At 41.5% G+C, this 144,179-nt stretch overlaps 2 protein-coding genes and 1 pseudogene across 2 annotated transcripts; 1 reads left to right on the forward strand and 2 right to left on the reverse strand.

The window, feature by feature from the left end:
• Window positions 1-9,497: 9,497 nt before the first annotated feature.
• Window positions 9,498-65,360, reverse strand: LOC138427926 (cytochrome P450 2C31-like). The gene is given in 8 exon segments (XM_069568040.1): window positions 9,498-10,121; window positions 12,171-12,313; window positions 28,918-29,104; window positions 35,390-35,531; window positions 37,958-37,969; window positions 37,971-38,135; window positions 57,701-57,861; window positions 65,300-65,360. Coding segments are annotated over 8 exon segments (1,053 nt in total). The 3' UTR covers window positions 9,498-9,939.
• Window positions 65,361-67,246: 1,886 nt separating this feature from the next.
• On the forward strand, window positions 67,247-77,978 carry LOC138427927 (multiple coagulation factor deficiency protein 2 homolog pseudogene; annotated as a pseudogene).
• A 24,240-nt stretch (window positions 77,979-102,218) lies between these two features.
• PDLIM1 (PDZ and LIM domain 1) lies at window positions 102,219-141,113 on the reverse strand. The gene is made up of 7 exons (XM_069568087.1): window positions 140,672-141,113; window positions 125,198-125,349; window positions 123,570-123,654; window positions 119,456-119,655; window positions 107,037-107,188; window positions 103,184-103,301; window positions 102,219-102,751 (listed from the first exon to the last, which is right to left on the reverse strand). Exons 1-7 carry the CDS (start codon window positions 140,765-140,767, stop codon window positions 102,565-102,567), a joined length of 990 nt encoding a protein of 329 aa, XP_069424188.1. The 5' UTR covers window positions 140,768-141,113; the 3' UTR covers window positions 102,219-102,564.
• Window positions 141,114-144,179: the final 3,066 nt, after the last annotated feature.

The following is a 144,179-nucleotide window of genomic DNA, read 5'->3' on the forward strand; positions in this document are numbered from 1 at the left end:
GGGGGCTCTCCCCCATAACCGTTTCTCTTGGAGAAGGAGTAAATGTGCAGCTCAAAGGCAATAAAAATTCCTGGGCGTGACAAGAGTGTTTCAGCTTACGGACTCCTCTGAAGGTTATCTCTCCTGCCTGTATAGGTTCGTCCGGCCACATGTGATTGTTTAGAGCCTCCCAATCTGAGAGGCAAGAGATGTTTTAGACTTACTAAAAGCAAATTCTTTCGGGGAGTTAGAAATTATTAGCATAGTGTGTTGGTTAGGAATTATATCGGTGAAGGGTTTTTTCATTTGTTGTGTCGATAATTGCTGCTAATTCCCTGCTCTGGGTGGGACAAGGATGTTTCAGGTCAAACCTCTCTGCTGACAGACTAGCTTGTGTGACAGGATTATCCATACTCCTGCCACATGATTGTTTACTACCTCTTAACCAAGAACAGCACAGAGAGTTTTGGAGTATTTTGAGAGTCTTAATTAGCATAGGGCTGTTTCTTCTTGTTGAGTCAATGATTGCCGCCAGGCCTTCATATCCTTAGGCACCTGGGAATATATTAATCAATGTATTTGGAATATAGCCAAGGAAATACAGTAGTTTTTGATGTTAGCAATACTAGACTTTTTGAGTTAATGGATTTTCTCTTTTGTAATAGATCACTGTGCTTTGTTATAAATCACTGTGTCCTTGCTATGTAAAAATGTAACTTTATCACATCTTAAGACTAAATAGATCTTAAGGGGAGCATTGGTGAAAGGATTTTCATTTGTTGGGCTGATGTTTGCTGCTAAATCTCCATGTTCCCTACCCTTATAATAAATATAACTAGCATATAGGAAGAAAAAAGTATTAACCTTTAAGCATATAGGAGAAATAAGTATTAACCTTTAAGACTAATCATGTTAACCTTGGGTTAAATAAATTCCTTTTTTGATTGTAACTCACTACACCCTCACCCTATAGGAATGTAACTTTATTTGGAGGGTGGTGCCTGGTTTAAGAAAAAACACCCTTGGAAGAAATAAGTTTTTTGGTTATCAGAAAGAAAGGATCATAAAATGTCAGCAGGTCTCACTCATGGCCAGAAGATGATGTACCTTTTTTATACATTTATGTGAAGCACCTGATTTTGATAAAGGTCAGGACTGCTGACTCCCGCGTGACTCCGTATTCATCCCTATGTGTAACAAAAGGTATATAAGCAAACCCAAAAATAAAGAAATTGGATCAGTTTCTGGAAAGACTGATTCTCTCATGTCGCTTCTTTCTTGCTCCCATTTTTCTGGCTGAATTCCCATCTGGAGCATGGATGCTATTCCACGTAATCCAAGTTATTCAGCCTCTTTTTCTCCACTAATCTTCCTACTACATTATCCCTTTCTAATCTCTCTATATCTGTGATTAAATATGTATTTTTCCAAAGACACCAACTCCGTCCTCCCACCTTCGAATTACCCTGGATCCACCGGGGCTGGACCCTGGCATTCTCCAATGCATGAAACTGAAAAGTGAAAGTCAAGTCCCTCAGTCATGTCCAACTCTTAACAACCCCATGGACTGCAGTCTACCAGGCCCCTCCATCCATGGGATTTTCCAGGCAAGAGTACCGCAGTGGGTTGCCATTGCCTTCTCTATCTACATATGCTAGAAAAGAACAGAAACTGAATCTTACAGAATATACTTTTTGGTGTCTGGACTCTTTCATTTAACTTCATCTTGGGGATTCTTCCATGTTTCCACAAGCTGCAGAGCAGTGCCTTTTTTTATTGATGGCAGCATCCTAGTCCATGAATATGATGTGATATATTTACCCACTGTTATGCTAATAGACACTGAGTTGATTCCAGTTTGGAGCTACTATAAAGAAAGCTATTTTGAACACTTTTTTCCAGGTGAGATCTTAGATACAGGCTGACATTTTTCAAGGATATACAGCTTAAAGTCCTCGGGCTCCAGGACCAGGCAGATATTTAGCTTTAGAACATACGGTTAAACATTTCAAGATTTTGAAACAGTTTATCCTCCCACCAAACTGTATGGTAGGTCTAGCAGTACCACTTCCTCATGAATACTCGGAATTTTCAGGACTTTCATAAAATTCTAGTAGGTACATACTAGTAAACCATTGTGATTTTAATTTTTATTTCCCACATAACTAAAAATATTGAGTACCTTTCTTCATATTTATTGACCATATGGATATTCTTTTCTGTGAAGAATTTGTTCAAACATTTTGCCCATCTAAAAAAATATCTGAATGGAAGACTTTCATTTTACTGATGTAATCTGGATGTAAGTCCTTCATTGGATTTATTCAATGTAAATATTTCTCCCAGACTCTGGCTAGCTTTTTGATGATATTAAATGATATCTTTTGAAGAAGAGGAATTTTTAAATTAATATAAATAAAGGCCAATTTGTTGGTAGCTTGTAATTAGTGCTTTTTTGTTCTAATTTTGTTAAAAGTTTGTCAAGTTCAAAGTCATAATGACTTTCTCTTATGTTTCACAGCAGAGGCTTTACAGTTCTATTTTTCATACTTATGTCCATGATCCATCTCAAATAAGTGTTTGTAAGCAATTTGTAAGAAACAACGTGATTTTTTCCCAATAGCTCTTAGCTCTTCTAAGCTAGTGGTTACCAAAGGAAAGAGACAAGGGGAAAGGTCAATCCAGGGCATGAGGTTAAGAGATACAAACTACTATCTATAAAATAGATAAGCAACAAAAATATATTGTATAGCATAGGAAATTATAGCCACTAACCTATTACAACTTTTAAGGGAGTATACTCTACAAAATACTAAATTATTATGCTGTACATTTGAAAAAATACATTATAAACCAACTATGTTTAAATGTGTAAATAAAAACTTTTTCATATATCCATAAAGAATAGAGAAAGAAAGAAAAAGAACTCATGCAACTCAATTTTTAAAAATGCTCAGTTTTTAAAAATGGGCAGACGTTATTATATATGAAATCTGAGAAGAAATTTTATGAATGAGCTTACTAACAAAACAGAGACTCACAGAGAAGGAACTCATGGTTACCAGGGGAAAGGGTTAATTAGAGAGTTTGGGATGGACATGTACACACTGCTATATTTAAGATAGATAACCAACAAGGACCTATGGTATAACATATGGAACTCTGATCAATGTTTTGTGGCAAGCCTGGATGGGAGGGGTATTTAGGGGAGAAGGGTTACAGTATATGTATGGCTGAGTCTCTTCACTGTTCACCTGAAACTATCACAACATTGTTAAACAGCTATAACCCAATACAAAGTAAACAGGTTTTTTTTAAAAATGGGCAGATGATCTGAAAAGATATTTTTCCAAAGAAAGTTTCCAAATGGCTAGAGTAAATCATGAGAAACGCTGGGCTGGAAGAAGCACAAGCTGGAATTAAGATTGCCAGGAGAAATATCAATAATCTCAGATATGCAGATGACACCGCCCTTATGGCAGAAAGTGAAGAGGAACTAAAAAGCCTCTTGATGAAAGTGAATGAGGAGAGTGGAAAAGTTGGCTTAAAGCTCAACATTCAGGAAACTAAGATCATGGCATCTGGCCCCATCATTTCAAGGGAAATAGATGGAGAAACAGTGGAAAGAGTGTCAGACTTTATTTTGGGGGCTCCAAAATCACTGCAGATGGTGACTGCAGCCATGAAATTAAAAGACTCCCTGGAAGGAAAGTTATGACCAATCTAGATAGCATATTCAAAAGCAGAGACATTACTTTGCCAACAAAGGTCCATCTAGTCAAGGCTATGGTTTTTCCAGTGGTCATGTATGGTTGGACTGCGAAGAAAGCTGAGGGCCAAAGAATTGATGCTTTTCAACCGTGGTGCTGGAGAAGACTCTTGCGAGTCCCTTGGACTGCAAGGAGATCCAACCAGTCCATCCTAAAGGAGACCAGTCCTGGGTGTTCATTGGAAGGATGATGCTGAGGCTGAAACTCCAAAACTTGGGCCACCTCATGTGAAGAGTTGACTTATTGGAAAAGACCCTGATGCTGGGAGGGATTGGGGGCAGGAGAAGAAGGGGACGACAGAGGATGAGATGGCTGGATGGCATCAATGACTCGATACACATGAGTCTGGGTGAACTCCGGGAGTTGGTGATGGACAGGGAGGCCCGGCGTGCTGCGATTCATGGGGTCACAAAGAGTCGGATACGAATGAGTGACTGAACTGAACTGAACTGAACTGAACAGGTTTGTAAAATGATGTTCAGCATCCATAGTCATCAGGGAAATGCAATAAAAAGCCATAGATAGGCATCTCCTCATACCTGCTTTAATGTCTATGATAATTTCAGAATAACTGTGGTAATCATTCTCAGTGTATTCATATATAAAACCATTACATTGCACCTTTAAAATGTTCTTTTCTGCTTTTTATTCTGGCATTCTTTCTCTTTTATTTCCATAATTTTTCATCATACTTGCTATTTTAAGATAATTCCAATGCATAGATTTAACAGGTTTTTCTTTCTATTTGTCTACTTTTTATCCTCATACTTTTGTGTACATATTGTTTTTTATGTCTATTTTTTTATTTTTCCCTTGATAAAATATTAGTATAAAATACATGCAGTAAAGTGTATTATCCTTAAGTGTACACTTTGGTGAATTTTCACATATGTGTACACCTTCCTAAGCACCATCTACATCTAGAACATGGTCCTATACCACAGGAGGCTCTCTCACTTCCTTTTCCAGTCTCTCTACCCCAGAAAATCAATCACTTTTCTGACTTCTCTCAATGAAGCTTAGTTCTACCTATGCTGCTGCTGCTACTATGTTGCTTCACTCGTGTCCGACTCTGTGCGACCCCATAGACAGCAGCCCACCAGGCTCCCCCACCCCTGGGATTCTCCGGGCAAGAACACTGGAGTGGGTTGCCATTGCCTTCTTCAATGCATGAAAGTGAAAAGTGAAAGTCAAGTGGCTCAGTCGTGTCCAACTCTTAGCAACCCCATGGACTGCAGTCTACCAGGCCCCTCCATCCATGGGATTTTCCAGGCAAGAGTACCGCAGTGGGTTGCCATTGCCTTCTCCATCTACATATGCTAGAAAAGAACAGAAACTGAATCTTACAGAATATACTTTTTGGTGTCTGGACTCTTTCATTTAACTTCATCTTGGGGATTCTTCCATGTTTCCACAAGCTGCAGAGCAGTGTCTTTTTTTATTGATGGCAGTATCCTATTCCATGAATGTGATATGATATATTTACCCACTGTTATGCTAATAGACGCTGAGTTGATTCCAGTTTGGAGCTACTATAAAGAAAGCTATTGTGAACACTTTTTTCCAGGTGTGATCTTAGATACAGGCTGACATTTTTCAAGGATATACAGCTTAAAGCCCTTGGGCTCCAGGACCAGGCAGATATTTAGCTTTAGAATATATGATTCAACATTTCAAGATTTTGGAACAGTTTATCCTCCCACCAAAATGTATGGTAGGTCTAGAAGTACCACTTCCTCATGAATACTTGAAATTTTCAGGACTTTCATAAAATTCTGGTAGGTACATTGTGATTTTAATTTTTATTTCCCACATAACTAAAAATATTGAGTACCTTTCTTCATATTTATTGACCATATGGATATTCTTTTCTGTGAAGAATTTGTTCAAACATTTTGCCCATCTAAAAAAATATCTGAATGGAAGACTTTCATTTTACTGATGTAATCTGGATGTAAGTCCTTCATTGGATTTATTCAGTGTAAATATTTCTCCCAGACTCTGACTAGTTTTTTGATGATATTAAATTATATCCTTTGAAGAAGAGGAATTTTTAAATTAATTTAAATAAAGACCAATTTGTTGATCTCTTGTAATTAGTGCTTTTCGTTCTAATTTTGTTAAAAGTTTGTCAAGTTCAAAGTCATAATGACTTTCTCTTATGTTTCACGGCAGAGGCTTTATAGTTCTATTTTTCATACTTATGTCCATGATCCATCTCAAATAATTGTTTGTAAGCAGCTTGTAAGGAACAAGGTGATTTTTTTCCTAATATTCATTTCATCTAGCATTAAGATTATTCTTTCCATGCTAATTAAGTAGCACTATCACATAGTCATATAGGTGTGAGTCTGTTTCTAAAGTTTCTTCTATTCTAGTGTATTTCAACTTGTTATTCTTGTGCAAATACCATATTGTCCTAATTATTATAGCTTTAAACTAAGTCCTCATATCTGGTGTAAGTCTTCTAACTTTATTCTTCTTTTTTCTTGATTATATTAGCTTATTTGTATTTCCACACGAATTTTAGATCAATTGATCAATTCAGAAGATCTAATATTTACTGAGAATTCATTGAATCTCTACATTGACAGAATTGACACTTAAACAATATTGATTTTTCTAAATTTAAGAACATGGTATAACTCTATATTTGGGTATAATTTCTCCCAGCAACGTAGTAAAATTTGAAGGATTGAAGTCTTTCACATTATTAGATTCAGCCCTAGATATTTGTGGGGAGTGGTTAGCTTATTTCATCAATATCATTATTTAATTATTTGATCTTAGTATAAAGCAATACAATTCATTTTTCTAATTCATTTTGTTTTATTAACCTCGTAGCCAGTTCTCAGGCCACTCTACTTTGCCATGAGCAGTGTACTTCTATTACATCCTCAAGTGTAACACTCTCAAGTTCTAAGGAGGACATGCTTAACAGTTTCCTTTGTTTATTTTCGTTTAGCAGCTGCTTGGAACTCACATAAAGTTTCTATTCTTTGTCATATATGTCCACTAAAGACCACTCAACTAGCTTAGTGCTCATCTAATAATTGGACAGATATTTCCTTACTAGTTTTAGGAACCAAAACAGCACCTACTATTTGCAAGACACTTTGTATATATGTTGGAGCAAGCCTTCAACATGCATCCAGACACTTTATAGTTCTGCTGTATCCTTCACTTCCTTCTTGCACAGAACCTCCAGGTTTGCCAGAGGTGAGAGTTTGGGGTCTTCTCCAGTCTTTTCAGAACAGTTGTAGATTTCTAATGTCTCAGGAGGGCACTCCAGGTGTTGCTAGTGGTAAAGAACCTGCCTGACAAGGCAGGAGACATAAGAGATGAGGGTTCAATCCCTCGATCAGAAAGATCCCCTGAAGGAGGGCATGGCAGTCCAGTCCAGTATTCTTGCCTGGAGAATCCCATAGACAGACGAGCCTGGCTGGTTATAGTCCTTAGGGTTGCACAGGGTCAGACACAACTGAAGTGACTTAGCACGCACACACATGCAGTGTCTCAGGAATTCATCAGGTTTTCAAAGCCTTCCATGAATATCTCATTCCTCAACTTTTCCTTTTAAGCTTTTTGGTTAGTGTATAGATTTCTATAGCTTCGGGCATCTACAATATTCAAAAATTGCCCCTGATTGTTTTCAACAAATGTGTCTGTGGAAAGGTTGTTCATACTGGGAAAGTTCTGAGATCAATCCTGAATATAGTCTTCCACAGTGACCACAAGCATGTCAAATAATAATGATTCTTTGGGAACAGGGTTTTGAAGGAGTTCCATCTCCACTCACTGCCTCCTGCTTGTGGCTGATATATTATTGATGATTTTCACCATGATTATAGTCTGTAGCTTTTCAAGGCTACCTCAAAGCCTGGAAGATAGAAGGGAATAAGGCAAAACATGACAAACCTCACTGTTATTACTGAGGTTTTTCCATTTTCTTGAAGAAACACTCTGCAGATTGATGCATGTCTTGGCTAATGGCCAAAGATCTGAAAAAGCAGACCTGATAATTTCTACTTGTGCTTTCATTGTTATATATCAGAGAGAATTATTAGAAGTCACTACTGCATACCATATTTGCTGACATCTTTCGGTCTAATTTTGAAAGGAAGTAATGAAAAGTGGATACTCTTACTTTTTCAAACTTACGGGGAATGGGTTCAATATTTCACCAATAATGAAAATAGTTTCTAGGATTTTTGAAACATCTTTTTTCAAAATTTTTCTCAATTTACAAAGAATGTATGTCATTAAAAAGTGTTGACCATTATCAAATTTTGTACATTTACTGAGGTCACTTGTTCCCTCAGCTAGGTTTGTGTCTATGCTACACATTGTACATCAAATAATGTAATGATAACATGGGGCTCGGGGTGACATTAGTTTTCTCCAGCAGAAAGTATGTTCCAGCAAGAGGAAAATGTTTAGGGGTGAATCAATGTAATTTAAGCAATGTTTAAAATTACTTAAAGATAAACTCTAGTCTTATAACTACTCTCCAACTTCAGGATTATTCTTAAGGCTTGTTTGCAGATCTTCATAACCTTCAGGCTTCAGCTGAAGTTGGAACATTTACTCGATCCTTCTTACTTGGTAAGTTCTAGCTTCCAATTTTTTTTCCTATGAGCCCCCAGAAAGTTCCAAAAATTTTTTTTTTGGTTTCTAAAGCTCCTACACAACATTTTATAGTCACCCATTCAGACTCTCAGCTCCTGATTTCAAATCAACAATCACTTCAAAGGTAAAATCACGTCAAATAACAGGCTTCCTAATATGGATTTCCCAAACCCTCTGCTTTCTTGTCCCCAGAAAGCCTCACAACTTTGAACACTCTTCCCTGCTGACAAATGTATATGTACATGGGCATGTATTTGTGTGTGTGTGTGTCTGTGATGAGCCAGACAGAGGAAGAAAAATACAGACATAAATATAGATGTTATATCAAGAAGGTTCTGGTCATTGCAATTATATATTATTTGTAGAAGATAAAATTTCCTACTTGAAAAATCCATGAAAGGTAACTAAAGTTACTAAATCTACCAAAGAATTCAGTTCTCAGCATATAAAATGGTTCTGTCAAATAGTCTTTCTATTATAGTCATGGCAGAAAAATAAAGAGATACTTACTTTATAGGGTATTATTCTTCAGTATTGATGAAAAAAATGCACATATATGTGCAGACACTTCACTGCTAGCAAACTATCCCAAAGAGATAGTACAGGAATAATAAAAGATGTATGCAGGTAGGAACATTTCTATATTAACAAAAGTTCAAAATTAATCTAAATATCTCTGAACACTAAAATAATTTTTAAGATTACTATAAGCATGAAATATGGTATTATGAGATACATTTATTTATATAGATTGTGAAAGTACCTGTTACTATAATCTAATGTCACCAAGAAGTCAGAGATATATTATAAATAATTCATACATACCCACAGAAACACACATGCATATTTCTCTGTGTGTTCAAATATAACCATAAATACATATTATTTTCCTTCTTTTTTGCTTTAATATGTCTGTATATCTGTAACTGGGTCTATGTGTGGGTCTGTGCTTAACAACTAGGAGAAAAGAGAAAGGACAGCCTTGAAAATAACCAGAAAATGCAATTTTTATCTCATGTTATTCCCCCTAGCTGGAGCAATCTTCCTCTGCTTTCTTCCTGCGTGCATGCATGTATGTGTATATATACATATATGTATATATATATAAAAACATATACATCACACATATAATTACACTTTAATGAACATTGAAAAAAAAACAGAAATTATACATGCCAAACTGTCAAGAGATTACTCCCTGAAGAGGTAATAGCAGTAAGAGATGAGTACATTATACATATATATTTTTAACACATGTGATAGTTTTCCACTCTAATTTTTTTTAAAGTCAAAATATGACATTTATAAGGTGCCTTTCCACTGTAGATGAGACACAGCTCAAGATCTCAGTATAGAATTACAAAAAACATTTTATTGAAGACAAAACAATGAGCTATATTTTGCAAAACTTGAACGGAATCTTAAGAAAATCAGAAGAGACAGGGCTCAGGAATGTCACTCCTGACATTAAGGGAGAGGTGGACCATCAAGGGCAAAGAGCATCAGCTTGTGTAGATAGAGCTGAAGAGGCTTGTTCTGTGATCTGGCAGCAGCCCTTTCTTCAGAATGGAATGAAACAGACCTCGTAAAAGTGTGGTAGAGAGCCCAACGCTTTCAGAAGTTGTGTAGTGTCAATATTCTTCGGATCAACCAGAGGTTTCAAGGTAAAATGCTGTAAAATGCTGACCAGGAGTAAAAACACCTCCATGTGGGCCAGACCTTCTCCAGCACAAACTCTTTTTCCTAAAAATGAGACATAAATGAAATATTCACATAATTCTCGTTTGACCTAGTGCACAGGGAGGTGTAGATAAATATGAAATGAAAGACAAGAGTAAATAAATTAATAAACTAAGGAAAGACCAAATAACCAATGGCTTCTCCTATTTACACCAAAATCTGGTCTGCTTCATTCCCTCAGAACATATTTCTGTGTACATTCTATTTATTTTTAAAAATCTGTTCTGTACACATGGAACTGCTGGAACTGCTTTCCTAAGGGTGAGCTGTGACAATTTTCTTGACTCACACACACACGCAGATAGACACACACACAGAAACATATATACACATACTCACTCATCCCAATCGGCATGAGACACACTATCCATTTTTCATCTACCTCTAACCCAAGTCTCAACGACAGGTTTAATTCTCCTCATCTGATTCCTAAAAATAATCTTTACCTTGCCATGTCCCTTCTTTAACACTATTTTAAGAGTTTACCACTATCAGGTATAAAAAGAAATGTCACAAACTAGACACAAGTATTACTACATGTTCAGAAATCCCGACACATAAGCTATTTCAAGTGTTAGAAATTTCCAGTCATTCCTCCAACTGAAATACTCGTCCCCTCAGCTCTGCCAGCTGAGATTCTCTACATCCTTCTAGATCCACCGCAGGTGTCATTTATTCTTTACAAATTTCTTTGATCTATTCAGGCAGATATAATTTACTCCTTCACTGGTATTCCACAAGACTTATTAGTGCTTCTAATACAGAATATTTCACTTGAAGTCATAATTATTCCTCTGTCCCCACACACTGGAATATAAGCTCATAAGGTAAAGCCTTAGGTCTTATAATGGTAGCACAGTGTCAGGACAAATCCAATCGCACAAACCCTGTAAATTGAGCAGAAATCTTGAGCAGGCTCATTATGCAACAATGGACCCAAAATTCAGGAAGAAGGTAAGGAGATTAGCAGGTCTCTCTGAAATGACCTCTGGGCATTGTTCATAGTCTGGGGATGTTTCTCCATCTTCCCAGATCCATTCTGTTTGTTTTTCTTTTGCACCTACTCTGTGTTTAGGAAGTTGATTTCTGTGGGATGCATAACCCCAGTAGTTAGTTACCTTCTTCACTGTGAGTAAACTCAGAGGATTAAACATTGAGAAGATTAGGGTATGCCCTCCCTCAGTCCCAGCCTGTCAGGCCACAGTTCAGCAGGGGCTGTATTCTCCAACCTGCAGACCCATCTCCTGCTGAGGCAGCCATTCTCTCTTTGCTAAAAGTCTGCTTGAGTTTCAGCAACACCCTCCTTCTCCCGACCCTTTCGACATAGGATGGTAATATCGTCCTGCTGATGCTAATCCCTGAGTACTTGACCACTCCTTTCCACTTTCCTTAATTGTGTCCGCACCTCTGAAAAGTTTCTTCATTAAACTGTCTAAAGCATCCTACCTTTTTCTTTCAAGGACCCTGATAAATTAAAGATACTAACTATAAAATATTTCTTCCTGCAAGAAAACTTCCTTTATCTTCTAACTACTCTGCCCTCTGCCCTGTCCCCTGCCCTGTCCCTCAAAATAAAAGATTCAGGAGCTTCTCTCTCTGGGAGCCCACAGAAACACTTTGAAGAGTATTTTCTCTCTGGAGTATCCTTGCCTTTAACCTGCATTCCTCTTTCTTAGAGGAAGAATGCATCTGTTACTCACATTTGTATCTCTGGACCTGAGTGATCATGAGTCTACTACATATAAGGTGTGTAGACCACATTGAGTGAATTGACTTCATTGAGTGAATTGACTTCTCAGGGCAGGGGAGAAAAGTCGCAGTGTCTAGAAACCTAGATATCTAGGAGGAGCTCTTAGGAGACTCAGCAGCGGGTAAGAGAGCAGAAGTCAGGAAATACAGCCTCCAGTCCAATGAGAAATTATCTGCACTTTGGGAGTGGTGCCTCTGGCCTCATGCAAGTGACAATTTGTCCAGCCCAGACTAGCCTCCATGCAAAGCCCTTCCTTCTCTCATTTTACCACTGAAGTACAGACAAAAATGAGGCATGCTTGCCTGTTGAAAAAGCCATGAAGTAGTCACTCTTCTTAAAGTTACCACTTTTATCCAGGAAGTGACCAGGATCAAACTGCTCTGGGTTGGGAAACTCCTTGCCATCGTGCAGAATAGAAGTCAGAGATGTTAATATGGTTGTGCCCTGAGATAAAGAAAAACAGATTAACTGGATTTTTTAAATGGTCATGGAGCTTGAAAAAAAAAACTACCTTGTCTAACCCTTTCCTTTTGTAGATGAGATGACTGAGGCGCACACACACAAAAATTATTCTTTCCACGTCAGAGAACAAATTAATGACCAAGCCTGTGCTGTGCTTAGACACGCAGTCATGTCCGACTCTTTACAACCCCATGGACTGTAGCCCACCAGGCTCCTCTGTCCATGCGGATTCTCCAGGCAAGAATACTGGAGTGCCATGCCCTTCTCCAGGGTATCTTTCCAACCCAGGGATCAAACCTAGGTCTCCCTCATTGCAGGCAAATTCTTTACTGTCTGAGCCACCAGGGAAGCCCAATGACCAAGCCTAGAAAGTGAAAGTGAAGTCGCTCAGTCGTGTTCGCGACCCCATGGGCAGTAGCCTGAACCAAGCTTCTCCGTTCATGGGATTTTCTAGGCAAGAGTACTGGCTGGGGTTGCCATTTCCTTCTCCAGATGACCAAGCCTGACAGGTCTCAAATCCTATAATGCCAGTTCAGGGCACTGTTAAAACCTGACTCCAAGACAATCGTCTTCAGCTTGTAGCCTACCTGCTGCACTTGCCTCCCAGTAAATCAAAGAAGCTGCATTTTCTTGACAAAAAACAAACAAAAGGAAAAAAAGCCATATTGTTTAAACATGCTGATGTCACTGAAAATCTAACTCATTCTCTTTGGAATCAACTATGACATCTTCTTCAAAACTACATGAGTGGCCATATTTTTGAAAACTATTCTCTTCTCCTACTAAGATGAGAAGCTGGTAAGCATACGCTCCTCCTGCTATGTATTTGCAATGTATTTGTTGAATACTCTTCTGGAAATATGACGGCATTTCTGGTTTCTTGTAAGGTTTTCCTAAACTCAGAGATACCATGTAACATAATGATTTAGAATTTAGTTTTCAGAATCAATTGAACATTTCTCTCTACTAAATTAATCTCTGTGACTATAGGCAAGTTGTTTTTTGTTTTGTTTTGTTTTGCATTTCCATGCCTCATTTTCATCACAAGTAAAATATAAACAAGGAGTTCCCTGCTGGCTAGGGTTCAATCTGTAGCTTAGGTTTAATCCTTGCTTGGGAAACTGAGATTTCACAAGTTGCTCAGCATGCCAAAAAAAAAAAAATTAAACTAACAACAACAACAAAACAGAAACAATAAATTTGTATTATTTTATTATATAATGAGATAATATATGAAATACTTTTAAAACAGAGATTAATACCACAAGCTAAAATGCTCAATAAATAGAAATTTTGCTACTATTATGATAACAGTGATTTTATTCACAATATCTTGGGATCATAATACTACAGAGACAAAATTCAAATTCAGATCCGATTGAATACTTTCTGGTATACCGTATGGCCTTTCCAAATACATGATATAATTCTCACTCCAAAACATCATGAACTGAAAAACAGATTGTCATTTCCATGAGGGCAAATAAATAAAAGAATCAAGATTGCTGGGAGAAATTTAAAAAAAAAACCCTCAGATATGCAGATAACAACACTTTCTTATGGCAGAAAGTGAAGAGGAACTAAAGAGCCTCTTGATGAAACTGAAAGGTGAAAAAGCGGGCTTAAAACTCAACATTCAAAAAACTAAAGTCAGGGCATCCAGTTCCATCACTTCACAGCAAATAGATGGGGAAACAATGGAAACGACAGACTTTGTTTTCTTGAGTCCAAAATCACTGCAGATGGTGACTGCAGCCATGAAATTAAAAGGCACTTAATCCTTGGAAGAAAAGCTATGATCAACCTAGACAACATACTAAAAAGCAGAGACATTACTTTGCTGACAAAGGTCTGTCTAGTTAAAGCTATGGTTTTGCCAGTGTCAAGTATGGATGAGAGAGTTGGTCTATAAAGAACGTTGAGTGTCAAAAAATTGATGTTTTTGAACTGTGGTGTTGGAGACAATTTTTGAGGGTCCCTTAGACTGCAAGGAGATCAAACCAGTCAATCCTGAAGGAAATCAGTCCTGAAAGTTCATTGGAAGGACTGAAACTGAAGCTCCAATACTTTGGGCACCTGATGAGAAGAACTGACTCATTGGAAAAGACCCTGATGTTGGGAAAGATTGAGGGTAGGAGGAGAAGGGGATGACAGAAAATGAGATGGTTGGATGGCATCACTGACTCGATGGACATGAGTTTGACCAAGCTCTAAGAGATGGTGAGGGACAGGGAGGCCTGGCATGCTGCAGTCCATGGGGTTGCAAAGAGTTGGTCATGAATGAGCAACTGAATTGACTGAAATAAAGGAGAAACTGAACTTTCAGTCTTTCCTGAACCTCTTTCTTATGACACAGCAACATCTATGATTCATTTTCTGGCCTGGGTGGGCTTAGAGATATACCATAATCATGAAGTACAAGAACATAGTATGGTCACACTACACAGGCTTTCATATAAGGTTAATAAGTGACAAAAAAAAAAAAATTTATCCTGGATGATGGGACCATTTGTTGCTGTTTAGTCACTAAGTTGTATCTGACTCTTTCAACCCCATGGACTGTAGCTTGCCAGGCATCCCTGTCCATGACATTTCCCAGGCAAAAATACTGGAGTGGGTTTGCCATTTCCTTTTCCAGGGGATCTTCCCATCTGAGGAAGATGGAACCATCTACTTCAAGGTATAACAGAGTAACTGCTTTTGAGTTGCCCTCACAAACATGAAATATATATAAATACAGAGAGGAGGACTTTCCTGGTGGTCCAGTGGTGAAGAATCTGCCTGCCACAGGACATGGGTTTGATCCCTGGTCCGGGAACATCCCACACGCCTCGGGGCAACAAAGTCCGTGCACTACAACTACTGAGCCCACATGCTCTACAGCCTGCATGCTGCAACAAGACAAGCCATTGCAATGAGAAGCTCAGGCACTGCACTAGAGACTAGCCTCTGCTCACCACAATTAGCAAAAACCCACACGCAGCAATGAAGACCCAGTGCAGCCAAATTAAATAATACTTTCTGAAATCTACGGGGGGAAAAACACAAAGTAACAGCTTTCCAGCATTGAACAAGAAGCAATCCAGGACTGTGATACTTTAATAAAGAGGAATTGGTAGGCCCTATATTCACTCCTAATATACTTCTGAGAACATTTTCCTCCCAGAATGCAGGGAGGTGGCAGCCAAGCAAAGTGGGACCCTTTCTGAGCTAAGGAGACAGAGATCAAAACCTGATGCCTACAACTCATGAGGAAGGACGCAAGTCAGGAAGACTCTATAAACAGGGAAGATCTCAAAATATATGAGACTATTCTCTGTACTTTCATGTCTGTGGGTTGGGCAGCTTCAGGATACCAATTAGAGTATGACTCCTGAGGAGGTGAGAACAGAAGGCGGATACCAGATACTGTACAGTGATAGAGAAGTTGAGGTTCCAACCCAGTGAGAGTGGAAAGAACTTTCCTGGCAACTCAGATTTTCTGTCATGATTGATCCCCCAAATTCTAAGTTGTTGGATTAGTGAACCCACCCTGGACTAAGGGTCATGCCCTAAGATTAAATCAAAAATTGAAATTAAATCACAATGACAAACAATTATAGTAAGCTTAAGAGACTAAAGGACATCTGTCAATAATTTAGGTGCCTATCAAAATAAAATTCAGTGCCCTTTAAAGAAAGGGTAATCCAGACTCCCCATAAGACATCATTCAAAATGTTCACTATACAACAGAAAATTAAAAATAAATGTGAAATGAAGGAAATGTGGCCCAAATTTGAAGAAAATATAGCCAAGAGAAGTAGAACCCATCCAAGAACTACACAAGAACTACGAAAGAACTACAAACCATCTATCATAAGTATATCCAAGTTCTTAAAGGAATAATTAATAACAAAAAAATAAATGCAAAATCTCTACATAGATTTAAAACTATAAAAATAGAAATTCTAGAAATGAAGTTTTTACTGGATTGAATTAAACATTAGAGACTGCAGAAGAGAAGGTTAGTGAATTAAGAGACATATCAATAGAGTAATGGCTGGGAAACCCCTACTGTAAGAACTTTCCAACAGACAGTAATTATAAACTGTGGAATACACACAAACACACACATTCTGTAAGGTAGCCAAAAGCAGAATATACTAAAGTGTAGAAAACACTTGAGAAGACAAAAAGATACTGGGTGAGTTTTCCATTTTAATGATGTTATTATGAGGACAGGTCTCAGACAACAAAATATTGAGTGACTAAAATATGGCCATAAGCCAACTCTCATTGGTGTAAAGAATCAGTGGCTACATTCAGCTGTACCTTCTGTACAAAAAACAAAAACAAAAAAATTGGGGGGGGGGGGAATACAATAAAAGAAAGAGCTAGAAAAGAAGACCCTTAAATTCCTTATATGAAATATCCCAAATCTCTGATAATCCTATAATCCTTGAATTACATGTGGAATGAATTCCAGATAATTACCCTAAAGTTTAAAAAAAAAAAAACTAAATTTAAAACTCAGAATTTTGAGTTCAGAACAGAATAGTTCAGTTCAGCTCAGTTCAGTCTCTCAGTCGTGTCCGACACTTTGCGACCCCATGAATCACAGCACGCCAAGGCCTCCCTGTCCATCACCGACTCCCAGAGTTCACTCAGACTCTTGTCCATCGAGTCGGTGATGCATTCCAGCCATCTCATCCTCTCGTCCCCTTTTCGTCCTGCCCACTATCCCTCCCAGCATCAGAGTCATTTCCAATGAGTCAACTCTTCACATGAGGTGGCCAAAGTACTGGAGTTTCAGCTTTAGCATCAGTCCCTCCAAAGGGCTTATCTCCTTCAGAATGAACTGGTTGGATCGCCTTGCAGTCCAAGAAACTCTCAGGAGTCTTCTCCAACACCACAGTTCAAAAGCATCAATTCTTCGGCACTCAGCTTTCTTCACAATCCAACTATCACATCCATACATGACCACAGGAAAAACCATAGCCTTGACTAGACAGACCTTAGTCAGCAAAGTAATGTCTCTGCTTTTTAATATGCTATCTAGGTTGGTCATAACTTTTCTTCCAAGGAGTAAGCATCTTTTAATTTCATGGCTGCAGTCACCATCTGCAGTGATTTTGGAGCCCCCAAAAAACAAAGGCTGACACTGTTTCCACTGTTTCCCCATCTATTTCCCATGAAGTGATGGGACCAGATGCCCTGATCTTCATTTTCTGAATGTTGACCTTTAAGCCAACTTTTTCACTCTCCTCTTTCACTTTCATCGGGAGGCTCTTTAGTTCTTCCTCGCTTTCTGCCATAAGGGTGGTGTCATCTGCATATCTGAGATTATTGATATTTCTCCCAGCAATCTTGATTCCAGCTTGTGTTTCATCCAGCCCAGTGTTTCTCATGATGTACTCTGCATAGAAGTTAAATAAGCAGGGTGACAATATACAGCCTTGATGTACTCCTGTTCCTGTTTGAAACAAGTCTGTTGTTCCATGTCCAGTTCTAACTGTTGCTTCCTGACCTGCATATAGGTTTCTCAAGAGGCAGGTCAGGTGGTCTGGTATTCCCATCTCTTGAAGAATTTTCCACAGTTTCTTGTGATTCACACAGTCAAAGGCTTTGGCATAGTCAAGAAAGCAGAAATAGATGTTTTTCTGGAACTCTCTTGCTTTTTTGATGATCCAGCAGATGTTGGCAATTTGATCTCTGGTTCCTCTGCCTTTTCTAAAACCAGCTTGAACATCTGGAATTTCCCAGTTCACATATTGCTGAAGCCTGGCTTGGAGAATTTTGAGCATTACTTTCCAGAATATTTAACCACTGCTAAAACAAGCAAATGAACAAAGTTTGGTGTTCCTCAAAGGAAATAAATGAATCACGAGTCCCTGTTATATATATTATTATATATAATAATAACAATATATTATTAAAAATATGTAGGACATAATCCAAAATTATTAGACATACACACATGCACACACACACAGAAAATGTGACCCATATACAAGAGAAAAAGAACAGTAACACTAAAAGAACAATAGTGATAATGAAATAAACATATAAGAATTCTGAATCATAATCTAATTTTGAATTTATAACTATAGTTAAGGAAATGAAAAAAAGTCTCAACATTAACTAAAATGTTAATGAATGAATGATCAAAATATAAATTGCAGAGAGAACCCAAATGGAAATTCCAAAACTAAAATTTATGGTTGATTAGATTAATTATTAAATAGACTTTACAATAGTTTGAAAGAAAAATTAGTAAAATAGAAGAGAAAATAAATAAAACATTTTTCAGTCTGGAGAAAAGGAAAAAATTGAAAACAAATAAGCAAACAGAACCTAAGGAACCTTTTCAACAACACCATAAGGTGATTAGAGTACCAAAAATAAATAAAATAAGTAAGACAGAATGCGCAAAAAATATTCAAGAAAATAATGAAGAAAATGTAGACATCCTACAATGTAGACAAATAGAATAAATTAAAAACAAAAGCAGACTTAAACTTAAATGTATTGTAGTTAAAATATAATCAAATACACACAGAAAACTTGAAGGCAGTCGAAGAAAAATGGCCCATTGCCTACACAAGAACAAGAATTCAAATGACTGCTGACTACTCATCAATAAAAATGGAAACCAGAAAATAGTAAAATGAAATATTTAAAGTGCTAAAAAGAGAAAACTTATAGCCAGTTAACACAATAATCTATATCCAGATATGCACCTGCTGTAAACAAAGTTTTATTGGAATATTCTGTGGCTATTTCTTAAAATATTATCTATGGTTACCTTTATTCTACAATGGCAGATTGAGACCACATGGTCCACAAAATCTGTATCACTGCTTGGCCTCTTAAAGAGATGTTTGCAAACCCTGTTTAAAGCAAACATTATAACACTAATGGTAGCTTTATAGTATACATACATATTATACATGTGACAACTTTGGTATAAGAGAAGAGGAACAGGTTAAATACTCACATATAATTACAATGTTCGTATATTTTTTAATTTAATAGTTTAATTTTAAGAAGACTATAAAAATTTATGATTACATATTGTAATCTCAAGACAAGTCACTTAAAAAATAGTTCAGAGAACCATCTCGAAGATGGTGGAGGAATAGGATGGGAAGACCACTTTCTCCCTCACAAATTCCTCAAAAGAACATTTCAACGCCGAGCAAACTCGACAAAACAACTTCTGTAGGCTGGCAGAGGACATCAGGAAACCAGAAAAGCAGACCATTGTCTTCAAAAACAGGTAGGAAAAAATATAAAAGATGAAAAAGGAGACAAAGGACGTGGGGAGGGAGCTCCGTCCCGGGAAGGGAAGCCCGTCCCAGGAAGGGAATTTTAAGAAGAGAGGTTTCCAAACACCAGGAAACACTCTCCCTGCCGAGTCTGTGGCGAGCCTTGGAAACACAGAGGGCAACATAACAGGAAGGAAAAATAGATAAATAATTAAAACCAACAGATTACAAGCCCAACAGTAACTCCCCCAGCGGAAAAGCAGCACAGACGCCTGCATCCGCCATTGGGAAGTGGGGGCAGGGCAGGGACGCGCGGGAGGCGTGGGCTGCAGTGCTTTGCAAGAATCGGGCAGGAACGCCCACGCGCAACCAGAACGATCTAACTTGGGCTAGCAAACCAGACTGTGGGATAGCTACCACGCGAAAAGCTCGAACATAAGACACCGCCAGGACCGAGCACAGAACAAAGGACGGAATGGAAAAGCCGGCTGCAGACCATCCCCTGCCAGGGACAGGCAGCCAGAGCCATAAGGACTGGAAAGGGGCAATTGCAGACCCAGAGAGACTTTACTTACCTAACTGCAAGCAGGCTCCTTTGCTAAGACTTCTGGGGGTGTTGGACAGTCACAATCTGCCTCCCGGGGGGCGCCAGCGGTCCACCCAGAAAGCTGGGCAGCAGCAGCAGAAAAGGTGACAAGCCGTGGTGATAGCGCTCGCCAAACTCCTGAGCTACTCGGACCTGGGAAGGGCACAAAGAGCAGTCCCAGCCGAATCTGTGCCTCTGAGGGCTGCCTGAGCGCTGAACCTGAGCGGCTTGGACCGGGGACATGCACGCAGCCTAGGGCTGGCCCCAGACTGTTCCCGGCTGAGCATCGTAGAGCCGGAGCGGTTTGTGTGCCACGAGAAAGGACAGGTCAAGCGGGGCAGAGATACTGTGTGCACATGACAGTGCGATTTGTTTGCAGCATCCCCCCTCCCCACAGCGCGACTGAACTAGTGAGCCTAAAAAACCAGCAAACAGAAGAAGTTAAACAGAGGGAACCACCTTGGAAGTGATCCCACATGGCCCATAACACCAGAGAAGGGCCAGAAATCTTTTTACTATTTTTAAAATCATTCCTTTTTTTTTTTCTTTTTTGTTTTTTTGTTTTTTTCTTTTTTCTTTTTTCTTTTTTTTCTAACTTTTTCTTAATTGTTAAGTCTTCTATTTCTCCTCTAATTTTTATTTCTATAACCTATTATTACTATTTTTTTTAAAAAAGACTTTTTTTTTTTAAGGCAAACACCATATATAGTCTTTGGATGGTTGTTGGTGGGTTTTTTTGTTTGTTTGTTTGTTTGTTTTTTAATAATTTTTTTACTCTTTCTTCCTTTTTCCTTCTGCTTTCCTTTAATATTGTATCTTTGAAAATCCAACCTCTACTCTAGATTTTTAATCTTTGCTCTTAGGTTTTTGTTGTCAATTTTGTACATTTAAAAACCCAAACTTCACTACCCAAGTTTACCTGAGAGCGAGATTACTGGCTTGACCACTCTCTCCTCCTCTGGCCTCTCCTTTTTCTCCACCAGGTGGCCTCTGTCTCTTTTCTCCCCCATCTCTTCTCTATCCAACTCTGTGAATCTCTGTGTGTTCCAGACGGTAGAGAACACCTAAGGAACTGGTTACTGGCAGGATTTGTCTCTCTCCTACTCATTCCTCTCTCTTATCCTCCTGGTCACCTCTGTCTACTTCCTCCCTCTCCTCTTCCCCGTATAACTCTGTAAATACCTCTGAGTTGTCCAGACTATAGAGAGCACATAAGGAAGTGACTACTGGCTAGCTTGCTCTCTCCTCTTTTGGTCTCACTGCATCTCATTCCAGTTACCTCTAACTACACCCTCCATCTTCTCTTCTCCTTGTAACTCAGTGAACCTCTCTGAGTGTCCCTCAATGGGGAGAAACTTTTCATCTTTAACCTAGATGTTTTATCATCGGTGCTGTATAGATGGAGAAGTCTAGAGGCTACTGTAAAAATAAAACTGAAAACCAGAAGCAGGAGGCTTAAATCCAAAGCCTGAAAACATTAGAGAACTCTTGAATTCAGGGAACATTAAGCAATAGGAGCTCATCAAATGCCTTCATACCTACACCGAAACCAAGCTCCACCCAAGGGCCAACAAGTTCCAAAACAAGACATACCATGCAAATTCTCCAGCAACACAGGAACACTCCCCTGAGCTTCAATATACAGGCAGCTCAAAATTATCCCAAAACCTTTGATGTCTCATAACCCATTACGGGTCACTCCACTGCACTCCAGAGAGAAGAAACCCAGCTCCACCCACCAAAACTCCAACACAAGCCTCCCTAACCAGGAAACCTTGACAAGTCACTGATAGAACCCCACCCAAAGTGAGGAAGCCCCATAATAAAAAGAACTCCACAAATTACCAAAATATAAAAAGGCCACCCCAAACGCAGCAATATAACCAAGATGAAGAGACAGAGGAATATTCAGCAGGTAAAGGAACAGGAAAGTTGCCCACCAAACCAAACAAAAGAGGAAGAAGTAGGGAATCTACCATAGAAGGAATTCCGAATATTGATAGTGAAAATGATCCAAAATCTTGAAATCAAAATGGAATCACAGATAAATAGCCTAGAGACAAGGATTGAGAAGATGCAAGAAAGGTTTAACAAGGACCTAGAAGAAATAAAAAAGAGTCAAAATATAATGAATAATGCAATAAATGAGATCAGAAACACTCTGGAGGCAACAAATTGTAGAATAACGGAGGCAGAAGACAGGATTAGTGAAATAGAAGATAGAATGGTAGAAATACATGAATCAGAGAGGAAACAAGAAAAACGAATTAAAAGAAATGAGGACAATCTCAGAGACCTCCAGGACAATATGAAACGCTCCAACATTCGAATTATAGGAGTCCCAGAAGAAGAAGACAGAAAGAAAGATCATGAGAAAATCCTTGAGGAGATAATAGTTGAAAACTTCCCTAAAATGGGGAAGGAAATAATCACCCAAGTCCAAGAAACACAGAGAGTTCCAAATAGAATAAACCCAAGGCGAAACACCCCAAGACACATATTAATCAAATTAACAAAGATCAAACACAAAGAACAAATATTAAAAGCAGCAAGGGAAAAACAACAAATAACACACAAGGGGATTCCCATAAGGATAACAGCTGATCTTTCAATAGAAACTCTTCAGGCCAGGAGGGAATGGCAAGACATACTTAAAGTGATGAAAGACAATAACCTATGGCCCAGATTACTGTACCCAGCAAGGATCTCATTCAAATACGAAGGAGAAATCAAAAGCTTTACAGACAAGCAAAAGCTGAGAGAATTCAGCACCACCAAACCAGCTCTCCAACAAATTCTAAAGGATATCCTCTAGACAGGAAACACGAAAAGGGTGTATAAACCCGAACCCAAAACAATAAAGTAAATGGTAACGGGATCATACTTATCAATAATTACCTTAAACGTAAATGGGTTGAACGCCCCAACCAAAAGACAAAGACTGGCCGAATGGATACAAAAACAAGACCCCTCTATATGCTGCTTACAAGAGACCCACCTCAAAACAAGGGACACATACAGACTGAAAGTGAAGGGCTGGAAAAAGATATTCCACGCAAATAGAGACCAAAAGAAAGCAGGAGTGGCAATACTCATATCCGATAAAATAGACTTTAAAACAAAGGCTGTGAAAAGAGACAAAGAAGGCCACTACATAATGATCAAAGGAACAATCCAAGAAGAAGATATAACAATTATAAATATAGGAGCACCGCAATATGTAAGACAAATGCTAACAAGTATGAAAGGGGAAATCAACAATAACACAATAATAGTGGGAGACTTTAATACCCCACTCACACCTATGGACAGATCAACTAAACAGAAAATTAACAAAGAAACGCAAACTTTAAATGATAGATTAGATCAGTTAGACCTAATTGATATCTATAGGACATTTCACCCCAAAACAATGAATTTCACCTTTTTTTCAACTGCTCATGGAACCTTCTCCAGGATAGATCACATCCTGGGCCATAAATCTAAACCTGATAAATTCAAAAAAATCGAAATCATTCCAAGCATCTTTGCTGACCATAATGCATTAAGATTAGATCTCAATTACAGTAGAAAAACTATTTAAAATTCCAACATATGGAGGTTGAACAACACACTTCTGAATAACCAACCAATCACAGAAGAAATCAAAAAAAATCAAAATATGCATAGAAACGAATGAAAATGAAAACACAACATCCCAAAACCTGTGGGACACGATAAAAGCAGTGCTAAGAGGAAAGTTCATAGCGCTACAGGCATACCTCAAGAAACAAGAAAAAAGTCAAATAAATAACCTAACTCTACACCTATGGCAACTAAAAAAGGAAGAATTGGAGAACCCCAGAGTTAGTAGAAGGAAATAAATCTTAAAAATTAGGGCAGAAATAAATGCAAAAGAAACAAAGGAGACCATAGCAAAAATCAGCAAAGCCAAAAGCTGGTTCTTTGAAAGGATAAATAAAATTGACAAACCATTAGCCAGACTCATCAAGAAGCAAAGAGAGAAAAATCAAATCAATAAAATTAGAAATGAAAATGGAGAGATCACAACAGACAACACAGAAATACAAAGGATCATAAGAGACTACTATCAGCAATTCTATGCCAATAAAATGGACAACGTGGAAGAAATGGACAAATTCTTAGAAAAGTACAATTTTCCAAAACTGAACCAGGAAGAAATAGAAAATCTTAACAGACCCATCACAAGCACGGAAATTGAAACTGTAATCAGAAATCTTCCAGCAAACAAAAGCCCAGGTCCAGATGGCTTCACAGCTGAATTCTGCCAAAAATTTCGAGAAGAGCTAACACCTATCCTCCTCAAACTCTTCCAGAAAATTGCAGAGGAAGGTAAACTTCCAAACTCATTCTATGAGGCCACCATCACCCTAATACCAAAACCTGACAGAGATACTACAAAAAAAGAAAACTACAGGCCAATATCACTGATGAACATAGATGCAAAAATCCTCAACAAAATTCTAGCAATCAGAATCCAACAACACATTAAAAAGATCATACACCATGATCAAGTGGGCTTTATCCCAGGGATGCTAGGATTCTTCAATATCCGCAAATCAATCAATGTAATTCACCACATTAACAAATTGAAAAATAAAAACCATATGATTATCTCAATAGATGCAGAGAAGGCCTTTGACACAATTCAACATCCATTTATGATAAAAACTCTCCAGAAAGCAGGAATAGAAGGAACATACCTCAACATAATAAAAGCTATATATGACAAACCCACAGCAAACATTATCCTCAATGGTGAAAAATTGAAAGCATTTCCCCTAAAGTCAGGAACAAGACAAGGGTGCCCACTTTCACCGCTACTATTCAACATAGTTCTGGAAGTTTTGGCCACAGCAATCAGAGCAGAAAAAGAAATAAAAGGAGTCCAAATTGGAAAAGAAGAAGTAAAACTCTCACTGTTTGCAGATGACGTGATCCTCTACATAGAAAACCCTAATGACTCCACCAGAAAATTACTAGAGCTAATCAATGAATATAGTAAAGTTGTAGGATATAAAATCAACACACAGAAATCCCTTGCATTCCTATACACTAATAATGAGAAAGTAGAAAAAGAAATTAAGGAAACAATTCCATTCACCATTGCAACGAAAAGAATAAAATACTTAGGAATATATCTACCTAAAGAAACTAAAGACCTATATATAGAAAACTATAAAACACTAATGAAAGAAATCAAAGAGGACACTAATAGATGGAGAAATATACCATGTTCATGGATGGGAAGAATCAATATAGTGAAAATGAGTATACTACCCAAAGCAATTTACAAATTCAATGCAATCCCTATCAAGCTACCAGCCATATTTTTCACAGAACTAGAACAAATAATTTCAAGATTTGTATGGAAATACAAAAAACCTCGAATTGCCAAAGCAATCTTGAGAAAGAAGAATGGAACTGGAGGAATCAACTTGCCTGACATCAGGCTCTACTACAAAGCCACAGTCATCAGGACAGTATGGTACTGGCACAAAGACAGGCATATAGATCAATGGAACAAAATAGAAAGCCCAGAGATAAATCCACACACATACGGACACCTTATCTTTGACAAAGGAGGCAAGAATATACAATGGAGTAAAGACATTCTCTTTAACAAGTGGTGCTGGGAAAACTGGTCAACCACTTGTAAAAGAATGAAACTAGATCACTTTCTAACACCGCACACAAAAATAAACTCAAAATGGATTAAAGATCTAAATGTAAGATCAGAAACTGTAAAACTCCTAGAGGAGAACATAGGCAAAACACTCTCCAAGATAAATCACAGCAGGATCCTCTATGATCCACCTCCCAAAATTCGGGAAATAAAAGCAAAAATAAACAAATGGGATCTAATTAAAATTAAAAGCTTCTGCACAACAAAGGAAAATATAAGCAAGGTGAAAAGACAGCCTTCTGAATGGGAGAAAATAATAGCAAATGAAGCAACTGACAAACAACTAATCTCAAAAATATACAAGCAACTTATGCAGCTCAATTCCAGGAAAATAAACGACCCAATCAAAAAATGGGCCAAAGAACTAAATAGACAGTTCTCCAAAGAAGACATATGGATGGCTAACAAACACATGAAAAGATGCTCAACATCACTCATTATTAGAGAAATGCAAATCAAAACCACAATGAGGTACCACTTCACACCAGTCAGAATGGCTGCAATCCAAAAATCTACAAGCAATAAATGCTGGAGAGGATGTGGAGAAAAGGGAACCCTCCTACACTGTTGGTGGGAATGCAAACTAGTACAGCCACTATGGAGAACAGTGTGGAGATTCCTTAAAAAATTGCAAATAGAACTACCTTATGACCCAGCAATCCCACTTCTGGGCATACACACCAAAGAAACCAGAATTGAAAGAGACACATGTACCCCAATGTTCATCGCAGCACTGTTTATAATAGCCAGGACATGGAAACAACCTAGATGTCCATCAGCAGATGAATGGATAAGATAGCTGTGGTACATATACACAATGGAGTATTACTCAGCCATTAAAAAGAATTCATTTGAATCAGTTCTGATGAGATGGATGAAACTGGAGCCAATTATACAGAGTGAAGTAAGCCAGAAAGAAAAACACCAATACAGTATACTAACACATATATATGGAATTTAGGAAGATGGCAATGACGACCCTGTATGCAAGACAGGAAAAAAGACACAGATGTGTATAACGGACTTTTGGACTCAGAGGGAGAGGGAGAGGGTGGGATGATTTGGGAGAATGGCATTCTAACATGTATACTATCATGTAAGAATTGAATCGCCAGTCTATGTCTGACGCAGGATGCAGCATGCTTGGGGCTGGTGCATGGGGATGACCCAGAGAGATGTTATGGGGAGGGAGGTGGGAGGGGGGTTCATGTTTGGGAACGCATGTAAGAATTAAAGATTTTAAAATTTAAAAAATAAAAAACTAAAAAAAAAATAGTTCAATGACAATATATATTTATACTCCTGAAAATAATCTAGTAATCCAGAGGGCTATGGTTTCTCTAGTTAATTATGTATGGATGTGAGAGTTGGCCCATAAAGAAGGCTGAGTGCCAAAAAATTGGTGCTTCTAAATTGTGCTGCTGGAGAAGACTCTTGACTAGTCCCTTGGACTGCAAGGACATCAAACCAGTCAATCCTAAAGAAAGTCAGCCCTGAATATACATTGGAAGGACTGATGTTGAAGCTGAAGCTCCAATACTTTGACCACGTGATTTAAAGAACTGACTCATTGGAAAAGATCCTGATTCTGGGAAAGATTGAAGGCAAAAGGAGAAGAGGTCAGCAAAGGATGAGATGGTTAGATAGTATGGCCAACTTAATGGACATGAATTTGAGCAAACCTGGGGAGAGAGTGAAGGTCAAGGAAGCCTGGTGTACTGCAGGTCATGGGCTGAAAAGAGTCAGACATGACTTAGGGACTGAAAAACAAAAACAATCCTTGGTAAACATAGATGCAAAAATCCTCAACAAAATATTAGCAAACTGAATTGAAGAACACAGTAACAGGTGGATTTATGAGAAAGCTGGATTTATTCCAGGGATGCAAGGATGGTTCAACATGTGTAAATCAACTGGTGTGATAGAACTCATTAACAAAATGAGGAATAAAAATCATAGAATCCTCTCAGTTGATTCAGAAAAAAAAAAGCATTTGATAAAATTCAACATTCACTTATTATAAAAACTCTCAACAAAGTGGTATAAAGGGAAGGCACCTCAACCTAATACAAGTTATATATGACAATCCAACAGCCAATATCATATTCAACAGTGAAAAGGTGAAAACTTTCCTCTAAGATCAGTAACAAGACCAGAAGGAATCAGGGTTTGGCGAAATTTTTCTTAAGACACAAGAGAATTGAGTATGTTCAAATGCTAATGGAAAAGAGCCAGCAGGGAAGGACAGAATAAAGAAAAAAAGAAGAAATGATTATTTGAAGAGGAACCATGAAAAAGTGAGAGGAAAGAGATCCATGACACAGATGGAAAGATTTACTTTAGAAAAAAGGAAAGCCCTTCTTCCACAACAAAATGAAAGAGAAAATAAACGGATATGGATATAGCTAAGTTTGTAAATCTAGTGGAAGGGAGGTGAGGGAGTTCCCTATAATGGCTTCTGAGTTTCTCTGTGGAAGACCAGATCATTTGGGGAAAAGTCCATGGTGGAGAACTGGAAGGGAAGAATTCAGAGCTGAAGGTTTTTGGTGTGCTTGTTGGAGCAAGATGAGTTCAGTTACGAAGCAAGAATGTTGGATAAAATTAATGAGACCTGTTAAGTTAGTGATAATAATATCACCTGATGGGCTGCATGGTCTTCCAGAAAGGATCAGTTGTTCAAATGCAGGTAGGGAGGAAGAAAACTGTTGCACTGGACTTTTGACAAGTAAGTGAGACAAATAGGGAAGTGCTTACAGACTAAGTCATAAGAGTAATAAGACATACACTGGAAAAGAAGGAGTAGACAGAAGAGTAGCCTAATGAACAGGCAGAATATGTACTGAGAATCCTGTGGGAGTCTAAGCACTATTATATTTATTAAATTGTATCTACAAATTAAAAGGAAAGGAGCATGTGGTCAGAGGGTGAAATGCCTGAGCCACGACTATGCAATACCTGTAGACAATTAGGCAATCTATGCATCTATTGCTGTGACAGTTGAAACCTAAGAATCTTAATGAGGAGTATAGGTGATATACTTCTCACCTCGGGGAATGATATATTCTCTGAATTCAATGTTCTGAGCTGCTGCATGGGTTAGGTTGTTGGGGACAAGGTCAGTGTATCTCTGGATCTCATGGATCACAGCATCTGTGTAGGGCATGCGGCTCCTGTCCTGCATGCAGGGACTCTGGTGTCTGCCAACCACACGGTTAATTTCGTCCTGGACTTTAGCTGGCAAGGTAGAAATCAGAATTTATGTCAAGTGATATCTCGAAGGCTCACATCACGCAGTTTAACCATTTTGTTTATGTCAGTTTTATTTTCTGAAAGTTCTAAGAGAGTAGAAGTACTCCATGCAGTAAATACTTAATAAATGGACAAGCTGAACAATGCTTGGTTGACTCAACACATAGGAATAATGACTAAGTTAAGGGAGAATGACCAAGATACCAGAGTAGAAAGACTCTGAGATCACCTCCTCCCACAAGCATTACAAAATGATTAATACAATGATTTGCAGAGCAACTATCAATAAGAACAACATGAAGCCTAAGAGAAAAGTTCTTCAACAACTAAAGACATAAAGATGGAGTCACGAGATGCATAGGAGAAACATAGCACAGTTAAGACTGTACCCCCAAGGTAGGAGACCCATGAACAGGATAATTACAATTACAGCGGTTCTTCCTGAGGAGTGGGGAGTCTGAACCCATCACTGGGCTCCCTAACTCAGGAGTGCTGCACCAGGAAGATGAGCCCCCAGAGACCTTGGCTTTGCAGGCCAGCAGGGCTTAATTTGAGATGAGCACCAGAGGTCAGGGGAGGCGGCCGAGAGGAGCAACCCCACGTTCAAGGAGCAGCAGCTGCACGGGTGCAGGAGGGCTGAGAGGAGCTACTCCACGTTCAAGGTCAGGAGGGGCAGCCGTGAGGAGATACCACTCATCCAAGGTAAGGAAAATCAACTGCACTTTGTTGGAGCGGCCATGAAGAGATACCCCACGTCCAGGGTAAGTGAAACCCAAGTAAGATGGTAGGTGTTGCAAAAGGGCATCAGAGGGCAGACAGACTGAAACCATAATCACAGAAAACTAGCCAATCTGATCACATGGACCACAGCCTTGTCTAACTCAATGAAACCAAGCCATGCCATGTGGGGCTATCCATGAGGGGAGGGTCATGGTGGAAAGGTCTGACAGAATGTGGTCTGATGGAGAAGGGAATGGCAAAGCATTCTTGCCTTGAAAACCCCATGAACAGTATGAAAAGGCAAAATGATAGGATACTGAAAGAGGAACTCCCCAGGTCCATAGATGCCCAGTATGCTACTGGAGATCAGTGGAGAAATAACTCCAGAAAGAATGAAGATATGGAGCCAAAGCAAAAACAATACCCAGCTGTGGATGTGATTGGTGATAGAAGCAAGGTCTGATGCTGTAAAAATCAATATTGCATAGGAACCTGGAATGTCAGGTCCATGAATCAAGGCAAATGGGAAGTGGTCAAACAGGAGATGGCAAGAGTGAACGTTGACATTCTAGGAATCAGTGAACTAAAATGGACTAGAATGGGTGAATTTAACTCAGATGACCATTATATCTACTACTGTGGGCAGAAATCCCTTAGAGAAATGGAGTAGCCATCATGGTCAACAAGAGTCTGAAATGCAGTACTTGGATGCAATCTCAAAAACGACAGAATGATCTCTGTTCGTCTCCAAGGCAAACCATTCAATATCACAGTTATCCAAGTCTATGCCCCAACCAGTAACGCTGAAGAAGCTGAAGTTGATCAGCTCTATGAAGACCTACAGGACCTTTTAGAACTAACACCCAAAAAAGGTGTCCTTTTCATTATAGGGGACTGGAAAGCAGACGTAGGAAGTCAAGAAACACCTGGAGTAACAGGCAAATTTGGCCTTGGAGTGCAAGATGAAATAGGGCAAAGGTTAATAGAGTTTTTCCAAGAGAACGCACTGGTCATAGCAAACACCCTCTTCCAACAACACAAGAGAAGATTCTACACATGGACATCACCAGATGGTCAACACTGAAATCAGATTGATTGTATTCTTTGCAGCCAAAGATGGAGAAGGTCTATACAGTCAACAAAAACAAGACCGGGAGGTGACTGTGGCTCAGATCATGAACTCCTCATTGCCAAATATAGACTTAACTGGGGAAAACCACTAGACCATTCAGGTATGACCAAAATCAAATCCCTTATGATTATACAGTGGAAGTGAGAAATAGATTTAAGGGCCTAGATCTGATAGACAGAGTGCCTGATGAACTATGGATGGAGGTTCATGACATTGTACAGGAGACAGGGATCAAGACCATCCCCATGGAAAAGAAATGCAAAAAAGTAAAATGGCTGTCTGAGAAGGCCTTACAAATAGCTGTGAAAAGAGAGGGGGAAAACAAAGGAGAAAAGGAAAGATATAAGCATCTGAATGCAGAGTTCCAAAGAATAGCAAGAAGAGATAAGAAAGCCTTCCTCAGTGATCAATGCAAAGAAATAGAGGAAAACAACAGAATGGGAAAGACTAGAGATCTCTTCAAGAAAATTAGAGACCAAGGGAACATTTCATGCAAAGATGTGCTCGATAAAGGACAGAAATGGTCTGGACCTAACAGAAGCAGAAGATATTAAGAAGAGATGGCAAGAATACATGGAAGAACTGTACAAAAAAGAGCTTCACGACCCAGATAATCACGATGGTGTGATCACTCACCTAAAGCCAGACATCCTGGAATGTGAAGTCAAGTGGGCCTTAGAAAGCATCACTACAAACAAAGCTAGTGGAGGTGATGGAATTTCAGTTGAGCTATTTCAAATCCTGAACAATGATGCTGTGAAAGTGCTGCACTCAATATGCCAGCAAATTTGGAAAACTCAGCAGTGGCCACAGGACTGGAAAAGGTCAGTTTTCATTCCAATCCCAAAGAAAGGCAATGCCAAAGAATGCTCAAACTACCACACAATTGCACTCATCTCACACGCTAGTAAAGTAATGCTCAAAATTCTCCAAGCCAAGTTTCAGCAATATGTGAACCATGAACTACCAGATGTTCAAGCTGGTTTTAGAAAAGGCAGAGGAACCAGAGATCAAATTGCCAACATCTGCTGGATCATGGAAAAAGCAAGAGAGTTCCAGAAAAACATCTATTTCTGCTTTCTTGACTATGCCAAAGCCTTTGACTGTGTGGATCACAATAAACTGGAAAATTCTGAAAGAGATGGGAATACCAGACCACCTGACCTGCCTCTTGAGAAACTTATATGCAGGTTAGGAAGCAACAGTTAGAACTGGACATGGAACAAAAGACTGGTTCCAAATAGGAAAAGGAGTACATCAAGGCTGTATATTGTCATCCTGCTTATTTAACTTCTATGCAGAGTACATCATGAGGAACGCTGGGCTGGAAGAAGCACAAGCTGGAATCAAGATTGCTGGGAGAAATATCAATAACCTCAGAGATATAGATGACACCACCCTTACGGCAGTAAGTGAAGAGGGACAAAAAAGCCTCTTGATGAAAGTGAAAGAAGAGACTGGAAAAGTTGGTGTAAAGGTCAACATTCAGAAAATGAAGATCATGGCATCTGATCCCATCACTTCATGGGAAATAGATGGGGAAACAGTGGAAACAGTGTCAGACTTTATTTTGGGGGGCTCCAAAATCACTGCAGATGGTGACTGCAGCCATGAAATTAAAAGACGCTTACTCCTTGGAAGAAAAGTTATGACCAACCTAGATAGCATATTCAAAAGCAGAGACATTACTTTGCCAACAAATATCCGTCTAGTCAAGGCTATTGTTTTTCCAGTGGTCATGTATGGATTTGACAGTTGGACCATGAAGAAAGCTGAGTGCCGAAGAATTGATGCTTTTTAACTGTGGTGTTTGGGAAGCCTCTTGAGTGTCCCTTAGACTGCAAGGAGACCCAACCAGTCCATCCTAAAGGAGATCAATCCTGGGATTTCTCTGGAAGGAATAATGCTGAAGCTGAAACTCCAGTACTTTGGCCACCTCATTTGAAGAGTTGACTCATTGGAAATGACTCTGATGCTGGGAGGGATTGAGGGCAGGAGGAGAAGGGGACGACGGAGGATGAGATGACTGAATGGCATCACCAACTCGATGGACAAGAATTTGAGTGAACTCCAGGAGTTGGTGATGGACAGGGAGGCCTGGCAGTTTCATGGGGTCACAGAGTTGGACACTACTGAGCGATGGAACTGAACTGAACTGAGTGAGCTGCAGGAAGTAGAGATTCCACTCTTAAAGAGCATATACAAAATTTCTGGGACCCAGAAGCAGGAGCACTAATTTGAAAGGAGCCTGGGTCAGACCCATTTATTGATCTTGCACAGCCTCCCAGAGAGGCACAGGGCAGCTGGGGCTCACCTCTGGAACACATATGCTGGTATCAGCTACTTTGGAGAGCTCATCCCAATACATGGACATGGATGATGATAATAAGTGCAATTTTAGAATCTTCCCTGTGGCTTATTAGTGTCACAACTTGGCCCTTCTCATCAGCCAGTTATCACCCGTTCTTGGATGTGGGAGGCCAAGCAGCTAGCTGGGCTGGGACATAGTCCTACCCACCAGCATGCCAGTTACCATAGCAGCCCTGAGCCCCAGCTGCCCCTGGACTCAACCCCACTCACCAGTTGGGAAACACCAACCCCAGGATGCCCTGGGCCCCCATCCGGACAACAGGCAGGCCAACTGCAACTCCAGGACCCCTAGGGTCATACAGCCAGAGAACACAGGATCTGGCTCCCCCCAACAAGATACCCAAGACCCTACTGCCAGAGATGTCAGAATGTGGCCTCATACACCAGAAGGCAGGTACTATCCTCAAGACTCCTGGGGCCTGGTCCACCAACCAGCAGGAAAACCCCAGCCCCAGGACCATAGCAGTTCTGAGGCAACCATGTCAAAATCCAGCCTACTCAACAGCAGGTCAGCACTACTAGAAGACATCTTGGGCCCCAGGCTCACCCAACAGCAAACTGATACCCAATTCTAGGAAACCCCATAACTCTCTGCCAGCCATCTCAGGAAGAGGCCCTGGACCCAGCTCTAACCACCAGAGGGCCAGCACTAGACTGGGCTCCATGGGGTTTCATAACCAGCTGCCACATGACCCAACCCACCCACCATCACCCAGCAGCTACTCCACAAGAAAAATGTACTGAATACAAATGGAAGAAAAAGAAAGTTGAAGAAGCAATACTTAGACAAAATAGACTTTAAAACAAAGACTGTACGGAACAAGAAAAAAAAGGACATTACATAATGATGAAAGAATCAATCCAACAAAAAGATATAATGATTATAAATCTATATGCATATGTGCTAAGTTGCTTCAGTCATGTCTGACTCTTTGCAACCCTTTGGACTGTGCCCACCAGGCTCCTCTGTCCATGAGATTCTCCAGGGAAGAATAGTGAAGTGGGTTGTCATGCCCTCCTCCAGGGGATTTTCCCGACACAGGGAATGAATGCAAATCTCTTATGTCTCACATGCCCTTTGGCAGGTGAGCTCTTAACCACTAGCACCCACTGCGAAGCCCATAAATATATATACATATAACTGATTCACTTTGTTGTACAGGAGAAACTAATACAACATTGTAAGACAATTAAACTCAAAAAATAAATAAAAGTGTCCTAATGAATCAAAGCACAAAACATGATATAGTTAAGGAAATATTCTCTTAGATGAAGACTGAATAAACAAGAGAATGAGAAATTATGTTTGTAAGGAAAATTTGTTTGCCCCAAAGGGTATATTTGAACAGAATTTTTTAATTTAAAGAGTGAGGCTTTCTGATGAAGAAAGACTGTGATTTTATTGAGTCAATCCTTCCATTGCAAATGCATCTGCGTAGAATTAACTTTTGACAAAAGTATATTTATCTGGACTTGGAAGGCTTATCAAGCAGTATCACTGCAGAGAAAGAAGATAGCTAATTCTTTCTAGACCTAAGGACAACTCTTCTTACTGCATCTCTCAGTGTGTGTTAAGTCACTCATTCATGCCTGACTCTTCACAACCCCATGGACTGTAGCCTGCCAGGTTCCTCCATCCATGGGACTTCTTCCATGCAAGAATACTGGAGTGGGTAGTTATTCCATTCTCCAGGGGATCTTCTCGACCCAGAGATCAAACCCAAGTCCTTGCATTGCAGGAAGATTCTTCACTGTCTGAGCCACCATGGAAGCCCTGCTGCACCTGACCTGATGCAAATCAAGGATACTCCACCACAGTAGGGAGGACAGTGATCTCTGCCCTCCATAACTCTGCTCCTGGTTAAATATTTCATTCTCTTTTTGTACTGTAATCTAATTTTAATGTAATTCATACAATGATAGGAAGATGTACTAGGATGGAAGTTTTTCTTGTACATCTTCTAGGCAGATGAAGAGTAGAAAAGTCATCAGTGTTGCCTGCCAATTTCTAACTGGAGTTTCATCCTGTCCATCATCTCTGATACTACCTGTGACCTCTGGGTGCTTCAGCAGGAGCAGCAGTCCATATCTCAGAGTGATGCTTGTTGTCTCTATTCCAGCAGTAAGCAAATCCCATAGACTGGTGATCAAGTTGTCCATGGTAAATTCAGACTGTTTATTGTGTTTCTCCTAGCAATGATGTATTAGGATTACTTAATAAGTAAAAGCAACTTATAATAATTCCATATAACAACATAATTTTTTAAGATTATTTATTTGACAAATTAAGCCAAATATTAAAGAATGTTATAAATGATGGTAAAGTTAGAGAAGTTGTTAGAATTTCTTCAATTAAAATGTAACCAAAGTTAAATTTCCAACAAGTCCTTTCTGATTCCTCACTTTCTCACCCAATGGAGTAAATCAGTTCTTCAGTAACTTCTTTCTAACCTGACTCATCAAATCATCACTGCTACTCACCATCAATTCAGGCATCTATTGTCTATTTCATTATATCTGAATTTCTCACTCAGGCCTTCCCACCTATCCTCAAACTAAAACACTATTCCCAAATTCATCAGTCACTAAACCCACGATAGTTCCTCAGTTACTATCAAGACAATCTCTAAAAATTCCACACACTTCATCACTGCACTTATCTTTCCCTGAACCAGTTTTGTCTCTGCTAATCCTCAAAACATACTTCATCTGTTTTCTACTGTCTTTCCAAGAGTAAGCCTTTCTAGATGCCCATCCATTTCTGCCTTCTCTCATTTCTTACATCACTCATTCATGGAATTTATTTAATGAAAGAGAAAATACTATCTATCACTTATCATGAATGTGTATGTGTGTTTCAATCTGTTCTCAAATAAAGAACCAGCTTTAACATGGTAAATATACAAACTTCCAAGCAATTTTCAGTGACAATGCAGAAATAATTCAAGACATCCAGTACAGTTTGCACAACAATAAGTTGCACAGGCAATGAATATATCTTTAAGAAGGAGCATTTGTTTTAATAAACTGATTCCAGACATATAGATCAATGGAACAAAATAGAAAGCCCAGAAATAAATCCACACACATATGGACACCTTATCTTCGACAAAGGAGGCAAGAATATACAATGGAGTAAAGACAATCTCTTTAACAAGCGGTGCTGGGAAAACTGGTCAACCACTTGTAAAAGAATGAAACTAGATCACTTTCTAACACCATACACAAAAATAAACTCAAAATGGATTAAAGATCTAAATGTAAGATCAGAAACTATAAAACTCCTAGAGGAGAATATAGGCAAAACACTCTCAGAAATAAATCACAGCAGGATCCTCTATGATCCACCTCCCAGAATTCTGGAAATAAAAGCAAAAATAAACAAATGGGATCTAATTAAAATTAAAAGCTTCTGCACAACAAAGGAAACTATAAGCAAGGTGAAAAGACAGCCTTCAGAATGGGAGAAAATAATAGCAAATGAAGCAACTGACAAACAACTAATCTCAAAAATATACAAGCAACTTATGCAGCTCAACTCCAGAAAAATAAACGACCCAATCAAAAAATGGGCCAAAGAACTAAATAGACATTTCTCCAAAGAAGACATACGGATGGCTAACAAACACATGAAAAGATGCTCAACATCACTCATTATTAGAGAAATGCAAATCAAAACCACAATGAGGTACCACTTCACACCAGTCAGAATGGCTGCGATCCAAAAATCTGCAAGCAATAAATGCTGGAGAGGGTGTGGAGAAAAGGGAACCCTCCTACACTGTTGGTGGGAATGCAAACTAGTACAGCCACTATGGAGAACAGTGTGGAGATTCCTTAAAAAATTGCAAATAGAACTACCTTATGACCCAGCAATCCCACTGCTGGGCATACACACCGAGGAAACCAGAAGTGAAAGAGACACATGTACCCCAATGTTCATCGCAGCACTGTTTATAATAGCCAGGACATGGAAACAACCTAGATGTCCATCAGCAGATGAATGGATAAGAAAGCTGTGGTACATATACACAATGGAGTATTACTCAGCCGTTAAAAAGAATTCATTTGAATCAGTTCTGATGAGATGGATGAAACTGGAGCCAATTATACAGAGTGAAGTAAGCCAGAAAGAAAAACACCAATACAGTATACTAACACATATATAAGGAATTTAGGAAGATGGCAATGACGACCCTGTATGCAAGACAGGAAAAAAGACACAGATGTGTATAACGGACTTTTGGACTCAGAGGGAGAGGGAGAGGGTGGGATGATTTGGGAGAATGGGAATTCTAACATGTATACTATCATGTAAGAATTGAATCGCCAGTCCATGTCTGACGCAGGATGCAGCATGCTTGGGGCTGGTGCAAGGGGATGACCCAGAGAGATGTTGTGGGGAGGGAGGTGGGAGGGGGGGTCATGTTTGGGAACGCATGTAAGAATTAAAGATTTTAAAATTAAAAAAATAAATAAATTTAAAAAAAATAAAAAAACAAAAACAAAAAATAAATAAATAAATAAACTGATTCCACTGAGAAGAACAAAGCTATTCCATGTGTTACATCACTCCACCTACAAAGATGAAGTAGCAAGTCTGGGTCCCCTTTTACCTTTTCCATTTTAAATCAGGAAGTAATCAATAAAGTCTTGAGGGTTGTTGAGGTCCAAGGATTCTTGGTGTTCCTTTATTTTCTCCAAAATAAACTTTCTTTGCTCAGTCATGTTTTTAAATAATACATCATGACTCCCTGGGAGATAATGTAGTAAAGAGGGGAAAGCATTGTAGAGCTGAAAAAGAAAAGAAACAGTCAGTTCATTCAGCAAACATTTACAAGCCCATATTATGGTGCAGACATATTGCTAGAAAATGAGTAAATAAAGATGAGTAAGATATGCTCCTTGCAGTGGAACCCATTTGGGATTTGAAGGAGAGGGAACTGATGAAATGACCTGAGTGACAATATGCACAGATTACCAACTAATTTCAAAACCATTAGAATTATTTTCCTAACCGCAACTCTGAAGAAAATAAGGATCATACCACATCTTTCCAAATGAGGGTACTGAGGGTCAGAAAGGTTAGTCAACCAGTCTTAGTCACAAAGCTAGTGACAGAGGTAGAATCTAGTGTTTATCCCAGTTTACACTACACACATGTCTACAGAGAGTCACCTAAACAGTGTGCAGGGATCATACACTTTTCTACATTTATTTTTATGAAATATATTAACAGCTGACACATATTATATTAGCTTCAGGTGTATAAAATGGTGATTGACCATTTACATGCATTACAAATTGATCACCATGATAAGCCTAGGAATCATCTGTCATCATACAGTTATTGAAATATTATTGACTCTATTCTTTATGCTGTAAATTATATCCTTGTGACTTATTACAATTATACCTGTTCATATTTCTTCATCCCTTTTACCTTTTTCATTCATCCCCCTACTTCTTCCTCTCTGAGAATCACCGATTTCTTCTCTGTATCTATGAATTTGTTTCTGTTTTATTTTGTTTTAAAATTGTTTTAATTCTAAATATGAGGTAAATTATATAACATTTGTCTTTGTCTGTCTGACATTCTTCCCTTAGCATGATATCTTCTAGGACTATCCATGCTGTCATAAATGGCACAATTTCATTCCTTTATATGGTAAAGTAATATTTCATTGTGTGTGTGTGTGTGTGTGTGTGTGTTCCACTTCTTTTTTATCCTTTTGTCTATCGATGGACACTTAGGTGGTTTTGATATCTTACCTTTTGTAAACAATGCTACAATGAACATAAGGGTGCATATATCTTTTTGAATAAGTTTCTTTTCTTCAGATAGATACCCAGAAGTTTTATAGAAAGAAGTACCCAGTTAAGTCCCAGATCACACAGTAGTTCTATTTTTAACTTTTTGAGGAACCTCTATACTGTTTGCCATAGTGACCATTTCAATTTACATTCCTACCAACAGTGCATAAGTGTTCCCTTATTTCCACATCCTCCCAAAACTTGTTATTTCTTCTCTTCCTTAAAATAGCCATTCTAAAGACTGGTGTGAGGTAAAATCTTGCAGTGTTTTTATTTGTATTTTCCTGATAAGTACTGTTCTGACCATCTTTCCACAGGCCTATTGGCCAACTTTTGTCTTCTTTGGAAAAATATCTATTTGAACCTTCTGTCCATTTTTTAATTAGAGTTTTATTTTGGTTGTTGAAGTGTATGAGTTCTTTGTGTATTTTGAACACTAACTCCTTGTCAGATACATCATTTGCAAATATATTCTATTCAGCACGCAGGCATTTTGTTTTGTTGATAGTTACCTTCATTGTGCAAAAGCTTTTACATTTGATTAGGTCACATTCCTTTATTTTTGCTTTTGTTTCCCTTGCCTAACAATGCATAACAAAAAAAAGATCAACAAGATTAATGTCAAAGAGCACATAGCCATGATTACTTCTAGAATTTTTATAGTTCTGGTTCTTACATTTAAATCTTTAATCCATTTTGAATTTATTTTATATGTGGTGTGATAAAGGCATCCAGTTTGATTCTTTTGTGTGTAACTGTCCAGTTTTCCCAATACCATTGATTGAACAGGGTGTTTTTTCTACATTTTGTATTCTAGCTTCTTTTGTTGTATATTAATTACCTACTAAGTGTGCATTCATATCTAAGCTGTCTCTTCAGTTCCACTGATCTATGTCTGCTTTTGTGCCAGTACCATACTTCTTTTTCTTTGCTTGTGTGGTTGGAACTTTCAGTACTATGCTGAATAAAAGTGGGGAGAGTGGGAATCCTTGTATTGTTTCTGATTTGAGAGGAAATACTTTCACGGTTTCACCATTGAGAATGATGAGAGCTTCTCCAACAGTGGCTTTATTGTATTCAGGTGTGTTCACTCTCTATTCACTCTGGAGTTTTTTATCATAAATGGATGTTGAATTCAGTCAAAAGGTTTTTTCGCAAAACATAAAAAATCTTATGATTTTTATTTTTCATTTGTTAATCTGATGTATCACATAGATTGATTTGCAGACACTGAACAAGCTTTGCATCCCCAGAATAAATTTGGCTTATTCATAGATTATAATTGTGATAATGCACTGCTGATTTCAATTTCATGCACAGATGGGCATAATAAAGGACAGAAATGGTATGGACCTAACAAAAGCAGAAGATATTAAGAAGAGGTGGCAAGGATACACAGAAGAACTATACAAAAAAGATCTTAATGACCCAGAAAACCACGATGGCATGATTACTCACCTAGAACCAGACATCCTGGAGTGTGAAGTCAAGTGGGCTTTAGGAAGCATCACTACAAATAAAACTGGTGGAAGTGGTGGAATTCGAGCTGAGCAATTTCAAATCCTAAAAGATGATTCTGTTAAAGTGCCAAACTCAATATACCAGCAAATTTGGAAAACTCAGCAGTGGCCACAGGACTGGAAATGGTCAGTTTTCATTCCAATCCAAAGAAAGGCAATGCCAAAGAATTTTCAAACTACCACACAACTGCACTCATCTCACATGCTAGCAAAGTAATGCTCAAAGTTTTCCAAGCCAGGCTTTGACAGTACATGAGCCGTGAACTTCCAGATGTTCAAGCTGGTTTTAGAAAAGGCAGAAGAACCAGAGATCAAATTGCCAACATCTGTTGAATCATAGAAAAAGCAAGAGAATCCCATAAAAACATCTACTTTTGCTTCATTAACTACACCAAAGCCTTTGACTGTGTGTATCACCACAAACTGTGGAAAATTCTGAAACAGATGGGAATACCAGACCACCTTACCTGTCTCCTGAGAAACCTATAGGCAAGTCAAGAAGCAACAGTTAGAACTGGACATGGAACAACAGACTGGTTCCAAATTAGAAATACATCAAGGTAGGAAAGAAATACATCAAGGCTGTATGTCATGCTATTTATTTAGCTTATATGCAGAGTACACCATGGGAAATTCCGGGCTAGTTGAAGCTCAAGCTGGAGTCAAGATTGCCAGGAGAAATATTAATAACCTCAGATATGCAGATGACACCACCCTTATGGCAGAAAGCCAAGAAGAACTAAAGAGCCTCTTGATGAAAGTGAAAAAGGAGAGTGAAAAAACATCTTAAAACTAAACATTCAAAAAACAAAGATCATGGCATCTACTCCCATCACTTTGTAGTGAATAGATGGGGAAGCAATGGAAACAGTGACAGACTTTGTTTTCATGGGCTCTAAAATCACTGCAGATGGTGACTGCAGCCATGAAATTAAAAGACACTTGCTCCTTGGAAAAGAAGCTATGACCCCCTACACAGCATTATTAAAAAGCAGAGACATTACTTTGCCAACAAGTCTGTCCAGTCAAAGCTATGGTTTTTCCAGTAGTCATGTATGGATGTGAGAGTTGGCAAAGAAAGCTGAGCACCAAAGAACTGATGTTTTTGAACTGTGGTATTGGAGAAGACTCTTGAGAGTCCCTTGGACTGCAAGGAGATCCAACCAGTCCATCCTAAAGGAAATTAGTCTTGAAAATTCATTGGAAGGACTGATGCTGAAGTGGAGGCTCAAATACTTTGGCCACCTGATGTGAAAAACTGACTCATTAGAAAAGACCCTGAAGCTAGTAAAGATTGAAGGCAAGAGGAGAACGGGATGACAGAGGATGAGATGACGGAATGGGCAGCATCACCAACTCAATGGACATGAGTTTGAGCAAGCTCCAGGCTTTGGTGACGGACTGGGAATCCTGGCATGCTGCAGTCCATGGGGTCACAAAGAGTTGGACGTGACTGAGCAACTGAACTGAACTGAATATTCTATTGAGGATTTTTGCAGCTAGGCTCATCAAAAATATTGACCTTAATTATTCTTTTCTTTTCAATGTGTTTTTTTTTTTTTCTAATTTAGGTATAAGGGTAAAGCATCATAGAATAAGTTTGAAACTGTTCCTTTCTTTTTTAAATATTTGGTCGAATTCACTCTTGAGGCCATCCGTTCCTGGATTTGGGGTTTTGCGGAGTGTTGATTCCTGGTTCTATTTCACTACTAGTGTTCCGTCTTCAGATTATCTGTTTCTTCCTGATTCAATCTTGGTATGTGTGTTTCTATGAATTTATCCATTTTCTACTAGGTGTTTAATTTGAAAGTGAAAGTGAAGGCCCTCAGTCATGTCCGACTCTTTGTGACCCCATGGACTGTAGCCTACCAGGCTCCTCCCTCCATGGGATTCTCCAGGCAAGAGTACTGGAGTGGGTTGCCATTTCCTTCATAATTATTCATTGTAGTCTCTCATGATTCTTTGAATTTCTGTGATATCAGTTGTAATGTTTCTCTTCCATTTCTGATTTCATTTATTTGCACTTTGTTTTTTTTCTAATGAGTCTGGCTAGAGTTTATCAAATCTGACTACCTTTTCAAAGAACCAGCTTTTATGTTCACTAATCTTTCCTATTGCCCTTTTAGCCTCTATTGTTTATTTAGTCTCTGATCTTTATTATTTCCTTCCTTCTGCTAACTTTGGACTTTGTTTTTTTCTTCTTTTTCTAGTTTTTTTTTTCTTTGTTGTTGTTTTGTTTTTTGGTATGTGTTGGTGTGTGTGTGTAACAGTTTTATTAAAGTAAGAAAATGGACAGAGAAAGCTTCTGACATAGACATCAGAACGGGGACAGAGAGTGCCCCCCTCGCTAGTCTAAGCAAGGGAGTTATATAGTTTTTTAATTAGTTATTATGATAAATCAAAAGAATGTCTCAAGGTTGTAAAGATCTTACTAGATCCACTCCCATAATTTACATTTTAAGATAACAGGATTAGCCAGAAGTTTTTCAGGAAGGAGAAACTGTCCTCAAGCAGGATGTATTGTTGTTATATAATCCCTAGTACAGAGTTTAAAATGAGTTGTTTGTGTGTAATCATCAGTATCAGGCTTAAAGAAAAAAAAAACACTTTGTGGGACAAAGACTAGAAAATGTAGAGGGGAAAAAAAAAGATGTTTGTCCTTTCCTCCTCCTTGAGAATTCCAGAATCCTACTTCTGCTTCATGAGCCCAGATCCCTTTCTCCTCCTTAGGGATCCCAAACTTCTTATCAACCTGCCTAGGAATTGACTCTCTCATTCCCTCCTTTTCTTTTAGGAGAAATATGTTGCCAAGGGAAAGGGGCACCCTTTTCATTCTATAACTACTTCCTGCTGTTGAGGGGTGTCATCCCTAAATTGTTCAGGCAACATATTCTCCTAACTCTCATATTGAGGGTCTCTGATCCATGGGCCCCAAGTAATAGCTGGGGAAGGCTGTGACACTTGTAGGAGCCTGGATAACCGTTTGTAACCTAAAAGCTTTCAGAAGGTTAGAAACAGACCCTGTTATACAGTTACAGATGTAAGGCAAAATAGTCATTAAACCAAACTGAAACATAATCAAAGTTAAAAGTACATTATGTCCATAGTTACATCAATTCATCTTAGGATTGCTAGATGTCATAAGATCAAGAAGAAGCATCACATACGATTGTTGTTGGTAAAGACTTGAAGAAAGCCCTTTTGGAGAAACCCACCATGGGAAGCCTTCAATTGATGAGGAAGTTGAAGAGCTGAAAGCTGACTCACGTGGTTAATTTTAAGGCTTCAGGGTCTATAACAATGTCTGTGTGTAAGAAGGGTCTTCCATAGATACATTCAATCAAATAGGGACACTCCTTCCTTTTTAGGGGCAGTCTGAGCCCTCATTAAAGCTATGGGTAGAACTTTAAACCAACTGTCTTGTGGTTCCTGAATTAGTTTACACAGATGCCTCTTAATAATGTCATTATCCTTTTCAACTTTTTCTGAAGATGAGGTCTCCAGGAACTGTGTAAGTGATATTCTGTTCCTAGAATTTTCAACACCCCTTGAGTTACAGTAGTTTTAAAGACACAGCCATTGTTGCTCTGAACATTAGAGTTTAAGATTTCACTTTCATCATGAGAAGTCAGTACAGTAAGATATTTGCCCATTAGTCAAAATCAATAGTGGCTTTGAGTGAGGTGAAGTCACTCAGTCATGTCTGACTCTTCGGGATCACATGGGGCATAGCCTACCAGGCTCCTCCGTCCCTGAGATTTTCCAGGCAAGAGTGCTGGAGTGGATTGCCATTTACTTCTCCAGGGGACTTTCCTGACCCAAGAATCAAACCCAGGTCTCCCGCATTGCAGGCAGATGCTTTACTGTCTGAGACACCAGGGAAGCCCATAGTAGACTTCAGTTCAGTTCAGTTCAGTGACTCAGTCGTGTCCGACTCTTTGCAACCCCATGAATCGCAGCACGCCAGGCCTCCCTGTCCATCACCATCTCCCAGAGTACACTCAGACTCGCGTCCATAGACTCAGTGATGCCATCCAGCCATCTCATCCTCGGTCGTCCCCTTCTCCTCCTGCCCCCAATCCTTCCCAGCATCAAAGTCTTTTCCAATGAGTCAACTCTTCGCATGAGGTGGCCAAAGTACTGCAGTTTCAGCTTCAGCATTATTCCTTCCAGAGAAATCCCAGGGCTGATCTCCTTCAGAATGGACTGGTTGGATCTCCTTGCAGTCCAAGGGACTCTCAAGAGTCTTCCACAACACCGCAGTTAAAAAGCATCAATTCTTTGGCGCTCAGTCTTCTTCACAGTCCAACTCTCACATTCATACATGACTACTGGAAAAACCATAGCCTTGACTAGACGGACGTTACTAGGGAAAGTAATGTCTCTGCTTTTGAATATACTGTCTAGGTTGGTCATAACTTTCCTTCCAAGGAGTGTCTCTTAATTTCAAGGCTGCAGTCACCATCTGCAGTGATTTTGGAGCCCCAAAAAATAAAGTCTGACACTGTTTCCACTGTTTCCCCATCTATTTCCCACGAAGTGATGGGACCGGATGCCATGATCTTCGTTTTCTGAATGTTGAGCTTTAAGTCAACTTTTTCACTTTGCTCTTTTACTTTCATCAAGAGGCTTTTTAGTTCCTCTTCACTTTCTGTCATAAGGATGGTGTCATCTGTATATCTGAGGTTATTGATATTTCTCCTGGCAATCTTGATTCCAGCTTGTGTTTCTTCCAGCCCAGCGTTTCTCATGATGTACTCTGCATAGAAGTTAAATAAGTAAGATGGCAATATTCAGCCCTGACGTACTCCTTTTCCTATTTGGAACCAGTCTGTTGTTCCATGTCCAGTTCTAACTGCTGCTTCCTGACCTGCATACAGATTTCTCAAGAGGCAGGTTAGGTGGTCTGGTATTCCCATCTCTTTCAGAATTTCCCACAGTTTATTGTGATCCACACAGTCAAAGGCTTTGGCATAGTCAAGAAAGCAGAAATAGATGTTTTTCTGGAACTCTCTTGCTTTTTCCATGATCCAGCGGATGTTGGCAATTTGATCTCTGGTTCCTCTGCCTTTTCTAAAACCAGCTTGAACATCAGGGAGTTCACGGTTCACGTATTGCTGAAGCCTGGCTTGAAGAATTTTGAGCATTACTTTACTAGCATGTGAGATGAGTGCAGTTGTGTGGTAGTTTGAGCAATCTTTGGCATTGCCTTTCTTTGGGATTGGAATGAAACCTGACCTTTTCCAGTCCTGTGGCCACTGCTGAGTTTTCCAAATTTGCTGGCATATTGACTGCAGCACTTTCACAGCATCATCTTTCAGGATTTGAAACAGCTCTACTGGAATTCCATCACCTCCACTAGCTTTGTTCGTAGTGATGCTTTCTAAGGCCCACTTGACTTCACATTCCAGGATGTCTGGCTCTAGATTAGTGATAACATCATCGTGATTATCCGGGTCTTGAAGATCTTTTTTGTACAGTTCTTCTGTGTATTCTTGCCACCTCTTCTTTATATCTTCTGCTTCTGTTAGGTCCAGACCATTTCTGTCCTTTATCGAGCCCATCTTTGCATGAAATATTCCCTTGGTATCTCTAATTTTCTTGAACACATCTCTAGTCTTCCCAATTCTGTTCTTTTCCTCTATTTCTTTGCATTGATCACTGAAGAAGGCTTTCTTATCTCTTGCTATTCTCTGGGACTCTGCATTCAGATGCTTATATCTTTCCTTTTCTCCTTTGCTTTTTGCCTCTCTTCTTTTCACAACTATTTGTATGACCTCCCCAGACAGCCATTGTGCTTTTTTGCATTTCTTTTCCATGGGGATGGTCTTGATCCCTGTCTCCTGTACAATGTCACAAACCTCATTCCATAGTTCATTAGGCACTCTGTCTATCAGATCTAGGCCCTTAAATCTATTTCTCACTTTCACTGTATAGTCATAAGGGATTTGATTTAGGTCATACCTAAATGGTCTAGCTGTTTTCCCTGCTTTCTTCCATTTGAGTCTGAATTTGGTAATAAAGAGTTCATGATCTGAGCCCCAGTCAGCTCCTGGTCTTGTTTTTGTTGACTGTATAGAGCTTCTCCATCTTTAGCTGCAAAGAACATAATCAATCTGATTTCGGTGTTGACCATCTGGTGATGTCCATGTGTAGAGTCTTCTCTTGTGTTGTTGGAAGAGGGTGTTTGCTATGACCAGTGCATTTTCTTGGCAAAACTCTATTAGTCTTTGCCAATATGCCTGTTACTCCAGGTGTTTCTTGACTTCCTACTTTTGCATTCCAGTTCCCTATAATGAAAAGGACATCTTTTTTGGGTGTTAGTTCTAAAAGGTCTCATAGGTCTTCATAGAATCGTTCAACTTCAGCTTCTTCAGCCTTACTGGTTGGGGCATAGACTTGGATAACTGTGATACTGAATGGTTTGCCTTGGAAACGAACAGAGATCATTCTGTCGTTTTTGAGATTGCATCCAAGTACTGCATTTCAGACTCTTTTGTTGACCATGATGGCTACTCCATTTCTTCTGAGGGATTTCTGCCTGCAATAGTAGATATAATGGTCATCTGAGTTAAATTCACCCATTCCAGTCCATTTTAGTTCACTGATTCCTAGAATGTTGGCGTTCACTCTTGCCATCTCCTGTTTGACCACTTCCAATTTGCCTTGATTCATGGGCCTGACATTCCAGGTTCCTATGCAATATTGCTCTTTACAGCATCAGACCTTGCTTCTATCACCAATCACATCCACAACTGGGTATTGTTTTTGCTTTGGCAAAAAGCTACCTAGATGTCCATCAGCAGATGAATGGATAAGAAAGCTGTGGTACATATACACAATGGAATATTACTCAGCCATTAAAAATAATACCTTTGAATCAGTTCTAACGAGGTGGATGAAACTGGAGTCGATTATACAGAGTGAAGTAAGCCAGAAAGAAAAACACCAATACAGTATACTAACACATATATATGGAATTTAGAAAGATGGTAATGTAACCCTGTATGCAAGACAGCAAAAGAGACACAGATGTATATAACAGTCTTTTGGACTCTGTGGAAGAAGGTGAGGGTGGGATGATTTGGGAGAATGGCATTGAAACATGTATAATATCATATAAGAAACGAATCACCAGTCTACGTTCGATGCAGGATACAGGATGCTTGGGGCTGGTGCACTGGGATGACCCAGAGGGATGATATGGGGTGGGAGGTGGGAGGGGGGTTCAGGATTGGGAACATGTTTACACCCGTGGTGGGTTCATGTTGATGTATGGCAAAACCAATACAATTAAAAAAAAAAAAAAAGCTAACTATCAAAAAAAAAAAAAAACTGTAGCAATTATCCTTAAGGAATGTGGCCATGGGCTCTTTTTTTTTTTTTTTTTTTTTTTTTTTACTAAGGAACAAACTAAACTCTGATCCTGTGAGCAAGCTCAAAGCAGGAGCCTGCACGAGAGCAATTTGAAGAGCCTTAAAAGCCTTTTGAGTCTCTGGGGACCTAACCAGCTTGATTTTGGCCTGCTGAGTTTCTGTTATAAGTTTATCTAAAGGCCAATCAAGTTCTCCATAACCCAGAATCCAAGTGTGGCAGTAGCCTGTAATGCCGCAAAATCATCTCAAATTGCCTAAAAGTCATACTTGGCTCATTTAGAAATTTCAGACAATAAAGCATAAGGATTAGGCACTATTTTTATATCTTGAATTAGTCTCCATTTATCATTTGACATTTTTACATCCAAAATAGGAGTGTTGCATGGACTATTACAGGGAATTAGCTGCGACCTGGCACACTCAAGCACGGGCGGCTGTGACCTGGCGCACTCAAGTACGGCCAAGAGGAGTTACCCCACGTCCGAGGTCAGGGACAGCGGCCAAGAGTGCCAGGCTGTGATGGCACAGGAACGGCTGAGAGGAGCTAACCAAGTCCGAGGTCACTGGCGGCCGGGAGGAGACACCCCGCATCTGAGGTCAGGGGCGGCAGCCGAGAGGAGCTACCCCGCGTCGGAGGTCGGGGCAGCCGGGAGGAGATACCCTGCATCTGAGGTCAGGGGCGGCTGGGAGAAACCGCCGCGCACCTGGAGCCAGGGGCGGTGGCCCTGAGGAGCCACCCCATGCTCGAGGCCAGGGGCGGTGCCCGAGGCCAGGGGTGGTGGCAGGGAGGAGCAACCCAAGGAGCGGTGGCTGCACGGGCGTAAGAGGGCCTAGAGGAGCTATCCCACATTGAAGGTCAAGAAGGGCAGTGGTAAGGAGATACCCCTCACCCAAGGTAAGGAGCAGCGGCTGTGCTTTGCTGGAGCAGCCATGGAGAGATACCCCACACCTAAGGTAAGATGGTAGGTATTGCAAGAGGGCATCAGAGGGCAGACACACTGAAACCATACTCACAGAAAACTAGTCAATCTGATCACACTAGGACCACAGCCTTGTCTAACTCAATGACACCAAGCCATGCCCCCAGGGCAACCCAAAATGGTGGGTCATGGTGGAGAGGTCTGACAGAATGTGGTCCACTGGAGAAGGGAATGGAAAACCACTTCACTATTCTTGCTTTGAAAACCCCATGAACAGTAGGAAAAGGCAAAATGATAGGATACTGAAAGAGGAACTCCCCAGGTCAGTAGGTGCCCAATATGCTACTGGAGGTCAGTGGAGAAATAACTCTAGAAAGAATGAAAGGATGGAGCCAAAGCAAAAACCATACACAGCTGTGGATGTGACCGGTGATAGAAGTAAGATCTGATGCTGTAAAGAGCAATATTGCATAGGAACCTGGAATGTCAGGCCCATGAATCAAGGCAAATTGGAAGTGGTCAAACAGGAGATGGCAAGAGTGAACGCCAACATTCTAGGAATCAGTGAACTAAAATGGACTGGAATGGGTGAATTTAACTCAGATGACCATTATATCTACTATTGCAGGCAGAAATCCCTCAGAAGAAATGGAGTAGCCATCATGGTCAACAAAAGAGTCTGAAATGCAGTACTTGGATGCAATCTCAAAAACGACAGAATGATCTCTGTTCGTTTCCAAGGCAAACCATTCAATATCACAGTTATCCAAGTCTATGCCCCAACCAGTAAGGCTGAAGAAGCTGAAGTTGAACGATTCTATGAAGACCTATGAGACCTTTTAGAACTAACACCCAAAAAAGATGTCCTTTTCATTATAGGGAACTGGAATGCAAAAGTAGGAAGTCAAGAAACACCTGGAGTAACAGGCAAATTTGGCCTTGGAATGCAGAATGAAGCAGGGCAAAGACTAATAGAGTTTTGCCAAGAAAATGCACTGGTCATAGCAAACACCCTCTTCCAACAACACAAGAGAAGACTCTACACATGGACATCACCAGATGGTCAACACCGAAATCAGATTGATTATGTTCTTTGCAGCTAAAGATGGAGAAGCTCTATACAGTCAACAAAAACAAGACCAGGAGCTGACTGGGGCTCAGATCATGAACTCTTTATTACCAAATTCAGACTCAAATTGAAGAAAGTAGGGAAAACCGCTAGACCATTTAGGTATGACCTAAATCAAATCCCTTATGACTATACAGTGAAAGTGAGAAATAGATTTAAAGGACTAGATCTGATAGATAGAGTGCCTGATGAACTATGGAATGAGGTTTGTGACATTGTACAGGAAACAGGGATCAAGACCATCCCCATAGAAAAGAAATGCAAAAAAGCACAATGGCTGTCTGGGGAGCCTTACAAATAGCTGTGAAAAGAAGAGAGGTGAAAAGCAAAGGAGAAAAGGAAAGATATAAGCATCTGAATGCAGAGTTCCAAGGAATAGCAAGAAATAAGAAAGCCTTCTTCACCGATCAATGCAAAGAAATAGAGGAAAAGAACAGAATGGGAAAGACTAGAGATGAGTTCAAGAAAATTAGAGATACCAAGGGAATATTTCATGCAAAGATGGGCTCGATAAAGGACAGAAATGGTCTGGACCTAACAGAAGCAGAAGGTATAAAGAAGAGGTGGCAAGAATACACAGAAGAACTGTACAAAAGAGATCTTCACGACCCAGATAATCATGGTAGTGTGATCACTAATCTAGAGCCAGACATCCTGGAATGTGAAGTCAAGTGGGCCTCGGAAAGCATCGCTACGAATAAAGCTAGTGGAGGTGATGGAATTCCAGTAGAGCTGTTTCAAATCCTGAAAGATGATGCTGTGAAAGTGCTGCAGTCAATATGCCAGCAAATTTGGAAAACTCAGCAGTGGCCACAGGACTGGAAAAGGTCAGGTTTCATTCCAATCCCAAAGAAAGGCAATGCCAAAGATTGCTCAAACTACCACACAACTGCACTCATCTCACATGCTAGTAAAGTAATGCTCAAAATTCTCCAAGCCAGGCTTCAGCAATATGTGAACCGTGAACTTCCTGATGTTCAAGCTGGTTTTCAAAAAGGCAGAGGAACCAGAGATCAAATTGCCAACATCTGCTGGATCGTGGAAAAAAACAAGAGAGTTCCAGAAAAACATCTATTTCTGCTTTATTGATTATGTCATAGCCTTTGACTGTGTGGATCACAATAAACTGTGGAAAATTCTGAAAGAGATGGGAATACTAGACCACCTGACCTGCCTCTTGAGAAACTTGTATGCAGGTCAGGAAGCAGTAGTTAGAACTGGACATGGAACAACAGACTGGCTCCAAATAGGAAAAGGAGTACGGCAAGGCTGTGTATTGTCACCCTGCTTATTTAACATCTATGCAGAGTACATCATGAGAAACTTTGGACTGGAAGAAGCACAAGCTGGAATCAAGATTGCTGGGAGAAATATCAATAACCTCAGATATGCAGATGACACCACCCTTATGGCAGAAAGTGAAGAGGAACTAAAGAGCCTCTTGATGAGGGTGAAGGTGGAGAGTGAAAACATTGGCCTAAAGCTCAACATTCAGAAAACGAAGATCATGGCATCTGGTCCCATCACTTCATGGCAAATAGATGGAGAAACAGTGGAAACAGTGTCAGACTTTTTTTTTTCCCGGCTCCAAAATCACTGCAGATGGTGATTGCAGCCATGAAATTAAAAGATGCTTACTCTTGGAAGAAAATTTATGACCAACCTAGATAGCATATTCAAAAGCGGAGACATTACTTACCCGACTAATGTCCATCTAGTCAAGGCTATGGTTTTTCCAGTGGTCATGTATGGATTGTGAGAGTTGGACTGTGAAGAAAGCTGAGTGCCGAAGAATTGATGCTTTAGAACTGTGGTGTTGGAGAAGACTCTTGAGAGTCCCTTGGACTGCAAGGAGATCCAACCAGTCCATTCTGAAGGAGATCAGGCCTGGGATTTCTTTGGAGGCAATGATGCTAAAGCTGAAACTGCAGTACTTTGGCCACCTCATGCGAAGAGTTGACTCATTGGAAAAGACTCTGATGCTGGGAGGGATTGAGGCAGGAGGGAAAGAGGACAACGGAGGATGAGATGGCTGGATGGCATCACTGACTCGATGGACGTGAGTCTGAGTGAACTCTGGGAGTTGGTGATGGACCGGGAGGCCTGGCGTGCTGCAGAGTCGGACACGACTGAGCGACTGAACTGTTCCTTTAAATCCTCAATGATGTATTTTAACCCTTCTTTAACCTCAGGAGTTAGTGGGTACTGCTTTTGGTGTGAAAATAGGTGAGGGTCTTTGAGCTTGATAACGACAGGAACAGAAATTTGTGTTCAACCCTCAGTTTTTCCATCAGCCCACAATTTAGGATTTACATTTTGTTCAATTAATGGGAGAGAAAGAGCAGGCTCCATATTCATGAAAACAGGCCTGGACCTTGTTCAGTATATCCCTCCCCTGGAAGGGTGAAGGAGACTCTGGCATGATTAGAAACTCAAAGAACAACTGAAATAATAACGTTCGGCTCATATGGACAGTCCCATTATAGTAGTGGATCAGGAAGAAAGCAGACCAGGGGCTTCAGTGAGCACAGAGAAAGTTGCCCCAGTGTCCAAAAGAAATTGACTGATTGGCCCCCCACAGTTATTAATACCCAGGGTTCCTCAGGTGTAATTAGAATGGGAGCTTGTGTGGGGACCCCCAGGCACCTACAGTCCCGATAATCTTAAGAGTCCAATCCCTGGGGCCTACACCTCGGAGGGCAGTCTCTTCTCCAGTATGGTCCTTTGCAGACTGGACATGCTGCTGGGGGTGGCGTATATGATTGAGGGCAATCCTGCCTGAGATACTGCTCATTTTCACAGTAATAACAAGTCCATCCCTTTTCACCTGGGTCCCTCTGGGCATTTTGCCTCAGGCTGTTTCAGAGTGGATCTAACAGCCATGCTGGGGCTTCAATCTTTTGCCTGGTTCTTTTTTACCTCATTTTCCTCCTCATATTCTCTACCGTAATACTGTCTGAGACACCGCAACAGTTTTTCTAAAGACTGATTTGGTCCGAACGCCTGTTTTTGTGACTTACAGCAGATATCTGGAGCTGACTGAGTGAGAAAACTATCATTTAAGATCATTTCTCCCTCTGTAATTTTGAGATCAACATCAGTAAACTTGCAGAGAGCCCCCTGTAATCATTCTAGGAATTTACCAGGAGTTTTCTTCTCACCCTGTTCTATCTCAGTCTACTTAGCATAAAGTCTTTGCACTAGTTTGAGTTTTTCAAGAATACATCCAGCAAAGCGGCTCTGTTATTGGAACCGTTTGGCTCCCAGTAGGAAGGAGGGCTATTTCATGTTCCTTCTTTCCCCTTGCCTTCAAGCCATTCATCTCCAAAAGTAGTGGTTTCCCCAAAAACTCAAGTTTTTTAATCAGGAGTCAACTTCTGTCCCAAGACATATATTACATCTCTCCAAGTAAGGTCATAAAGTAAAGTCAGTCCCATAAAGCCTTCTATTTACTTTTTGGATCCTCTAAATAGTCTCAACCACAATCGGGACTGTTGGAATTTCTACTGAAACTGAGGCAGCCCCTCCTGGAAGGGTGCCCTGATTTTCAGCCTGTTTAGTTGGGAGCCCCAGATACAGGGGCAAAGTAAGAGAACAGGAGGCAGCTGAAGGCTTCACACCCAAATCTGCACCCTTAGGACATAAGTCTGGCATGTCTCACAGAGAGATAAAGAGCAACACATATGTCACTTCTACCCATTTCCTTTGTTTTCTACAGAACTGGTCTAGTTGCAAAACAGTATCATAATTGAGAGACCCTTTAAACTGCCAGTGTTCCCCATTTTCCAAAGGATACTGTAGCCATTCAGTATCACAGAAGATCAGGCGTGTATTTTTTAAACTCTGGGGATCAAACTTGTCCCAAGTTTTTAAAATACATTTAACTGTTAGCTCCCATCTCTAACAGAGAAAAAAGCAGCATCCACAGCCATGGCTTCTTTCCACCAGAGGCGTCCCTCCCTGCTCTAGATGGGTGTGCAGACAGACTTTCCACTGAAGCTTTCCATCCCTGGTCAGACTTAGTCTGTCCCTTACTGATGCAGGTATTTTACTTAACCCTCCCAGTTCTACCTCCAAGGTAGCGTGGAGATGCACCAGGGGTAGACCTGATGGCATCCCAGATTGATTTCTAGTTCCTTACCACCAAGACCTTTGTTTGATTTGCCAGAGCATTCCCAGAATGCTTCCCAAGCTAGGACTACTAGAGGAAGCATCCATCTTACGTGTGCCCATGTACGTTCCTGAGTACAGTCCTGATAGCAGAAGAAGCAGTGAGACGTAAAGAGATGAGCAATAACCAAGCTGTCCCTTCTAAGTGTCACCACGTCAGTATATGTGATAGCAAAGGTGGTAGAGGGCTGGACAGTGAGGAAAAAGTGATTTTTGTCCTCAAGCTACTAGGTACAATCCTTCCAGTTCCTTTCCACAGATTCCATAAAAGGAATATCTAGGGAGTTGAGAAGCCATTGGAGAGCTTTCTCTGGCCTGCTAATAGCTAGCACTACCAAAGGAAGAAGCCCATTGCACTTCCAATCTGAACAGATCCTGCAATTCCCAATCTATGTCCTCAAAAACCTCATAGTCACCAGCAGTGCTTTTATCCACATAGATAGGAGGCACAGCCATGACAAAGACTCACTTTTAGGACTGTGAGTCCTGAGGCAGGCAGTCAAGAGAGTGACCCCTAGCCTGAGAGACATTCCTGGAGTTAGAGCTCTGGCTGGCTCCCAAACATACTCTTGTAACTTTTGCCTCCTAGCAAGGCTAGGCGCTTCCATACTTGGGGTTCAAGTAAAAGTACACAGTAATGGCATGAATCACAATTTTCTAGAAAGTCTATGATCTGACAGATCAGGTTAGTAGTTCTAATTCCCCAGGCAGTTACGGAATGGTCAAAGAGACCAGAAAAAAACTGACCAAGAAAGGAAAGCTCACTCCACATGCTTTTCCCATTTCTGGCCACTCCCCTCACAGGGACATTGAGTGCCTCTTGGATGGTAGGTTGGTACAAACCCCCAACAAGGCTTCCCTTTGTGGGGCTCCCTTCAGTCATTATGGGGCACCTCGAAACCACAGAGCAGGGATCATCACTTGCTTTGTGCAGAACGTGTCATTCATTCACACATGCACACCATAGCCTTAGTAAAGTAAAGCAGAAAATGTGTATACTGATAAAGCAGGGAGGCTAGAGCTCTTGAGTGTTCTTACCTTGTCCTGAAAATCCTGGATGAGCCTCCAACATAATAGCTTATAGTAAATGCTGTGAGATTGATGATATTGGAAGAAGATTTAGCTTCAGGGCCAGTGACCATTCTTGATCACTCAAGAGCTTTTGTGTAGCAGTTTTATTAAAGAAAGAAAAGGGACAGAGAAACCTTCTGACATAGACATCAGATGGGGGATGGAGAGGGCCCACTCTTTTTCTACTTTTATGTGTAAGGTTAGATTGCTTACTTGGTATTTTTCTGGTTTCCTGAGGTAGACCTGTTTCACTACAAACTTCCCTCTTAGAACTGCTTTTGTGAGTCACATAGATTTCGGTATGCTGTGTTTCCATTTTCATTTCTCTCAAGGTATTTTGATTTCCTCTTTGACCCATTGTTGTTTCAGTTCAGTTCAGTGACCCAGTCGTGTCAGACTCTTTGCAAGCCCATGAATCGCAACACGCCAGGCCTCCCTGTCCATCACCAACTCCCAGAGTACACTCAGATTCACGTCCATCGAGTCAGTGATGCCATCCAGCCATCTCATCCTCCGTCGTCCCCTTCTTCTCCTGCCCCCAATCCCTCCAGCATCAGAGTCTTCCAATGAGTCAACTCTTTCCAAGAGGTGGCCAAAGTACTGCAGTTTCAGCTTCAGCATCATTGCCTCCAAAGAAATCCCAGGGCTGATCTCCTTCAGAATGGACTGGTTGGATCTCCTTGCAGTCCAAGGGACTCTCAAGAAGTCTTCTCCAACACCACAGTTCAAAAGCATCAATTCTTCGGCGCTCAGCCTTCTTCACAGTCCAACTCTCACATCCATACATGACTACTGGAAAAACCATAGCCTTGACTAGATGGACCTTTGTTGGCAAAGTAATGTCTCTGCTTTTGAATATACTATCTAGGTTGGTCATAACTTATCTTCCAAGGAGTAAGCGTCTTTTAATTTCATGGCTGCAATCACCATCTGCAGTGATTTTGGAGCCCCCCAAAATAAAGTCTGACACTGTTTTCACTGTTTCCCCATCTATTTGCCATGAAGTGATGGGACCAGATGCCATGATCTTTGTTTTCTGAATGTTGAGCTTTAAGCCAACTTTTTCACTCTCCTCTTTCACTTTCATCAAGAGGCCTTTAGTTCCTCTTCACTTTCTGCCATAAGGGTGGTGTCATCTGCATATCTGAGGTTATTGATATTTCTCCTGGCAATCTTGATTCCAGCTTATGCTTCTTCCAGTCCAGTGTTTCTCATGATGTACTCTGCATATAAGTTAAATAAGCAGGGTGACAATATACAACCTTGACGTACTCCTTTTCCTATTTGGAACCAGTCTGTTGTTCCATGTCCAGTTCTAACTGTTGCTTCCTGACCTGCACACAGATTTCTCAAGAGGCAGGTCAGGTGGTCTGGTATTCCCATCTCTCTCAGAATTTTCCACAGTTTCTTGTGATCCACACAGTCAAAGGCTTTGGCATAGTCAAGAAAGCAGAAATAGATGTTTTTCTGGAACTCTTTTGCTTTTTTGATGATCCAGCAGATGTTGGCAATTTGATCTCTGGTTCCTCTGCCTTTTCTAAAACCAGCTTGAACATCAGGGAGTTCATGGCTCACGTATTGCTGAAGCCTGGCTTGGAGAATTTTGAGCATTACTTTACTAGCGTGTGAGATGAGTGCAATTGTGCGGTAGTTTGAGCATTCTTTGGCATTGCCTTTCTTTGGGATTGGAATGAATACTGACCTTTTCCAGTCCTGTGGCCACTGCTGAGTTTTCCAAATTTGCTGACATATTGAGTGCAGCACTTTCACAGCATCATCTTTCAGGATTTGAAACAGCTCAACTGGAATTCCATCACTTCCACTAGCTTTGTTTGTAGTTATGTTTCCTATGGCCCACTTGACTTCACATTCCAGGATGTCTGGTTCTAGGTGAGTGATTACACCATCGTGATTATCCGGGTCATGAAGATCTTTTTTATACAGTTCTTCTGTATATTCTTGCCATCTCTTCTTAATATCTTCTGCTTCTGTCAGGTCCATACCATTTCTGTCTTTTATTGAATGTCTCCTAGTATTATTGTATTACTGTCAACAACTCCTTTTATGTCTGTTCACACCATACCATTTTTTAAATTCAGAAACTATACCAGAAAGATTAAGGAAATGCCTATTTACCTAACTTACTTTTATTTAGGCATTTTACGTCTTCAGAAATGTACACATTGCCCTTATTAATTTGGCCATCACAGTCCTAGACTTTACAGAAACCTTATTAAACAGTACCTTCATGACTTAATACCCTCGGTAGGTACTGAAGAAACAAACAATAGTACAAAGAGAAGTGGTAATCAATTTAGATAGAAAATTATTTCTTATTTTAAGAGAATGTTGACCTTACCTCAATCCAGGGGGTGCTTACAATTTTTCCGTTGTTGTCGACATATTTTGCCAAGGTCAGAAAATTTTCATCACTGTATTCAAAACGATTCCAGAATATAATGGAGCAGATCACATTGCAGGGAGTATAGTTCAGAAGGAAAGTAGGATCACATGGAGATCCTAAAAGACAATATACAAAAGTTGGAATATAATTTTCAAATAAATCTTAAGTTTACTGCTTAAAATAATGGAGAAAGGTTGATTTCTAAGATTTTTTATTATAAGAAGAACCTGGACCTACCATCATCACTATAAATTCAACAGGCTTAGAGAGTTGGACCATAAAGAAGGCTGAGTGCTGAAGAATTGATGTTTTTGAAATGTGGTGCTGGAGAAGACTCTTGAAAGTCCCTTGGACAGCAAGATCAAACCAGTCAATCCTGAAGGAAATCAGTCCTGAATATTCATTGGTGCTAAAGATGAAGCTGCATTACTTTGGTTATCTGATCGGAAGAGCTGACTCATTGGAAAAGACTGTGATGATGGGAAAGACTGAGGGCAAGATAAGACGGGACTGACTTGAGTTTGAGCAAACGCTGGGAGATAGTGAAGGACAGTGAAGCCTGGCATGCCATAGTCCATGGGGTTGCAAAGAGTCGGACATGACTTAGCGATTGAAGAACAACAACAAAATAAATTTGCATTTCTCTAAGCAAAATTATCTAATCTAGTGTAATTTCTTTATTAAATTTCTCCCAATTACTCTCCCATTTATATCATTCTCCAATTAAAGCCACAAGGTAATACACAAAGAGGAAATCATTTTGAAATGTCCTTAAAACTATAAAATTTAGCTCTTGCTATTGAAATTCTTCAAAATACTCAGAAGAAACTGACCAATATAACAAGAATGTAAGGAGACTGAGTAGAATTGAAATCATATTTTGCAAAATGCATTGAAAAAGGTTGAGTGTGCATTTCTCTCAGAAGAAAATAATGAGAGGGTTTGAAGACTAGAGATCTCTTCATGAAAATTAGAGATAAAAAGGGAACATGTCATGCCAAGATGGTCACAATAAAGGACAGAAGAGATATGGACCTAACAAAAGCAGAAGATATAAAGAAGAGGTGGCAAGAATACACAGAAGAACTATACAAAAGGATCTTAAAGACCCAGATAACCACGATGGTATGGTCATCCACCTAGAGTCAGACATCCTGGATGTAGAGTCAAGTGGGCCTTAAGAAGAATCACTACAAACAAAGCTAGTGGAGGTGATGGAATTCCAGTTGAGCATCTCTTCAAGAAAATTAGAGATACCAAGGGAACATTTCATGCAAAGATGAGCTCAATAAAGGACACAAATGGTCTGGACCTAACAGAAGCAGAAGGTAAAAAGAAGAGGTGGCAAGAATACACAGAAGAACTTTATAAAAGAGATCTTCACGACCCAGATAATCATGGTGGTGTGATCACTAATCTAGAGCAAGACATCCTGGAATGTGAAGTCAAGTGGGCCTTGGAAAGCATCGCTACGAACAAAGCTAGTGGAGGTGATGGAATTCCAGTAGAGCTGTTTCAAATCCTGAAAGATGATGCTGTGAAAGTGCTGCACTCAATATGTCAGCAAATTTGGAAAACTCAGCAGTGGCCACAGGACTGGAAAAGGTCAGTATTCATTCCAATCCCAAAGAAAGGCAATGCCAAAGAATGCTCAAACTACCGCACAATTGCACTCATCTCACACGCTAGTAAAGTAATGCTCAAAATTCTCCAAGCCAGGCTTCAGCAATACGTGAGCCATGAACTCCCTGATGTTCAAGCTGGTTTTAGAAAAGGCAGAGGAACCAGAGATCAAATTGCCAACATCTGCTGGATCATCAAAAAAGCAAAAGAGTTCCAGAAAAACATCTATTTCTGCTTTCTTGACTATGCCAAAGCCTTTGACTGTGTGGATCACAAGAAACTGTGGAAAATTCTGAGAGAGATGGGAATACCAGACCACCTGACCTGCCTCTTGAGAAATCTGTGTGCAGGTCAGGAAGCAACAGTTAGAACTGGACATGGAACAACAGACTGGTTCCAAATAGGAAAAGGAGTACGTCAAGGTTGTATATTGTCACCCTGCTTATTTAACTTCTATGCAGAGTACATCATCAGAAACGTTGGACTGGAAGAAACACAAACTGGAATCAAGATTGCTGGGAGAAATATCAATAACCTCAGATATGCAGATGACACCACCCTTATGGCAGAAAGTGAAGAGGAACTAAAAAGCCTCTTGATGAAAGTGAAAGAGGAGAGTGAAAAAGTTGGCTTAAAGCTCAACATTCAGAAAACAAAGATCATGGCATCTGGTCCCATCACTTCATGGCAAATAGATGGGGAAACAGTGGAAACAGTGTCAGACTTTATTTTTTGGGGGGCTCCAAAATCACTGCAGATGGTGACTGCAGCCATGAAATTAAAAGACGCTTACTCCTTGGAAGAAAAGTTATGACCAACCTAAAACATATTCAAAAGCAGAGACATTACTTTGCTGACTAAGGTCCATCTAGTCAAGGCTATGGTTTTTCCAGTAGTCATGTATGGATGTGAGAGTTGGACTGTGAAGAAGGCTGAGCACCAAAGAATTTGAACTGTGGTGTTGGAGAAGACTCTTGAGAGTCCCTTGGACTGCAAGGAGATCCAACCAGTCCATTCTAAAGATCAGCCCTGGGATTTCTTTGGAAGGAATGATGCTAAAGCTGAAACTGCAGTACTTTGGCCACCTCTTGGAAAGAGTTGACTCATTGGAAAAGACTCTGATGCTGGGAGGGATTGGGGGCAGGAGAAGAAGGGGACGACAGAGGATGAGATGGCTGGATGGCATCACTGACTCAATGGACGTGAATCTGAGTGAACTCCAGGAGTTGGTGATGGACAGGGAGGCCTGGCGTGCTGCGATTCACGGGGTCGCAAAGAGTCGAACACGACTGGGCGACTAAACTGAACTGAACTGAAAGTTTCTGGAAGAGTTTGAGTAGGAGAGAAGTTAGCTCTTCTCTAAATTTTTGGTAGAATTCAGCTGTGAAGCCGTCTGGTCCTGGGCTTTTGTGTGCTAGAAGATTTCTGCTTACAGTTTCAATTTCCATGCTTGTGGTGGGTTGTTAAGATTTTCTATTTCTTCCTGGTTCAGTTTTGGAAAGTTGTACTTTTCTAAGAATTTGTCCATTTCTTCCACGTTGTCCATTTTATTGGCATGTATTTGCTGATAGTGGTCTCTTATGATCCTTTGTATTTCTGTGTTGTCTGTTGTGATCTCTCCATTTTCATTTCTAATTTTATTGTTTTTATTTTTCTCCCTTTGTTTCTTGATGAGTCTGGCTAATGGTTTGTCAATTTTAGCCTCAAAAAAACAGCTTTTGGCTTTGTTGATTTTTGCTATGGTCTCTTTTGTTTCTTTTGCATTTATTTCTGCCCTAATTTTTAAGATTTCTTTCCTTCTACTAACCCTGGGGTTCTTCATTTCTTCCTTTTCAAGTTGCTTTAGGTGTAAAGTTAGGTTATTTATTTGACTTTTTTTTCTTGTTTCTTGAGGTATGTCTGTATTGCTATGAACCTTCCCCTTAGCACTGCTTTTACAGTGTCCCACAGGTTTTGGGTTGCGTTTTCATTTTCATTGGTTTCTACGCATATTTTTATTTCTTTTTTTATTTCTTCTGAGATTTGTTGGTTATTCAGCAGCATGTTGTTCAGCCTCCATATGTTGGAATTTTTAATAGTTTTTCTCCTGTAATTGACATCTAATCTTACTGCATTGTGGTCAGAAAAGCTGCTTGGGATGAGTTCAAGTTTTTTTAATTTAACCAAGGATAGATTTATGGCCCAGGATGTGATCTATCTTGGAGAAGGTTCCGTGTGTGCTTGAGTAAAAGGTGGAATTCATTGTTTTGGGTTGAAATGTCCTATAGATATCAATCAGGTCTAACTGGTCTATTGTATCATTTAAAGTTTGTGTTTCCTTGTTTATTTTCTGTTTAGTTGATCTATCCATAGGTGTGAGTAGAGTATTAAAGTGAAGTGAAGTGAAGTCGCTCAGTCGTGTCCAACTCTTTGTGACCCCGTGGACTGTAGCCCACCAGGCTCTTCCATCCATGGGATTCTCCAGGCAAGAATACTGGAGTGGGTTGCCATTTCCTTCTCCAGGGGATCTTCCCAACCCAGGGATCGAACCCGGGTCTCCCACATTGCGGGCAGATGCTTTAACCTCTGAGCTACCTTTTTGTTATTATTAATTTCCCCTTTCATACTTGTTAGCATTTGTCTTACATACTGAGGTGCTCCTATGTTGGGTACATATATATTTATAATTGTTATATCTTCTTGGATTGATCCTTTGACCATGATGTAGTGTCCTTCTTTGTCTCTTTTCACAGCATTTGTTTTAAAGTCTATTTTATCTGATATGAGTATTGCTACTCCTACTTTCTTTTGGTCTCTGTTTGCATGGAATATCTTTTTCCAGCTTCCACTTACAGTCTGTATGTGTCCCTTGTTTTGAGGTGGGTCTCTTGTAGACAACATATATAGGGGTCTTGTTTTTGTATCCATTCAGCCAGTCTTTGTCTTTTGGTTGGGGCATTCAACCCATTTATGTTTAAGGTAATTATTGATAAGTATGATCCCATTGCCATTTACTTTATTGTTTTGGGTTCAAGTTTATACACCCTTTTTGTGTTTCCTATCTAAAGATCCTTTAGCATTTGTTGGAGAGCTGGTTTGGTGGTGCTGAATTCTCTCAGCTTTTGCTTGTCTATAAAGCTTTTGATTTCTCCTTCATATTTGAATGAGATCCTTGCTGGGTACAGTAATCTGGGCTGTAGGTTTTTTCTTTCATCACTTTAAGTATATCCTGCCATTCCCTCCTGGCCTGAAGAGTTTCTACTGAAAGATCAGCTGTCATCCTTATGAAATCCCCCAGTGTGTTGTTTTTTTCCCCTTGCTGCTTTTAGTATTTGTTCTTTGTATTTGATCTTTGTTAATTTGATTAATATGTGTCTTGGGGTGTTTTTCCTTGGGTTTATCCTGTTTGGGACTCTCTGGGTTTCTTGGACTTGGGTGATTATTTCCTTCCCTATTGTAGTGAAGTTTTCAACTATTATCTCCTGAAGTATTTTCTCATAGTCTTTCTCTTTGTCTTCTTCTTCTGGGATTCCTATGATTTGAATGTTGGGGTGTTTAACATTGTCCCAGAACTCTCTGAGGTTGTCCTCATTTCTTTTAATTTGTTTTTCTTTTTTCCTCTTTGTTTCATTTATTTCTACCATTCTATCCTCTACCTCACTAATCCTATCTTCTGCCTCCATTATTCTATTTGTTCCCTCCAGAGTGTTTTTTATCTCATTTATTGCATTATTCATTATATATTGACTCTTTTTTATTTCTTCTAGGTCCTTTTTAAACCTTTCTTGCATCTTCTTAATCCTTGTCTCAAGGCTATTTATTTGTGATTCCATTTTGTTTTCAAGATTTTGTATCATTTTCACTATCATTATTTGGAATTCTTTATCAGGTAGATGCCCTATGTCTTCCTCTTTTGTTTGGTTTGGTGGGCATTTATCCTGTTCCTTTACCTGCTGCACTGTCTCTTCATCTTGTTTATATTGCTGTGTTTGGGGTGGCCTTTCTGTATTCTGGCAGTTTGTGGAGTTCTACTTATTGTGGAGTTTCCTCACTGTGGGTGGTAAGTGAATAAGTAAGTGAGTAAATAAGTGAAGTCGCTCAGTCTTGTCTGACTCTTTGTGACCCCATGGACTGGAGCCTACTAGGCTCCCCTGTCCATGGGATTCTCCAGGCAACAGTACTGGAGTGGATTGCCATCTCCCTCTTCAGAGTGGGTGGTAAACCACTATTAAAAATTTAAATAATGTGCCTAGAATTTTAAAGTGCTTTTTTAAAAGAAAATAAATGAGTTTTCTTAATTAAAAAATAGTAATCTTTTTTAATTTATTTATTTTTAATTGAAAGATAATTGCTTTACAATATTTTGTTGGTTTCTGCCATAGATCAATATGAATCAGCCATAGGCATACTTATGCCCCCTCCCTCTTGAACCTCCCTCCCACATCCCACTATATCCCACTCCTCCAGTTAAGGGGATGAGGGAGCCATTGAAACAAATGGAGAGAGTAACACAGAAACACATACACTACCATATGTAAAATAGATAGCCAGTGGGAATTTGCTGTATGACTCAGGAAACTCAAACCAGGGTTCTGTAGCAAAAAAATAATAATAATCTTTTTATCTGTAGAACCCTGAAGTTTATGAGCATTTCTGAGGCTATCTTATTATTTGAATCTCATAATCAACTCATACAACAAATATTTTAAAATTCATTTTACAGATGAGGCAAGTGAGAATCAGAACTGAAGGACTTCACCCAAATTTCCATTCCTAAGACATGGTGACGATTCCAGCTCTGGTCTTATAACTTGTGAACTCTGCATTGGAAAGTATTTCAATTTGTTTACATTCCACATTTGTTGAGTAATTATGATGTATCTTACAATCTCATTTTGGCATAAAAATCTGTTTAAAATTAGTTATTGAGTCATTAATTTCATCATGATTAAATAAAAATGAGAGTTCAGAACAATTTGGCCCTTTGTAATATTTAGAATTTCAGGAAGCCAGGATTCAAAGATTCAGAGAACTTAATTTCAAAGAAATGCAGTTATTAGCTGTCCCATCCCATACTTAATATCAACTGCCTTAGGACATTTCTGGTCTTGAAGGAAGAGTAGATTTTTTTAATAATTATATTTCTTCTCTCACTCTCTCTCAATCTCTGGTATTGGAAAAATAGCAAATTTTAAAACAATTTTACTCTTCCTCTCTCTTGCTCTCTCTCTCTCTTAGCATCTCTTCTAGTAATTCTTTTGCCTAAGAAACTTGTGTCTTAACTTTTTCTATGCAGCCTTTCTGGGTGCTCATATGCCTGGCCATTTTACTCTTCACAGAAGGAAGAACACATAGAAATGATTGAGGTGGAACAGATCTTAGAAATCATATCCAAATTTTAAGAGCAATGTGACAATGGTTCAGAGAGGCATACTTCTGCATCTAGTCACACAGAGGGGTAAAATCAGAACTGCCAGTTGAAAAGTCTTTGCTTCTCAAATACAAGGTGTTTTTAATCATGTGAATCTGAAGAAATTGTATACATAATATTAAACGTAGGAAATACTTGCTATTAAATATTAACTTCTAGTACACAAACATGAGAAAGCTGAAAGGTTATGAAACTTTGTGATAACTTGTCTTACCCCAGATAGTAGGGACCTCAAAGTTTAATAGGCAACAATCTTTTACCAGACGCCCTCAGGCAGAGTTCAAAAAGCACTAGGTTGTTAATCAAAGACATACTCTCTTGCTCTTTGCTCTCAGTGACCATTAAAAGAATATGTGGGAATATTTGAGTACAGAATTTACTTTCTAAGTCTCTTACCAGGATTCTAATTTGTGAATAGGTAGAGGATGGGTGTTGCTGCTGCTGCTGCTGCTGCTGCTGCTGCTGCTGCTGCTGCTGCTGCTGCTGCTGCTGCTGCTAAGTCGCTTCAGTCATGTCCAAACCTGTACGACCCTGTACGACCCTGTACGACCCCATAGACAGCAGCCCACCGGGCTCCGCCATCCCTGAGATTCTCCAGACAAGAACACTGGAGTGGGTTGCCATTTCCTTCTCCAATGCATGAAAGTGAAAAGTGAAAGTGAAGTCGTTCACTCATGTCCGACTCTTAGTGACCCCATGGACTGCAGCCTGCCAGACTTCTCCGTCCATGGGATTTTCCAGGCATTAGTGGAGGTTAAAAATCATGCCACCCCCGAGTCAGCAGTGTTCAGTGCCAAGAAGGAACCTCCCAGCTATAAAGAGTTCCCCTCACCAGGAAAGGGAGAGAAGACTGAGCAACAGGCTTCTCCAGCCTCTGGGGTCACTGTACAAATGTTCTGCTTTGATTTCACCCTACACAGACTCACAAAGCTGAGATGTATAAGGATGGTGAGGAACAAGAAGAAAAGCAGGGGTTACTAATAGCAGCCACATGGTGGGGGTCACTGCAGTTTATAGTGACCTACTCAGGAGACAAACTCAGCAGATTTAATCACTGATTAAACCAACATGCTGCAAGCCACCTGGCATCTGCAGCAGAGGAGATCAGCTTTTGAATCAGAAGTATTCACTGTATTCACATTCACATTTGTGAATTCAAATATTCACAAATTCACAAGTATTTGCTGATGCAGCTACTAGAGTCCCTCCCCACTCCCTGTCCCCAGACCCCAGCCAGAGACCAAGAACCACAAAAAGCCAGCTCAGGTTTCTGAGGCTATGTGTATACAAGATGCAAGCCTAGACTCCCCTAGCTGATACCCGCTGTTGGGCATACACTTAGACTAACCCAACCCCTCCAACTGAGCACCTGCATGCCCACAATCTGAGCCCTGTCTGTGGTCTCCACTGCAGTGCACATGTCTAGGGGAAAAGTTTGCAGCTGTGGAAGAGCACACTAATAGCCAGGACCCCTGCAACTGCCAGTGAGCCCTCAGTTGGCCCAATCCTTGCTGCCTACCCCAGCCCCTACACACTGTATGTGTGCCTGCACCCAGCCTCTGCCCCAACAAAAGACCACAACTGGCCCCTGCAGCTGAATCTGTGCCCACCACCAGCTCTGGCCACCACCAACACCTGTCCTGATTCCTGGTCGCTGGGCCTTGAGTTACTACTATGAGTAGTAGTAACTGGCCCCTATTGCCCTTGCTACCACTATGGAAGCCCAGCAGTGCTCACTGAGGTTCATATAGTTGTCAGTGTTGTAGACTCCAGTGCCTAAGCTGAGCCTTCCCAGACCCAACTGTATATCTTTTTTTTTTTTAATGTTGGAGTATAATTGCTTTACAATGTTTTGTTGGTTTCTGCTGTACAACAGAGTGAATCACCTCTATGTATACATATATCCCCTCCCTTTAGAGCCTTCCTTTGTTGTTGTTGTTGTTCACTAAGTCATCTCTGAATCTTTGTGATCCCATGGGCTGCAACACATCAGACTTCTTTGTCCTTCTCTGTCTCCTGGAGTTTGCTCAAATTCATGTTCATTAAGTTAGTGGTGCTATCTAACCATCTCACCCTCCGTCACTCTCTTCTCCACCTGCCTTCAATCTTTCCCACCATCAGGGTCTTTTCCAATGAGTCAGCTCTTACCACCAGGTAGCCAAAGTACTGGAGCTTCAGCTTCAGCATCAGTCCTTCCAATGAATATTCAGGGCTGACTTCCTCTAGGAGGAGTGACTGGTTTGATCTCTTTGCTGTCCAAGGGACTCTCAAGAGTCTTTTCCAGAATCACAATTGGAAAGCATCAATTTTTTGGCGCTAAGCCTTCTTTATGGTCCAAATCTCACATCAGTACATGACTACTGGAAAATCCATAACTTTGATTATACAGACCTTTGTCAGTAAAAAAGTGGTCCACCAGAGCAGGAAATGGCAAACCACCCCAGTATTCTTGTCGCCAGAATGCCAGAATGAATAGTGTGAACAGGCAAAAAGATATGACACTGGAAGATGAGCCTCCCAGGGAGAAAGGTATGCAAATGATACTGGGGAAGAGCAGAGGGCAATTGCTAATAGTTGCAGAAAGAATGAAGAGGCTGGGCCGAAGCAGAAATGACACTCAGTAAAGTAATGCTCAAAATTCTCCAAGCCAGGCTTCAGAAATACATGAACCATGAACTTCCAGATGTTCAAGCTGGTTTTACACATGGCAGAGGAACCAGAGATCAAATTGCCAACATCCACTGGATCACCAAAAAAGCAAGAGAGTTCTAGAAAAAAATCTATTTCTGCTTTATTGACTATGCTAAAGCCTTTGACTGTGTGGATCACAACAAACTGTGGAAAATTCTGAAAGAGATGGGAATACCAGACCACCTGACCTGCCTCTTGAGAAACCTATATGCAGGTCAGGAAGCAACAGTTAGAACTGGACATGGAACAGCAGACTGGTTCCAAATAGGAAAAGGAGTACATCAAGGCTGTATATTGTCACCGTGCTTATTTAATTTATATGCAGAGTACATCACGAGAAACGCTGGGCTGGAGGAAGCACAAGCTGGAATCAAGATTGCCAGGAGAAAGATCAATAACCTCAGATATGCAGATGACACCACCCTTATGTCCGAAAGTGAAGAAGAACTAAAGAGCCTCTTGATGAAAATGAAAGAAGAGAGTGAAAAAGTTGGCCTAAAGCTCAACATTCAGAAAACTAAGATCATGGCATCCAGTCCCATCACTTCATGGGAAATAGATGGAGAAACACTGGAAACAGTGTCAGACTTTTTTGGGGAGGGGGTTCCAAAATCACTGCAGATGGTGACTGCAGCCATGAAATAAAAAGAAGCTTACTCCTTGGAAGGAAAGTTATGACCAACCTAGACAGCTGACTAAAAAGCAGAGACATTACTTTGCCAACAAAGGTCTGACTAGTCAAAGCTATGGTTTTTCTAGTGGTCATGTATGGATGTGAGAGTTGGACTATAAAGAAAGCTGAGTGCCAAAGAATTGAAGCTTTTGAACTGTGGTGTTGGAGAAGACTCTTGAGAGTCCCTTGCACTGCAAGGAGATCCAACCAGTCCATCCTAAAGGAGATCAGTCCTGAGTGTTCATTGGAAGGACTGATGTTGAAGCTGAAACTCCAATACTTTGGCCACCTGATGGGAAGAGCTGACTCATTTGAAAAGACCCTGATGCTAGGAAAGATTGAAGGCAGGAGGAGAAGGGGATGACAGAGGATGATTGGATGGCATCACCAACTCAATGGAGATGAGTTTGAGTAAACTCTGGGAGTTGGTGATGGACAGCGAGGCCTGGCGTGCTTCAGTTCATGAGGTTGCAAAGAGTCGGACACAACTAAGTGACTGAAGTTAACTGAACTGTGGATGTATCTGGGAGTGAAAGTAAAGTCCGATGCTGTAAAGAACAATACTGCATAGGAACCTGGAATGTTTGGCCCATAAATCAAGGTAAATTGGATATGATCAAGCAGGAGGTGGCAAGAGTAAATATCAACATCATAGGAATCAGTGAACTAAAATGGACAGGAATGGGCAAATTTAATTCAGATGACCATTTGGAAATATAGTCAACATTTATACTCAGTTGAAGGCTGGAAGAGAAGGGGATGGCAGAGGATGAGATGGTTGGATGTCATCATCGACTTGATGGACATGAGTTTGAGCAAGCTCCAGGAGTTGGTGATGGACAGGGAAGCCTGGCATGCTACAGTCCATGGGGTCGCAGAGTCAGACACTACTGAATGACTAAACTAAACTGACCTTAAACTGACACATTAATTCATTCTAGATGCATAATATCCCAATGAAGTAAGTACTGTAGCAAGTCATTACATTTAACAGATGAAAATATAGAGTTCCAGAGACTAACTGACATGCCCAAAGTCACATGGCTAATAAGCACCAGAGCTGGGCTTTGAATTGATGGACTGGCTCCAGAGTCTGATTTCTTAACTATTAAACAACCAGATGCCACCTCTAAATCAGATAGGTCTGAGAATTCCCTGGCAGTCCAGTGGTTAGGACTCCATACTCTCACTGCCAGGGGCCCAGGTTTGATCCCTGGTTGGAGGATTAAAATTTCACAAGCCATGTGACCAGTAAGTAAATAAGTAAATAAGATAGCTCGATGGGAACTCGTGTGAAACCACCTCCAGTTTATCCTGGTAACTCGAAAACCAGGGCACAGATCAAGAGGCATAATAAGTAACATTTATGATCAAAGATGCCTAATTTAGTTTGATCATTATTTCCCCTAAATTTTATGAAATGTGTTTGTTGGCATCCAATTTGCTCTTGTCCACTCGGAAAGTTTTCTGACTCAAAATCTTTACAGATGGTTAGATCACTCACAGGCATGCAGGCACTCCTCTCTCTCTCTCTCTCTCTCTCTCTCTCTCTCTCTCTCTCTCTCTCTCTCTCTCAGAATTTTCAAGGTTTTGAATCTCAGCACCAAGCTTTGTGATCCTTGTGCCTTGAGATATTTTTTTTCTTTCATTGTACTAACAGCTTGGTAGACACTTTCCATCTAAATGTCAGTATGTGGAAGTCTTTTCTCTAGACCGATTTAGTTTCTCTATGGAAAAAAAATCCTACAATATTCCCTTACTTAGTTGCAGGATTACTGGGAGTAGAATGGAGGAAGGGGCTAAGAACCTCAGAATTCAGGACAAACACCATGGCCCAAGGTCCCTATTTTCATCCCTGTACCTCATTCTGCCTTCACTCTGCAAACTGTCCCAGATCCTAGGTATCTTTATTCCCCTTCCACACAATTTTTCCAGTTAATCCAGCCCCCACTTAAGTCATTCAGACCTTGCCCACCTCCATTTAAGTACTCAAATAGAGCATCTCTTTCCTCATTACTGAAATTTCCCACACCATTGTCTGCTTTCTTCCAAGTAAAGTAAGTTAAGTATTAGTATCACTCAGTCAAAACCGCTCTCTTAATTAGGGCCAACTAGGAAATCCTCCAGAGAAGGCAATGGCACCCCACTCCAGTATTCTTGCCTGGAAAATCCCATGGACAGAAGAGCCTGGTAGGCTGCAGTCCACGAGGTCACTAAGAGTCGGACACAACTAAGCGACTGCACTTTCACTTTTCAGTTTCATGCATTGGAGAAGGAAATGGCAACCCACTCCAGTGTTCTTGTCTGGAGAATCCCAGGGACGGGGGAGCCTGGTGGGCTACCATCTATGGGGTCACACAGAGTCGGACACGACTGAAGAGACTTAGCAGCAGCAGCAACAGGAAATCCTGTTAATCAATCCAGAGACCACTCGGGGGAAATTTCCCACCTTCTCAATTAAATCTTATTTATTCCTTCTTTTTAAAGTATTTCTCCTCCATTGGCTTCTTTGGGCCTGTCCAACTAATTCTGGTTCCTTCATCATCAAACTTCATCATCAAACTTCATCATCAAACATGAAAGTGAAAGAGGAGAGTGAAAAGCTGGCTTAAAGCTCAACATTCAGAAAACTAAGATCATCGCATCCAGTCCCATCACTTCATGGCAAATAGATGGGGAAACAGTGGAAACAGTGGCTGATTTTATTTTTCTGGGCTCCAAAATCACTGCAGATGGTGACTGCAGCCATGAAATTAAAAGACGCTTACTCCTTGGAAGGAAAGTTATGACCAACCTAGATAGCATATTAAAAAGCAGAGACATTACTTTGACAACAAAGATCTATCTAGCCAAGGCTATGGTTTTTCCAGTGGTCATGTATGGATGTAAGAGTTGGACTATAAAGAATGCTGAGTGCCAAAGAATTGATACTTTTGAACTGTGGTGTTGGAGAAGACTCTTGAGAGTCCCTTGGGCTACGAGGAGGTCCAACCAGTCCATCCTAAAGGAGATCAGTCCTGGGTGTTCACTGGAAGGACTGATGCTGAAGCTGAAACTCCAATACTTTGGCCACCTCATGTGAAGAGCTGACTCATTGGAAAAGATCCAGATGCTGGGAAAGATTGAGGGCAGGAGGAGAAGGGGACAACAGAGGTTGAGATGGTTGGATGGCATCACCAACTCGATGGACATGGGCTTGGGGGGACTCTGGGAGTTGGGGATGGACAGGGAGGCCTAGCGTGCTGTGGTTCATGGGGTCGCAAAGAGTCAGACATGACTGAGCGACTGAAATGAACTGAACATCATCACACTTCTCTGCACCTCCATGGCTGTAGTGGTTGTCTGGACCCTCAAAATGCTCTGTCTAGAAATGGAGACCTCCAGCACCTTTTGAGCTCCATCCTGATAATATTCCAAACCATTTTTGAGAACTCCTGCATAATTTCTGTCAAATATCATCTGTACTCACATTATTTTATCACATCTTCTTGCTCAAATTTCTATGTAATCATGTTGCTGTTTGGTAGAAACCAATGCAATACTGTAAAGCAATTATCCTTCAATTAAAAATAGATAAATTTTTAAAGTAATTAGCTTCCAATTAAAATGAATAAATTTTAAAAATAAATAAATAAAAGTTTTAAATGGGTAACTAAAGAGAAAGAATATATGTTGACCCTGCAATTAGAAAAAAAAAATATTTCTACCTAATCAAATTAAAATTTTTTAACTCAGTATTCAGATTACTTTCTAAATGCCAACTTCAACTTCATATCAACCCAAGCCCCAACTTTACCAAATCATTTAAAGCCCTTTGCTCCATCTACTCAGTCTCTTTGCCAATCTACTTGTCCAGAGTTCAGGATAGTTTCACCCATCTGAAATTTCCTTTCCTGTCCTCCATGACCAATTTATATCATCACTTCTTTTAAGATTTCACTATGTTCAATCACCAATTATAGCTTCACTTTAGAGTATGAGCTGCTTCTTAAAAGTTATGATTCTTTCATCCAAGATGTAAGAATATGTATACTCTGCCTTTCTTCAGTGAGACCTCCACCGCTTACAAAACAGGGACTGTGTCTTACAATTCAATAACATTAACAACACTGAAAATCTCCCATGATGCTTGGAGCAAGTCCATGCACACAGTAGCTGCTGAAAGTGCCTGTCACATAGTATCTACCCAACCACCTAAATGCTTCCAGAAAGAATTAACTGGTAAACTTTATACATCAGTTCACATTTTCCCTGTTCCATTTTAACCAGAAAGAGTCAAAGAAGTTCCAATGATTGTTAGTGTCCATGAATTTTTCTATTCATTTAACTCTCTCCAAGACAAAACGATTTGAACCAGCAGTATTGCTAAATAACTTATTATAGCTTCCCTGGATATGGTAAGCTTAATAGGAGAAGCCTCACATATCTATTTTTTTAAATAAATTTATTGAGCATATTTATACCTACACCAAGCACTGCACAAGGCTTTGGGACTATGAAAGTATTTATTGACAAGGTCTCTACCCTTGAGCAAGACTTTTACTATGCATATAAGATAATTCTCTATACTGGATTTTTTGGGGGAAAAAGACTAATTAAAAGCAGAATCATTTCTTACACTCATATGTCCTTTTGCTGTCTATAATTAATTCACTCCAATTGTTTCACTTTTTAAATCAATTGTTACACAATCCTGAGATATTAGCTGTTAGGAATTATTACAGTGCAGAATTAGCAGATTAAAACAGGGGTTAAGAAAAATTATGCAACTCTCTACAGAGCACATAGCTAAATTAGTGTTCTTTCTATTTCTACAAGATGACCCAGGAAATGGAATCACATTTCAGAAATAGGAAACTTTCTAAGATGTCATGAATTCCAACTTCAGATGGACCACAGTAGATAAGTGATTTCTCTTGGATCACTTAATTACTAATTATGTAGAGTACAAAGCATGTCAGGTCAGCACGGGGTAAAACTGTGACATGTGCCTCTGATTCCAATATATCCAATCATTTTAACATTTCCCAACCCAGCTACATACTTGGAGGCTGCCAAGGTCCCAACTGGAGCATCCCAACCCAGTCTAAGTCAGTATCACTTCCCACAAAGTTTCTCCTTCCCCAAAGCCCAAGTGTCCTCTGTTCAAGATGGAGCTTCCTGCTCTCTGGGGTAAGATCAGTTAAGTAGTTTGAAGATCAGGTATCTGAAGTGTTGTTTAGAAGGTAACCCCATGGAAATGGAAGCATTTCAACAAGGTAATTGGGCCACTACTGACTGGTCTAGGCAGTCCTTTGAAAGTCCAAGAATACTTTATGGAGCCTTGAAGTGAAAGTGAAAGTCGCTCAGTCCTGTCCAACTCTTTGAGACCCCATGGACTATACAGTCCATGAAATTCTCCAGGCCAAAATACTGGAGTGGGTAGCCCGTCTCTTCTCCAGGAGATCTTCCCGACCCAGGAATAGAACCAGGGTCTCCTGCATTGTAGGTGAATTCTTTGTTAGCTGAGCTACCAGAAAGCAGGGCCTCGGAGTAGGGTGGAAAAATTGACAGAAGGCCTATAGTCATGGGTTATAGCCCTATTTCCTACTCTTGTTTTCTCAAAAAACTTTAAAATATTTGCTTCAAGAGTTAATTTCTTTAACAATTAAAGAACAGAATTAAGTATCCCCAGGGTCTTTTCCATATGGTAGCCTCTGAGTTCTGGGCAGGATTTTTGTGTTAAAACACTAGAAGCCACAGGTTGGTTTAGATAATATTTAGATTTGGACAAGATGAGAACATGAAAGATTGCTCGGGAATAAAATGACTTGGCCTCACTTGGACTCATGGCAAGCTCAGACTCTTGATGCTTTCAGTTAGTAATTTCTTTATCAAGTTAATAAAACTTTGATCTTTGTAATCAAAATGGTTCTGGAAAAGTTGTGCCTGTTGCTCTAGAATAAAAACTAGGAAGAATGAGAAGAAATTACCAAAAGCACGTTTATTTTTATTTTCATCTTTGGTACAAAAAAAAGTAAAATAAGATGTTTTGCTTTGTCTTTTTGAACTACAAGCATAGGTAAGAAAAGGAGGGGTAGGAAGCATTCTGGATTTCTTGTTTCAATGAACCAAAAAGCATATTGCCTTTCCAGTAAAAGCCTTTCAGTTCCGCTTTAAAGGGAAATGCTCGCCATCTTGTGAAATTTTAGGATATTGCCACATAGGCCCATGACCAGAACACAGTGATTTTAAACACTTTAATACAGTTTAAAAATTGACCTTAATTTTAGCTTAATTCCTCTTTTTACAAACAAACTTATAAGAAATGTTTTTTTTTAATATAGAGAAATTGCTTACCAGTGGGAAGCAGAGAAGGGCAATATAGGAGCACAGGATTAAGAGGTACAAACTATTATGTAGATTTTAAAAAAAAAGCTACAAGCATATAAAGTACAACACAGGAAATATAGCCAATATCTTATGATAACTATAAATGGAGTGAAAGTGAAGTCACTCAGTTGTGTTCAACTCTTTGCGACCCCATGGACTGCAGCCTACCAGGCTCCTCCATCCATGGGATTTTCCAGGCAAGAGTACTGGAGTGGGTTGCCATTTCCTTCTCCAGAGGATCTTCCTCACCCAAGGATCGAACCTGGGTCTCTCGCATTGTAGGCAGACACTTTACCATCTGAGCCACCAGGGAAGACCCAATAAATGGAGTATAACCTTTAAAAATTGCAAACCACTATATTGTACACTTGTAACTTGCCTAATATTGTACATCAACTGTACTCCAATTTTTAAAGACTTTTTTGGAAAAGTGCACCTGTAAAGTATTACTATAATAATATGCTAAAAACTGATTTTTACTATCTCTTCCTTCATTTAGATTGAAAAATGAACTCAAAAAAGAGGAGGAACAATTTGTAACGCAAGATAACAATCAGAGCAACTATGTGAGTCAACTCCAGATCCTTGCCTGAGCAAGAACCATATGGGTTATTAGAGTTGGTCTTGGGGCTGAAATATTACCACTAAAGTTTTAACCCATTATCTAGTATGAATTTATGATAAGCAGTCCTGATACCAGAACCAAATTATAGACCATGAAGAAAGTGAAACCAATGATTCTTAAATATATACATTTATACCCTGGTATTTATTAGTGAGTAATCAAATAAATTTATGTTATTAATTTTCATTTAAAGAAAAAAAATTTTTTTGATTAGGTTTGCCCTGACTGGTACCTAGACAACGAAATCCATTGAAAGGTAGTATTCCTTGTTTAGTCAGTAAGTCTGTCCAATTTTTGCAACTCCATGGACTGTAGCCCTCCAGGCTCCTCTGTCCAAGGGATTTCCCAGGCAAGGATACTGGAGTGGGTTGCCATTTCCTCCTCCAGGGAATCTCCCTGACCCAGGGACTGAACCCTGTGCCTCTTGCTTGGCAGGTGAATTCTTTGCCACCAAGCCACCTGGAAGGCCCCAAAAGGCACTATAATTTGGCACCAAATCACCATAGGCATAGACACGGAGAAAAACATGCAAACGTTGTGTCTGGTCATACAAGTACAATCTTAACATAAAAGATGGTAAATGCATCTTGTGTATATGCTTGTTTTATGCTTATTAGGATATGATAATGTCATTCCAACAAATTCCACAAAAAATAGTCACAGGTAGCTAACACACAATTATTCTGTAAGAATACAGAACTGTATTCTGTAACTGTTGTGAAAACACATTCAGCTCACTTACTGGTGTCCAGAGAACTAAATAAGGCGCTGGGTCTAACTCGCCAGCCACCTACGCCAGACAAGACTATCATCTGCATCTGCCATCCAGCTACAGCACGTGGTCCCTTGAGGTGGCCCTAGGCACTGCAGGGCTCCACTGTGCCCGCCATCTTCAGAAAGGCCGCAAAGAAATAAACCAGAACCAGTTACAACTAGTAAGGCCTAAGATGGTGGAAGATTTGCCTTCTAGTAGACCCTGAGCCTTATTGTGCACTCATTGTAATACATTAGCATAAGTTAAGTGACACACCCGCCAGCGCTAAGATGATGGACAATCACCATGCCAACAGCTGGAAATGCCCAGACAAAGACTGAAAAGGAGTATTGCCTCAGTTCCCATCCAAACCACACCTCTGTTCTCAGATTAGTCATAAATGTTCCTCCTGCTACTTCCAGTTCCTCTGTTTAACCTCAACTCTCCTATATAAATGGTGTCTCTTCCCAAATCTGGTTGAGAAGTTGATTTGTGAACCAGGTTCCTACTCCATCCTTGGCCATTGAATAAAGCTTGTGTCCTTCCAGTCTTAGCATCAGTTTCGTTATTGGCTGTGCAAATATTATGGAAAAAAAACTTCCCTGGCCAAGACAAGGGGTGTTGGTGGGTGCTAGGACACTGGCGCAGGTCGAACCAATTTGGTAACAGATCAAAATTTCAAATTCACCATAAGAAGTTTTCTCTGTGCTGAAAGAGGTTTACCTAAAAGAGGTACCACTGACATAAGACCTCTGCAGCTGCTCAGAACTCACTTCCTGTGCAGCCTGCCTTGGGACTTTTGTGTTGCAGGTGCCAAGCCCAAGGAACCAGGGCCCGCTTCTCCCATCCTGGCAGACTGGGCCTGATTAAGAACTGAATGCATGATCAAGCGTGTTTTATGGAGCATCTGGAAGGTGTCACCACCAGAAACAGATGTCCCCATAAGAACTACAGCTCCATTATTTCAAGATGCATGATTGTAATAGCAATAATTTGCCTGATGGCCTAGAACTCTCCACAGCCATCATTCACGTCCATAAAAAGGAAAGGAACAAATAGGTACCACTGTTACTGAGCCCAAGTTCCTTCTGCTGGTTGCACAACAGGCTAATACATCAGAAAACCAGTTGTTGGGACAAGCAATAATAACTTTAATCGGAAAGCTAGGAGACCAAGATGGCAGACTAGCATCTCAAAAAACCATCTTCCTTCAGTCCAAATTCAGGCTCCTTCTGTATACAAGTGGGGGAAGGGACCCACTTTGGCACCATCCAGTGGCTAAGCCAGACTGCTAAGGGTAACTGTGCTGTGCTAAGTCGATTTCAGTCGTGTCTGACTCTTTTGTGACCCCATGGATCCTAACCCACCAGATTCTTCTGTCCATGGTGTTCTCCATGCAAGAATACTGGAGTGGGTTGCTGTCCCCTCCTCCAGGGGATCTTGCTAACCCAGGGATTCAATGGAGTCTAGGCGGGATCTTTACCACTAGCGCCACCTGGGAAGTTAATTGACGGTTGTTCACTAACTGTTGCTTGCTTGGGGGAGGAGCCCACGGTTGCGCCAGCCAATGGATGCCCCGGCCCCGCCAGCAATGTCAGCCGCCAGCCCTTGGTGGAACCAGGCACGCAAGTGGCTGAGACCATTGTGGCCACGTAGAGGTGCTTGACTAGTCCATCAAGCATGATCACCGTCTGAGTCAGTGAGTGCTGTGGGCTCAGCCCACCTCTGACCCCACCAGCCAGTCCGAGGTGGCCCCAAGCTGGTGCCCCCCAGAGTGGAGGTCCTGCCTGCTGGCTTGTGCAGGGGGTGGGCAGCAGGAGTCTGGTGAGATAGCAGCAGCTAGGTACAGAGAGGTACCGCGACAGAGTGGCTCCTGACTCAATGGAACACATAGGTGGGCCCCAGGAAGGGAGGGGCACATCAGGCCTCAGGTTCTGATTTGGGAGGCCGCCACTCTATCACCAACGAGAGAATATGAACTGATCAACTTAATACACGGTGTTTTGAGAGACACTGACAAAATACAATGACAGATACATTGACTATACCCAGTTTACAAATCATGAAGTAGGCATGATTTGGTGATAACTTTCCTCCTTATATGCAAATTATAATGTGATGGAACACTTTCAGTAACTCCAAATAATTCAGTTCCAAAATACCACTCGGATATTTTCATAAAGGCTTGAAGCAGTTTGTTACAGTAGGGTGAGAAAGAGAAACCAAGAAAAATAAAAGGAGTAGAAATGGGATATATTATAGTCTCCAAGCACTATTAAATCTCTTATTGGGCAAAGGCTTGATTCAAGAAACATTTTAAGAAGATTAGACAGGGACTGCCCTGGTGGTCTAATCATCAGAACTCTTTGCTTCTACTTCAGGGGGCCCAGGATTCTATAATTGGTCAGTTCAGTTCCATAGCTCAGTCATGTCCAACTCTTTGCGACCCCATGAACCACAGCACACCAGGCCTCCCTGTCCATCACCAACTCCCAGAGTCCACCCAAACCCATGTCTATTGTGTCAGTGATGCCATCCAACCGTCTCATCCTCTGTCGTCCCCTTCTTCTCCTGCCCTCAATCTTTCCCAGCATCCGGGTCTTTTCAAATGAGTCAGCTCTCCACATCAGGTGGCCAAAGTATTGGAGTTTCAGCTCCAACATCAGTCCTTCCAAATGAACACCCAGGACTGATCTCCCTTAGGATGGACTGGTTGGATCTCCTTGCAGTGCAAGGGACTCTCAAGAGTCTTCTCCAACACCACAATTCAAAGGCATCAATTCTTCAGAGCTCAGCTTTCTTTAGATTCATTTTAGCTATCAGTATGTAAGAGCCCACACTGTGGTTTTTCCTCCCACCTCAAGGCTATGCTTACCTGTGTTTCAGCAATGACTGACCTTCACCCCCAGGCCTTGAACAAGAGTCTCTAATCCTAAAGAGGGCTTGTCACCTTTTCCCCTAGACTCCAGGCAGGAATGAAGTGGACAACTTGGTTTTTTAACTCCTGTTTCTCCTGTAGCATCTTCTTTTAAAAAAATTATTTATATACTTATTTATTTGGCTGCACCAGGTCACAGTTGCAGCATGTGGGATCTAGTTCCCTGTCCAGGGACCAAACACAGGCCCTCTGCATTGGGAACATGGAGTCTTAGCCACTGGACCACCAGAAAGGTACCCTATGCTTAACTTTTAATTGGTGGTTGACCAGTCGGACTACAAAGAAAGCTGAGCACTGAAGAATTGATGCCTTTGAATTGTGGTGTTGGAGAAGACTCTTGAGAGCCCCTTGGACTCCAAGGAGATCCAACCAATCCATCCTAAAGGAGATCAGTCCTAGGTGTTCATTGGAAGGACTGATGTTGAAGCTGAAACGCCAATACTTTGGCCACCTGATGTGGAGAGCTGACTCATTTGAAAAGACCCTGATGCTGGGAAAGATTGAAGGCAGGAGGAGAAGGGGACGACAGAGGATGAGATGGTTGGATGGCATCACTGACACAATAGACATGGGTTTGGGTGAACTCTGGGAGTTGGTGATGGACAGGGAGGCCTGGTGTGCTGCGGTTCAGGGGGTCACAAAGAGTCAGACATGACTGAGTAACTGAACTGAACTGAACTGACCATTTCACTATTTCTTGTCTTTTTTCAAAAGAATCAATAAAGCCAAACAACAAGAATCCAGTTTCACTGTTCTTACAATTACAAAGTTGCCCATGTTTTTCCAATGCCTTATGCATTCCTTTCCACAAATAAGCCAAACTCATTCTCCATTGGTGAATATTTTAATAATTGCCCTCCTCTATTGCATCAGGCAGTGTGTCTACTTTCATGATTGGTTTTGATTTCCTGTCCCATCCTGTTGTCTGTTTAGTCATCATCAATCCTGACCAACCCCCCTGCTCCGCCCCTGAGGCGGTCTTTTACCCATCCATCTCCCCTGGCGGTCTTTTACCCATCCATCTCCCCTCCCCCGTTCCCCCCCCCCCCCGCTTGCTCTGGTCATAGCCATGCTGTGGTCCACAGCATGTGGTCCACAGTATGTGTCCCCTTAGTCGAGTTTGTGCTTTGTCTTCATGTCTCATTAAATGGTGTTTTTCCCCCATAGCAGTAAGTTGAACTGGTGTATCACTATGCAGTTACAGGAGAAGGCAATGGCAACCCACTCCAGTACTCTTGCCTGGAAAATCCCATAGACGGAGGAGCCTGGTAGGCTGCAGTCCATGGGGTCGCACAGAGTCGGACACGACTGAAGCGGCTTAGCAGCATTGCATCAGGGCACCTGCACTGTATACCAGCAGTGACAGGGCACTCATTTCTGGACGGGCAGCAGGTGAGCTAGCTCTAAATCCTACCTTAGCATCTGCTTTCATGGATCACTCCCAATACATTGTCATGGGTTAGTATATAGGTTTATTAGGGAGGATTTTTAGGATCCTCACTGAGGGTAGGAGACAAAGTCAGGCCAAGCAGAAAGACAGATGAGATACAATGCAGCTTAACAAAGGTGTGGGGAACTCTGAAGCTGTCACAGGCTTCCAGAATCACCTAAAGTTGGGGTCTTGGCACTTTACACCTCGATATTGATCAATCATTGCATGTGTTACTCAGGAAAAGGGAATGACATTGGGTAATGAAGAAGAGGGCTGATAGCTGATATCTGTCAGTTGACAGTACATCCAAAAGCTGGACAAATAAGCCCTTTGGTCCTGCGTGAAGACAGATTGGGACAGCATCACCCAGTACCTATTGCAACAGTCTACAACACCCCACAAGGCCTGGCCCCTGGGTTCCTCTTCAAAAGTATCTGCAACGACACTCCCTTTTTTCACTTCCTCTGGGCATACTGGCTTCTCTCTTGTCCCTGGAACACACCAGCCTCAGGGCCTTTGCATGTCCTGTTCCCTCTGCCTTGAATGCTCCTTCCCCACATGGCCCTGTGGCTCCCAGGCTCAGATGTCCCTCCTCAAAGAGGGTACCTGACCCTCAGCTTAAAACAGTCTACCCATCCATGTCACTTTTCCCCTTGCTCTGCTCTGTCTTTCTCCATGTTGTTTCTCACTCTCTTACCATGAATTATACTTGTTTCTTTATTGTCTGTCTCCCCCTGCAAAGCAAGCCCCATGAGGGCCGGGCTGTGACCTATCTTGTCCACTATTATGGGTCCTGCCCTGGATCAGTGCCAGGCACAGGGTCAGGACTCAGCAGAAGTTAGGGAAGTGGATCAAGTCCCTCTCTCCTCCTCCCTGCACCCTCTGGATGCTCCTATGAGGTTAGAGACGCCCAGGGCTGTGCCAGGAAAATGGGCAACCTGACTTCCTGGGCCCAGATCACCTCCTGCCTCTGAGTCTCAGCTGCTTTATCAGAAGCCACCACTCACTGAGGAAGAGGGACAGGGTGCCCAGTGGAGCCAAAGAGGAACTACCAGGTTGTGGTACAGTTTATCAATAGAGATGGATCAGTTTGGATGTAAACAAGTTGTAATTTGTGAGAACTAAAGGCAGCACACCAGGCTTCCCTGTCCCTCACCAACTCCTAGAGCTTGCTCAAACTCATGTCCATTGAGTTGGTGATGCCATACAACCATCTCATCTTCTGTCATCCCCTTCTTCTCCTGCCTTCAATCTTTCCCAGCATCAGAGTCTTTTCCAATGAGTCAGTTCTTTGTATCAGGTGGCCAAAGCATTGGAGTTTCAACTTCAGCATCAGTCTTTCCAGTGAATATTCAGGGTTGATTTCCTTAGGACTGACTGGTTTGATCTCCTTGCAGTCCAAGAGACTCCAGCCTTCAAATACCATACCAGCCAGGTTCATGTATGATACATAGAGTTCACACTTGCAAGTACTTACTTACATGGGAAAGTTATACTAAAGGAGATGTCACCCTAAACTGGCCAAGATAGGGTTCTTTTGACCTTTTTTTTTTTTTTTTTTTTGCATATACAGCTAGGGAAAGCCAGTTATAAAATCAGATAGACTGAATGAAATGTTTAGTTTGATTATATTTAGCTTCTAAAAGAGGAAATGATAATGTAATTTCTTTGCAGGACACCAACAAAAACCTGCTTGAAAACATATCAAAATTTCAAAAGGCCACTGATGCAGGCCGGGCGGGCCCCTCCTTCTGTTCCTCCCAGTTCCTCTACGTATCCACAGTATCCTCTCCTCCTTGCTATCCACCTGTCCCTGAACTTCCTTTTTATAACACTGAAACTGATTCCCTTCAGAAGGCAACAATATTTCTAAAGCACTGATTAAAATGTCTGTGATTCAGAACTAGAATAAAAAATTTCACAGTTTATATGGAAACACAAAAGACCCTAAATAGCCAAAGCAGTCTTGAGAAAGAAGAATGAAGGTGGAGGAATCAACCTTCCTGACTTCAAATTATACTACAAAGCTACAGTCATCAAGACAGTGTGGTACTGGCACAAAAACAGAAATATAGACCAATGAAACAAGATAGAAAGCCCTGAAATAAACCCGTGCACCTATGGGTACCTTATTTTTGACAAAGGAGGCAAGAATATACAATGGGGCAAAGATAGTCTCTTCAATAAATGGTGCTGGGGAAACTGGACAGTTACATGTAAAGAATGAAACTAGAACACTTCTTAACACCACACACAAAGATAAACTCAAAATGGATTAGAGACTTAAATGTAAGACCAGAAACTATAAAACTCTTAGAGAAAAACATAGGCAGAACACTTGACATAAATCAAAGATCCTCTATGACTCATCTCCTAGAGTAATGGAAATAAAAACAGAAGTAAACAAATGGGACCTGATTAAACTTAAAAGCTTTCACACAGCAAAGGAAACTTTAAGCAAGGTGAAAAAACAACCTTCAGAATGGGAGAAAATAATAGCAAATGAAACTGACAAAGGATTAATTTCCAAAATATACAAGCAGCTCATACAACTCAATACCAGAAAAACAAACAACCTAATCAAAAAGTGGGGAAAAGACCTGAAGAGACATTTTTCCAAAGACATACAGATGGCTAACAAACACGTGAAAAGATGCTCAGCATCACTCATTATTAGAGAAATGCAAATCAAAACTACAATGAGATATCACCTTACACCAGTCAGAATGGCCATCATAAAAAGTCTACAAACAATAAATGCTGGAGAGGGTGTGGAGAAAAGGGAATGGTCTTGCACTGTTGGTGGGAATGTAAATTCATACAGCCACTGTGGAAGACACTATGGAGATTCCTTAAAAAGCTAAAAATAAAACCACCATCAGTTCAGTTCAGTCTCTCAGTTGCTCAGTCTTTGTGACCCCATGGACTGCAGTACACCAGGCTCCCCTGTCCATCACCAACTCCTGGAGCTTACTCAAACTCATGTCCATTGAGTAGGTGATGCCACCATATGACCCAGCAATCCAACTCCTAGGCATATACCCTGAGGTAACCAAAACTGAAAAAGACATATGTACCCCATTGTTCATTGCAGCACTATTTGCAATAGCTAGAACTTGGAAGCAACCTAGATGTCCATCGCCAGATGAATGGATAAAGAAATTTCAGTATATATACACAATGGAATATTACTCAACCATAAAAAGGAATGCATTTGAGTCAGTTCTGAGGTGGACAAACCTAGAACATATTATACAGACTGAAGTAAGTCAGAAAGAGAAAGATAAATATCATATTCTAACATATATATGGAATCTAGAAAAATGGTACTGAAGAATTTTATCTACGGAGCAGCAATGGAGAAACAGATATAGAGAATAGACTTATGGACATGGGGAGAGGGGAGGAGAGAGTGAGATGTATGGAAAGAGTAACAGGAAATTTACATTACCATATGTAAACTAGATAGCCAATGGGAATTTGCTGTATGGCTCAGGAAACTCCAACAGGGGCTCTGTATCAACCTAGAGAGGTGGGGTAGGGAGGGAGATGAAAGGTAGGTTCAAAACAGAGGGGATATATATATACCTATGACTGATTCATGTTGAGATTTGACAGAAAACAACAAAATTCTGTAAAGCAATTATCCTTCAATAAAAAAATTAATTTAAAAAAAGAAAATAAGAATATCATCGAGCATACAAGAAGCCAAAAATGTTGTTTTTCTTCTTACTCTTTATATAACAGGTAACTTCTTTGTGAGTTACTTGAGTATGTACTCCAGCAAGATGAGGAAGTATAATAAAGCAAAGAGAAATGAAAAAAAGAAAGTCAAAATGAAAATTCTAATATGATAACCCTGTAGTAACTACATACATCAATCAATCCAGATTGGAACAAGAATATAGAGGCCTCTGGGAATGGGTCAGCGGTTTGTTAAGGCCATCCTACCAGCTCACAAGAGTCTACTGTTAATTTTCAGGAATGTTGCAAGTCAGCTGTTTAAAACATTTTAACATTACTTATCAAAAATTAGCTTCTGTAAATATATAGTTGAATAAGTTATGTTAAAAACAAAGAAAATAAACATGCCAATAAAATGTCTGTGATTATTTTGGTCATTTTTTAAAAACATTTTTTCAAAATTTTAATCTTAAGGAGAAAAAGTCCTTTTAGGAGGAACTTGTATTATCTCCCTGTGCCTTTGAGATGTAAATATTCTACCTGATCTTCTTAAGCATCCTGTTCTGTGTCTTGAGGTCTTGGTTTGTTGACCAGTGAGAAAAATCTCTCTGGTCTCTTCCACCCAGAAAGTACTCATGCAGTGTACATTTGGCATCCAGTCAAACAGACTGGGATTCTGAGCAGTCTTTTTGCCTGGCCTGCCTGCTTTCCAGGGTCCTGATCTATAAGGACTTTTTTTCAGTTCAACCTCATTGCGTCTGCTTGTATGAAGGCTTTGACTTTATAGATTACGACTGAGGGTGGCGGGGGTAGGCAGAAGGGAAGGAATAAACTCCCCAGGTTTTGTGAGGGCTGCATCCCTTGCACTCTCCTGTGGGAACACCTCTTGCATCTTATTGGTTTGAGTCATTATTAAGATCCTTTTTGTCAATGGTCAGATGATGGATCCTTTCAACTGGAAAAAACTTCTAAATTGGTAAATTTTTAGAGAGCTCTAATCATAAACAGCTGTTTAATTGGTATGTATGGAAAGAGTAAACTAAAAATGAATACACCAGCAGTATTTTTCACAGAGCTAGAACAAATAATTTCACAATTTGTATGGAAATACAAAAAAACCTTGAATAGCGAACGCAATCTTGAGAAAGAAGAATGGAACTGGAGGAATCAACCTGCCTGACTTCAGGATCTACTACAAAGCCACAGTCATCAAGACAGTATAGTACTGGCCCAAAGACAGAAATATAGATCAATGGAACAAAATAGAAAGCCCAGAGATAAATCCACGTAGCTATGGACACCTTATCTTTGACAAAGGAGGCAAGAATGTACGATAGAGTAAAGACAATCTCTTTAACAAGTGGTGCTGGGAAAACTGGTCAACCACTTGCAAAAGAATGAAACTAGACCACTTTCTAACACCATACACAAAATGGATTAAATGGATTAAAGATCTAAATGTAAGACCAGAAACTATAAAACTCCTAGAGGAGGACATAAGCAAAACATTCTCCGACATAAATCACAGCAGGATCCTCTATGACCCATCGCCCAGAATATTGGAAATAAAAGCAAAAATAAACAAATGGAGCCTAATTAAACTTAAAAGCTTCTGCACAACAAAGGAAACTATAAGCAAGGTGAAAAGACAGCCTTCAGAATGGGAGAAAATAATAGCAAATGAAGCAACTGACAAAGAATTAATCTCAAAAATATACAAGCAACTCCTGCAGCTCAACTCCAGAAAAATAAACGACCCAATCAAAAAATGGGCCAAAGAACTAAACAGACATTTCTCCAAAGAAAACATACAGATGGCTAACAAACACATGAAAAGATGCTCAACATCACTCATTATCAGAGAAATGCTAATCAAAACCACAATGAGGTACCATTTCACGCCAGTCAGAATGGCTGCGATCCAAAAGTCTACAAGGAATAAATGCTGCAGAGGGTGTGGAGAAAAGGGAACCCTCTTACACTGTTGGTAGGAATATAAACTAGTACAGCCACTATGGAGAATAGTGTGGAGGTTCCTTAAAAAACTGGAACTAGAACTGCCTTATGACCCAACCATCCCACTACTGGGCATACACACCGAGGAAACCAGAACTGAAAGAGACACGTGTACCCCCAATGTTCATCACAGCACTGTTTATAATAGCCAGGACATAGAAGCAACCTAGATGTCCATCAGCAGATGAATGGACAAGAAAGCTGTGGTACATATATACAGTGGAGTATTACTCAGCCATTAAAAAGAATACGTTTGAATCAGTTCTAATGAGGTGGATGAAACTGGAGCCGATTATACAGAGTGAAGTAAGCCAGAAAGAAAAACACCAATACAGTATACTAACGCATATATATGGAATTTAGAAAGATGATAATGATGACCCTGTATGTGAGACAGCAAAATAGGCACAGATGTATAGAACGGACTTTTGGACTCTGTGGGAGAGAGAGAGGGTGGAATGATTTGGGAGAATGGCACTGAAGCATGTATATCATATAAGAAACAAATCGCCAGTCTAGGTTGGATGCAGGATACAGGATGCTTGGGGCTGGTGCACTGGGATGACCCAGAGGGATGGTTTGGGGAGGTAGGTGGGAGGGGGATTCAGGATTGGGAACACGTGTACACCTGTGGTCATCTGAGTTAAATTCACCCATTCCAGTCCATTTTAGTTTGCTGATTCCTAGAATGTCAATGTTCACTCTTGCCATCTCTTGTTTGACCACTTCCATTTTGCCTTGATTCATGGACCTGACATTCCAGGTTCCTATGCAATATTGCTCTTTACAGCATCAGACCTTGCTTCTATCACCAGACACATCCACAGCTGGGTATTGTTTTTGCTTTGGCTTCATCCTTTCATTCTTTCTGGAGTTATTTCTCCACTGATCTTCAGTAGCATATTGGGTACCTACTGACCTGGGGAGTACCTCTTTCAGTATCCTATTATTTTGCCTTTTCATACTGTTCATGGGGTTCTCAAAAGATGACCATTATATCTACTACTGTGGGCAGGAATCCCTCAGAAGAAATGGAGTAGCCATCATGGTCAACAAAAGAGTCTGAAATGCAGTACTTGGATGCAATCTCAAAAACAACAGAATGATCTCTGTTCGTCTCCAAGGCAAACCATTCAAAATCACAGTTATCCAAGTCTATGCCCCAACCAGTAATGCAGAAGAAGCTGAAGTTGAACGTTTTTATGAAGCCCTACAAGACCTTTTAGAACTAACACCCCAAAAGATATCCTTTAAATTATAGGGGACTGGAATGAAAAAGTAGGAAGTCAAGAAATACCTGGAGTAACAGGCAAATTTGGCCTTGGAATGCAGAATGAAGCAGGGCAAAGACTAATAGAGTTTTGCCAAGAAAATGCACTGGTCATAGCAAACACCCTCTTCCAACAACACAAGAGAAGACTCTACACATGGACATCACCAGATGGTCAACACTGAAATCAGATTGATTATATTCTTTGCAGCTAAAGATGGAGAAGCTCTATACAGTCAACAAAAACAAGACCAGGAGCTGACAGTGGCTCAGATCATGAACTCCTTATTACCACATTCAGACTCAAATTGAAGAAAGCAGGGTAAACCGCTAGACCATTCAGGTATAACCTAAATCAAATTCCTTATGATTATACGGTGGAAGTGAGAAATAGATTTAACGGCCTAGATCTGATAGATAGAATGCCTAATGAACTATGGAATGAGGTTCGTGACATTGTACAGGAGACAGGGATCAAGACTATCCCCATGGAAAAGAAATGCAAAAAAGCAAAATGGCTGTCTGAGGAGGCCTTACAAACAGCTGTGAAAAGAAGAGAGGCGAAAAGCAAAGGAGAAAAGGAAAGATATAAGCATCTGAATGCAGAGTTCCAGAGAATAGCAAGAAGAGATAAGAAAGCCTTCTTCAGTGATCAATGCAAAGAAATAGAGGAAAAGAACAGAATGGAAAGACTAGAGATCTCTTCAAGAAAATTAGAGATACCAAGAGAACATTTCATGCAAAGATGGGCTTGATAAAGGACAAGATAGACCTGGACCTAACAGAAGCAGAAGATATTAAGAAGAGGTGGCAAGAATATACAGAAGAACAGTACAAAAAAGATTTTCACGACCCAGATAATCATGATGGTGTGATCACTAATCCAGAGCCAGACATCCTGGAATGTGAAGTCAAGTGGACCTTGGAAAACATTGCTATGAACAAAGCTAGTGGGGGTGATGGAATTCCAGTTGAGCTATTTCAAATCCTGAAAGATGATGCTGTGAAAGTGCTGCACTCAATATGCCAGCAAATTTGGAAAACTCAGCAGTGGCCACAGGACTGGAAAAAGTCAGTTTTCATTCCAATTCCAAAGAAAAGCAATGCCAAATAATGCTCAAACTACCGCACAATTGCACTCATCTCACATGCTAGTAAAGTCATGCTCAAAATTCTCCAAGCCAGGCTTCAGTAATACGTGAACCATTGAACTTGAACTCCCTAATGTTCAAGTTGGTTTTAGGAAAGGCAAAGGAACCAGAGATCAAATTGCCAACATCCACTGGATCATGGAAAAAGCAAGAAAACTCCAGAAAAATATCTATTTCTGCTTTATTGACTATGCCAAAGCCTTTGACTGTGTGGATCACAAGAAACTGTGGAAAATTCTGAAAGAGATGGGAATACCAGACCACCTGACCTGCCTCTTGAGAAATCTGTGTGCAGGTCAGGAAGCAGCAGTTAGAACTGGACATGGAACAACAGACTGGTTCCAAATAGGAAAAGGAGTACATCAAGGCTGTATATTGTCACCCTGCTTATTTAACTTATATGCAGAGTACATCATGAGAAACACTGGACTGGAAGAAACACAAGCTGGAGTCAAGATTGCCGGGAGAAATATCAATAACCTCAGATATGCAGATGATACCACCCTTATGGCAGAAAGTGAAGAGGAACTAAAAAGCCTCTTGATGAAAGTGAAAGAGGAGAGTGAAAAAGTTGGCCTAAAGCTCAGCATTCAGAAAATGAAGATCATGGCATCTGGTCCCATCACTTCATGGCAAATAGATGGGGAAACAGTGGAAACAGTGTCAGACTTTTTGGCGGGGGGGGGCTCCAAAATCACTGCAGATGGTGATTGCAGCCATGAAAGTAAAAGACACTTACTCCTTGGAAGAAAAGTTATGACCAACCTAGATATTATATTCAAAAGCAGAGACATTACTTTGCTGACTAAGGTCCGTCTAGTCAAGGCTATGGTTTTTCCTGTGGTCATGTATGGATGTGAGAGTTGGACTGTGAAGAAGGCTGAGCACCAAAGAATTGATGCTTTTGAACTGTGGTGTTGGAGAAGACTCTTGAGGGTCCCTTGGACTGCAAGCAGATCCAACCAGTCCATACTGAAGGAGATCAGCTCTGGGATTTCTTTGGAAGAAATGATGCTAAAGCTGAAACTCCAGTACTTTGGCCACCTCATGTGAAGAGTTGACTCATTGGAAAAGACTCTGATGCTGGGAGGGATTGGGGGCAGGAGGAGAAGGGACGACCGAGGATGAGATGGCTGGATGGCATCACTGACTCGATGGAAGTGAGTCTGAGTGAACTCCGGGAGTTGGTGATGGACAGGGAGGCCTGGCGTGCTGTGATTCATGGGGTCGCAAAGAGTGGGACACGACTGAGTGACTGAACTGAACTGTACACCCATGGAGGATTCATGTTGATGTATGGCAAAATCAATACAATATTGTAAACTAATTAGCCTCCAATTAAAATAAATAAATTTAAATTAAAAAAAAAGAATTTCTGTAGAAAATAAATCCTTTCACCATTCTTTTATCTGAAAAAATGAAAAATGAATACAAAGAAATATAATGGCTTACTTCAAGAAAGCCTATAGTTTTAAAAAAAAAATACCTCTTTGGGAAGCCTATTTGAATTTGTGGTCTCAGCTTCATCTCAATGGGTCTTACAGATGCCAATATAAACACTGAAAGTGAAAGTCGTCCAGTCATATCTGACTCTTTTCGACCCCATGGACTATATAGTTCATGGAATTCTCTAGGCCAGAGTATTTTAGTGGGTAGTCTTTCCCTTCTCCAGGGGATCTTTCCAACTCAAGGATCAGACCCAGGTCTCCCAAAGTGCAGGCAGATTCTTCACCAGCTGAGCCTCAAGGGAAGCCCAAGAATACTGGAGTGGGTAGTCTATCCTTTCTCCAGGGGATCATCCCAACCCAGGAATCCACCTGGGATCTCCCGCTTTGTGGGAGGATTCTTTACCAACTGAGCTATCAGGGAAGCCCAATCCTCTGTCACACCAGTGATTAGCACTCCAAGCTCTCACTGATGAGGGCCCTGGGTTCAGTTCCTGGTTGGTGATCTAAGATCCCACAAGGTGACTGGTGTAGCCAAAAAAAAAGAATAAAAGGACTCTCATACTAAAAATACAAAACAGAAAACATTAACATTGTTAATCAGCTATACTCCAACATACAGTAAGAATTAAAAATAAAAAGAAATGGGTGAAAAAAATAAACCAGCTCTTTCACTCCCCCACCAAAGAAAACAAACAAACAAAAAAATTTGTTGGTTAATGTTAGGTTAATTAACAAGAGAATAGGAAGGGTTATTAAGGGGAAAATCATGGGACTTTCCAACAGAATGGAAATCTTTAGAAGGCTATTAAGAAATGAGATAAAATGGATGTTGATGGGATTAAAACAAAGGCTTTGATACAGTACTATCTAAGGTTGGATAGGTCAAATGAACCCCCTCCATTGGTCCCCCCAACGTTAAAGGGCCCAAACAAGTTCTCTTTATTTACCCCAGTTTGGAGAAATTTTAAAAGCTGGAAAAGGAACAAAATTACACTGAGAAGGCTAACAACAATTGCTTGGGACAACAGTTATTTAGACCAATTAATCAAGTTAAAGATTGACTGAAGAACCTGGGTCCCTTGACTCAACCCCACAAAACCTTTTATATAGAAGTGGATAAAATGGGGGCTAGAAAGGAAAGGTTTCTGGAACTCCTTTTAAGACCAAGACTTTTGATGGGATCCTCATGGAGGCTAAAGTTAAAGGTCTAAGAGCTGATGGAACTGAGATATGAAGCTTATAAGAAAATTGGTCTATTCGAACAGGCTCTATGTTAAGATTATTGCATCTCTTTTACCTGATCATATTGTGAAGACAGACCTCATGTCTCACTGGGAATTGCTTCCCCTGCCTGGCATCATAAAATAGGGCTACAAATATGCCCTTCAGGGAGTGTTAATTAAAAATACTGAAGGGGAGCAATAGAGTTACCTAAGGCCAGTGTGAAGTAACAAATAGGGGCTAATATTCAGGGGCTATTAGAAGCAATAACAGAAACTTTTACTCCTAGTATAAATTTGTCTGGGTTTGATTTGTGTGCTCAGTAGAGAAGGCCTTTATTGAATGCCTTGTACAAACTTTTTGAAGGCATGATACATTGAACCCTGAAGTTCTAGAACATAGAAATCATTTTGCTTCCATTTTAGTCAGAGATCTTCCTGCTGATAGAAAGAAGCAAATTAAAGACAATGTAGTTGAGCATATCAATCTTTTGCTATCATTTTGGTGGCAGTCCAGTTCCTTTTATTTATTTATTTATTTATTTATTTATTTATGGCTGTGCAGGGTCTTCTTTGCTGCCCACAGGCTTTCCCTAGTTGGAGTGCTTGAGCATCTTACTGTGGCGGCTTCTCTTGTTGCAGAGCATGGGCTCTAAGGCAGGTGGGCTTCAGTAGTTGTGGCGCACCGGCTTAGTTGCTCTGCAGCCTGTGAAATCTTCCCAGACCAGGGATTGAATCCATGTCCACTAACCACTGGATCACCACTGAAGTCCAGTAGTTCAGTTCTTTGAGGAATTAAAAGCAACTATATTTGTCCCGCAAATCTCTACAAATCAGAGATGTAAATACAGCCCACAAGGACCTGAGACAAAGCCTAGTTAATTCAATCAGGTAACTTAAACAAAAAAGGCTGGGGTTGGAGTTGGGGTGATAGGCAAGGGAGAGGAGAGGGCATTTTAAAAGTTCAAACTGCTGAAAAGACTCCCTCATGGAAAATCTAACTGACAAAGAGCTCTAATTAACCAGCTTAAATGTAAGCACTTATGAATTATATTTCTAAACATAGTAAAAACTAATCCAATTGTTTTTCAAGTTCACATGACCTAAGATTAATCTCTAGTAAAGAAAAGCAAATTTAAAGTTATTGATTTAAATAAACTTGTCTGTAGAGGAGAAGGCAATGGCAACCCACTCCAGTACTCTTGCCTGGAAAATCCCATGGATAGAGGAGCCTGGTAGGCTGCAGTCCATTGGGTCGCAAAGAGTCAGACACGACTGAGCGACTTCACTTTCACTTTTCACTTTCATGCATTGGAGAAGGCAATGGCAACCCACTCCAGTGTTCTTGCCTGGAGAATCCCAGGGACGGGGGAGCCTGGTGGGCTGCCGTCTATGGGGTCGCAGAGTCGGACACGACTGAAGCGACTTAGCAGCAGCAGCAGCAGTAGAGTTATCAAACTAAAAATAGTTTATTCTACCTGGGTTTACTAGTTAAGTAAGTTGTGTTATCTCTGCTACAACATTTGTCAGCAATTAACAACTTGGGATTATGGTTGACCCTGTTTAATGTTTCATGAATTTTCTTTGTTTTGATTTGTTTTTCCATTTGTAGAGGCTGTTTATTGGCATTGGTAGTCTGAGTTTTCTCCCCTTTTCTCTCTTCTATTTTTTTTTAACTGAAATAGAGTTGATTTACAATGTTGTATCACAAAGTTTTCACGGCTAATCAAAACATAATTGTTGCGAACAAGTAAATATAAGTGGGATGGGACTTTTTAGGTGAAGTCTTTAAGACTAGTTATGTTTTATGGTATGTCTACTTAAAGAGGGAAAGGACATAGGTACATCTATGGCTGATTCGTGTTGATGTATGGCAGAAACCAATGAAATATCATAAAGCAATTATCCTTCAATTTAAAAAAAATTTTTAAATTAAGAAAACACTAGTTTCTCCAAACTTTTTTGGTAACTTGAAACTTTAGAGTGTTGATGAAAACTTAATCAGTGGTCAATCTAAGAAAGAAATGGAAATTTTACTCAAGCAAACATGAGGATTATAACCCAGGTGACAGTCTTTCCTAGAGCTTTCAGGACTGTTCCAAAGAGGTAAGAGGGGAGACCAGTATATGCATGATTGTGGCAAAGGGGTATAGGTAATCAAGCACACATCTTGGCAGAAGTTTTCTGCTATTCACAAGGAACAGATATCTTGGTTAATGGTTTTAGTGCTCTTCTAAGTATGAGAAGATGCAAAAAAAACTGAGTTCATAAAATTTTCTGCTGGAAATGTCTGTCTGAGGGCAGGTTCTGTCAGTTTTCCCAGAGCACAAAATGCCTTATCCTGATCTTCACCTGGAATTCCTTTCAGAATGTATTGTGGGTCCATGACTGCAGTGGCTTATGACTTGATTTGTTGAATTGGACAGTGAACAACATTATTTTACAACCCATCTCTTTTGGTCTTAATTTCTACCAAGGTTTAGAAGACATTTGTCCCATGGTACTAGGAAGGTTCATTCCCAGGTTAGGTGAGGAGTTTATCAATAGGCTACTCACTGTGCTATTTATTACCAAACTGACTAGGCTCTGTTAACAGTAGCCTTACTATCCTGTTGTGGTCCAGAAAATGGTTCCCTCTTGTTGCTTCTTCCCCTATCTAGAGTTGTTGTTGCTGTTGTTTCATTGCTAAGTTGTGTCTGACTCTTTTGTAACCCCATAAACTGTAGCCCTCCAGGCTCCTCTGTCCATAGGATTTCCCAGGCAAGAATACTGGAGTGGGTTGCCATTTTCTTCTCTAGGGGATCTTTCCGACCCAGGGATGGAACCCAAGTTTCCTGCATTAGTAGGCAGATGCTTTACCACTGAGCCACCCAGGAAGCCCTATCTAAAGTTACACAATTACAGCCATCAATCATATAGGATTGTATATTTGGTCAATTGTTTCAAGTCACCTAGCCATCATTATTTTTATCAGAAGTTCAGTCACACATTTGGTAATGCAAAAAACAATAATCTTGTAAAATAAGGCAGAATACAATAATATAGCTAGTGACATTCATAAGGTCATAAGTAAGAATTTAAGCTGAGATCTCCCATTAGGTGCAGCCCAGCATATGTCCAGATCATCTGACCCACTGCTTTCAGTACTCTTTCTAAGGGAAATGATATATTGGCATTGTCCATACATTTCACCAAAGATATCCTCATGTACAAGGTGAGTGATGTGTTGCCCTGACCACTTACAGGACAGAGAAAGTGCACACCTTCTAAGGAGTTACATGGCTGGTGCCAGAAGAAAAAAAAAAAATGGATCTTTAAGGTTGAGCAAGTATTAAGGTTAAGTAGGTATTTCTTCCATTGGAAGGTCTGGTTAATGCATAATACAGATGGACAATGCACAAAGGAGGGATGAAGGAAGTCTAAAGGGGTGGAGAAAATTATGTTTAAAGTTTGCTGGTCTTGCCTTAAAATATGAATTTTATTTCATCAAGAGTTTTGCTAAATTAAATAATGAAAATGTATTGAATATTAAATAAGATATTGAAACATTAACTACTAAACATAGGCTTCTTTTCAGAAAAACTAAAGATATTTTGGATTATTGATAAATATGTTCAGTGCTGCACTGAAAATTTTTCTATAAGAAAGCACATGACTTTTTTAAAAATTATAAATAACATTTATGTTTTCATTTCTACAGAAAGCTAATGTAAAAGGCAGTCCATAATTTCTTATTCTTAATTTTCACTAGAAATTAAGGTATTTAAAGATTTTGACTGAGAAAAAAAAAACAAAAACAATGTAAGAGCTATGAGTTGAACATTACTCAGTGTCTTAATGAAGACTAGAGCCTGGAAGACGGACTCTCAGATAGCTCTGAGGAACTTCTCGGAAGAGGTGAAAGAGGAGCCAATGTATTAATACATATGAATATCTTGGCTGGGAAATATATGTAGTCAAATATACAATTTAAAAAAACAGATATCAAGTTAATGTTTTCAGCACTTGTATATGGGAAAATGCCAGACTCTGTGGTCTTTGAAATTCTTCCTTAGATTATACACCTTAATTATCTAGGGACCCATATATCCAAAACACAGACTACCTCATCCTGAATCCCTTTCAGGATGTACTTGTAGGTCAGCAATTGCAGTGGCTAATGGCTTGATCCTTGTAGTATAGGAATAGTGGGCAATGCTCTTTGTTTACAAGGTTAAAAACTCATTTGGGAGAATGGCATTGAAACATGTATAATATCACATATGAAACGAATCACCAGTCCAGGTTCGATGCATGATACTGGATGCTAGGGCCTGGTGCACTGAGATGACCGAGGGATGGTATGGGGAGGGAGAAGGGAGGGGTTTCAGGATGGGGAACACGTGTATACCTGTGGCAGATTCATGTTGATGTACAGCAAAACCAATACAATATTGTAAAGTAATTAACCTCCAATTAAAATAAATATTTATTTTTTTAAAAAACTACTAAATTAATAAGGAAAACACCTTCTTATCCAAGGAAGTGTTTTTGTTTTGTTTTTTTAAAGATACAAGGAATGGAGATGCATTTTGTAAGAAGGAAAGAAAGGTAATTTGTCCTAAAGTTTGTTATTTCTAAATGGAAAAGAAAATAAGGAATGAACCAATAGCGAAATAGAAAGCTGTAAGGGGTCTGTGAGAAAAAAAAAAAAGAATTGTTAGAAAGGAATTTTATATGTGGTTAGGGATGGCTAAGATTGAAATAAATTTAAGTGAATGAGCTTTGTTTGTGTGAATGAGTTTTAATGGTAAACGCAAGATGGTGCAAAACCTGTGTTTTTGTTTTTCTGTTAAGAGAGCAAAGTTTTCTTACACTATTGATCTACTTTTGATAACAGACTATAAAGTTTCTTTAACCTTTTACATAATCTGTTGCAACTTTCTGTATTGGCCTTTGAAATCGCTTTTTGCCACATTGGTTAAGTAAACAAGTATTGTTTCATAGTGATCTACAATCCTATCCAAGTATTTTGACATTTGTTGACATCTTTGACAAACTTTCTGAAATCAAAATCTGATTTTGATTCTTTTGATCTTTTGCTAAATTTGGGATGCTCCAGAATTTCCCTGAAACATCTCAGAGAGAGATTAAACTAACTAGGCTTATTTGGCATGTTGGATTACCTGGGAAGCACTGTCAAATGAGTAATGATAAAACTTCTTAGGTTATATATTAATATAAATGTTCTAGAAATTATATGAAATTCCTAAAATTGGATATGTCCTGGCATAATGCTACGTCATAGTTTTAGCTATTATCTTAGTATGTTATATGTTGTATAAATACCCAAACTTCTTTGTCAATTGCATTGTAATCAGGTCCTTAACCATGCCATTTTAAGTCTTTGACTATATCACTCTAGTGCTTTTACAAAAATGAAGATCTTCAAGAAGATTCATAGAAAGGACTTTTCTTTTTACAAGTTTAAGTTTCTGATAACTTTTAGATCATATCACTGACATGGGTAAGAAATTACAGAATTCTAGAGGAAAACTGATGGTTTCAGAAACTGCTAACAAGAGATCAACAAGAATAAATTGATGAATACGATTTTAAGTTTCATGACTTTTTGTCCAAAATAGTACTGGCTTTTAATATTTGTTCTCCAGATATGAGGAAACCTTAAATATTTAAATTCTATCACATATTACCACTGTTATACATTTTTTTTTTTAGAGTTACCCACATATTTAATTTTATTCCTGCTTCTCTACTATGTTATCTGGGAATTTCCCCTTCTTAAAAAACTGTTTTTACTATCACCCTTTAGTTTGTTTTGCTAATAACAAATCTGTTATTATTTATTTATTTATTTGGCCAGGCTGTGTCTTAGTATGGCACTTGGGATCTTTGATCCTCATTGTGGCATGCGAACTCTGAGTTGAAGCATGGGGGATCTAGTTCCCTAACCAGGAACTGAACTAGGGCCCCCTGCACTGGAAGTTCGGACTCTTAGCCACTGGATCACAAGAGAAGTCCCTAGTTTTGTCTTTCTTTAAATGATTTCATTTTTAAAAGATATACATATATTTTTCAATATTTTATTATTCCTATTTTGTTAATTTTTATATTTTGGCCATGACACACAGCATGTGGGATCTTAGTTTCCCAACCAGGGACTGAACCCACATCCCTTGCAATGGAAGGGCAGAGTCTTAACCCCTGGGCCACCAGGGAAGTCCCTAAAGATATTTTTGCTTGTGTACAATTCCTAGGTTTATTATTATATCCTTTTAGCACATTAAAGCTACCTTCCCATTGAGGTCCAGTTTCCATTTTTGCTTTTGCAAAATTAAATATTGATTTTAAGTTTTTCTTTTTAAGCGGAATCTCTTTCCTTCTTTCTTTCTTCCTTCTTTCCCTTTCCCTCTCCCTTCCTCCCTCCCTCTTTCTCTTTCCTCTTTTTACTCCTTCCTGACTAAAGTATACCTATGTAAAAAAGATGAAACATTTATCTTTTTTTCTCTACCTGATTTATCCAGAATTTGGCTTCTTCAGTGGGCCCCTTCTGAACTTGTTGGCTTATTAGTATCCAGATTGCAACCAGTTATGCTAATCATTGTTCTAACTTTTCCTCTCTCTTTGTTATTTTTAAACTGTTTATGCTTTGAGTTGTCTCACTGCTGTACTATAGTCTTACTAATGCTATTCCTTATATCCTGCCTATTTTATAAGATCCTTGTTTCTTGCATTACCATCATGTAACCAGGTCTCTGACTAAATTAACAATGGCTAAATGTCTTGAGGCAATTTGTCACATACATAACTCTCTGTAAAATTAATTGTAATAGTGTAATTCTAAATATTATGAGTTTGAGCAGGCTCCAGAAGTTGGTGATGGAAAGGAAGCCTGGCATGCTGCAGTCCATGGGGCCGCAAAGAGTTGGACACAACTGAGCAACTGAACTGAACTCTAAATATGGGGAAAAGCAACATGGGAGAAACATTTCTTGAATCACAACAATCTAGTAAGATAAATGATACAGAGACTCTATAGGATAACAGGGCCTAATTCAAATATAGCACATGAATAGCCAATCAATGGAACTCTCATCCTAGGAACGAGTCTTCCTAGCCCATGGGACAAATTGGTCATGAAATGCCTCCCACACCTTGGTCAAATTTATGACCCAAAGTGGGAAGTAAACCAAAAAGAACAAAGAGCATCACTCATCACCTAGTTAAACTAGTGAGTTAAATCATAACCCACTGCATTTACCTACCAACAGTGCACCCTGAAGGGAATTCAGGATGAAAAAAAAAAGGATGAGGCACTCTGTGCTTTGGCCCCTAGATAATTAGATGCATATCCTGGGAAGAAGTTCAAGGACTCCAGATTCTTGCATCTTCACGTATGTAGAAAAGTACTGAAATCACTAACTTGAGATGTCTGTTCTTCATGATTAGCAGTGATCTTTTACCAAGATGTATGTTTAACTACTTGTATTTCCCAGTCAAAAAATTCACATATATACTGACTTCTCCCTTACCTCTTTGGAGCAGCTTACTCAGAGCTACTGATTGACTGTTTCCTGGGCAGTAGTCCTCAGTAAGACTCTGAATAAAGCTTAAGCTCACAGCTCTCAAGTTGTGTACTTCTAAGTTGACATAGGGTTTGGCTGGAGAAAACAACAGAATGCTTTCAAAATAGCAATCCTAGTGGAGGATGGGCAGAATTGAGAAGCCAGAGTGCAAGACAATTAGAAGAGATCTGGGACATACGAGAACAAGGAAAGACATGATACCTAGAAGCAAAACAGAAATCCAAGATGCCTCGTTTTAAGGAAGGTGCAGGTTGTGTGTTCTAGTAAAAGTAGCCAGTAGCTACATGTGCCTATTGAGCATCTGAAATGTGGCAAGTGGCATAGATTAAAATAACACTTTGGATATATGGTACTAAATACCATGTATTATTTATCTAGGCTGTTGTGGGTCCTTGTTTCTGCACTCAGATTTTCTCTAGTTGTGGCTAGCGGGGGCTACTCTTTGTTGCAGTGTGGGGGCTTCTCACTGAGGTGGCTTCAGTAGCTACAGCACACAGGCTCAGTAGTTGCGGCACACTGGGCTTAGTTAATCCGAGGCATGTGGGATCTTCCTGGACCAGGGATCGAATTCATGTCCTCTGCAATGCAAAGCAGATTATCAACCACTGACCACCAGGGAAGCCCAAAACAGTGTACTATTAAAACTGATTTATTGGTTCTACCTTTTCCTTTTTCATTACGGTTATTAGAGAGTTTTAAATTACATATGTAGCTTGCACTGTACTTTGGACAAGGATGAAGCATACATTTACAGATTTGTTCACCAAACATTTGTGGACTATCTCCCTGCTCAGTTGACAAAACTGACAAAGACAGAACAGCTCCTACGGGGGCTTCATTCCTTTCAGGAGACTATGATTATGTGATGAGTCTCATGTGATGTGTGCCCTTGAGGTGTGCCCTGGATACGTGGGCACATCAGATCTTAGGCGTGGTGAACCAGCAGGGAAGCCTGTTCAGGAGGCTTTGTCCTGAAAGACCACTGATGTTAACTAACTAAATCAAGAAGTAGAATGTTGCAAATCAGAGGGAATCACTTCATCAAAGTCTGTGACTGTTTTTCCTCTTTAGGAAGTTGTCCAAAGGCTTAGCATTTAAAGAATGATGGGATATTAGAGATATTCCAATACATTCCTTCTATTTTTGCCCTCATTTTAGATTAAGCATGACAGAAGAAATAAAATCACATGAACATGGTAGGCAAGGACAACAGGCCAAACCTTAAAATTACTCTTGGCTAAAATATTTCTATAAACCAATGGCTGCAGAAAAAGAGGAGTTCTTGGCCATAAAACATACAACTTGTACTAAGGACAGTAAAGCTGACACCCTGTTTCATTTTCTTAGGAAGTTAATTAGCTTTGGAGACAGTAGATAGCAGCCACAGTGGTCACTTGACACTCTCAGGATCTGACCTCCAGTGGAAGGGAGGCACCCTGCACCTCAGATCCACTCCTAAGAATAATACTGCCATTAAACAAGTGTCAGACATTTGGCACATTATCTGAGGAAAAGAACTGGAAAAAGTTCTAAGAGTGTAATACCCATTCATCCTTTTCCAATCAATAAACCCAAATCACAATTGTTACTATATTTGTAAATCCATCGAACTTTCTGTGCTTCAGAGAGCTTTCATTTTGTGTGGATTTGCCCAAATTAAGAACTTTCAATCATCTTGCCATTTACAAACTTAGAAAAGAGTTTAAGAATTGTGGCCAGCAGTGTCTGACTCTTTTCCACCCCATGGACTGTAGCCCACCAGGCCCCTCTGTCCATGGAATTTTCCAGGCAAGAATACTAGAGTGAATTGCCATTTCCTCCACTATGTGATCTTCCCAAACCAGAGACTAAACCCGTGTCTTGTGTGTCTCCTGCATTGGCAGGTGGATTCTTTATCATCAGTGCCACATTGGAAGCCCAAAGTAAGAACTAATTGCAAACAGGAAAAAGAAAAATCAAGAACTTGAAAATAGTTTTCTGCCTGAAAGTTTTGCTTCAGGTCTTATAGACTAGAACTGCTTATGTCTAAACTGTCCCTGGTGCATCCAAGTTTCAAAGAACTGCAAAGTAAAATCCTAGCGCTACCATCTAATTAGAATCCTTACTCTTAGAAAGCTAGTCCATAAAGGACATCATCCACAAAGAACATCAGCTATTACCCATGGTGGTGAATACTACTTGAGAGAGACGATTTGCTCTTTCAGAGTAGGGTTGGTGGAATGACCTGTCCATCTCTTAACAAATCAATCTCTAGAGTGATGAGAGCCATTGTTTGAGCAAATGACTCCACTAGTGGTTAGTCACCAAGAGATGACCTTTGGTAACCTCAGCTATGGTTTTTCTAGTAGTCATGTATGGATGCAAGAGTTAGACCATAAAGAAAGCTGAGCAACGAAAAACTGATGCTTTTGAACTGTGGTGTTGGAAAAGACTCTTAAGAGTCCCTTGGACTGCAAGGAGATCCAACCAGTCCATCCTAAAGGAAATCAGTCCTGAATCTCATTGGAAGGACTGATGCTGAAGCTGAAACTCCAATATTTTGGCCACCTGATGTGAAGAACTGACTCATTTGAAAAGACCCTGATGCTGGGAAAGACTGAGGGCAGGAGGAGAAGGGGACGACAGAGGAGGAGATGGTTGGATGGCATCACTGACTCAATGGACATGGGTTTGGGTGGACTCCGGGAGTTGGTGATGGACAGGGAGGCCTGGCGTGCTGCAGTTCATGGGGTTGCAAAGAGTCAGACATGACTGAGAGACTGAACTGAACTGATGCTGGGAAAGATTGAAGGTGGGAGGAGAAGGGGATAACAGAGGATGAGATGATTGTATGACATCACCAACTTGATGGACATGAGTTTGAGTAAGCTTCGGGAGTCGGTGACGAACAGGGAAGCCTGGTGTGCTGCAGTCCGCAAAGAGTCAGACACAACTGAGAGACTGAACTGGACTGAACCTCAGATCTCTGATGCAAGGCTCCTTAACAGCCAGGGTTTCCCATCTCTTCTTTGAGTAGAATGCATTTGCCACTTCCCTGAGCAATCTGGAGGTTTAGGGCTGCTGGCCACCTTCCTGAGTTTACTTCCCTTCATAAAGGAGAGGTTGTAATGGCAGCAAACCAGCCTGGGGAGGGACTTGCTAGGGAGTATTTTAAGGCCATTTGGAAAGCATTCATTTCTTCAGGTAAGTCCCAAAACAGCCAAATGTAAAGAAAATATTGTTACAACATAACTATCTTATATTAGCATCAGAGAATAATTTGGAATAAGCTGCAAAGAAATAAAGGAACATGGCTGTTGGCACTTCCCTGGTGGTCATTGTGGTTAGGACTCCATGCTCTCACTGCCAAAGATCTGATCCCATCCCTGGTTGGGAACTAAGATCCTGAATGCTCTGTGGCAGGGCCAAAAAAAGAACATGGCTGTTTCAAATGCCAGTGTTCTCACACCTGGAGGGAAAGGCCTGCAAATCTCAAAGGAGTGGAAACCCCAAAACAAGAGGAAAGGCCTCAGAAATCTCGTCTGGCTTGAGATGAAGAAAGAGGACACATGGTCACATGGTAAAGAGATACCACACTGCCTTTAAGTCCGTTAATTTATTGAGTAAAAATGAAATCATTGTCAGACATATTAAATTCAGTTTGGTTTGAATTTGGCTGATGTCCATTTGCAGCAGAGATGAATGAAGGGAGAGAGAAGATACAGTGACGCTGGCAAAGGGACACCGAACAAGGCCATTTTCCATTACTTATGAAAGCAGGCATCACACAGCCAGCGTGAGTTATTAGCAAAGGGGGACGTAATGCTGAATGAGCAGTGACAAAACCAAAGTAAGCAAGAACTTGGAAGAAGAGAGGCCAGAGCTTTCAGAGGACAAAATGCAGCAGGGGTTGCATGGAGAGCAGCGCTGGGCGGGGAGCTGCCCGCTCACTTGGGGAACACCGTGATCACGTCATAGCCCTCGGGTGGAGTGACCCGTTCCCGGGCATGCCTTTCACAGTAGATTTGATCCTCCACGAAGAAATGGCCCTTCTGTTTCAGATTGGTGCCACAGTCGGTGCACACGTAACACTCGGGGTGGCGGTGACGTTCCCGCAGCTTCACGAACACGCCGCTGCAGGAGGCGGGGAGAAGAGGTGCTCCGTTAGTGACGAGCACCTGAAGGTGACAGGCTGGTGTCCTCCCAAGGGGCTCCTTTCCAAGGGCAGATCAGAGCCTCCCTGTTGGCCTCTAGTCATAAAGGGGCTTCTCCTGCCGAGAGGCCAGAGACATTCCCCTTGAAGACTTCCAGAAGACCCTCCCACTTCAACAGAGCAGCCCTGCTTTTTCTGGTTTTACATGTCCATACCCTAAGGGTTTCACAGCCAAGGAAAGCCTTCACCACGTGGCTTTGGGACACAGGACCAACCTCGCCTCTCTGCTCCGTTTTCCAGGCAGGATTTTTTTCTCCATCATGCCCACAACGGGCAACATCCAGCACTTTCCACATTTTCATGGTTTACACAACCTGCGGGGCCACTGATGCCTGGGGAAGGCAGATACTCACACAATGCCAGTGCCACATTTGTCACACATGGGCAGCTTCTGGGCGTTTCCAATTGAGGCAGCCACTTTGGTGACCGGAGCCTTAACACTTCTGAATCCTGAGGGCTTGTTGGGATCCCCTAAAAGGAGGAAAACATTTGGGTTAGCCAGGAAGGGCAGGATTGTATAAGCATCATTTAGCTCTTTCAGAGTCACTTATATGCATGTTCCAGCAAGGTCATGGGCACCAGAATCAAACAGACTTGACTGCTGTGTGATCCTGGGCAAGTTACTTAACTTCTCTGGTCCACAGTTTCCTTTTCTATAAAATAGGAGAACGTTTCCCCTTCAGAGTGAAACAAAATGGTTGAAAAAGACACATGTAGCCCTCCCTGGCATATATGGTCAGCCCTCAAAACAAATTACATTACATGCTGATTAAATACAAGCAAACACATTGATATGGGACTTAAAAATACTTTACATAGATGAAAAAAATTTAAAACACCTGATAATCAAATGGCAGTGTAGTCAGATGCCAAAAGAAACCCACACTACAAGGACAACATCATAGTACAGAATGCTAGAAGTCAGATAAAAACCACCTGCCGCAGAGCAGAGACAGTAGCAGCCTTCCTGCAGTCAGCTTTCTGCGTGCAAAACCAGCTCCTAGTTTCTAGAGCTCTGCCTACAGCCCAGTTCATCACCTGGGTAGGTAGTTGTGAATAATAATGGTAAGCTACTAATATTACTATTATTGCTATATATTTGGCTGGCTGTGTTTCCACATCACATTTTTTTTTCCTGTGATGTTGGCCCAGTAAGTATTGTTATGTCTGTCAGCTATTTACACATTTCTGTCTGGACTACAAATTACTAGACCACCAGAGCTCTGTTTCACATATTTTTTCAATACTCCACAGAGCCTACCACAGGCTTAGCAGAAAAGAATGGTGGGCTACAATCCATAGGGTTGCAAAGAGTCAAACATGACTGAAGCAATTTAGCATGCACACATGCATAGCCCAAGGTATCATCTTGCCTTTCCAAACCTTTCTCCCTTCCTTGGTCACAGTCCCAGCTTTGTTCATTATAGAATCTTTTTTTTTTTCCGCATTAATTTTTATTTTTATAAAATATTGCACTCAAGTATTATTTCTGTCTTGATTATTAAGTTTTGGGGTACCAACTTAAATTCCATACCCAAAGCAAATGCCTCCCTCACCGTATCCTAATTCTGGCCCTGGCTGAAGGGATCTCAGAGGGGCCTGGCTGGGCAGCCTCATGACTCTGAGTGTCCCAAACAAGCTCCCTCACTTTCTGGCTGGAACCAGCTGGGCTGTCTACCTGCTGAGAAGACAAGGAAATGGCATCTTTGCATACCTGGAAAGCTTGGAGAAAATCGGTAGTTCTAAGGGAGCCAAACCTATGAGGTCAGGGTCTCTTATGTGATGGACTGTTTTTCACAGAAAAATTACCAGGAAAGTTAAGAAGTGCAGGAGGAGAGAAGTAACATGACACATGAGCCCCATTGTGTAGGAGAACCTACATCTCTTTTTGGAACAGAGAGAAGTGAACTGATGGAGCTGGGCACAGTGTGAGTAGAGGCTGTGTGCTGCCTAATGCTGACCTTGCTGCAGCTTATGCAGCCCTGCAGCACCACCTGCTGGCTCAATTTTCTTCTCTTACCTAGTCAGCCAACACTGCAAATGCAAAGAAAATTCCACATCTTTTTTCTGTCCACTTCACTGTTCAACAGCACTCAAGGGCTCCATACTGCCTACAGAATCAAATTCACGGTCCTTAACCTCACACCTGGTGGTCCTCCATGATCTGAACTGCAGATCACCTAAAGATTCTCCAGAAACCCTGGGCACCTGCCAAAATGAGCCTAGATACCTTCTGAGCAAGCCTCCAGCTGACTGCACCTGGGAAGTCCTGTATTAGATATATGTCACCGCAATTAAAAAAAAAAAAAAAAAGACTCCTTCTCCCTGCAAATTTTAGAATTTGACTAGAGCAAGAGGGAGTATGAGAAATCCTGGACCCTTTCTCCCAGTCCAGAGGCTAAATTTTACCCCAGATGAGAAGACCCACATTGAGTCTGGAGATTTATCACCAAGCCCTGCTGCAGCCTCATGGCTCAGATGATAAGGAATCCGCCTTCAATGCAGGAGACCCAGGGTCAATCCCTGGGTCAAGAAGATGCCCTGGAGAAGGGAATGGCAACTCACTACAGTATTTTGCCCAGAGAATTCCATGGACAGAGGAGCCTGGTAGGCTGCAGTCCATGGGGTCGCAGGGAGTCGGACACGACTGAGCGACTTCACTTTCACTTTCATGCATTGGAGAAGGAAATGACAACTCACTCCAGTGTTCTTGCCTGGAGAATCCCAGGGACTGCGGAGCCTGGTGGGCTGCCATCTATGGGGTTGCACAGAGTCGGACATGACTGAAGCGACTTAGTAGCAGCATAAGAGAAGAATTTTTCTAACTTCCTGTGCCTCTAAATTGCCAATTTCTCTAAGGAACCCACTAAAGTGGGGAGGAAGCCTGGATGCTGGGCGTGTTCAGTAGGGGACTTTCAGCTCAGGAAGGACTCCTGGGGAGCCGACTCTGCAGCTGGGGACTTTCAGGAGGAAAGGGACTATCTTCCAGACAGAGCTCAGTTCTGACCCTCACTGGCTGCCCTGGGCAAAGAGCCAGCCACTCTGGAGCCTGGCTGAAGTGTATCTCACAGGACCACCACATGTCCCTCCCAGAAGTACCAACTCTCTCTTCACAGGCAGGCACACTGGGAGGAAGAGAGCAAGAGAAGGCAGGACACCAGTAAGCCTCAGGGAAAAGGACAGTGCAGAGTGAAGCGGGCTGCAAACCCCAACTCTCCAGACGTCACCGGTGGCTAGGTTGACGGTGAGAACCAGAGGTGCTTATGAATGACCACCTGGGAGGTGGGTGAGCCTGAGAGCTGTGGCTCACAGGTCACCTTTTTGAGAAGAAGGAAAAGCCTCCCTTCTACAGCACACCGGTCTGCCAGGAATTTCTCACTGTTGTTGCTACAAAGCTGAGACAGCTTGCTGCCATCCGCTTGAATATTATCGTAAGAAACAAACAGTGTCTGATGTATACACAGCAAAGATTATCTCCTGAGACTTGCAGAGCCACACAGGTAGCCCTGGGTGCCTCGAGCATCAGATCTCACATGTGAACAAGCCAAGGCTGGCCTCGAACCTCTTGATGAGGTTTCAAACATCGGCACAGTTACCAAGCACCTACTGTGTGCACCAGTCACAACTGTGGATGTTTTGTGTAATTTGATCCTCACACCAATCTTAAGAGGAAAGGATTTTTATCCCCGGTTGACAGATAAGCAAACAAGTCTAGAAAGGTTCAAAGGGTTGCCTAAGGTCAGTTCCAGGGTATGTGGCCAAACAGGGGGCCCTTAGACTTTGAAGAGGCCATCCACCCTAGAGCAAGAACAAGTGCATGGCCCCAGAGTGAAGCCACACTCTGCTGCCACAGCCCACAACCTTCACCCACTCACACGTGCCAACCACCACAGAAGCACGGTATGTGGGCCCAAACGAAACTAGTGGCCAGCGGACAGCCCCAAAGAATGCCACAACCGTCAAGTTCACCCCCACCTTCAGCCTCCCTCAGTGCCTGCAACAGGAAACAGCTAAGCAGGTGTGGCTGAGAGCTCATTCAGTCCCCCTCTTTTTTTTGAAAGAGCTTTTAGCATTTAAGAGGCCGACCTCCCAAAGCACACTGTGCTCTCTGCACCCCTAAGGCTGTGTTCACCTGTGTTTCAGCAACGACTACCCCTCAGCCCAGGCCTCAAACCACAGCTTCTGACCACACACACAGCTGATTACCTTTCTCCTCAGACTCCAGGATTTCCTGCAAAACCAGGAACGAAGTAGACTGTTTCGGAGGCTCATTTAACTCCTGTTTCTCCTGAAGCATCTTGTAAACTTCAGATTCTTTGTCGATGACGAGTCCGCTTGGGAGCTGAGAATGGTCTAAGCTGTAAAGAATGTTTACAAGTTCATTAGGACACGTCAGAAGTTAGGGGAAAAAAATCCACCAGCCACCCCCTTCCAAGCGAAGACACCCCAGTGTCAAAGAGTGAAGAGAAATTATCCCAATGGATGAAGCCAGCTCCTAATGCAGCCATGGACCCCCTGATGATACGGTGAGGTGTCTGTAGGCCGGACTGGTTGCTGCTTCAAGTCAATAAAAGGCTAGTTTGGGTGATTCAACTACTCTTTGGCCTAATCCCATGGAATGGGAATGCTGTGTTTCTTTCAAAATTATATAAACAATATTATGTCGAAAGAAAATTTAGAAGAGGGAAAATGTCAACCACAACTGAGCACTGAAAACTCAGCTGGGTCCCCTTAGTCCAGGCCTCATTCTTTTCCCAGAGCAGAAATCAGTGTTTCCTGATGATATCAAAGTGCTCTCTCTGTCTCTATAAACTCTCCTCATTCTCACAGCAAGGAGCTCTGGTCTCTTCATCCACCAAACAGAGGTAACAGTGTATGCCTTGTCCAGTTCACAGTGTTGGTGGCAAGGATGAGAAAGTAAGTACTTTCTTTTTTTTATTGGAGTACAGCTGATTAAGAATGTTGTGTTACTGATGAAAGAAATCAAAGAGGACACTAATAGATGGAGAAACATACCATGTTCATGGATGGGAAGAATCAATATAGTGAAAATGAGTATACTACCCAAAGCAATTTACAAATTCAATGCAATCCCTATCAAGCTACCAGCCATATTTTTCACAGAACTAGAACAAACAATTTCAAGATTTGTATGGAAATACAAAACACCTCGAATAGCCAAAGCAATCTTGAGAAATAAGAATGGAACTGGAGGAATCAACTTGCCTGCCTTCAGGCTCTACTACAAAGCCACAGTCATCAAAACAGTATGGTACTGGCATAAAGACAGACATATAGATCAATGGAACAAAATAGAAAGCCCAGAGATAAATCCACACACATATGGACACCTGATCTTTGACAAAGGAGGCAAGAATATACAATGGAGTAAAGACAATCTCTTTAATAAGTGGTGCTGGGAAAACTGGTCAACCACTTGTAAAAGAATGAAACTAGATCACTTTCTAACACCGCACACAAAAATAAACTCAAAATGGATTAAAGATCTAAATGTAAGACCAGAAACTATAAAACTCCTAGAGGAGAACAGAGGCAAAACACTCTCCAACATAAATCACAGCAGGATCCTCTATGATCCACCTCCCAGAATTCTGGAAATAAAAGCAAAAATAAACAAATGGGATCTAATTAAAATTAAAAGCTTCTGCACAACAAAGGAAAATATAAGCAAGGTGAAAAGACAGCCTTCTGAATGGGAGAAAATAATAGCAAATGAAGCAACTGACAAACAACTAATCTCAAAAATATACAAGCAACTTATGCAGCTCAATTCCAGAAAAATAAACAACCCAATCAAAAAATGGGCCAAAGAACTAAATAGACATTTCTCCAGAGAAGACATACAGATGGCTAACAACCACATGAAAAGATGCTCAACATCACTCATTATTAGCGAAATGCAAATCAAAACCACAATGAGGTACCACTTCACACCAGTCAGAATGGCTGTGATCCAAAAATCTGCAAGCAATAAATGCTGGAGAGGGTGTGGAGAAAAGGGAACCCTCCTACACTGTTGGTGGGAATGCAAACTAGTACAGCCACTATGGAGAACAGTGTGGAGATTCCTTAAAAAATTGCAAATAGAACTACCTTATGACCCAGCAATCCCACTGCTGGGCATACACACCGAAGAAACCAGAATTGAAAGAGACACATGTACCCCAATGTTCATTGCAGCACTGTTTATAATAGCCAGGACATGGAAACAACCTAGATGTCCATCAGCAGATGAATGGATAAGAAAGCTGTGGTACATATACACAATGGAGTATTACTCAGCCGTTAAAAAGAATTCATTTGAATCAGTTCTGATGAGATGGATGAAACTGGAGCCGATTATACAGAGTGAAGTAAGCCAGAAAGAAAAACACCAATACAGTATACTAACACATATATATGGAATTTAGAAAGATGGCAATGACAACCCTGTATGCAAGACAGGAAAAAAGACACAGGTGTGTATAACAGACTTTTGGACTCAGAAGGAGAGGGAGAGGGTGGGATGATTTGGGAGAATGGCATTCTAACATGTATACTATCATGTAAGAATTGAATCGCCAGTCTATGTCCGACGCAGGATACAGCATGCTTGGGGCTGGTGCATGGGGATGACCCAGAGAGATGTTATGGGGAGGGAGGTGGGAGGGGGTTTCATGTTTGGGAATGCATGTAAGAATTAAAGATTTTAAAATTTAAAAAATAAAAAAACTAAAAAAAAAAAAAAAAAAAAAAGAATGTTGTGTTAGTTTCAGGTATACTACTGCTACTGCTAAGTCGCTTCAGTCGTGTCTGACTCTGTGCAACCCCATAGACGGCAGCCCACCAGGCGCCCCCGGCCCTGGGATTCTCCAGGCAAGAACACTGGAGTGGGTTGCCATTTCCTTCTCCAAGAAAGTGAAAAGTGAAAGTGAAGTTGCTCAGTCATGTCCGACTCTTAGCAACCCCATGGACTGCAGCCCACCAGGCTACTCCATCCATGGGATTTTCCAGGCAAGAGTACTGGAGTGGGGTGCCATTGCCTTCTCCGGTTTCAGGTATCGAGTGAATCAATTATACATATACATATATCCAGTCTTTTTTTAGATTGTTTTCCCCTTAGGCCATTACAGAGTATTGAGTAAAGTTCCCTGTGCTAAACAGTAAGTCCTTACCAGTTATCTATTTTATATATAGTAGTGTGTATAAGTCAATCCTGATCTCCCAATTTATCCTTTCTCCCACCCTCAAATCCCTGCCTTTTCCCTCTGGTAACTATAAGTTTGTCTTCTATACCTATGATTCAGTTTCTATTTTGTAAATAAGTTCATTTGTACCATTCTTTTTTTCTGGATTCACATATAAGTGATATCACATGATATTCGCCTTTGTCTGACTTAACTTCACTATGGCAATCTCTGGGTAAGTGCTCTGAAAACAATACAGTGCTGCTCCGTGTAAGGGAGATGGGGGTGGGGGGTGGGGGTGACAGTGGCCTCAGCTCAAGCCTAGGGACGGGGCAAACCAGGCCTTGCTGCCCACACCTCCCCTTGTCCCTCTGGGCTCCCCACGACAGGATGAGACAGGCAAAGTTGGGGCCTCTTTCCTCCAGAGCCCATTTTCCAGGGGAGGCACTGCTGCTGCCTGGTCTGAGGGAGGGCGGAGAGTGAAAGGGAGGCAGGCTCCAGTGAGCTTTACCTTTGAAGTCTGTCCTGAGTCCCACCCCGTCCACTGCCTGCTCTAGCCACGCCATCCATTAACAGCCCAGCTGACCAGCTTTCTAACTTGTCCCCTGGCTGCCACTCTCAGCCCCTGGAACTGTCTTTCCTCTGACCGGAGGCCAGAGAGAGATTTCAAACATAAGAATCAGACTGTGTCATGATGTGGCTCAAAGTGTTCTCATCTGACTCAGAACCAAATATTTACAGTTTTAATAACAAAACACAAGCTTACCCAAATTCATCTTCTTTGGAGTAAATATTTGCTACAAAAAGTACAAGGGCCATAAAAGATGTGGCTCTGCTCCCCTCTCCAAGCACATCGCTTGCTATCCCCTGCTCACTCCAGGCAGACAAGCCTTCATGGGGTTTCTAGGACGCACCAGCCTCAGGGCCTTGGCACATTCTGCTCCCTCTGCCTGGAATGTTCGCTCCCCACATGGCCCCACAGCCTCCATGCTTCACTCAGGTCTCTGCTCAGATGTCCCTCCTCAGAGGGGCCCCCGACCCTCAGCTTAAAACACTGCACCCCATCCACATCACTTCTCCCCTTTCTGGGCTCCATCTTTCTCCACGTTTCTAACTCTTTTACCATGAATTATACTTATTTCTTTATTGTCTATCTTTCCCTGCAAAGCAAGCCCCACGAGGGCCAGGCTACGGCCTGTCTTTTCCATCATTGTAGGTCCTGCCCTCAATCAGTGCCTGGCACAGGGTCAGAGCTCGGCAGGAGTTAGGGAAGTAGACCAAGTCCCTCTCTCCCCCTCGCTGCACCCTGTCTCTGCTGCTGTGGGGTCACAGGGAAGCCCCCAAGGCTGTGCCAGGGAAATGAGCAAACCGAGGTCCTGGGTCCTGATCACCTGCGGCCTCTGAGCCTCAGCTGCTTTTCCAGAAGCCACCACCCGCCGGAGAAGAGGGACAGTGTGCCCAGGGGGAGCCAAAGAGGAAATACCAGATGGTGATGCAATTTATAACCCACCCATTGTATAATCAGTTTACATTCCATTTAAAATGTGCCTCAAGTCACAAGGTCACTCACGTCAGTGAAATTCCGGGTTTTTGCTCTGACTACACAGCCAGGTTCTCACAGTTGAGGACAGAGCCCTCCAAGAGTGCCAGCTGCTCTGCTGCCCTCAGGGAAGGCCAGCGTGTAATGGGGAGAGGCGCACCAGCGGGTCACCTGTGCTGGCCGTGGGTGCGGGAGGGGGGGCCACCACCTCTGTCCGCCCACAGTAGGTGGCCCCTGTACTTGTCTCTCTCTTCCATCTCCCCAGGCAGGTGATGGGCCACCCTGAGGAGTGACAACCACCAAGGCCCATGGTCCACCATGGGCCCACATTTTCAGCCCTATCATTTGAGTTATACGCCAGACTCCTTCTTTGGCTCTTGATTTCTGAGCTGGCCCTGTACTAAATGAATTATGTTATTTTGACAAATGTTTTTCTCTGTTACACTTAGAACTATTTTAAAATCAAGATCAGACCGTGGAATGTTCTTAGGGAGAATTTTTCCCCTTCTTTGGCGTATGTTGTTATGTCTGGAAGCCACCAAGGGACCGCTAAAAATGACAGACCCCAAATTACAAGGTCATCACATATTCTTCCAGCAAACTGTCTTGGAAAATATCTCTGTGATTAAAAAAGAGAAAACAACTTAGTGTTTCTTCTTAAATAATGACAATATCTTTCTACCACTTGACAATTTATTTATAAAGCACTTTCAACATCCATCGTCTTATTTGAAGCTATGGTTTGCCTAATTCAAAAATAATATCCTAAGACCCAAGCCTTAGACATTAGACTATCAGATATGGACAAATGACATCACAATATCTTTTTAAAAAATTCTAGGACAAAAATATGCATGAGTAATGGAGTCCTAAAAAAAAAAGCATTCTCATTCTGTATGTATAGTAACAGCATTGAAAGGGAGAATTTTAAAGTGATAAGTTTTCAAAAAATATTAGGTATATGACTAGAATTACCAGGAGAAAAAGCTTGTGAGGGTGGGTCACTAAAAGCAGTCTTCTAAACTCAGTCTTTACAATTTTAAAACAAAATACAAGAATTTAATCAATTTACCTCCTTCAGAGTAACCATCCACTACACTCTTCCTATTTCCTGCTTCTTGTTGCTCCCTGCCAGACTTGATGCTGAATGTATACCACCAGTTCCCTCAGTGTTTACTATTTTCTTCCAGTGTCTTAGGCCCTGACCACAGGACCTGTCTCCCCAGCAATAGCCCAAGCCAGGCACTCTCTGCCTCATGGAGTAGCTGACATAGCCCGGTGTTTAAGACCAATGATTTTTCAAACATCAGGAAAAGACTCCCTTTGAGTTTGTCTCAAGAGGAGGATTTCAGAGGCTAAGCCTGCAGACCTTAAGAGAATACACAAGCCTGTTCCAGTCAAAAGAACAGCTGGGATGAAGGCCGGAAGGTCAAGGAGAAGAAAGAAAAAGCACACAGGGTTACGGGACAGTAATCCTGGGAAGAGAGTTCACTCCACCAAACTAGCAAAGTGCCCAGAGTGGACATAAATGACTCTCACTTTTATTTTTTTTTGCACCATCACCTGTAGCACAACTTAATAATATGTATATAAATCTCAACTAAAACAAAGAAGCCATAAGAAAAAAAAATCCCACTGCTGCTAAAACCTTAATGGCATCATTTTTCTCACACAGTAAGTCAACTTTGGTTCCACACTGAAACTGCCTGTTTGTGTGACAAATTTGAGACAAAAAGAGAGATGACTTGAATTATAAGATGCATCCAGAAAGAGAAGATATTCTCTTCATAAAAATAATTTTGCAGGACGTCCCTGGCAGTCCAGTGGTTAAGACTTCGCTTTCCAATTCAGGGGTTGCAGGTTCCATTTCTGGTCAGTGAACTAAAATCCCACATGCCTTGGCCAAAAAACCAAAACATAATTTTTATAACAAAATTCACTAAAGACTTTAAAAAGTGGTCCACATTTAAAAAAAAAAAAATCTTTAAAAATAAATAAATAAATACTAAAAATCATTTTCCCACTGGGAAAGATGAGAGTAGGCATAAGTGTCCCTATTCTTTCCACTAAGTACATCTAAACACCTGGACATCAAATATAAGATGAACATAAGATGCAGAAGGGGGACAGGAGAAGGCAGGCCAGCAGAGACCCTGGGACCCAAGGAGTGACAGTGATGAGTCCCCAGGGTTTCCTTTTTGCTTCATATATTTCAGATGTGGAGCTAAATAAGGCAGCAACCCAGAAAGGGCAACAAGCTCAGATAAGAGACGTCCCCAGAAAAGCGTGCCCTCTCCCACAAAATGATGGAGAAGGCAACAGCCAGGATGGTGCAAGACTCAGAAACAATAAACACTTTTTTCCAGACAAATGAAGAAACAAAAAAAGAAAAAAAGGTCAGTGCAGAGTCTAGACTTCCACCCTCACTGGGCTGAAACGAAATGCACCAACCAGCCCACCAGGGTACTGGAGAATGACCAGTAGGAAGCCCGTATGTCATCCCTACCCAGCTGAATGAAGCCAGTCTAGTGGGCAGCCTTGACTTTCACTACCACCCAGCAGTGAACAGGCCACCACTCACCCACTATGAGTCTCTGGAGGCCATGTGGGTAGCCACAACTTCCACTCCAGCAACAGTGAACAGGTCCCAGTAACCTCCAGTATCAACACAGACAGAGTGGAGAAACTAAACTTCTACTCCCAGCTTGGTTAAAACCACTCCCGTAGGTGGCCTATCACCTGCCCGGGGATGGAAGGCTCCCACAGTTCCCTGTGGGTAGGAGGAAGACAGTCAAGGGCAGGGACCAGGAGCCGTGGATGGGCCGGGGTGGGGGCTTCCTTCTCCCAGTCGCAGCCTGGGCAAGTGACCAGCTGATGAGTCTCTTCTACGTAAATTTTGCCCTTCCCTGAGACCACAGAGCATGTTCATTCTTTGAGCTTCACTGATGTGACTAACCCCAACATTCTAATTTTCAGGATGTTACCAATGATGGAAACTGGCTGAAGGGTACAGAGGATCTCTCTGTTTTGTTCCCTATAACTGCAGTGTGCACCTATAATTACTGCAAAATAAAAAGTTAAGTATAAGAAAAATTTTCTCCAAATGATGAAGGTTAAACACTAACTGGAAATGATGTAGAGATTTTAGTATGTGATTTTTACATAGGTGGCGAGGATGCAGGCTGACTCAGAGTCTTTGTATCTGAGATGCCCCAACCTGGTTACCCCAATGTTCACAACAAATACGTAATTCTGAGAAACCTGATGGAATCATTTTTGAAAGGGGATCCTGGCCAGAATCCTCCCTAAGTTTTAGTCTTCAAAGGCCCATTTCTATGAGAAATATAGAAGCATACAGTAAGTTAGAGCAAAATCGTCTCCATGACATTTGTCTACGTGCTTCCACTCTACAGAGCTCCTAGTACTTGGAAGTAATGGGCACGGAGCACTTCATGCATGCTGAAATCTGTAGGAAGTAGCATCTATGGAGCACCACCAGAGGCCAGGCCCCATGGTGGATATTTTTTGCACATCTCATTAAAACTTCTCAATAACCTGGTGGTCAGGTAGTTCACAATATCTGCTTTATAGATGAAGAAACTGAGTTTTAGAGGTTGTGTGGTTTACCCAAGGTCCCAACAGCTAGCAAGAGGCAGAGCTAGAATTCAAGCTCAGGTCCCTCTATCTATCAAGCTTGCACCTTTAAGAAAGTATCCAGCGGCATCATATATATACATTGAAATCTAGGCCCAAATCACCAGAAAATGACGACAGTCCCTAAACTCAGTGGAAGGAGGTCCGAGGGCAGGTGAAAGTTTTCTTTTGAACAGAGCAGAATTTCCTCCACCCTCGGTACACAGTAGGCAGTCAATAAATAACTGTTAAGATGGACATGAGTCTGAGTGAACTCCGGGAGTTAGTGATGGGACAGGGAGGCCTGGCGTGCTGTGATTCATGGGGTTGCAAAGAGTCGGACACGACTGAGCAACTGAACTGAACTGAACTGAAGCTGAACTGACCCAGAGGCCCTCCCACTCAATCATGTGTGTGTGTGTGTTTGTGTGTGTGCTGAGAGGACAGGCGGCAGATGGTACCTTTCATATGCCTTACCAGGTTAATCTGGAAATGGCAAGGCGCCTATGTTCTTTTCTGATGGGGATGTGGCTCTGGGAAATCCTATAAGACACACACACACCAGGCTATTTTGAAGTGCATGCGACAAAAAAACTCAGAGTGCACCCCAGGGAATCCGTGATGACCTCAGATGCAAAGTATGAAGTGAGCCAATTCTGGAACCTCAGCGAATTTCACAGACTAAACAGTGGGGGGTGAGCACTTGCGACTTCTGCTGACGGAGCAGGCAACAAGACCCAGTGGCTGCTGGGTTTGCACAAGACTCTTCCTTCACTGATAAGCACAACTGGCCTCTCTTGGAATAGACCAGTAAGCAGAGATCCATGCAGAGGGCATTTCCTCTGCCAGGGGCTGCCAGCATTTCCACTGTTTCTGGATTCATCCTCAAAGAGTTTGGGATGGAGCAGAAGCTGGGCCCCTCTCTGCTGCGAAAATCTGGAAGGGAGACTGGCGATAAAGACTGAGGCCACTGTAGCCAAAAAGTCTGCAATAGGAGGGGACAGGGCCTGGAGGACAGGCTTGCACAGTGTCCAGACAGTAGAGATTTAATTGTTTCAGATTAGAAGGAGGGGGCAGGCGGGAAGCATGAGAGAAGAAAGAAGACACGATTGAAAGAATAACAGCCAAGGCCATACTAAAAATACTCCCCAGGCACATACTTCTCCCAATGCATAGCAGCCTTTCAGTGAAGGATGTGTCATTTCCTGGGTTATTAAATCCAGATCATGGAACATTCCACTCTGGGACAGTAAAAGAGGGTCGCGTTCTCAGCCTCCCTCAGCACAAAAGCACCAAAGAGTGGAGATCACAGCTCTGGATGTTTCACCCCCAGAGAGGAAGCTGCCTGAGAGAAAGCTTCACTTCAGAGTCTGGCCATGGAAAGCTAGGGGGGGGCCCAGCGTGGCACTCTTTCTCAGGTACCCCAGAAGTTCCCACAGTCACCTTGAATGGTATCATCATCTCAAGCCTGTAGGACTCAGAACTGGAGGACAAAGAAGTGTTAAAAGCCACTTTGCCTTGGTATACTACAGCAAATGCTGGTGACCATTAACATCTTGCAAAGCCAAGTCACATCACAAGTCTCCCCTATTAGGCTCTGTGAAGCTTAGAAAGAAATCACAGAGCCCTCTTGGTGCTGAGCCCAGGGGCCTGCATGCAGCCAAGTACCCTATGATGTCTCTCTCTCTTTCTCAGGGAGAAGGACCATATGATTAAGTATGATCAAGGAGCTCTCGAGAGGGTCCCCCAAATAGCTCTTTTCAAACATTTAAGTAGTTCGGAACCTCTCATGCCTTAACCTGTCCTAATCTGCACCTGAAGTGATGGGTGCAGATCACCCTGCCATTTTTTCACCCTAACAGCCAGGCAGAGTCTTGCTGAAGGTGAACTGCAGAGAAACTGAACAGCAAAGCTGGCTTCAGAGCTAATATGAGAACTGAGGGTTTCAACCCTAAATGAAAACAAAAAAACAGTCTAAGGAATGAGGGAAAATATTTGTGAGCAATGTGACCAACAACAACGGGTTACCTTCCAAAATATGCGAACAGCACATACAATTAACATTAAAAAAAAAAATCAAAAAATGGGCAGAAGACCTAAACAGACATTTCTCTCCAAAGACGACATACAGATGGCCTACAGGCACATGAAAAGATGCTTAACATTGCTAATTATTAGAGAAATGCAAATGAAAACTACAATGACCTACCACCTCACACTGGTCCGAATGGCCATCATCCAAAAGCCCACAAATAATAAATGCTGGAGAGGATGTGGAGAAAAGGGAATCCTCCTACACTGCTGGTGGGAATGTACATTAGGGTAACCACTATGGAGGACAGTGTGGACGTCCCCTAAAAAAGCTAAACATAGAGCTACTCCTGGGCATATATCTAGAAAAGACGAAAACTCTAATTTGAGAAGATACACGCGCCTCAATGTTCACTGCAGCACTATTTATAATAGCCAAGTGCCTAGCAACAGACAATTGGTTTAAGAAGATATGATACACATACATACACCAGAATATTACTCAGCCATTAAAAAAATGAAATATCGCCATTTGCAACATGAATAGATCTAGATAATATCATACCAAGTGAAATAAAGTCAAAGACAAATATTATATCACTTACATGTGAATAACACACAAAAACAGAATAACGCTTAAAAAGCAGAAACAGAGTCAAACTTATGGTTGCCAACACGTAACAAACTTATGGTTGCCAAAGGGGTAAGTGGGGGAGGGATAAATTAGGAGTGTGGCATTAACAGATACACACCACCGTATAGAAAACAGATAAACAATAAAGATTTACTGTGTAGCACAGAGAACTATATTTAATATCTTGTAATAACCTATAATGAAAAAAGAATCTGAAAATATTTAAATACACATATATAGATAAAAAACTCAATCACTCAGCTGTATACCTGAAACTAACACAAGGTTGTGAATCAACTATACTTCAGTTACAAAAAAGAAAGAAAGAACTGAGGGTTCCAATGAGGAAAGATCCTCTGTGATCAGACAAGTTCGGACCACATGATATTTTCCAACAAATTTGACTGTCACTGACATCGAAAAATCAGGAGATTTCAGATGAAAAACTTTCTGACTTCTCTTTTGATGCAATTATCCATCAGAAATGGAAATCCTAGGTCGGCATGTGGGGTCTGACTGGAGTCAAGGAGTGGTTTCCCCTCTGGGCTGGGCATGCACTGTACAGCTCCCATGAGCTGCCCTGCTCCCCCGTGTTTGCACCCAGAGCTCTGTCCTCAAGTCCTCGTCTTCCCTGCCACCTTTAGGCAAATGAGGTGACAACTAATGACCTAGTCCCTCCTGTTTTCCACCACCCAGAACTGATCCCATCTCTTACTCTCTCTCCATTCTCAAACCCAGTTCTTTGCCACGGGCTGCAGGATTTCCTGTGTTTTTGGATTCATCTTCAAAGAGTTTGGGAGGGAGTTGATACTGGGCCCCCTCTGCTGGGAAGACGTAGAGGATCCTTTAGATGAAGACTTAGAGGCAGCTATAGCTAAAGGGGACAGGCCTCCCCAGCCCTAAGCAAGATGTCTCCTTAGACCTCCCCACCCGGGCCAAGGCCTCCTTTATCCCAGATCAGAATCTGTTCCAGTGGACACACATTTATACATGCATGGACGTCTCCTCTTCCTATCATTTCTACTGGAGGGAAAAAAGCAAATATTGCTTCACCAAAAACTGCATCGTGAAGTGCCCATCCCTTGCCCAGATCAGATGGTGAACACAAGCAGAGAGCCCCAACTCTAAACACTGAAGAATTTTTCAGGAAGCAGCAGGGCTGTCAAGAATGGAGGATGGTCACTTGGAAGAAGACAGTGACCACAGAAATCAGAACAACAACAACAGGGTCTTAGTGAAGAATCAACTGGACATTTTACAGCTTACTTCTTATTTCACAACAACCCTACAAGGCAGGTGGTATCACCCCGTTTTCAAAGACAAGAAAAATGAATACAGAAACAACTGTGCTAGGGACTTCCCCAGTGGTCCGGTGGTTAAGACAGTCTTGTCCACTGTAGTGGGTGAGGGTTTGACCCCTGATTGGGGAACTAAGATTTCACACGCAGCCAAAAAAGTTAAAAAACAAAGACAGTGCTAAACTAGACGTTTTTCTCTGGGCCAGTGGTTGACCCTTCTGCACGCCGCCTGCACAAGCCCGTCCTGGTGTGGTAAGCCTCTCCCAGGACTGGCCCAGGGCGGACTGCATGGGCCTACTCACGCTCTGCTATTCGTCTCCTGCCCACTGGCTGCTGTCTTTGACTCCAAGGCGTTGTTGAAGCTGGAGATATTTTCAGAGGAGTAGAGGCCAGCTGGGTTGTTGTACTGGTTTGTGATGACCCTGGGGGCAGAGCTGGAGGCGGGTGAGGTGGTAAAGGGCACAGCACTCCGGTTGTGGGCGCTTCCTATGTGGAGGGCCTCCTGCAGGCAGGGATCAAAGGAGAGATCAAAGCAGTGTCCAGTATGTACCACTAAGTGGATGGTCCAGGGGGAGTACCAGAGAGAGAGAGAGGTGTTCCAATGAGCCACGATGGCCCTGATTCAATGCCAAACTAGCTGAGGGGCTCTGACAAATAAATCCACCCAACGTGGAGCAAGACTCAGGACATTGCATGAGCTGGGAACATGTGGAAGTTCACCTGCCAGCTGTTTCCTGATCCTTTCCTGAGGTCCAGCAGAGCCTGATCTCCTGCGGAGTACCCCTGGGCAGGACATCCCTTGATGCCCTAGGCTGTGGGATCCAAGTCAGAGCTGAAACACCCTTTCAGGACACATTCCAGAGGGATTAAGTACCAGGAGGAGAGGAACCGGCATCACTTCAGCGCAGAGCTTGAAGAGGTAGAGATAAATTCCTCAGAAAGGAAAGGTTTAGACAAGCAAGATAAGAAGGTTGTGGTGTCAACACTGAAGCGGTTGATGACTAGGCGGACAAGCCTGGGTGCACTAGCAGAAGCAGGCTACAGGGAATGACTGAGCTGTTGTTTCTTGTGAGGGAAGGCCAAGCTGATAAAATGGAAGGCTGGGGGATACCTATTATGGGGCAGTGCCCAGGTAGCTGCAGGAAAGGACTTTAAATTCTTTCTGTGCTCATCCTCCTCTTTCTGTAATTTGGGGAAGCACCCACCATCCACCTCCACTCTAGACTGCCAGGTCTCAGTAGATAATTACTACAGCTACACCACCTCAGAGCTACTCTATGAATACCCCGCAAAAGCTTTTAAATGTCGATTTTTTAGGGGAAAAAAAAAAATCACAGCTTTTCTGATGACTCAGCAAGGTGCTTTCTGCATAGGCATTCTGGGTCAACCCCTACTCCTAGCCGAGCTTGCCCTGTGCAATCTACTGAACATGATGTGCGACCTACTTTCCGGGCTTCCCAGAAACTTTCCTGAAACCCGGACTCCTTGTTAACACTCAGACCCAGAACAACTGCCCCAAGATTCCTGTCCTCTGTTGCTCTTCCTTTTTTTTTTCTCTCTTTCTTCACTAAACCTTAAAGTCTTTCATGCTTTCTCAGACTTGATGATGAAAACCACTAGCTTAATTCACTGTGTACTGACTTAGCTCAGTCGGTAAAGAATCAGCCTGCAATGCAGGAGACCAGGGTTCGATTCTTGGGTTGGGAAGATTCCCCTGGAGAAGGAAATGGTAACCCACTCCAGTTTTCTTGCATGGAGAATCCCATGGATAGAGGAGCCTGGCAGGCTACAGTCCATGGGGTCGCAGGAGTTGGACATGACTTAGAGACTAAACCACCACCAGACTTAAAAGACAACATGAAAATGTGTTTATGATGATTCAGACAGGCTCCCTCTTTGACATGTTGGAATCAGTGAGGTTTTCCTGTATACCTTACACTGAGCTGACTTGATCCACATTGGACAAAAGTTCGGTACACATAGTATGTTCACCAAAGGGAAGTATAATTAGTTCTGCAAATAACTTTAGCAAAGTTTTAGGAAAGTTTTTACTGCATGAGGAATAACAATGAAATAAGAAGTGGTCTTTAACGGCAGCAGACTTCCCAAGGGGTGACCCTGCAGCTCTGTAGGGCAGTCGCATAAGCGGCAGCCAGGATGGCAATTCTTTTCTCCTTTCTCCTTCCCTGTAGCAATTCTGAGGAGCATCTCTTGATGCTGAGCACCAGGGAAGAGCCCTCATACTCTGTCTCAGCTCAGGTTTTTCCCTGTTGCCTCCTGTTTGGCTTTGAGCAAGTTAATCTCTCTTAGCCTCTGGATTCTGCCTGGCACCACAGCAGTCAACCAGCATCATTCCCTTCTCCCTCCACAGAAACCCACATTCAACTGCAATGGAAGTCACTAGAAAATGCAGGTTGGAAATTCTGATTTTTCACTCTACAGAGAATCTCCCAAGAATGTATCTGTTTTGTACATAAAAGGAGTATCTCTAACCCCAAGTGAATACTGGTCTTTCCAGAAGTCAGGCGGTTAATTCAGGGCCTGCCTTTTGGAAGGGATGATGTCATTGTTTGGGCTTTGTATTTATCAGTCTCCAAGGAAACTCAATAATGAGGAAATATAAACTAGGTGTGTAACTACACTGACCTCAGATAAGCTGGGGTGTGGGCTGGCCTTACATGAACGAACAGATCCTTCAATTACAGATGAACTCTGCTCTTACTCACTCCTCTATTTTCGAGTGACTGGAAGTGGAAGATTTTGGGAAAATGAGAGGTGGGAAGTTTTTCATATGAACAAAGAATTACTGGAATTCAAAAAAATAATAGTCAAATTAAATGTTAAAGTGTTTGAGGTTTTTTTTGTAATCTGAAGAAAATTACCTTCAAAATACTAATGATAAGTACTCATGTTTAAGATGGAAATTCAAGTATAATACATATAAAAAGCATAACTGAAATTTAAGTATTGCCTTCCTGAAGTGAAAAACTAGGATTTTAGAAAGACTGCACTAAAACCAAATCATTCCTGATATATTATAAAACATACGATGACTTAACAGATTAAAACTTAACATTTATAGTAAACTTAATGAAGTGGCTGAGAACTCCCTAGGAAACTGGAATTGACTGCGGCATGTTTTAAATTAGTTTGCACAGCTACCAATTTATAAACTGAATGCCATTTCATGAACTTTCCTTAGAAGAGCTATAGAGAATACTACGGTCATGTCAGTTTTGAAATGGCAGATGCAAAATGATCCTTAGAGTGACTGTTAGGACTAAGTATTATTTTTATTCATTAATAGGAAAAATTTTGTGTGGTTACATTTCTGACATTTTAATGGAAGACATTTGAAAAATGCCATTCACATACAACCACACTAATGTACCAGTGAGTTCAATTTCATACCAGTTTCTGTTTTAGGTATAAAAGATAACTAGCTATATTTTATCTTTTGATTATATCTTAACATACCATAAAAATGAAAGTGTCTGAAACTGAGAAAAAAAAAAATTAAACTTCAAATCTTCAATTGGGGCTAAATGTATAACAATCACAAACCATTTTAAAAGAAGTTTTCAAAAGCCATTATTGACTTACTACTAACATACCACTAACAACCGATTCATTTATTCTACAGACACACTGAAAAGTAGCCTACCAAGTGCGAGGAGTTTTACAAAGATGTTCTAAACATTCTTCTTTACATTTCCTGTCCTTATTGCTAAAGAACATCCATCCATTCATTGTAGAGAAGAAATAAAATCATTATTAATGATTCCAAATATGGGATCTCCAGACAATTTCCCATCCCAGGAAATTCTATTTGGCCAACAAACTGTGCATTGACTCCCTACCCTATTTTCCAATATGAACTACCAATTAATTTTAGCAATGTTAAGGAAAACTAGAGCACTTAGCATTTCCACCCTAAGACTCTTGGAAACCAGACAGTGGGATGAAGGGTGGCCAGGGATATCTGGGTCCACTACTACATGTCCCTGCAGTCTGCTAAGTTGTAGGCCTTAGGACCCAAACTTCTTTCCATCTCTAGCACAATTCATTTGCATCAGCAGTCCATCATGAGCTGAGTCAGTGCTTCTATTTTGCCGTGGTTCTGCCACTCTGTTCTACACAGGAAAGCTTCCACCCGCTTCCGTATCCCCTTCCTAACCCCAGTGTCCAGCCCAGGCCCTGACGTCACTGCTCTGGGGTTTTCCAGACCTTTCCTCCTGCAGTTCCCTTACGGGAAGAACCGAATAAGAGCCAGGTCCCAGACGTGTCAGTGGAGGGCCCTTCCTGCATCCTATCCCCAGCATCCAGGGCAGGAAAAACAGAGGTGAGCTGAGCTGTGTCAAAAGCGGAAATGTCTCGGGATGCTAAAAGCAACAGCGCTGGTGAGCAAGTACTTACTTGGGGTTCAGAGGCTAAATTCATCTTGTATGGGTGACGTTTCCCCTCCTCTGTCACCAGAGGAGACCAGATTTTCTGTTCAGATCTGCAACAGATTGATAAAGCTAAGCTGTTTCATGCGTGCTAATAAATAATACACACTAAAAATGGAGTGGGGAAGTGTCCCCTCTTACCCAGCTACTAGCACTCTGCTCCCCAGCCTCCCCTCTATTTTACCACTGATGTGATTTTCGGAAGCATCAACCTCATGACATCATGTCTGATTGCTACTCTGACAGCTGCCCACTCAGCCCTGGGGGATTTCCCAGGCTGCTGGCCCTTTGTCCAGCCTCATCCCTCCCCTAATACATTCTGTGTTGCTGACCCAGCTGCACCGGCCTCCTCCAGGCTCCTGAACCTGCCTGATGCCCACCCCCTCCACGTCTGTTCAGGACAGAATGAGCTTCTCTGTCTCATCCAGTGTTCTTGATCCAGACCAGACAAAACCAGCTTGATCATGGTGCCTCTTCTGAACTTGGGAAAGCATGTCTCTGTACCATTACACAGCAACGCTCTAGGTCTCCTCTCAGTTACCTTTAGCGTTTTTGGTTTTCACTCTTACAGGTACAGAATATTCGTACTTATCCTTCTATGGTCAGGTTGCCTAGCACAGGACCGGATGTATACAAGATGTAACTGCCCAATTTAATGGAAAATGGATCAAAAATCAATCTATGGATGAACATCTAAAAGGAGAAGATCGCACTGAGACAGGAATGGAGAATGAAGGGTAAATGTGCTCCTGAGGGGATAGTAATAAACAGTGCACCTCTCACGAGGGCAGGGCTCCGAAGCATGTAAGCATGTAAGATGGTTTGGCATCCTGCCCCACACTTGGTCTTCCTGCCAGTCCTGGTACAAGGCAGAAGAAAGCCATAGAGCTACTTTGCAGAGGAGAGCAAAGGATTCACGATGAAGCACTGTGCAAGCTAAGGTTAATGAGACATTAAAGACAGGTAAACAGGAGATCCGAACGAAGAATGTAAACTTGATCCAACAGGAAACAGGGAGCTATACAGGTCGAACCAAATCATTTCTGAAACCATGCCTTTACAGGACCCCTTCCAAGACGAAATGGAAGAACGGGAACTCTGCCCCAATTATGACTCCCAGAGCATTCTTCTCACTCATCAGCTCTAGCTCTCCTTTCTTAAACTTTCAGCACTTTGTCTAATGTGCTTAGTGAAGTCTTTCTCTGTAACTGTAATCTCGTGCAGCATCCAGGGCTCAGTATTATGTGGCGGGAGCAGTAGATTCTCAGCGGTTTCATTTCATTATATCTGACACTGTATCATTGATTTTACTTCCTCAAAATTTTTGGTTAGTTGTGTTAGATCAAGTGAAAATTCAAGTATCTTAGAAAAAGATGCAAAAAAGAAAAAAGAAAAAAATGCCCACACAGTGAGAAGCACTGTAAAAATCAGAGAGGAAGATGAGCAATCTGAAATTCCAATTCCACAGACCTTCAGCCTACCTATCCCACACATGGCACTGAGCTGGGGGTATAGGGAATTCTGAAATAGGTGAGGCAGTCCCTGCTTAAAAGCAGCTTCTAGTCGCTCGGAAACGAGAGAGCATTTCCTCCTCACCTGGCTACTGTGAGAGTCATGTTGTCTGTGCAGCCTTTGATTTTGTTCTGAGCTTCCAAGTGTGTCATATTGCTGGTATTTTCCCCATCAATGGCTGTGATTACATCTCCAACACATAAATTACCTATAGCAGCCTTGCTTCCGGGAGTGACCTGGAAAAAAATGAGTGAGCAGGTTTAGGTACCATTTGCCTCCAAGGAAACCACTGAGTAAGTTACCACTAGGTTAAGGACTCACTGATATGATTCAAAGCATTTAAAAAGTAAAGAAGGCTAAAATCATAAGTTATAATGATACTGACCCCTTAAAGTAATATAATACATTGAGGTTTACTAGTTGTTTCTATAAACCATTTCACTGGACCCACACAATAACCTTGTGAGAAAGGAAGGCAAATATCAGTCCCAATATGGTCCCCATTTTAGAGACCAGGAAACTGAGGCTTTGAAAGATCTGGGATCAGCCAACTAGTATATTACTATGTTACTAGTCATCCAACTAGTATAATACAGAGGTAGGTCTCAAACCCTAAACTAGACCCAGTGTTCTTCCCACTGACTCTTGTTGCTTCCTTTAAACAATTCACCAGTTAAAACACATTAGAGAACATTCTGTATAGAAACATCCTATTTCTATAATTCACGTTATTTACACAGAGAAAAAAAATTGGAACACTGTATACCAAACTGTTCACAATATTACATTTCTATAATGTTTTTGATTTTCACAATGAGCTTAAAGTACTTTCGTAACTGAAAAAAAGCAACAAAGAATATTTTAAAGTATGAACAGTAAACACTGGTTCCTCCTAGCCAAAAAGTTAACTATTAGGGTCAGCCCCTATAGGTGGCTGATTTTCTTCAGGCCAATGCTTCTAAAACAAGGGGTTCCAAATTTATGGGCCACCATTCTTGGGCGAAGCCAGCCAACGACTGCAGTGGGTCATCAAATCCATCTGCCTGCTGAGCATTACATGTGACCTGAATAAATATCATGCCTCATTTGGAGTTGTACAACTATTCTTCAAGTGAATACAGACACTATTGTGATGAACAAAGTACAAACTCATTTTGAAGCAGCACTAACCTCAGAGATGTGTTTTACTATTAAGAATTTTTTTAAACCAAGGTATACTAAAAACATCTAGCTTCCCAGGTGGTGCTAGTGGTAAAGAATCTTCCTGCCAATGCAGGAGATGTAAGAGATGCAGGTCCGATCCCTGGGCCGGGAAGATCCCCTGGAGGAGGGCATGGCAATCCACTCCAGTATTCTTGCCTGGAGAATCCCATGGACAGAGAAGCCTGGCGAGCTACAGTCCACAGAGTCGCAGAGTCGGACATGACTCAAGGGACTTGGCAGCATACTAAAAACAGGACCATCATCCCAAAGTCAGTCATGACTTTGGCATTAAAAGACCTTCCTCGATGGGAAGTCCAACCCCTCTGGAAACAGAGTACACCCAGGCTCCCAGCACTCACAGGGTTCTGGCCTCACCTTGGAAAAGGCCTTTGACTCCTGGGAGCCCAGTGAGGAAGATCTTGGGAACACTTGAGGGTCTCCATAAGGCTGAACCACAGAGAAGAGGCCCAACACACCAAATTAGGACACAGGCTTATGCCCTAAGCCTCTGTATCTGATGCAGTTTTCAGCAGCCACAGTTTCCAATCAGCCCTTGCCAGAAGGAAACACTGACCTCCTGAGGTGGCCGGTGTTATGTTGCTGTCAAGGTCTTCCCCTCCTCAGTGCCTGGACCCCACAAAATAAGGGACGGATGACTCTGGTCCCTAAGGTTCCTTCCGGTTCAGACATGCTATGACTTTATCAGGCAAAACTCTCCTGGAATGTAGCAGGATGTGGAAACTGGTGCAGAGATCCTGACCTCCTAACCTTCCTTTCTGGCTTTCCCATCATCTGTTTACCAGAGATCTGGCCTTTAGAAAATGAAAGCCCCCAATCTAAGGTTCGGACCTTCTTCCCATGCAGCCACTGGGAAAAGAAATTTAATACAGGCAAGCATGGCCGCTCTCCTTTCAGTCGACTTCAGGGAGTTAGCTCTGAGTCACCCAGTATGTGCAGTAAAAACAAATTCCGCTCATTTTCTGCTTGTCTTCCTGAGGAGACTGACCTGGTGTGACTTTGTATATGTTTTGCCTTTTCTAAAGAACAACACAGACCCCTTGCTTTAAAAATGGCCCTAAGCATCACTTTATTTACTCTGTCTCCAGGGACAGCAGCCTGATGAACTCATTTGTCATAACCAGTTCTCATGATGTTAAAGAGAAGTTCCCTTGGATAAAATCCAAAATCACTGATGAGGTGCCTAAGGCCCAGGCCATACTAAGCTCCAGCTACAGGGGCCTGCCTTCCTTCTTTCCTGCCTCAGGGCCTTGGCACCTGCTGTAGCCACTACCTGATTAACTTCTGGGCTTAAATGACCCTTCTCACAGAAGACATTCCTGATCTCCAATCTAAATTAGGTCCCGTTGTCAACATTTTCATACATTCTCTTCTTCACAGCCCTTGTCACATTAAGTTTGTAAGTCTGTTTTCTGAATTTGTTTATATATAATGCTTGAGAGCCGACTAAATGGTAAGTGTGAAAGCAGGATTTTGTCTGCCTTTTGTACTTGATGTCCTCAGGTGCCTAGCTGTGACCAGCATAGTATGTGGTCAATGAATATGTGTCCAATGAATGATTGAATCCAAAATACCCTGCATTGTTAAATATGTAATCATGCTGCTTCATTTCATCCTTTTTTTAAAAAAATGACTATTTCAAAAGGAATCAAATAACCATCTTCCCCAGCATCACTATCCTGGAATGTGACCACTCACAAAACTAAAATAAGATGGGGGTTGGGGGGCAAAAAGCTTGAGGAAAAGAAAACAGAGTTTCTTTTTACTTTCATATGCTCAGCTGCTAAGAACTCTGGAATTTCTAGTACTTGGTTTAAACTGTCTTGAAGGTGAGACATTTCTGCTCAATACATCCTGACAGATTCTGGACAAGCTAGAACCAGTCTTAAGAGTCCTGAGCCTGAGTAATCAAGGCCTGGCCATCCCATCTTTTGGTCTTTTTTTTTTAAGCCAAATTAATGGGAAGTTAAATCTCAGAAAGTTATAAAACAATATCATCAGATGGAACTTGGATGGAATCACACACAAATAAAGTCCATATTCTTTTATGAGCTGTTTATTTCGGGGGTGGGGGGAATGGATTTAAATGAAATTATGGGAGTTTCTTTTTACAAAGCTCTTTCACATACTTTCTGCTACTTGAGATAATAATGACGATGAACTCACCACTAACATGTAAGATAATTTTACAGATGAGGAAATTGAAACCCAGAAAAGCTGTGACTGACTCAAGTTCACACTGCTAAAGGTTGGAGCCTGAACTTGAAACGAGATCCTCTCATTTAACCAAATTCCGTTCCTTTTCTGCTTTACCACAGTGCCACCAGCAGAAGCTACAAACCCAAATAATTGTCAGAGTCGAAGACAAATCCAGAATTGAGGAGATTCATCTGTTGTGGCCTTCAACACAGGGAACTGGGGTGTCCCAAACTCCTACCAAGGCCTGGGTACCTCCTGCCATCTATTAACCATCTCCACTGGTCTGTGCTGAGCTGGGACCCAGCAACACTTTCCCTTATAAAATATTCAAATCAAAAATGAAAAGCCCTCAGGAGAAAAGGCCTGCATGTCCTCTGGTTAGTTCCCATCTTGAATGGAGGACTCCGATCCTTATTGCACATTAACTATTCATCACAATCACAGCAATAGTCATCAGTTAATGAGTGCTAATTATGTGTCAAACACAGTGTAAGCGTCTGGCAAGGGTTAATTTACCAATCCTCCTGAGATGCTATCAGGTAGCCAACATTATTGACATCATCACAGAGAAGGAAGTCGAGTAACAAGGGTTAAGCAGTTTGCCTGAGGTTGCACAGCTGGTGAGTGGCAGGCTGTGTGGCTCTGGAGTCCTTCCACTTAAACCAGTCTGCCACAGTCTATTCTAATTTCCTCCTGACCATCAAATTCCATCAGAACCAGCTCATAATGGAGTCAGCTTCAGCTTCTTAAAGAGAAGTCCTACCCTCTGCTCTAAAGAGACAGGCCCATTAATTATTTCAATGGACATCTGCAAAACTCTCTTCCAGCTTTCTTCCTCAGAGACCATACAATTTGATCACAACTCTTCCTGCCTGAGAATAAATGGGGTTAAGCACAATTTCCACTAATGAACAATCTGCCATTTTCTGCAGAATTCACTCAGGTCTTTCTCACCCTTTGCCCCGCCAGGCAGACACTTTGCTTAGAGGCCAACCTGTACATCTGCCCTTTCAGACTTCTGAACACAAAAGAAGATGCACCGAATTTCACTTCTAAATGGCACAGAATAGGATTATGATGGGGCTCCCCCGTTTTCTTCAATTTACAACTCCTTTTCTTCAATTTACATCACAAAGAGTCGGATACAACTGAAGTGACTTACCACACGTGCACGCGTATCTGAATAACTAATGCTGTTATATAAACCTGGATGCATACCCACTGGCCATCACAAATGAAAAGATGACTTTCTTCCTCTGTATTAAGGCATATACCTATTTTATCCCTCCTGTTACCTCCTTTCTCTCATTCATTCACTCATCAGACAGACATTCCTTAAGTACTTTCTGAAAGACAGTATAGCTTATTAAGATGTCTAATGAAATCATGCTTATGAGCTAAGTACTCCTGAGTGGGATATTTCACCTCTGTGTGCCTCCCTCGTCTCACCCATGAAATAGGAGTGATAACTGTCCTGGCGTCAGAAAGTTGTCGTGAGGATTATACAAGATGCCCCAGTCAGAGAACACTCTCAAGTTCACAGTCTCCTGCGGCAGACAGGCACGTACAGCAGCCGATGCTAGAAACAAGTAAATAGGCAATGAGAGCCTAAAGGTGGAATCAGGGAAGACTCCCTGGAGGAAGCATTGCTTAAAACTGTGCAAAGGCACTACAGGAGGCAGAAAAGAGTATGCCGGCTTATAGGAACTGCATGTGGACTGGCATAGATAAAACACAGGAAGCAAAGGGAGAGGAAAGGGACGAGTCTGGAAATGTAAAAACAGATCTAGCTGCAAGAGTTCTGTTATTTTCTTTTTAACATGGCTTTATCTGTACTCTATCTGGAAAACAATGGGGAACAACAAAGGAATTTAAACACAGCCTCTGACTCAACTGTCCAGTTATTGACAAGAAACAACCACTTAGACCTAGCTCTACTGAGATTAAGGTGACTGCCTTTACAGATGGTGGCAGCTGAGGGAAGCAGACCCATTCAAGGGTCGGCCATTCAGCCTCTAGGACAGCCATTCGGAGGCTGGCTTCCCCTAGAGGACTTGTCCAAAGGCACTTACACTTAAAGTTACCTGTTTTATTGACAGCAAGAAGGGATTCCTTTAATCCCTCGGCTCAAGATTGAGGGGGCTCATGAAATGAACCTCGCCTACTATCTCGGCTTTTTAATTACTCTGCTTGCTTTAGCTGAGGCAGACACTCTCCATTCAATTAGTCCACGCCATGCTCCTCTGTCCCCAACACAGAAACCTGGAACCAGTTGCCATTTATCATCCTTCTTGCTGCTATTAATTTTTCCATTACCTCACCCTCAAGTCAAAACCCTTTTGTTGCCTCCCAACCCCTTCAGGCAAATGTGCTTGTGACCACTGGTTTAGTTTAAAAATTCTACGTAGAAAAGTTTTATAACCAAGACTATAAGACACCCTGGTTTGTCTGGGACAAAACCTATTTTCCCAGCTTAATTATCAAAAGCACCCTATTTCACTCTCAACAGTGTTCCAGCCTGGATGATAAATTGTACTGCCACTTCTTTGACAGAGATGGAGGTTTTAACCAAATATAATACCTGTCAATCAGCTGAAACAACTCTGATGCAAAGTCTCCACTGGCCCCCACCCCCAAGCCTGCAAAGAAAAAATTGTCCCTATTCAAAAGGTTCTCTGATGTTTACCTGTGGACAGAAACACAGGTGAATTTCCTGAATGTTCACAGAATACTGTTAACCTTGACCCTTGGGACTGGCATCTAAACTTCAGGCTAGAGACGGACCCAGCTCACCAGTAACTCAGGGGGAAACTCTGACACTGGCAAAGATAAAGCAGTGGTTCCCTAATAAGTTGGTCATTAGATCCCCTCGGACTTTAAAAATATAAGTAGATCTCTACATCCCAATTCAGATCTACTGAAGAGGGTAAACACAGTGGAACCCAGGAATCTTTATTTTTCTAAGGCTTCCCAGAAAATTCTGATGCTCGCAGACCAGCCTTTCTCCCAAAGCTTCCTCCCTGAGTGAAGTTAACCAGGTAAATGAAAAATACTTAGACCCTAAAACCAGGGCTTCCCTGGTGGCTCAGATGGTAAAGAGTCCACCTGCAATGCAGGAGACCCAGGTTCAATCTCTGGGTCAGAAAGATCCCCTGGAGAAGGAAAGAGCAACCCACTCCAGTATTCTTGCCTGGGAAATCCCATGGACAGGGATCCCATACAGTCCGACACGACTGAGCAATGAACACACCAAAACAAAGAAAAAATAAAATAAAATCCCCTACAACGCTGATAAACAGCCTTACATGCAAGTGGAGTACTGCAGAAGTCATTTCATTCCAGGTGCCTAAACAACTTAACATGATTCCTATTTTGCCTCAGCCAGAAAGCTCACAGCTAAATGTAGTATGCAATTACAGAAACCATCTGATATAAAGGTCCTGGCACATCTCTTTCTTCTTTGTTCCAGTTTTTTGTTACATCTTCTGATGGGTGTTTTTATGTTTGAAATTTTGTAGCAATGTATTTTACTGCTGTAAATTACCTTAAATCCATCTTACAAGTTGGCTGTATTAACTAAATATTAAATAATGATAGTTTAGCATTTTTAACATCATAGAAAACAAGATTGAACCAAAGAAATTTGGAATTCAAGTTCAATCTCAGTGCCATGTACCTTGAGGGACAACCTCCTTTGAACTAGCAGCTGGGTCAAAGTATTAAGATATATAAATTTAAAAGACTCTGAGTTGGGTGACATAGCAGAGCCCAGCCCCACAGTGTACCATTTAGATATGGAATCTGAACTCTCCTTAGTCAGACTTCTGACTTAATTTGTTTGTGGGTCGAGGTTATGGCACAGACTTTGAAGCCACATTAGAGCCACAGAAGTTGTATGTGCTTAGGCAAGTCGGCCTGAAAACCCCAAGAATGTTTCAAACTGTTCTTAGTTACTCTATAACCATTTTTCTTAAGAAAATGAGGCAATAAAGTAGTTCAGGTCCTTGTAGGTGAGCTGTGCCTTAATCTAGCTTCACTTCATGGTTCAGTGCAAAAGGAAACTATTAATGCTAAGGGGTGGCCAATTAGAGAGAAAGCTCTCGCAGTCTGAAAGATCAACCATCATTTGTTACATAGGAATAGAATTAAAACACAGACAGCAAAGTAGAATGCCCTGATTAATTGATCAAGGAGTCATCAGTCTCTCAAAAGTCCCCATACAAGTCCCTCTGAACCCCATATGCTTTTTCTTTTTTTTCAATATTTATTTATTTGGCTGCATCACTTGGGACTCTTCACTGCAGCACGTGGGCTTAGCTGCCTAAGGCATGCGGGATCTTAGTTCCCCAACCAGGAATCAAATCTGCATCCCTGCACTGGAAGGCGGATTCTAACCACTGGACAACCAGGGCAGTCCCCCCATGTGCTTTTCAACAGCCCCAATAACAATCACCCACAACCCAAAGCCTTACCATTCACTAAACACATAACCTTGGGCAGTTATACTTTTTGTGCCCAGGCTTCTTCATTTACCAAATGACTTTTTTTTTTTTTTGCTCCACCATTTGGCTTGCAGGATCTTAGTTGCCTAACTAGGGATGGAATCCAGGCCACCACAGTGAGAGCACTGAGTCCTAACCTTTGGACCACCAGGGAAGTCTCTATCAAATGAAATTTATAATAGGATCAACCTCATTTGTGGTTGGATTAAATGAAATAACATTTGTAGTTTAAAACAAAGTCTGGCTCATAATAAGCACTCAATATGCAGTAGCTACCATTAATATTTTTTCATAGTACCACTATATCCCAATGCCTTCCGTGTGTTAGTCAAACTGCTAGGATCTATCTATACACCATCTTAATCCTCGCCACAACCTTTGAAGACAAGTACTATTACTCCCACACTGAGGTTTCAGAGGCTGACCCTTCAGCTAACACAGGGAAGAGACAAGTTTTAATCCTGGTCAGGCTGATACTAAGATTTCATTTTCCCATGACATCAAGATGGCTTTAATTCTTCATTTGCTACATTAAAAACAAGGCAGAAAGCAAAAGCAATGACATCCAAATACTTCATCATGACATGGTAATTTGGTTTTTAAAATGCTACATGAATGGAAAAATGTCTGAAAAGTTTTGCAGCAAACTGTTAAAAAGTGTTTACCTCTGGGAAGTAAGACTGGGAAATGGTGTGGGGAAGGCTTTTTCCCGTGGGCTGTCCACATTTTTATACTATTTGATTGTGTATACAAAGCACAAGAGTTTTAATGTAAGCATTTTATTGAGGCATATCACACAAACAAAAGGACATGATTTGTAAATAAACAACTGGATGGATGATCACAAACAAAAAGCGAGTCCATGGAATCAGAATCAAAGAAACTGAACGCTACCAGAACTTCCATGATCCTGACTATAGATTAATTCTAGTTAACACTGTAGATTAATTTGGCTTGATTAGTCTTATATAACTGCAATGATGTGGTATTTATGCATTATGTCTGGCCTCTTCCTCTCAACACTGCATGTCTGTCTGATCCATATTATTATGCATAGCTGCAATTCCTCCATTCTCACTGAGGCAGTGTTGCATTTCATTATTTGTTATAAATACATGTATCTATACTGGCATTTATTTTTCCATTTCACTTTTGTTAATGCATTTGAGTTGTTCCAAGTTTGGGGCTATCATGAATAGTACCGCTTTGAAGATTCTTGATATGTCTTTCATGCCATGTGGACACTTTTCTATTGAGCGGTTAACTGGAGAATTGTTGGGTCATAGGGTCTGATTGTGATTTCCCTGGTGGCTCAGTTGGTAAAGAATCTGTCTGGAGACCCAGGTTCTATCCCTGGGTCAGAAAGATCCCCTGGAGAAGGAAATGGCAACCCACTCCAGTATTCTTGCCTGGGAAATCTCACAGACAGAGGAGCCTGGTGGGCTACAGTCCATGGAGTTGCGAAGAGTCAGACACGACTGAGCATATAGAGTCTGATGACATTAAAGCTTTGAAAGTGTAATTTTTTAAGAAATGGATGTAAATTATTGGTACATCACCTTAATTTCATCTATCTGTATGCATTTGACCTCTTTACCCTATATAGATCATACCTATGTCCATATCTTCTTATCTGAGTAGTCATCTCTATTAAAATTAGGCCAAGTCCTTGGTCAAGAACCTAGCCTTCTACAAGATCAGAGTGTTCTTCAGAAAGTTGTCTTTCAGGTTGACGGCATTTCCTGAGAAGGCAGTGTACTAAACGTATGAAAACACACCACAGACCTCAGTTACAGATGACCTTTCCAGTTCACCCACACTGGCGCTAATAACAGTATCAACAATCACACGGGGTGCTAAGTGCCACATAGAAATTACCTTTTTCAACTCAGGTTTTCATGGGTACATTTTGTCCTGGACTTGACTCAGTTCCCACTTTACAGACCCATCCTTCGCTGGGCAAGGTGGATCTGTCTACTCCCTGGTAATCTTCATTTGTCATAAAAACTGCCCCCAAACCCTCTCCGGGCCACCCAGCAGGCTCTTCTCTGGCAAATCGTCCAGTTCCTCTGCTCTTGTGTTCTTCCCTGCCCGCATGGCCATGGCCTCCGATGGCTGGACTGTCAGTTCTCCCAGGTGGGGCCATGGCTTCTAGCTTTTCAGGAGGAACAGGAAGGGGAGTTGCTGTTCTCTGAGATGCTCTGAGCTCTAAGAGCACTGGGGCTGAGACCAGCCCAGCAAACCCCCCTGGGCACAAGGGTCTCAGGGCTGAGGAGCCCGGGAGAGTCCTACCCCTCACGATGATACCTGTCCCACGATTAGCACTTCTCAGACCTGGGTGCCGGGTAATACTATTACCAACGAACTACTGATAGTATGGCTTATCAGGGGGCAGAATACTGGAGTTATAGCCGGCCTGGGAGTCAACCTGCCTGGTTTCAAATCCCAGTTCTGCAATTTACCCTGTGTCCTCTGTCCCTGGGTTGTGAAGAAAAAGATAATGTAAGTTCACACCTAGCACAGAGGAGGCACTCACAAAATAATAGCTCCTGCTACAATATTATTATGATATAGCGGTTAAGGCCATGGCCTTTGAAGTCAGATCACCCAGTCAAAATCCAGCTCTATCCACTCACTACTGCATGACAAGGGCAAAGTATTTAACATTTCTATGACTCAGTTTTTTCCATCCATAAAATGGGCATCTTAATTGTATCTACCTTACAAGCATCACAAGGATTACTGAAAGAATATGTTCATATTTAGAACACTGCTTAGCATATAAAAAGTCTTATATATACTTTAACTAGATTAACTATGACCATTGTTGCAAGTTGATTAAATAAATATTCTCATACAAACCTGTCAAGTGTAGACAGAGGCTCTTGTGATTAACACAAGAGTCACTTAGGCACAGATATTCACAGATGACTAACACAAGCCAAATTCACTGGAAAACATTTCTGAGTTCATAATACATTTTCTCAATCAACTGATGGTTAAAGATATAACTAATGCCATACGAGAGGCTGGGACACTTTTTAACAATAAAAAGGGGGGCCCTCGTATTCAAAGGGTACACAATCATTGGTTTGCTCACTTGTTTCTTTATTTTATCCTCACAGAGAACTGAACCCCAGAGAAGGCATGTGACATACCCAGGGTCACACAGTGTCGTGTTCAGGACTGGAGGTCAACCTGAGTTCCTGTCCCAGGCACTCTACCATGCAGCTTTTCAGGCTCTCCTCTGAGACATAGTGGAAGTCAAATTATCCTTTAAAAATTAATTTTATGACATTTGCTCATTTTTAATGAGCCTTTACCTTTTCCTTTACAAAGAAGTTAAGAAATAGTTCATTCACTGAAAATTCTGTAAATTCAAATTGTCTGACCTTTGGGCATGGAGCTTCTCACCTGTAAAATGCAAAGAATCCTTGTTTCCCTCTGTCCAGGGAGCAGTGACAAGGTATGCCAAGGAATGAGCACAGCTTAGAAAACAGCCCCAGGACAAAACGAATTATAGTGCTTCTCCCAGTCCTGATCAGACTAGTGGTTAGATGATAATTTGACTGGGTGATCTGACCTCAGTGGTTAGATGATAATCTCCTATCAATTATCTATCCCATTGCAATACATTAACACCATTCTCTGCTCTCTCCTCCCCAAAGACAAGCCAACAGGCTGGCACCCAGGAGGTGGGGTAACAGGCAGTCTCTGGTTAAAGGGACCTAACACAGCTTAGACAGCTTCATGCCATAGGCTCAAGCATTCACTTCCATGACATTCCCTGTAATTCGTCCTCTTCCTCCACTCCTTAGACCAGCTGGAGCAGCTAATATTTCCTAGGTGATCAATTTCACAGAATGAGGGAGCACACAGCAAGGGCCATTAATGCATAATGAGCCTTTATGCAATCTGACAGATAAGCCCTGCTCTTTCACCCTTAAGGACATGACGTAAGACCTTGAATCTGGAAATAACACTCTTAAAAGTCAGAAAAGACCCTCTGACTACAGAGTATCCATTATTTAGCACCCCTTAGGATGCATGAGCGAAAACCAGAGGCTCTTAACAGAGGCTTCCCCAGGACTCAAGAGGCAAATGAGCAGCCTCCTACCAAGAGCATCCCTTATCTCTGGCTCCACCCCTTCCTGTCTTTTGTCAGTTGCTGGGAGAGGAAAGACAGTCAACAAAAACTCAACAGCAATTTTGGCCAGGGTGTGGATCCTCTGAAGGCTTCCCTTGAAAGCAACTAGAGGAAATAAGACATTGACATGCGGGTGAAAAAAACTCAAGGAGATAGACAACTGTAGATCTGACAGAGGAAAAACAATCTCAGGGGACAACTGCAAATGTGTATCTGAATAAGTAGGGAGTCCAAGGTAGAGGCTTAAATGAAAAACTGGGAAAAGGAAAAAAGATAGTTTTATCCATTCAAATTTGGAGATCTGGGTTGAAAATTTATTACAAAAGCACAGATGAAAATACTGAGGAATAAAAGCAGCTATTCACACACATACAAATGTATTCTGTTTCTGTTCTGAAGCCAGCAAAAAACAAGGAGGCAGGTTAGTGAGCTGCTGAGGTCTGGCTATGTTTTTTTTAATTGGTGGAAAATTGCTTTACAATGTTGTGTTGGTTTCTACCATACAACGTCACAAATCAGTCATAAACATATATATAAATCCTCTCCCTCCTAAGCCTCCCTCCCCATCCTCCGGGTCTTTTTACACACTGTCATGTGTAAAACAGTTAGTGAGAAGTTGCTATGTAACACAGGGAGCCCAGCCTGGCACTCTGTAATGTTCTATATCTTGACTTGGGTAGTAACTCTACAGGTTATTTATAACCACTTGCTGTGCATTTTTAGTTTATGACTTTTTAATTTCACAATAAAAGTAAGTTTCAAAACAAAATTTCAAGTACACAAGACTACAGAATTATATTCAGGAACTTTAGTAGTTTAACAAAAGGATGGAGCCAATACCAGAATAATTCATGCAAGAGAAAGCAAACATAGCTATTTAAATAAAAGGCACTCACTCCTCTTCCAGCTTAATTTTACGGCTTGCTTTGGTGTGGAGACTCAAAGTCTGCATATACAAAACCACAGCAAACTGTATCTGCCCCGATGATAAATGTACCACACCTACCAACCAGGTGTGTATAACTTTGTGGACACACACCTCAATACTGTTCACTGTTTACAGAGCAATCTCACATACCTTAACCCACAGCCAGTGACCAGTTATCCCCATTGTGGAGATTTAAAAAAAAAAAGGCAGCCTCAGACAGGAGACTCCCTCCAGGTACAACTCAAGTAAGAACCAAAAATCAAACCTACACCAGATTTCACACACCTGGGGACCCTTTATGACAATGACTTTCCCATGCTCAGGAAGTTCAGAGGTCCATGTTTTTTTCATGTGGAAATAATGAGGTGAATAAACGGGTAAATAATTGTCATCAAGAGTATGTCACCTCCTCTGAATCACCTTCACTTTTCAATCAAAGGACAGCCCAGGGTGTTATAAAGATTAGCTTTCCTCACTAAACCACAAACATCTTGAGAGTGGAGCTGTGTCTTCTCATTTCTGGAACTCCAGGGCTTTGCGTAGTTTCTAGAATATGGGACATGCTCATGACAGTTGTGCTAATAAAAAAATAAACAGATAAGGGTACAGACTAATGAATTCACAGTACTGTGGTTTTCCACCCCATACCATCATTCCTGCACAGTGCCACTTGCATTAAGCCTTTTTAAAACCACTAAAATGACAGACAGTAACTGCCCTTTCAACAGATGACCAGTAAAATCTCTCTTCCCCTCCCTTAAGAGTTTTTTAAGTTTTTTTGGTTTTCTTGTTTTAATCACCGCTACTCTGTTCTCCTGCTCTGTCTTCCATTCTTAACAGGAGCCATATTCTCCAATTCTGAAGGAAAGGCTTCATGTGATACATAAATTCAGAAGCTGGAGAGGGCTGACAGGTTAATTATAGACACAAAGAGTGGGGACAAATGGACTATGAGGTAAGCGAGTCTAAATGTCTCTTCCCTGGATAAGCATTTATTAATAAGCCTGCAAAGATTTACTAGGCACAGCCAGGTTCAGCTTGGTGCCAAGCTTGGGCACGGGGGTCCAGATTTGGGAAAGGCAGTTTCTGCACTTGAGGAATCTGGCTGGTGCTTGGGAAGATTGCATGTATACCTGGGAATACTCAAAGTGGCCCCCTGGGGACAAGAGGTGGATGATAGGGAGGAGACAGTGCCTAAGAACGGAAGCACCTGTCCCTTCTGGGAGTGGGATGGTTAAAGAAGACCTCATCAGTTCACTAGGCCCACCTAGAAGGAAATGTAGGTAGGACTATGGCTGGACAGAAGACCAAGAGGGGGCCCTGATTCTTTTTCTCCTGTACCTCCCATATTCCTTCCGGGGCTGGAAGCAGGGACTTCAGTCAAAAGGACCTGTAGGTCTTCTCCTCCCTCTCCAAACTGCCCCTCTAAAAACGAGGAATGTTCAGATGACTGGAAAGGCAGGTCTAGGGTCACCTTCAGCAAGCAGATGAGCCCAAGAATGGAATGAGAAGCCTAGCAAAGAGTGACACCAGAGTGCTTTTGGCTCCCCTTTTAAATTCAATCCAAAAAAGTTCTGGGCCAACTTCCAGGTGGCACACTGAATGTGGCACCTCTCAGTGGAACATCAAGCTTGCCTTTAGCCAAGACTAGATGACAGCCTGGGCTTCCAAACGCTAAGTCTGGATCTCCCTCGGGTTTCCGCTTTATTTGGGAATGATGCATCTGGTCGTCTCCAGTTGAACCTGGGCCCTTCCAAATACATGAGGGCTCTCTCAGAATTTTTCAAGCACCACTTCCCCCTGACATACACATAAGGTAGGACCCTCATCGCACCCCTCCCTGTTTAAGGCTGATCGGTAGATAATCCCGAAATGCCAGGCAAAATATGTCACAGCCATCTCCCGCGAAGGAGTGGAATATCCAAGAGGGTTTATTCGGGTTGGTTTATTGCCAAAATCCCGCCATTTCTCCAAAAGACATTAGAGAGGTAAAACCTGGCCATGAATGAAGTCCAATGAGTTAGACTCCGACTGTTGTTAATTTCACTCGTCCCCCGCGAGCCGCCCCCACCACAACCCCCGGCCTAGTAAACCTCCCACCCGCTCCACCTCAGTTTCCAGGTGGTTTCTGCTATTTCCAAAGTGCTTTCGGCCGCTTTACGGCGTGGTTAGAATAGTGAAGTGCTATCTCCCAGCGAGCGGGATCTGCGGGAACCCTGAGCCCCTCGCCAGCTGACAAAGCGCGTCCACACGCCCGCCAAGCTTTCAAGGCGAAGCAACGAAAACTGGCCCCAGCTGTCCTGAGGACGCGGTAAGTGGATGCTCCGCAGCTCCTGGCTCGCCTGCGAGCTGGGCGTCCGGCAAGGGCGGCGGGCCCGAGACGTGCGGAAGGAGCTCCGCGCACCTGGACGCGCCCGGAGATCCCAGCTCCGTCCCGGGCTCCGGAAGCCACCGTCTCCGATCGCGCCCACGGGGCTCCGGCCGCCTCAGGTCCCCTCCGGGGCACGCCACTCCCCAGCCCGGGATGGCTCCGCTCCCCGCGCGTCCCGGGATCCTCTTACCCGGGAAATGGCGAGAGGCTGCTCGAAGTCCTTGCCCCCCACGAGGCGGAAGCCCCAGGGTCCCGGGCCCTGCAGGACTATTTGCAGGGTGGTCATGGCGCGGCGACGGCGGGTGGCGACCCGAGGGGACAGACGGGGCAGGACGCGGAGCGGCGAACTGGGCTCCCTGGCGGCTGTCGGAGAAAGAGCGCGCGGCGCGGGCCGGTGGAGCCTGCGGCGGGCGGGAGCTGGGCGGGAGGAGGGCGGGGGCGGCTCCGCCCAGGCCGCGTCGCGGCCGCCGGCCCCTCCCGTCCTCCCGACCGCGTTCCGCAGCACGCGGCCCGGGCAGAGAGTCTGGCCCGAGAGCCGGGGGTCAGCTCAGGGTCTAGGGATCTAAACGGCCCCGCCCCGGGCGCAGCTCCGGGCTCCCAGCCCCACCGCGGGCGCTAGGTGAGAGGCGGGCAGGTTCCGGCGACCGCGGAGGAGTCTACGCTTGAAAACCAGTTTGATAGTGCTTTGCAAAGTCACCCCTTTGAGGTCAGCTCCATTTTCACATTTGCTTTCCTGTAAGCGACAGTGATGTTGTAAAGATGCTGACCAGTGATCTCGCTAGAAAATGTGAAGCAGTCAGGGCATTTAGAGCTCCATTTTACAAATAAATTAGCTGGGTCGGCCTGAGATTAGAAGACTCGCCCGAGGCCACGCAGCTGACAGTGGTGTAACTGGATCGTCGCGAGGCTCCCCTTGCTAAAGAATCCCACACTGGAACTTTGTAATGCTAATGAGACCGTCGCCTGAGTTTGTAAGGGAACTTCAAAACCTTCCTAGAAACCTCTCCTCCCGGCTGGATTTGCCGTAGATTCTGACCTTCCCAACAATTCAGACCTCAAGTCTGAGGCAGACCAGCTGCGTGTAGAGGTAACCGGGTTGAGTCCAAACACCTGGGTTCCCAGCGCGGCCGCTATCCTCCTAAGTGGGCTCTGCCCTCCCCTTGCCCTGGAGTACATGCTCCACGCCAGATCGCACTACGTCTCATTGTCCACTTACTCTTGAGTGAGGCTGAATGCCTAAGATACTTGTAGGGCCACCCACGGAATGGGCCCCAGCTCCCTTTCTGATCTCATCTCCTTGTGCCACTCTCAGTCCACACCGGCCTGTCGCTCCAGCCTCAAGGCCCTGCTTCAGGGCTCCTGGAATGCTTTGCTCCAGACATCCTAAGGCTCGCCCTCTGTTCAGATGTCGTGGTCTCAGTCTGGTCATCTTCCTCTCTAGAACACCGAGTCACCTTCCTCTGCTTTTATTTCCCCATTATGTTTATCATTACGTTTATCATCATCTGACAAAATCAGTATTTCACTAATTTGTACCTGGCCCCCACCCCTAAGGGTTAGTTCCCCAGGGGTAGGGGTTTTTAATCTGTTTGGGTCACTGCTGTATCCCAGAGCCTAAGAATAGTATTTAATGAAGGCAATACATTGGCCAACGTTATGACCTTTGAATCTCAGGTTCTTCATAGTTTTCTTGGCTCCAGTTCATACTGCCACCTGAGCCCCAGTGTTCTGTCTCCTCGTGATACTGGCCTACCTACCCAGATGCCCTGTGCAGAGATTTACACATATAGGGATCATCTTACTTGTCCAGTTGTGTCACAGGACAAGTGACTGGTTTGGGAATGGTTTGCTTGAATTTACAGATTAAGGTGGATTTATGTCATCTCTCCATCCCTCTCATTTTGCACCCTGATATTCTTTTTTTTTTAATTGAAGTTTAGTTGATTTACAATGTGTTAGTTTCAGGTAAATAGCAAAGTGATTCAGATATATGTTCTTTTGCAGATCCTTTTCGAAGTTATAACAAAATAATGAACATAGTTCCCTGTGCTATACAGTAGGTCTTTGTTGTGTATCTGTTTTATATAGTGTGTATCTATTAATCCCAAACTCCTAATTTATCCCTTCCACCCACTCCCACTCCTGATATTCTTGAATGTGAGAAAAAAGAATAGTGTTACCACCAGGAGCCAGCTACCTGTTCCATCAAAGCCAAAAATTATCTTTTTTTTTAACAAAGCTCAATATTTTTAATAATAAAAGGTACAATTCCCAAAGAATATAGATATTGTAAACCATTAGACACCTAACAACAAAGAAACAAAGATACGTAAAGCAAAAATCAGAAGAAATATAAAGGAAAAGAAAAAACATATAATCATTGTGAGACATACTAACATTTCTCAGACAATAATTTATCAAGTGCAGAAAAAATAAGAATGGGAGATCCTGAATGATGTTATTAATAATTTAAGTCTAATAAATTAATATTTACATTAACTTTTATTAATCTTATATCCTACACAAATAGATTTTTGTATCTCACACATTGTTATTAGATAAAATTATACCATTTGATTAAGATTCTCCTGATTTAAAAACATGCTTGTGTTTCAAGTCCCTGCAGAATTTGGGAGACTAACCAAATTCTGGGTCTGCCCTAAGATGGGGAGCAGTTTTGAATATTTTGTGTCCTAGGAAAAGAAAAAGGTTGAAGAGCCACAGCTCCTATGCTCCCAAATGTGGGAACTGCCTCTCATTCATCCCTAGGTGTCCTGCTGGGGATGTATAGACCTGATACATCATGTGTGCTAACAGTTCCTATTCTATACAGTATTCTTTTTGGATATAGGGCACTAGTACATCAGTTCAGTTCACTTCAGTCGCTCAGTCATGTCCAACTCTTTGCGATCCCATGAATCGCAGCACGCCAGGCCTCCCTGTCCATCACCAACTCCCAGAGTTCACCCGGACTCGCATCCATCAAGTCAGTGATGCCATCCAGCCATCTCACCCTCTGTCGTCCCCGTTTTCTCCTGCCCCCAATCCCTCCCAGCATCAAAGTCTTTTCTAATGAGTCAACTCTTCTCATGAGGTGGCCAAAGTACTGGAGTTTCAGCTTTAGCATCATTCCTTCCAAAGAAGTCCCAGGGCCGATCTCCTTCAGAATGGACTGGTTGGATCTCCTTGCAGTCCAAGGGACTCTCAAGAGTCTTCTCCAACACCACAGTTCAAAAGCATCAATTCTTTGGCACTCTGCCTTCTTCACAGTCCAACTCTCACATCCATACATGACTACTGGAAAAATCATAGCCTTGACTAGACGGACTAGTCAGCAAAGTAATGTCTCTGCTTTTGAATATGCTGTCTAGGTTGGTCATAACTTTTCTTCCAAGGAGTAAGCGTCTTTTAATTTCATGGCTGCAATCACCATCTGCAGTGATTTTGGAGCCCAGAAAAATAAAGTCTGCCACTGTTTCCACTGTTTCCCCATCTATTTCCCATGAAGTGATGGGACCAGATGCCATGATCTTCGTTTTCTGAATGTTGAGCTTTAAGTCAACTTTTTCACTCTCCTCTTTCACTTTCATCAAGAGGCTTTTTAGTTCCTCTTCACTTTCTGCCATAAGGGTGGTGTCATCTGCATATCTGAGGTTATTGATATTTCTCCTGGCAATCTTGATTCCAGCTTGTGTTTC

The sequence above is a fragment of the Ovis canadensis genome, chromosome 22 (genome assembly GCF_042477335.2).
Source record: "Ovis canadensis isolate MfBH-ARS-UI-01 breed Bighorn chromosome 22, ARS-UI_OviCan_v2, whole genome shotgun sequence".
NCBI classification, from domain to species: domain Eukaryota; kingdom Metazoa; phylum Chordata; class Mammalia; order Artiodactyla; family Bovidae; genus Ovis; species Ovis canadensis.

Coding starts and splice junctions, on each gene's coding strand:
- PDLIM1 (XM_069568087.1), bottom strand. CDS start 140,767: ATGACCACCCTGCAAATAGTCCTGCAGGGCCCGGGACCCTGGGGCTTC. Junction 125,350..140,671: donor AGCCTCTCGCCATTTCCCGG/GTAAGAGGATCC, acceptor ATTTTTTTCCAG/GTCACTCCCGGAAGCAAGGC. Junction 102,752..103,183: donor AAATGTGGCACTGGCATTGT/GTGAGTATCTGC, acceptor CGCCTCCTGCAG/CGGCGTGTTCGTGAAGCTGC.